Source organism: Caloenas nicobarica, chromosome 1 (genome assembly GCF_036013445.1).
Source record: "Caloenas nicobarica isolate bCalNic1 chromosome 1, bCalNic1.hap1, whole genome shotgun sequence".
NCBI lineage: Eukaryota > Metazoa > Chordata > Aves > Columbiformes > Columbidae > Caloenas > Caloenas nicobarica.
Genome location: NC_088245.1, coordinates 38,558,161 through 38,702,339, shown reverse-complemented (window position 1 = coordinate 38,702,339; position 144,179 = coordinate 38,558,161). Strand labels below are relative to the sequence as shown.

Here is a 144,179-nt window from a genome sequence, read left to right as displayed (position 1 = left end):
GACATTTCATGGCTGTTTTAGAGTCCTTACTTTTCCAGCCTCTTGGAAAGCAAACCAATTTTACATCAGTGAGAATTTGCTTTTGCCCATGGAGTGCTTTGATTGCTGGGCTCCTTGGGCAGACATCTAGGGCTTGAGTCATGCAGGAGGTCAGGTGAGCTGTGTCAAAAGGGGCCTTCTGGCCTCAACAACTCAAGTTTCTGTTCAACTCAAGAAGCTTCACCCTTTTTCCACCTGATGTGTCTATTACTGTAAGTTGCACCTGCATGTTAATAGGATACAGTAAAGTGACGTTGGTGCAGCGTGCCAGTAGTGATGTTACTGTGGAAACCATGACATTTTAATTGCCTGGCTTAGGAGAAGCCAGGTAAATCAGACATTGTACTTTCCCCATTGCAGCAACTGTGACGCTGAAAGATCTGGACTGAGCGTCAGGTACACAAGTATCTGCCACTGACCGGTTTGTGAGTACCATGTGGTACTGGGAAAGCTGTTCCCCTCTTTATGCCCTTTGGTTCTCCCCGACCCAGGCCCTCACCCTTCACTTGCTGGACCCACATGGACAACAAACTTCCCAGAATGGTGACAGTCTCTGCACTCCTGGTCAGACCACCAAACATCTCCTTGTTACAATACACAAACTGAAGATAACTGATAATATTGAATGTGCACCATATATTGGTGTGAGGGTCTAGGAAAGTGATATTACCTGTATGACAAATGACCTGTCAACTGTCTCTCTAAAAACCTTATAAATATCCCGAGCACCGTGCATTTAACTCCGTAGTCCTAGTGATATACCAACATTCATCTTTATGATCACTTGTGACAGAGTCTACAAAGTACCAGGTGCAGTCTGAGACCTGACAGATCCCATCAGGTGAAGGCTTTCCAGAAAGGAAAGATGCCTACGTATCTATTTATAGATGCCTGTTTATACCACCAAGGTGCTGGATGCTGACGAGCACACAGCATGTGGCCAGCTGTGGATAGACCTGCTTTCCACTCAGCAAGCATTTCATGGGTCCTTTGATCAAGGCAGGCAGGATAATGTTCCTGCTTTCTTTCTAAGCATCCAAAAGTATATGATGTGAAGAGCATATAAATCAGTGTTGCCTGTTTTTTCTGGCCAGATGTATGTGTGCTTTCTGGCCAAATTGCCCACACCGGAGTCCAAGAAAAGGGAAAAAAAGTATTAGAATCAAAAGAGGCAGTGAGATGAGGTAAAGATCAACAACAGGGAGAAGAGGTGGGCCATCTTGGCTGGATGAAAGCTGAAGGGCAGGGAGAAGAGGAAGCAGTAGATGGTCCAGGGGATGCTCTCTGATGCATGTCGCTTGGTGTCCTATTCCTAATGGGCAGCCCTGAGAGCAGATCCAGCATGTTATACCCCTATGTCCTTCCTGCCCATGAAGACAGCAGGCTTGAAAACAGAAGTGGGAGGCTTGTGCTGGGCACTCTGCAAGGTGGCCAGGGACTGACTGCGGTGGCCAGGAAGGTGACTAGGAGGGGATGACCATGAAGAGGGGAAGAGAGAGTAGGCATGGGTCATGCAGTGGAGTGGAGGAGGAGAAAATGGACTGACTGGCATTGCTGGAAGAGACCCGGAACAGGAGTGTGCAGGAAGGAGGAAAGGATGTTGCAAAAAGATGGGCAAAATGAGACAAAGAGCAGTAGCAGGCATTTGTACATCTCAGTTGTGGGAGAATGAGTGGTTCGGGATTTTGAAGGAACTTATCCCAGAATTAGGGAATACAGGCAATTAGTCAAACTTCCTGAAGGAATTGAAACTCAGCATGAGACATCCCCCCAGCAGACCACATCACAGGCACCCAGACCCATGACACGTGTGACATTCTGCAGGGTAATGTCATGGCAGCATGGCATTGCTGCACCACAGCCGCCCTCCCAGAGACTTCTCCTTTTATCTCCTAGTATTTGCTGGCACCATCCAAAGCAAAGTACAGGAATTTCAGTTCTCAGCCTGGGGAGGGCTGGATAGGCACTAGAATGTGTTAATGTTACTTATGTCAGCAGGTAGACTCTGTCACTGAAATTGGGCTGAAGTCATGGTAAGAGGTGGTCTGTGCTCCAAAAAGGTTAATATTGAGGACAAGCAAGGAGATGAAGTCACTTGCTCAACTGGCCCAGTAAGTCAGTAGCAGAAAGGTGAAAGGAGCCCTGGCTTCCTTCATCTGAGGTCGGTGCTTGGTGGACCAGCTCAGATTGTTTCTCACATTGCCCGTATCGACATATTCCACTTGCCAGTGTTTGTCTCACATCCTTGAGCAATAGCCCTCAGGACTCTGTAGTTCAGTTTTGTTTTATTTTATGGAGGAAGTGACACACACAACACGCTCAGAGGTTATGTTGCTGGATTGCAACAGCTCTCATCCTACATGGAGATGGAAGAGATCCGAGCGGTGCAGATGTGATGACTCAGCTTTGCTGGATTTTACAGTCGTGAAGCTCCCCTGACATTTCCACAGAGATATTCTGATCAGCTTGGTGTAAGAGGAAAGAGAATCAAACCTAGTGAAGCTGCCCCAAAGTTAGCTACCCAAAGCAATCCTTCACAAAAGCCCTTCTCCTCCGATACAGCAGTGCAGCATATAGAGAGGAAGGACGTGCACATCCCCCCACTTTGAGATGCCTATGATTCAAACATACCTACTTGATCTAGTTGCCCTGACCTCCTTTTGTAGTCAACAGAGAGAAAACAAATGCAATTAGGGCACAGCTTCTCTGGTTTCTTTTAAACATTTACTTTGGATAAAAGAATGTGCTGTCTAGAAGTGCTCACTCCCTTGCACTGACACAGAGAGGCCCTGCTCAGACACAGCTCTTGATGCCTGGTCAGATGAATCCCAACCCAGCCCTCCCATGGAGTACCAAAAAGGCTGGCAAGAGCCCAGTGTGGTGGATCTGTTTGGAGTAAGAAACTCTCCTCTGCTCACGCAGATTGACACATCTCATGCAGAATGACATGTAATCTGCAAGCTCTTCATGGCTCTGACACCAGCCCAAGCTCTAAATCAAAGGCACCTGAGCATCCCTGGTGGCTGCTTGGTTTAGGGTGGTTACATGCATCCAACTGTACTTCCCAAGGAGACAAGCCAAGGGTGGGGAAGAGGCCACCTGTGCCAGTGACATAGCACCAAGGTAAGGAAGGGACAAGGTCAGGTCTTTAGGCCAGGTAGGAGAACTCTGTGCTGCTCAGCTGTGAAGTGGCTAAGTCCGGCTGTTTTCATTCTCTCTGCTAGCATCAGACTCAACAGTATTTTTGGTCATCTAAGAACACCTAGACAGGGACTCAGTCCCAAGTCTCAACATGCCAGAAACTCAGGGATATCCAAAAAGACACCTTCACCAGGAAGTTGATCAAGTAGGTATCATTTGAGGGAAAATGTGGTCATCTTCACCAGGAGGACCACTAATCCCTTACCAAGTAGGTATCGCCAAGCATCTACCCAGCTGAGAACTGCCATTCCTTACAAAATTTCCATCTGCAGTGTGATGTTCAAAATAAGCCATTACTAATCAATGATCTCGAGTTCCAAGATAATACCAGAGTTATGCAGATCCCAGCTTTGCTTCTTGTGATAGAGCTGCATACATTAGTTGCTAAACAATGCTGTTTCAAGCCGTACGTACATTTACATAACCTCATACCATATAATCAACACATTTCACAGCACGAAGAGATCAATCATTCTGATCCTCATCACAGAAATATGCCTCTGCTCCCTATCATGTCATGGAAATAACAACAAAAAAATTAACAAAAAGAATTTCCAACCTCCATACCTGCTAACGCCCAGACTAGCTTGATGTACCTTGAGATGCTGACTCTTTTAAAACCTGTAAGCACCACATCACCACCACTGGCAGTCAGCAGCTGAAATCCACTCATGTGCTACTGCACCAGCACAGAACAAAGATCATGGGCAAAGGCTGGGGGGGAGGTCTGCAGATGGAAGAAAAGAAGGAAAGGAGAAAACCAGGATGTGTGATGGAAACAAAGCCCTTTGCAGTGTGTTCCCCTCCCCAGTCCCCTTCCCAGGACACTCTCTCCCTACCCTGGCCCTCTCCATCGCTGGGTGCTCTTTCCAAGCCTGGGAATGGAGGCTTGCAACCTCCTCCAGAGGCAGCATTAACAGCAAACTGTGGGTACCAGTCCCATACTCACCTCTCTGTTTGCCTTGCTCTTGCTGCACCTCTGGAAGAAGGACCATAAACAGGTACTGTCAGCATCTCCAAAGCAAAGACAGAGGTACAGTGGAAAGGTGTCAGGGGCTGAGAGACCTATAGAACCCCTTACTACAGCACTACATGGGCCACAGCACGTGGAAGGAAAACAGCCATGACACCGTGCTGCAGCTTTGGGGCCGTGTTGACCCTGTGTGCTGGTTTGACTGAAAGTGAATTAATTTTCTTCATGCAGTCAGAAACTTGCCTTCTTCATAGCTAGCACAGTCATTGCTTGGATTCAGTTTGAGAACAAGAAGATAACACCCAGGACAGAATTAACGTTTTTCTCCAAGTAACTTTCCAGTGGTTTTGAGTTGGAACAAAGAGAATGCAAGAACTTACTGTTATCTTAGTTGCTCTCTGGGAGCCAAGGTCTTTCTGAGCTCTCTATCTGCAGGTGTGAGGCAGCTGGGAAGGGCAGCATGGACAGGGCAGACCTCGACTAGCCCCTGGGCTGATCAGTGAGAGTATTCCATGCCAGTAGCATCATGCTTCGTCTTTAAGGAGAGTCGGGTTTTTCTGGCTAGGGACCAGAGCCCGTTCTGGTTCTGCTCCTTCTCAGTTGAGTTCCATTTGGGAGTTCCTTTAGTTCAGTCTTTTGCCATCCTGCCATCTGCAGCAGCCTCTGGGCCTTTCTGCCTTCTTCCCTCTTCCTCTGGGATCGGCTGTTCGGGACCAGGCTGCTCTCCTCCTGGGGCTGGCTGATAAGCACAGAGTTCGTGAGGAATTGCATTGAGTATTTTATTTTATATTCTATTTTCCATTTAATATATAGTACTACTACTAGTAGTATATTAATATTATTGTTATTTTATTAAACTGTTTTAATCTCAGTCCATGGGTTTCTCCCTTCCCTTTCAATTCTCTCCCCTGTTTGGGAGTGGGGAGTGGGGTGTGAGCAAGTGGCTTTTGTGGCTTTGAATTGCTAGCTCAGGTTAAACCACGACAGCAAAAAGGTGCCCAATGTGGGGTGAAAGGGGCTAAAATTCAGCACTAGAGAAGGGCTAAAATTTGGAGATTTTGGTGGGTTTACTGCCATGACTCGAATTCAGTTTTCTTGGAAAGGTGCCGGATCATTGAGATAACCACAGATCTGTGCGCTTTGGTCGTCATCTAGCGGTGTTAAAGCAGATTGCACCTATTACATGGGTTGAGAAATGCTGTGGCAAAAGTTGGATCATCTGCTCTCTAAATTGTGTTCAGCGGTACCTTATTAGATCTGGGCATATTTTACCAATACTTTTGTGAGATCCGTCACCTCTGGAAGTTGGTCTACAGTGATGGTTTTGCTGTGTGGCTTAGTACTGATTTACTTTATCATACTTCAGTTGACAGTGAATTTATATTCCTTATTGTTGTACCTTGAGAGAGGGAATTGCACCTATGTTTTTTCCAACTGGACGAGCCAATCTATAGAAAAACTATCTAACAACACCTTTCCTTTTCCATTAGGACAGATTAAATATGTTTTTTAGAATTTTGAATATCCCTGGGGAGTCGATCGTACCCTGTTGGTATTATCAGGTCTTCTGCATGGGTGTCATTTCTTGCTAATGACAGAATTATTTAGGGAGATAAGGTTAATTAGGACGGCAGCTACTCCAGCTCCTGCAACAGACATTGCCTCTGCTCGAGCCTCAGTAACACGCCACAGCCACTCCAGACCCGGCAACGGGCACGGCAGCTGCGCCAATTCCAGCGACAGTCACTTCGGCCACTCAAAACCCTGTGACGCACTGTGACCATCCAGACTTTGGCCATAAGTCAAGCAGATGACAATGCCATGTCAGAATCGGTTGCCCCTGTAAAGAGAGCCACAAGAACAACTTGTGCAACGGACGAGGACGAGGGGGCATTATCATCATCACAAGGTGGAGACCAAGAGCTAATCACTCGATCCTTCTCCCAAGGTGAGCTGCAAGATGTGCTAAAAGATTTCAGTCGTCAGGAAGGTTGAGAACATGGCTGTAACATGGCTGCTCTGCTGCTGGAATAACGGAGACAGTGGTCTGGAGCTAGATGGTAAGGAAGCCAGGCAGCTGGGATCTCTGTCAAGGGATGTGGCTGTTGACGGGGCAATTTCAAAAAGAATCCTGCAACCTTGGGAGGTGACTTCTGACAGCCATGAACGCAAGGTATCCCTTCAACGACAACGTTGTATGTCATCCAGGGAAGTGGAACAGTGTGGAGAGAGGTAACCAGTACCTGAGAGAATGAGCTGTGCAGGAGATAATTTATTTTGGCCCAAACAATCAGGAGGGGACAGGCCCAGAAGGAATCGATCATAAACAACTCGTGTGGTGGAAGTTTGTACGAAGTGCACCACCAGCATATGCTGGGTCATTGGCAGGAATGAGCCGGACAAGTACAGGTGTACAAAAGATGAATGATGTGGCTGACCGATTTTGTGACTTCAAGGACAATCTTGCTACCCCTCTGTGTCTCAGCTGTGGAGAGACTGCCTGAAAAATCCAAAGACCAGTTTGGAAAGCTGTTACTGGAAATCAAAGCACTCAGAGAAGACAGGTTTCAGTCACCAGATGTACGAAACAATATTTCAGATATTAGATGTAGGTGTTCTTGATCTCGTGAGAGAGGACATAAAAAGCATACAAAGTGAAGCACACTGTGTTTTTTTCCTGCGTTTTGTTGGCACTTGTGCCATCTGCTGGAGAAAAGGGTTTTTCTACAGCATGCAAGACAGGCTCTTGGAAATAAATAGAGAAAACTTGCATAAACCCATCGATGCCACTGGAAAAGCAGGACACAAACTAAATTCTGACTGAAGATGAAGAAGCCATGAAAAATATTGTTCTGTGCTTTGGCTGGTCCCATTGAAGTATTAATATCTCAGTTTTCTGTTGCCGTCAGAGAAAGGAAGCACATGGACTTTCTGGCATCCCTTCATTCAGCTGATTTCATAGGACCCATCTTAGCACTCAATTTAGATCACTCCTGTCATTTAAAAATAATAATTTTAGCTGTACTAGTTTGATTCTATGCATTTTTCTTGACAGATTCTTCTGCCTTTCTTTCTCCATGGAGCAACATGCAGGCACTGGGCTTTGACTTCTGATCTACACCACTTATCTCAACATCATGTTGCTCAGATATGAGCCAAGGCCAGAGGGGACACAGCATGGCAGGACACCTTGAGAGAAATACAACATGATGGTGTTTCTCACAAGGGAAGAATCCCAAATCCATGGCTGTGGGTCTTTAAGATATTGCTGCATCTTGGCTTGGCTGTCAGGAGACAGGCTGCAGTTTCTTCACATAAGTAAAACAAGCCTCACACAAACATATGCTGAAATGCACTGCAGTGAGATATTTGAGAGCACAGGTATTCTGGCTTTCCTCACCAAAACACAGATTTTCAAGAAGATTCATGAGAACACTTGTTTTCCCCAATATCTACTGAAGAAGGTCTGGTAGAATCCAAATCCATCCCCTTTGGCAGATAATTGCCAATCCTGATCTTTAACTCGTTTGATGCAGGAGATGCCACAATATCTAATTTATTCTTTCTCACCAGGTGGGATGTAGGTAAAGCCACAGAGAACCATTAACTTGGGCCTGTCTTACCCTCTTCCTGATCCATAATCAGCCACATTACTTACTATACCTGCTCTGTTCACAGAAACCTACCAATTGTGGGGCTTCCCTAGCTGCACAGGGACAATAAAATGGTTGTGTTTAATGGTAAGATAGTGAAGATTCAGCATGCATTTCTCTGTTTGACATGCTGCTTCATAGAGATCTGTTCCCATCCACCTCTTCCATCCTCTTGCTGCCTCTTCTGTTATACTGGCACATATATTTGTGTGTCTGCAGCAGAATATGTATAAAGCGATGTGGCACGCATGAGAAATAAAGCATTTTTTTCTGAAGGTTTCTTTTCAGTCAGATCAGTTCCCTGAGGTAATCCTGAGTAGCTGCACAGGAACGGTGGAACCATGGCAGTGGGTAGGCAGGGGGAAAGGTGGGATCTGCCTCAGCTAGCTGCAAAAGGTGTCCCATTCCCCTCCTCATCTCCTTACTGCTGGCTGTGAGCTCTGAAGGTGAGACCTTTTTTGGAAGCAGTGTGGTGTTGAATTGACCCAGCCGCCTTGCACAGCTAGGTAATGCAGCTGAGCCCATCAAATATCTCACTGGAAAAATGTCCTGAGGCCATCTAATGTCCTATTGAAACAACAGCCTTCCCAGGAGCTGTGCATTCCCAGCCAAGTATTTCTTTGAGCTGGCTTTGGCTCATTTGACAACAGATTTAGCTGATTGAACAGCAGATACTTTTATTTGCTGCTAGTATGACAGCTTGCTTTATCATGCAGTCACAGGAGCACACGAGACATCACAAGGAAAGCAGGAGGAACACACAGCTGGAAGCAGAGAACTGGAGATGGAAATGGGGAAATAACCCCTTGTGAAGGCAGGGGACCATTCAGTGGTCTTTTATCATCTAACCGCACCTTGAATGTCCTACTGTTACCTGAGGCATCAGTCACTTGGGTGGCTAAACCCCTGCAGTATCTCCTGTGATAGAACTGGGATCCAAATTCCCAGAACTCTCCCTCAGGTGTTACTTAGGGAGAAGTAAACAGGACATGTTACCACTGATAATTACTTTAGCTAGTCCTAGCCAGCTTTTCCTGTTTGCAGATGAGTTGGGTTGATTGTACTATTGAAGACACTTCTGATGGTAATTTGCAGGCTGTTCTGTTTTATAGCTCATTTGCTGTGTTCTTCAAGCTGAACCTGTTCTCTTCTGTGAAAGCTTCTTTGGAAATGTACATCTTGACGTCTGCAGAGAGCATGTCTCAGCTGTGTATTTTGCATTCCACTTGTGCAGATAATCAAGGGAATTTCCTTTGTGATAGCAAATACACACTTTTTTTACTGTGGCAACTTTTTCTTTTTGATAAAAGACTGAGAAGTGAAACACTCTTTCATCTTCTGGCTAATCTTTCCATCACTTTCAAAGCTTTTTCCCCACACAGTTCCAAAATTACAATCTTGATATTTCTTTGCCTACTAGCAGGCATGATTTGCTGCTGTTATGACAGCTTTGATCAATCAGCTCTAGCAAGTAAAGTTGCTCCAGCTCAAGACATTCCTTCCCTCTGCTGTTGATGGTACTTTCTTAGCAAAAGTTACTGCCCTTACAACACAGTAAGTTGGAGGGATCACAACCCACATCTTAGCGGGTTCAGTTCACAGTCTGGAATGTTAAACTGTTATTCATATGATTGTATCTAGGGGAGACCACAGCATGGGCACACATTCCTCTTTGCTGACAAAGATGGGAAAGGTCAATCATGTCTGGAGGACCAGAAGCCGCAAGAAGCTGGGGAGCAGTACTGTCTCACATCACTGTCAGTGTGTGCACATAGAATACGAGTTAAGAGTCAAGGAATCATAGAATCATTTTGGTAGGAAGAGACCTTCAACATCACTGAGTCCAACTGCTAACCTGGCACTGGCACTAAACCATGTCCCGAAGAACCTCATCTACGCGTCTTGTAAACCCCTCCAGGGATGGTGACTCCACCACTTCCCTGGGCAGCCTGTTCCAATGCCCGACAACCCCTTCCGTGAAGAATTTTTTCCTAATATCCAATCTAAACCTCCCCTGGCACAACTTGAGGCCATTTCCTCTTGTCCTACCACTTGCTACTTGGGAGAAGAGACCAACACCCTCCATGCTACAACCTGCTTTCAGGTAGTTGTAGACAGCAATAAGGTCTCCCCTCAGCCTCCTTTTCTCCAGGCTAAACAGCCCCAGTTCCCTCAGCCACTCCTCATCAGACTTGTGCTCCAGATCCCGCACCAGCTTCATTGCCCTCCTCTGAACTCTCTCCAGCACCTCATTGTCTTTCCTGTAGTGAGGGGCACAAAACCGAACACAGGGTTCGAGGTGCAGCCTCACCAACACCAAGCACAGGGGGACGATCACTTCCCTAGTCCTGCTGGCCACACTATTCCTGATACAAGAGTGTCTTTTTGGTCCATTCAGGGATAGAAGTATTTTATGCAAGACAAAAAAGATGACTGGAGTAAAACTAAGGAAACTTTATGGTTTTATCTACGCTTTATATATGCATATCAGCTCTCCATTTTCAGTAAGTTTTGGTTCCAGTCTTCAATGCAAGCAACGCCCCTTTAGGGCCCAATGTCTCTGGCTTCTTTTACTACAACACAATCCTGTCAAGCCAACTTTGCAGAAAATTCTTTCCAGAAGTTTGTTTCATTTCAGTCATTCCTAGTCCCAAAATGTTAAATCCCATTAGTCAAAAAGGATGACATAACCTAAAATAATTTATTTAGATATCTCTGTATGCATTAATTTACATCAATTTTTAAAAGGAACCTCAGGAGATCAGGGGACTCTTTATTCTTTACACTCAATGAAAACACTAAGAATACTTAACTACAAGATATTTAAATCCTGGCTTGCTTAGGGACAAGTAACTGATTAGATAATTAACCAGCCTTTAAACATAATATCCTAATGATTTCTGATTTGTATGGCACCCTGTGAATTATTATAGGCACTCAAATGAGAAACGCTGCCTTCGTGGTAGCAGAAACAGCTGAGGCAGCAGAGACTGGTTCAGCTAAATAGAGCACACTGAAAAACAGGACCAACATAAAAACCTTCCAAAGATCTTCCCTTTATAGAGGGGACAAGGACAACAGAGAACTACCAGTCCACAGGAGGCTGCAGAGGTGGGCAACGAGCCACTGAGGCTCAGAGCCAGCCAGTCTCCCAGAGGCTCCAAGACCACTTGCAGGCACATAAATACCTTGTGGAGTGCTTGAGAAACTCCGTGAGGGCTTCTGCATGAGGGATTGGTAGCTGTGCATGAAAACAGGACTTTCTTGCTGGTTTGTTTAGGTGTGAAAGCTTCTCTCTCAAAACCTGCCTCCTGAGGCCGGGCACGTGGACATTGCGACTGAAGGAGGTGCCTCCTCTCCACCCCGCTCCCCTCAGCCCCATTCTTGGCCGTGTAGGGTCCCTCATCCCCCTCGTCCCAGCACTGGAACTTGCCTGTCTGCACAGAAGCAAGTGCCCAAGCTGTGTCCATGGGGAGGAGCAGATGTGCCTTTAAGCAGTAACATGCTGTTCCACTGACTCTGCCATTTCATATAATGTGTGCTAAGATTATGTCTTTCACTAAGTCTGCTAGTTTTGCAAAGTCTCTGATTTTCAAACTACCTGTATTTTAATTTCTCTCTTTGGCATCCAAGATGAGGTTTGAATGACTCCCAAGTACAGCTGGTTCCGTAATCTTGCATCCAGTTGTATAAAAACAACTTACTGTAGGTGCTGCGCAACCCCAGCTCAGTGCCATCCTCCCATGTGCCCATCCACTCTGCTGTTGGCTGGACCCCATTGAAACTGTAGGTTTAGGGTTACGGAATTAAGGTTTATGTGTCCACCCCTGATAAAGACAAAGATAACCATAAATCAAAATAGCCTTTATGGGAAAGTTTCCCTTGGGCATTCTTTGGGAAACAAATCTATCACATCTCTCTCCCTCTTTTTTTTTTACCTGTAGACCAAAGTCTCATGCAAACCGCGCCTGAACAAAAGCTGAAGAAGTGGTTTTCTGGGGAATGATGCTAGCTAAAAAGCATTGACACATTGTTAATCCTGATCAGAAGAATCATTTTACCACTGAGAAGGGTGAGATTGAGGGTTTTCAGAAATGTCTCATAACTGCTTGAAGGATGTACGACCACCACTGTTGGTTTCTCCTCTCAACTGGATTAACAAATAGGAAACCAGGTTTTGACTAACCACCGCAAGAAATGCATTTAGCAAGTAAACCACTTCGGATCCCCAAAGACCTTAATATTGCCTTTCCACTCCTTGGAGCGAAGCGCTTTAATTCACAACAGTTGATGCTGTACAAAAGCAGCAGCTTTTTCCATTCAGCTCGGAGACAGAAACCTGAGTGGAATCGACATGCACACATGTAGATAGATATGCAACACCAGTGTATTGTAAAAAAAACCCTATTCAGTCACTGCAGTCAGTTACACAAGAGAAAAATAAAAGTGCGCAAATGGTTTCTTTTTCCCCAAAGAGTAAGGAGGGTTAAAAACATTATAGACAGAGTAAGGAAGCAGAACGAGGACTCAGTTTCTTTGCTAAATAGCATACCTAATTTAGTTGGAGACCAAAAAAATGTCAAACTTGTCAAATATGCAGCTTCATTTCTGGAAATGTTGAGCACACACCATTCTCCATTAAGTACAATCGAAAGGGAAGAAGTTCACACTGCCAAATACGGCCCTGCTATTCAGACGCCTAATCATGGGGTTAAGCATTTAAACTTAGACCTTATATTTTAAAACCTGCCTAGATGTATACAGGCTGTATACTCCTCTCAGTTGTCTCTTAATCCTCTGTATCACTTTTTTTCCCTTTTTCTTTTTTTTTTTTTTTTAATCACGGCCACCCCTGCTCTGTGGTCCCTGTAGCCGTGATTACTCCATGTGCTTTGCCCAATCAGAACACATCTCCTTTAAACAAGTTTGCTTCTCAGTCTCTGCTTTGCTAAGGAAGTAAAAAATACAACTGTTTTCTGTGCCACAGTCATTAGAAATCACATTCTGGTACTGTGCTTCAACCAGAGATCTCCTCCCTGTACTTCCTGGACGTGACACAGCCATCTACAGTTCTAAAAATAATCCTGCTGTTCTGTGACACACTGCTAGCCTGCATGTGCGTCCTGCGTGTGCCAGCTACCCAAACGGCTGTGCTGGACTTCTTGGAGCTCATTAAAAATATAACCATGTGCCTTCAAATGAAAGGCTTGTATTCATATTCCTGTGAAGCCACTAACAAATCATCATATATCTTTGCAATATTAATCCTCAAGCAACCTTTGGACCATACCCACTACTTGCTTCTAAATACATAATTTACTTTCATAACATTGTGTTTAATCTGTCCACGTCTGTCCCTGCCTTTCCATTATAAAGGCACCATATTGCGCCTATTATGTACTGAGCTGCAGCAGCTGGGAAGGCACGTGGAACTCCTGAGCTGGCAAATTACCTCTTAATTCAGGTTAACCTGACTCCTTTATTTTAAACTTTTTTTTGTCTGGATTAGAAGGCAGTTAAGGGGCCTTACGTAAAAGTGGTAATGCTGGGTGTGGTCAATATATTTATGTGAGCGGTGAGTACAGTTTCTGCCTCAATTCCAGAAAATATAGTATAATTATACTTTATACAGAAAGAGCAGACTTAAACAGGAAAGGGAGCTTTCTTGCGCACCTACTAAAGGGAAATGACAAAGACCAAAATTTGAAAGGATTAGTAACTGCTTTGCAACTAAACCAATGAAAATGGATTGCATTTCCCCTTTCTTCAGCTCTTGTTGTACCACAGATTGCAAACACGAGTCTTTGGGCTGGGTTGTTTTCACTACAGCAGGGCGGACTGCAGTTACACGAGGCGATGCAGCGTGTTCTGCTCGCCAAGGTCCATTGGAGCTACAGAAGACAGGAGCACCACCCAAGTCAGTTAGATGAAAGCAGGAACAGCGACGTCAGCGAGACGAGCTCTGCAGGGAGAGGTGGTATGTTTCCATGGGACAAACTGGTACAGCTGAAAAAAAGCAGCCCAGCTTTCAGGAGCACAAAGCCTCCTTCACCAGCATCGCTGGGCGAAGGGGAGGCAGAACAATAGCTCCCTTCTCTCAGGAAGGTTAACTGTCGCTGTGGGACGAGTCAGGCAAAGATTTTATACTGCCTGAATGTTTACATTAAAAGCTAGTTGAAACTAAATTTGTCAACTACTGCAGCACAGCAAGAATTCGTGCAATTCGGCTCTTGCATCCTTTGGAATACCTGCCTGGAGATAAACCCACACCTCTCCCTGCTGCTTAGCACAGATCTTTTTGGTAAGATGTCTCTATGTCTTAGCCTCTGTGTCTTAGGATAGGAGTTTTCATTACCCAAGTTTCTATCAGCTCCTGCTGATAGTTTTTTCACTTCACATTCTTTACCAGTTCTCAGCTGGCATCCCAATCACCTGTGCAGCAACTGAGCTGTCAAATGAAAAGCTGAGACTGAGATCAGAGAGCACCAGCAAGTTGTGTGGAGCAGAAAGCTGGGGCTTTTGTGCATCTACCTGATTATAACACTAGAGAAACAAACAGAAAGAGCTGCATCTTTACAATTAGAAGAGTGAAATGATTGTGCAAATCAAAGCTTCGCTATATATCCAGTCTACCTTTCATCTATTCAACATTCCTTTCTTTTTGTTTTCTCACCGAACAGGGAAGTTGGGTTGTGAATGGCTAACACAGAAATTGGCCTGCAAGTCTGCTTCTTTTAAAATCCAGGTAAGACACCAACTATGTAACTGGGAGCAAAACAGACATCTTGGGAGAAAAATCTTATTCTAAAAGGTGATTTGAGGGACACTAAGGCCTGCTCTCTCAATTCCCTTAAACTGCAAGCTTCATGCTTGTTACTAAAAGCAAGAAGATGAAAAGCACTCTCACCTATGAGTGAGCCTTCTTTTTCCTTTCCTAAGCATGCTGGTGAATTTCAGGCTAGATGTTTCTAAATCACCACTAAATCCACATGAACAGGATGCCAGTGTTCAGGAGCACAGTATTGCTCAAGAGCAAGGCCCTTCTCAGCAGCCCAGCCCTGTAAATATGTACAGCCAGTTACAAAATCCATCATTACCCTTTGTTAGATTTTGCAGAAGATGTGACAAACTAGGCATGGGTTAGACATCAGCTGTACTCCAAAATGTTATGAAACACTCTTCCGAAGCTCCTATTATGTAAGACATTATAAAAATGAGATTTTTACCTTAATAATCAGGCAGCATTGACTACAACTGGTGTTTTTTAAGAAGTTTAATAAAAACCATGGGTAGCCCAAACAAGGCTTTAATGTTGCTTTAGCCCCAGGCCATCACTGAGCATTCATTTCATGAAACGAGACGGAAGATATGCTCCTGCTGAATTGCAGCTCTGTCTTGAAGGTAGAATTCCTGCAAGACAAACCTCCTTTTCATACACCCAACAGCAGCAGCAAAACACTCTCCTTCAACCTGAAGCCTGAGAGAGCAGCTGTTCACCCAGCACCAGGAAAACTCCTCTGGCGCAGCTCCCCCCCAGCCTGCAAGAACTCAGCAAGTCGCACAAAACCAGCTGCAAAGTCTGTCAAATGAGCGCGGAGTTACCCAAGTTAAAGGTAACACAAAGCTTTGAACTGAGTATCTGTAAAGCATACTACTTATTCCTTTGGGGAAGATGAGAAAACCTCACGTATGTTGTTCTAAAGAGTTTGCACAGCCAGCACTAGCAGAGATAACTTAGCACCAGTCTCTCATTTTAATGAGAATCATCTGGATCTGCTCTAACTTTTAAATGCCACCCTGGTATCTACGATAGCTTTTCCACTGGAACTACACTAATGGTAGCATTTTAAAGTAAAGAATGCCAATATAAGCACTTGATGGCAGAAAAGGACTAAGGTCCATCTTGTTGCCACAGTTCAGTCATATGTAGAAGATTAATTAAAAAAAAATTAAAAGTAAACACTGGGGTTTGTACAGTTATGGCTCCAATTGCAATGGCACATACAGGGTGATGACTACATATTGTTAAAGATGCCAAGTCTCTGATTTCTCTGTCAGGAAAGCCAAAACTGAATTAAATGCATATAATTAGCAGGAAAACACATTAAAGTGATAGTAAAAACTAGAATAAGCAAGTTTCCCACCAGGTAAGCATCAGTAATTTTTATAAGACTCCACTTTTACCTTAGGATTTAAAAGCTTGGCCAAGTACATTATCACAGTGCTTGCATAAATCCATCCAAACCGAAAGTCTCTTATACCCTGTCCTTCTCTTTGTTGTTTTACAACCTGCTGAAGATTAAGTCCCCCTAACATATAACTCAACAGATACTTGTACATGAAGGAAGGAGTTGGCTGGTGCCAGTTACTCCACTGGCATCACAACAGTTAACTTGGTTTTGTTCCTATGCTGTACCACTGGGAGATTGTCGGGACCTCCCTGCCAAGGGTGGGGGTGAGCTCTGCCTTGGCACAGGGACACAGCCGGACCAAGGAGCCTCGCACTGGGGACCTTCGTGCGGGACAGAGAAGGAAATAGAGACCATGAAGAGGCTGGAGCATTCAGGAAGGGCTCAGGTGGGCGAAAGATAATGGTGAAAAGCGCCCAGGTGGCTTCTCAGTGGGCAAGCATGTGTGTGCACACGTGGGTGCCTGTGTTTGCCCAGGGAGGAGAGGCATGCAGCCTCCCTGCTTTGTGTCATGAGTACAGCCCCAAAACATGCAAACACCTTGAAATATTTATATAGACATAAATCCAAGTGGCATCATTTTGTTTTATACACACCTAGATCCACATAGTGTATGCAATTCAAACAGAAGATGGAAAAAAAAAAAACCAAGAACTGTTCTCCCTAGCAATAAGCAGATATCTGTCAAGTAATTAAAAATTTATTCCCACTCTACACATGGTATCCAAAGAAACAATACATACAAAGATCTATTTATCCCACAATTTCATAAGCCTTCTGGATTTAATATTTTGAACTATATGGCAAAGTTCAAGATACTTTATTTGTTAGATACAACAGCTAAATCTCAAAGGAGAGTTCTTGAACACATGAAAAAAATCATGTCACTTAAGTGACCTCCACGACTTATACATTCCAGCAAGACTGTATTCATAATGTATTGTTTTACATGATACTGTTAACGTTCTCTTGCAGATCCACTCCTCTTCTTAAGGAGTCCTTCATATTTTCAGACATGGTTGTTTTGTTAATTCTACCACTTTATATTTACATCAGTTTCATCGCTAATATTGTTGTCATACAGGCTTCAAATTCATTTGTTGTTTTCTAACCGTAAGAGTCTTTGCAGTCTATCTACATTTTAGAAGAACTTGTGCACAGCACAAATTAACACAAATGGCTTTCTCAGTGTATGTACTGAAGGGTATGCAACCAGAGATTGTCCTGTCTGAACGCATCTTTCATTACTCCAGGCTGTATTTTTAAACTAATTAGACTTATAAAAATGTATACAAAAAATTATCCTTGGACCAGTACAATATCTAAGACACAGTTGGTAAAGATGCAAAATTATTCAGGTATTTCTAACTCTGAAATGATATAGAGTATTATGGTGTAAACTTAGGTTACACAGAGAAATTACTTTTTCTTAAATCAAGAACTCTGTAACACATAAATAATTTACAAACTTGAGAAGATCTGCATTGTTTCTTACACAAAGACTTGTTGCCTCTATTGTAAAAAAGCTTAGAGGAATTAAATATTATTTCTGTCGGTGGCTGTAAAACTTAGCTAGTTTTGTTCATGTAATTCCCCTCTTTAAATCTGCTAGAGGTAGATGAAGATAAATCAAACCCCAAAATGTAAAGATTAAGACCTGCAAATAAATTCTAACCCCGAAAATCTAGTGAACATATGTTCTCACCAGATTTACTGAAAGCAGTTATTTTTTTCTTCCTTTTTAAAAATAGAACGGTACTCAACTTCTCCTTCCTTCCATGTTGTCGAAATCAGAGCTCGATACCGGCATAAAATAATTTTCAAAGCCTTCCCAAATTAAAGCAGAAGCAGGTCCCACCTCACGCTCTTCTCTCACTTCGGTATTTTCCAGTGACCGACTGTTGAGGAAATGCTGCCGTCCCAGCAGTGCCCGGACAGCCCTCGGGCCTCCCCTCCGAAACACCAACAGACAAATCTGCGGATCCCACTGAACGCAGCTCTCGGGGGAAGGTGCGGGAACGAGGACGGTGGGGCTGAAGGCAGGAGAGACAACCAGGAAACCTTCACAACCATTACAGATGGTGACCTTTCCAAAGATTTCTCCGAGGAGATATCTAGCACGGGTATCTGCGTGCATGGGCTGCAAAATATTTGGCTATTACCACAAAATCAGAGATTTTGTTAGGCTCACAAGTATTTACAAGATGTCACATAAAGCCTTGGTTTTGGCATGGAGAAAATTATAAACCAGTAACAGAATTTTCTGAAACACAAATTACTTCATTCATGTCCTGATGGATCAAAAGAAAAATTTAAGATTAACTGTTTAGATCTGATTTCCTACTTTTCTTTAGCTTGGCCTGTGGCTTCAAGTTTTCCAGTGTCTCCCTTCTAGTCTCTCTCCACCTGTAATTTTCTCTACTTTGTTCAGCCAAAATCTATCAATGCATTGAAGCCAAACATACATAAGAAACTGTACAAGAAATAGGATTAAGTTTGGCAGCGCTTTTTAAAACTGCTGAACAAAGTATGTTTCCTCTTCATCGTTCACCAGACAAAAAGGAGGAAGCATCATTACATGCCAGAATATCTGCATAAAAGTTCCTCCAAGTTTCTTCACAACAGTAATACTGGCATGATCGCAAAGACAAGATTCCTTTTCTTTCTCTCTCTGTATTATAACACTAGCCATCATGATCTCATTTGGTATGCAAAAAAATATAATTACTCCAGTACAATTTCCACAGCAATTTGAAGTGTGCCTTTTTCTCTTTTAAGTTACCATTTAAATTTAATGAAAACAAGAGGATGGACTGAGATGGCAAAAATCCAGCATTTTACATAATTCAGTTCCTTCAGTTTAGTTACAGAATAACGATCCTGGCAGTTAAACTAAAACCATAGATCTAAATGAACGAGGCAATTTTGTGCATTCTAGAATCAATGCATATTTAAATACTGGTTTTCCTTCACAATATTATTAATCTCCAGAACTCCTCGCTTCATGGACGCTGAACCAATTTACTCTTATTGCTTTCCTGCTCGCTAAGCTTGAAGTGGGTGTAAGCTAAAATGCCAAACAATGTGCACAGAATCCCTAGGCCTTGATTAACAGACAGTGGATCCTTAAATAAGAGGCACCCTCCCAGGAGCGTGATGCAGAACTTGAAATGTCCAAACATGTTATACCTAGACACCTGTTAAGGATAATGGCAAACATCAGTATTGTTTGTTGTAAAAACACACATTTGGGAGCTTCGTTAATTACACCCAAAGCATGCAGTGGTGCGTCACATCCACTTCAACTCATGTGACTTTCCCGCACCTCTGTAGCTATGAGAATTAAGCTCCATGCAGAGCCCTTCACCCGCCACACATGACAAACTAACTGACATGACAACGCTTCCTGAAGGTAGCCAAAGTCTGGGTGAATACTCCTTGTAGGTTTGAAGGTCACATCAGTAAGTTAAACGCCATTATCTAGACAAACCCCAAACAAAGAAACAAACTACACTAAAACATGAACATGCTTTTCCCGCTTCATCGTTTAAGATAAAGCAGGAAGGTTACCAAACAATTTTCCCCAGTAAAACAGCCCAAATTAATGCTAATATAATTCACCTGGAAAAGGGGAAACAACTGATGTTACAAAGGATACGTGACAGGTGATGTATTTCCAATGATCCAGTAAATGGACAAGTTTACCATAAAGGCTATTATTCCAGACAGCAGTACCATTATCTGTGGATTAACAGATACAGTCAGTAACTTGACATGCTTTTGGCCATCTGTAGATATATTTCAGGTTACTTAGCTTCCTTTACTTTAAAATGCAAAATATCAGGCAAGAAAAACATATGGAGAACAAAAATAGAAACAGCTTCAAATCAGTACAGACACTGGTGATGTGTATAAGTAGCTCAGGGTATGATGTCCATAAATATATACCGATATAACCACAAGCCTTTTCTCCTTTACTCTCAGTGAACATTTAAGAGTGATTTGGAAAATATGGCCACTCATACACAAAGAGGTGATATTCTTTATCTTTGAGACAAAGTCTTACTTATGGTCACACAAAAACTATTTTGGAAAAATATCCGATTTCATTGTTGGGAATACTTGCTACCGCATTCATCAACTGACAAGCTACGAGAAACGACCCATCACTGAGCAGCACGATCAGCAGTGATAAGAATATGCCACTGGCTCTTTTTTGGACAGAAGGTTAAAGAGAGAAATTATAGCCTTCTTGGTGAAAATAAACTAGCAATTCTAGAGAACAACCAGTGGTGGCATCCTTCCACAGAAAAGGAGAGTGTCAAAAGTGAGCATGCTTTTCTCTTTTCTGAGTGGACAGTAAGAGCTGGAACTAGGGCACTTACACATTTTTAATTTAATACACTAGGGGAAGCTTCTGGATTTTGTCAGATTTTCCTGTTGTTCAGATGCCCTCTAAACAGAAAGAAGAATAAGGAGGTAAATCGATTGACAGACTCCTCTGGGAAGAAGTGGGGCAGACACAAGGGCTTTTTTTCTCTTGCACATGCCCCTCTCATCTCATCATAGTCAAGGACTGTACAAAAATCTGTTTCACAAAGAAACAGATCTTACTCTCAAATTTAACAACGTCGATGATTATTTATTTAAATAAAGTCAATAAAAGCCTTACCACAGCAGAAAGTGTCCAGGGCCCAAATATTCCCCCTTCTCCAAAGACCGGCTCGAAGAAGGGTATGATGAACAACAACATAGCCGAGGACATCGGTGCCTGATAGTACAGCAACTGCATAGAGTTTACCTGCAACTCATGCTGCTTGGCTCCTACCCACTAAAAGTAAAAGAGAAAGCTGTTAAACACGAGAAAAAAAAATAAAATTGAAAACTTGAGCAAAAGCAAGCTGGCTACTAACAGAGTCTCATGGACAATAGCGCATAAACAGACTGCTGAGCATCACCTTCTACTTTTGCCTAACTGGAGGCCCATGTATTTGCCTCTTGTGAGCACACAAGCCATGTGAGGAGAAAATCATATGCAGGCGCAGCAAAAAACCCTTGAGTGCCTAAAGCTGCCTTTTCCCAGAGCCTGGAGAAAAAAAGTAGCAGAGCTGGGAAGAAAATGCCAGCTCCCTTTTATTCTAAGGACAAATTCCAGATCCTGTCTATGATGGGGCTGAGCATATTTGCCTAAGCAGAGAGCTGGGTTTTCTCTTTCTCATTTTCCTCCATGCACAAGCTAATAAAACCAGTAAGTGTTTGGCTTTCTTCTGTCGGTTTATTCCTAATTTACTGGATTTCATTTCGATATTGACTATAATTGACTCTAACTTGGATTTTCAGTGTAGTGTGCTTTAAGAGACAACATTAGTTATCTACGGTTATGAAGACAGACGTTACAGGCAAAAAGATGCATCTTGATATCATATTGAAGAATGACATTTACTGTAATACTTCATAAATCACATTAATTGGTTACATAGATTCCAGCACATAAACTTGCTGGTTTTTTTAAAAAAATTACAGAATAATTTCACTCACTTTCACTATCATTTCTCCAGTACACACACCATCACTTAAAGTTATGATGCAACATCTCTGTCCTCCTCCTGCCCCAAAACAGGTCAAGAGACCATTATTTATCATCTTGCACGCTACAGGTAGGAAAACTTCTTTTGAACACACAGTACACCTGTTACAAGGAAGTTCATATTTAAACTGATGATGACTATCACATCAACATGACAGGCGACCCTAATCGGGGAGGCTTTTACAGTCAAGGCCAATAATAAACTGGTCATCAGCTGTTAGTACAACGTTACAGCAGAAAAGGTTAATGCAGTCCTTGGACGTATCTATTTTTTCAACCATAATCATCCAGAAAGGTTATATTGCACATATATATATTAATGCATCCTCAACAAAAACATCTTTAGACTGTGTATAGTCAAAATTGAAGAAGAATGATGGTAAAACGTAAATAGCTCAAGGATAGACCATGGGATTAACTGAAGGACTGGAAAATAGGAAAAGGGTCAAACGTGAGGCACTTGCTTCAGCAAGGAGAAAATCTGTGCTCTCTACGAAAATAGAGTTTTACCGATAAAGCAATCTTCACCCCTTGAAAATATGCTCATGATTACGTTAAAGATGACATCCCAACTTTTAGCAGCAAGGACAACCAACTCCTTAAACAATTTACCAGGGGTTATAGTATTTCATCACATTTTAAAAATAAATAATGGGGTACAGAAGGCTTCCTGGAAGACAGGGGTGCTGTTCCAAGCCCATCTAACCGAGGAACAGCAGCTTGAAGACCAACCACCACAACACTCCCGCCCGCCTCCACCTCCCTCCCACCCCCGCAAAACCCACCACTTGGTAGAGGGAGGTCACCAGGACACCCAAGGTGGCAAACGCCATCCCGAGGACGCTGAACTTCACGTCGTAGTAGGAGTTGAGGAAAACCCCGAGCGTGATGGGGACCTGTGGAGCAGAGAGGGGGGGTCAGGCCGGGCCGCTGCCCGCGGGCGCCGCCTCCGGGAACCCCCGCGCCCCCCCCGCCTCCTCACCAGGGTGAGCTTGATACGGAGCGGGAAGGTCTTCCCGTACGCCAGGCTCTGGATGACCACGATGACCGGCGTGGTCATGGCTTTGGCCAGCTGGTAGGTACCGATGGTGTTGCTCTGCAGGGAGAGGTTGGTGAAGACGACGAAGCCGCAGAAGCTGAGGGCCAAGGGCAGCACCTGGGCGGGCTGCAGGCTCTTGGGGGAGAAGGCGCCGAGCGCCTGGCACAGGTAGAGGCCGAGCCAGGTGATGGCGAAGTGCACCAGGGTGAGGCTGAGGTTGGGGAAGCCCAGCCGCACGTACAGCCACTTGTTCAGGAAGACGATGCAGATGGAGGCGGCCAAGTTCACCAGCAGCCCCGCCGCCAGCCGGCCCTGCGCCGGCAGCCAGCCCATGGCGTCCCGCGGGGCCGGGCAGCAGCGGCTCAGGCAGCCACGCCGGCCGCCAGCGAACCGGCCGGGCCGCCCCCGCCCGCCGCTGCCGCCGCCCCCGCCGGGACACGTGGGCTGGCGCCTTCCGGTGGCCCCGCCCGCCCCGGCCCCGCGGGCGGAGCTGCGGCTCCGGGCGGCGCTGCCGGGGGAAGCGGCAGCTGCGGCCGCCCCGGCGGGGTCCGGGCGCGCACCGGAAAATGGTCCCGGCGGCCCCACGGCCGCGCACGCGAAGGTACAGGACCCCGCCGCCCCCGAGTGCCATAGAGTCATAGAATCGCTTCGGTTGGAAGAGACCCCCAGGGTCATCGAGTCCAACCATAAGCTGACTCTAGCGCTAAACCGCGTGCCTAAGAACCTCGTCTAAACGTCTTTTAAACACCTCCAGGTACCGCCCCCCCGCAGGCAAACCCCCACCTGCTGTGCAACAGCCCAGCGACGGGCAGGAACGCACCCTCACCCCAGGCTACAAGTACCTTTCAGAATAGTAATGTGTATTTCTACACACACACAGGAAAATACATATACATATTATACAAACAGCACATATTACAGAAAGCCCTTTGTCAAGTGTCAGAAGACTGACTGGGTGAAGGCATCAAAGCCCTCAGGTACTCAGCAATACGGCTTTGGCCTCTGCACTCTTCAGTTTAAGGAAAAGCAGCTGAATGTGTGTTTACACACGTAAACAGCACCAGAACAAGGTTTCTAAATAAATTACAAAATCTCAAACTTGGGAGTTTCAGGTTATGATCACCTTTCCTCAAGCTCAGGATTACATCGGCATCCTTTCAGTGGTGCCCAACGACAGGATGAGGGGCAACTGGCACAGACTGAAGCACAGGAGGTTCCATCTGAATATGAGAAGAAACTTCTTTACCTTGAGGGTGCCAGAGCACTGGAACAGGCTGCCCAGAGAGGTTGGGGAGTCTCCTGCTCTGGAGACATTCAAGACCAACCTGGACGCATTCCTGTGCGATCTGCTCTAGGTGAACCTGCTTTGGCAGGTGGGTTGGACCAGATGATCTCCAGAGGTCCCTTCCAACCCCAACCATTCTGTGACTCTGTGATTTAGCAACTACACAATGTAGGTGAGACCAGTACAAGCCCTTCTCTTCCGGCAGGCTGGTGGTAGCCCTTCACTGGCTCTGTTCTTTGATGTCCCTTTCCTCCAGCCCTCTGTATCTGCCGCCTTCTGCTCTGCTTTCCACTTATATCCTCCTGTGGTCTCACTCTCCTCTCCACTGTACACCTGCACATTCTTCTCCTGAGTAATGTTGCTGGTCTGCAGGCAGCAATTTGGCCCATAGCAAAGAGATCAAAGGGCATTCACACAATCACCATATAGGCATAGTAACATTTCAGATTAAAATGAACATTTTCTGTTTGTGAAGCACTTTTATTAGAAAAAAAATGATGAAAAAGGTTGTATAACAAATATTGTCTCTGAAGTTGGTCAGAATTTTTCAAGTTCAAATTGAAATCTGAGGGCTGGGTTTTTTCCCCAGCAATCAGAACAGCTTATCCAAGTCATGGTTTTGTTCTTTTTTATAAACCAGAATGTCCATGTTCAGAAGTTTTTGCAAGTATCTACATCAAATCCTATGACTGAATTTCATATCCCAAAGGGTCAAGATCCTGGTCCAGAAGCATCAGAGAAGATTCCCGCAGCTTCTGTAGAAGCTTTTGAAGTTCTTCTTTTGAAAATACCTAAAAATAATAATTTTTAAAAAGCATAATGAAGTTATATTTATTTGCAATAAATAGCATGATATAAAAGTAAATGATGGTTAATTTACTTTTTTTTTTTTTAATTTAAGACGGTGTGAACATCAGACGTTTCAGAATGGCCTTTAGTAAAGGACTGGAAGCCAGTAGTAGCAGTATCCAAAACCTGAAGGTAGTCTCAAGATAGCTCTGTCTCATAACTACTACAGAGATTACTGCGAAACAGCCAAATTGAATTTTCCTGTTATTGCTGGCAGACATCTTAAGCCAATCCAGGTGAATGCATCACAGTGTTTTTCTTAGCCTTGATGTTTCTTTTCAGATTTCTAATCCTTGGGTTTTTTTGGTTGTTTGGGGTTTTTTTTGGGTTTTTTTTTGGTTTTTTGGGGGGTGGAGAAGAGAGGGAGCGTTGTGGTTCAGTTGGTTTTTTTGTTAAGTGATAAGGTTTTTTGGGGTTGTTTTTCAGGCTTTTGCAGGGAGAGTTGGTTAGGTAAATCAAGCACCCCAAAACAAAACCTGCTTGTTCAGTGTTCTGAAATGTAAGTGGGGGAAAAAAAAAAATCTATTACAATTCTGCAGTTCAGCTTCTTTCAATAGCCCCCATCCAAAAATTAGTAACTGCACTACCGTGAAGAACTGCTTGTCAAAACATTGTCATCATCTTCAGTGTTTCAAAGTTGAATCTTTGATTCCTTAAGTCAGCATACGAGGAAACCCTTTACTACTGCAGCAAATGGGAAGAGATGAAGGAACTTCTGCTGTTAAGAACATATGGCATCTTCCTCTCTCTATAGAAGCTTTTTCCACAGTCAACCCACAGAACTTTTACATGGAAGCTAAGCTGTCTGCAGCTCTCAGTAACTCACCGTATAAAGCTTGTGTCGCTCAGAAGCGACCATGTCAGCCAGTCGCAGGCACTCCTGATATTGTCCAGTACTATGTAACACTGTGTGCAGCAAAAAACACATCATGGGCAGGCACAGCTTTCGCAGCAAAATCATCTGGTGTGTTCGTTCAGGGTCATCCTCAGCATCCTTACCACAGCGAAATAATGTATTAGTATTATGAAAATTTACCTTTAAAAGGCAACTCAGCATATCCACATAACTAGTAGTGTCAAAGGCAAAAAAACTGGACTAATCGGCCTAGACTGGACTGCCAGATCCGATTTATGTGGTAACTAAAGGAGAAGCAATTTGTAACTGGTCACAGCAAGACCAGAGTGAATTGTACAGGAGTAAACAGAAGCACATCAAACTAAAGATGACAAGGGTACAACTGGGTAAAATCTACACTTTGCAGTCTACACCATGATATAAAAATTAATTTTACCTCTCTAACATCAACCATCCATCCTCCATCAACAAACAGCAACACATTGTACATTTTCTCTTTCACATCAGCTGTAAGAGCGTCCAAGAGGCCTTTCCAAATACCATAGTCCATCTGGCAAAGAAATGAAAAATAAACTACTGCAGAAGAGGATAATTTCCAAGGCTATTTTAACACAGATTCTGTACCTAGCATGCAGCAGCCAGTGCAGCTCTAATTCAAATTAGAGTCTTCAGCAAAATGCCAAAACCTAAAAGCCTACTGCTAACAGCTACTTCCATCCTTGCTTAATTCCCTGTCCAGAAAGTCTGACAGGTTGTTCAGAAGCACTAGAAGCCACCAGAGAAATATAATTGTAAAGAACTTATTCTGCCATGCTTATATAACAAATACATGTATAAACTGAATACAGTGTGTTCGTACTGGGCAGACAGACAAAAAAAGAACTTTTAGCAGAACAAAGAGGACTGCAGCACCTTTCAGAGAAGAAAACGTGACACATGCAAGAACACAAGATAGCCTTCATCCTCCATTTCCAGGGAAAAGTTAATAGCAAAATCAAGTGCTCAGATTTATTAATAACACTGACAATCAACACATTCTAATGAATATTTACGATTACAGTATAAAATACTATCTGTAAAGCTGAGTCATATAAGAAAAAAAGTTTATTGTGCAGTGGCATTACTATTCTCGTACTCCCTTTTCAACATAAAAATAGAATAGTTTATAATAGAGTTCTCAAGCAATATGAATTAGCGGTCTTCTAGTCTGTTTCTTTAAACTAAGATTGCCTCCTAAGCAAGAATGTAAATGTTTATAGTAAAAAACAACTTGAACTTTTACCTACCTCATACTTCTTTTGCTTATGCTCATGGGCCACCTTTTCAGTGAAACTTGCTTGTGGTAACAAAGAAGGCTTCTGTGGAGCTGAGTTCATGTGTTTAAACCATTCATTAAAGGTTTCGTGGGCTTCCTGGATTGCATTGGAAACAGTGTTTGGACATTTTTGACTCATATAATTACAAGAATGTCGTTAATTGCACAGCTATAGTGCATCCAGGAATCAAAAGTTAAATCAAATGAATAAAGCTTAAAGTTTCACCACCAAGGCAAAGCCAGCATTATTTATCAGTAATACCTTGGAATACAGCATGTCTGAAACTCACCAAATATGCCCGAATACATAAATGTTCCCGTATGGCATTGTCATCTTCAGCTGGAAGCGGAGTATCCATTCCCTGTTCTTCCCATTGGTTATATATTTCTGCTATAGAGTCTTGGGGAATCTTCACAAACACATCTTTTGCAGCTTCATGTTTCTTGGATGCTGTGAGAATGCAAGCTGAGTATCAACAGCTTTGCAATTTCCATACTTCATTTTTATAAACTGACAAACTCATGCTTTTTAATAGACTAGATTCGAAGTTACATGAAAAGTAGTGCCAAAAGCCAATGAGAATAAAACCAACATTTAAAAAGCCTACAATAGTTGTGAAGTTTAGTACCCAAGAATTTCCTCATGATTGCATTGCTTTGCTTAAGTGCTTCTGCCCTCTGTGCAGGATCAAATACAAGCCAGTCAATTACATCTATTTTCAGCTGATCCACCTGTAAAAAACAACATATAGATTCACTAACATTTCAAGCATGCAGCTGATGTTAGACACATCAAATCTGGTCAATGAAATACACAAGTTTCTAGAGATCTTTGGATAGCATTATGACATACTAACAAGGATTACTTTATTCACAACTTTAGTATCAAAAGCTTAGAAAACAATCTCTGCAATCTAGAATAATTCAAAAAATCATTTCTAAATATTCCCAAGATAGACCAATGGATAAGCATCAGCTCTCAAAAAAGTTTTATGGATTACCATGCATCTTCCTCAAACTTTAATACGAATACACTGTACAAACATGGTTTACGGAGCCCTTGCTACAACCTTCAGGAGGTGCCATCAGCCTGCAACCACTGTCTCCCAACTCTTGCGTTAGATAAACTACCTATTTGGCTTAGAGAGTCTAAACTTTGTACCGAACAGCAAAAAAATTGCCACAAATTTGCAAATTATGAGTTGCTTTCTAACCACAACTTTGAATGCAAGCTATCAGCAGTATCTCACTGTCACTGAAGTACTGAGTTGGATTGAACCAACACTCAATAGTGACGGCAAGGGAACTGTCAGTGAAGGCAATGTCTGTTGTAGCTGGAATATGACACTTCAGCAATTCACATCTTACATCTGAGATCTAAAGTGTTAATCCTCATAATTCTTAGAAGCTACAATAATATCCCACTCTCAGCTACAATGTATTTTGTTACATTCTTTTCAAGGGCTTTATCTCCACTTACTGTTTGCATACAGACCTGCTGCTGAGCAACACACATGACAGCCCAGAAAAATCAAGGAGATGTAGAAACAGAAGTTATGAATTCGTGCAATTACCCCTCACTTGGGCACATGGAAAAGTGCACTTCCCTCACAGGCTTTTTCAAGGCAATTTCCACCATCATTGAAAGAGAAATATGGATCATATAGAGTAAAAGACTCTGTATCTGATTGCGAACTAGACTGTCTGCGCTACAAAGTACACTCACCTCAGTTGTGCCTGTATCTAACATTTGGTCATGGTGACTGAATTCACCAGCATCCTTCTTGCGGATGTTTTCAACAACAGTTTTTGTTATGCTTGCAACATCCAGACCTCGGGTAAGAGAGAACTGTGTAAGAGCGACCATGAATTCAAACACCACAAAATGCTCCAGCTGTTGATCTTGTTCCATACTACTAGTAATTCCTATCAGTCTGTTCACACTCACATTGACAAACTAAACTATAAGCTTTTGAGATATGTGATTTGTTGGAGGTATTTTAGAAGAATGATATTTGAGGTAACAGAGAATATCAAACATGGGAAAAAGAGTAACACACGTACCAAGTTTTTTGGTCTGTGCTGGGGACCAGCATGCAGATATATTTGCTAAGACCACTGATTCCAACAATTCTGATGGCAAGACTATGATTTGACAGGAACGTACCAGGAAAAGCTCAGAATAGTTCTTTTAGAGATGCTGAAGCACGATGTTTTATTTTCGAAACCTTAGCCAAGTTTTTAAAATAAAGTGACTAAAAATGATTGCAGAAAAGTTAGACACTGAAGTCTGCAGTAAATCTATTTCTTTGTGACTTTTGAGTGGCACAGAAGCATTGTCAAACAATGGACAGTGTGCTGCTTCACTGTAATCCCTTTACTTTGATGTATAGGCTTGGAAAGAATCTTACAATTATTGCAAGCAACCCACCACAGCAAGGAAAGAGTACTATTAATAGGACAAAACCATTAAGATACTCATAACCTTCCTAAATCCACAAACAGGTACATATTTTAATTAGTTTTCTGAAATAATATGATCATGTCAAGCTCCAGAGCATATATTTGATATATACCTACTTGAAGAAATGATCAGCAAATTAATTTTATTTAACTGAAAAATGAAGAGAGACAGGAAGGAAATAATATCATCTTCATAGCTAGGTCTTGCATTAAAAACTACTGAAAGACAAAATAACCCAGGGTATAAAATGATAATTCAAATATCAGCATATCTCACCTGCATCTTTTGCTAATTCAAGGCAGTGGTGGCGCTGATCACTTTCAGTAACATCTTCGAGAAATAACGCATACTGAGCAACAGCCAGCTCTGGAGGCAAGTGGCTAACATAGAATGCTATTAAATCCGTGTGCTTCTCAGATATCATGCGCTGCAGAATAAGAAGCAAATATTTAGAAAAACATACTATATTCCTCTGTGTAAACGCATAAGTATGTTACTTATGTTTACTTACTTAAAAAACATGTTTCATGTAAAAACATAAATGTGTAACAGATATTTATTTTGGTCTGATATAGTAAGATTCCACTCCTCAGCTTCTAAACAAGGATCAATAAAACCATCTCTTATTTAAGCACTGCAGACAGAAAATCTGCTTATTAGGCAAGCTTCCATGCATCTCTTGATAAAAGTGCATTAACTGCGTCATAGCTCTTTTCCTCCTGTAACCTTAAGTCTCCTTTTCTTCCTCCTTTATGTCTAAATTACACCTGAGAAAGCAAACTATTTTTTTAACCTTACCTGAATGTACGTCTTCAGGATTTCAACTGAAACTTCCTCCTTATTGCAAACAAATACAAATTCAATTTTAAATCAGATAATGCAGAAAAAACCAACCAACCAACAACAACAAAACCCCACAAACTTTACAGGCTACTGTTTTTACACAGACACAAGGTTATTTGCTTATCCCCTCTTCTTCAGTAATCTACACATTCAAACAGGCTCAACTGGAAGAACTGTTTCTCTTGAAGAGCGATTAAAAAAAAAGTATGTCTTGTGATTCAAAGATTTAGTGTTCCAAGGATTTTCTTTTTCAGCAACTGCATCATAAAGCTTTTGGTCTAACTGGAAAGCTATTTTCTAAATTGTTTTTGTATGAGGAACAGCTGAGGGAACTGGGACTGTTTAACCTGGAAGAAAGGAGGCTGAGGGGAGACCTTATCGCTGTCTACAACCACCTGAAAGGAGGTTGTAGCATAGACGGTGTTGGTCTCTTCTCCCAACTAAGAAGAGACAGGACAAGAGGAAATGGCCTCAAGTTGCACGAGGGGAAGTTCAGATTAGATATTAGGAAAAATTTATTCACGGGCAGGCTTGTCCGGCATTGGAACAGGCTGCCCAGGGAAGTGGTGGTGTCACCATCCCTGGAGGTGTTTAAAAGATGTATAGATGTGGCACTTAGGGACATGGTTTAGTGATGGATTTGGCAATGCTAGGTTAGTAGTTGGACTCGATGATCTGAAAGGTCTTTTCCAACCAAAATGATTCTGCAATCAAATAATCAATATCATAAAAGCTTGCACAACTGCCTCTTCCCTCTGAGGTCTGCTAAGGGTTGATCAAGCAATCGTTCATTAATTCACCTACTCCAAAATTGTAGAGACAGTAATCAACTCAATGGAATTTATGTAGGAAACTGCACCTTTTTTGTCCCCTCTGTTAAACATATGCTAATGACCAAGCAAAACAATTCTATGGTTCTATTTTGTGTTCTACCATACTTTAAAGACCTATTCTATCAAATTTTGAGTCTTGCTAAAAAAAAGTATGTGTATACACACGCACACAATTTCCCCTTAATTAGCTAAATGTTAACCGACTTCAAAATAAATTTCAGCAAGGGAATGAAGCAGTGATGAGAGGCATGGAAAAACATAATAACTCAGAGCTGTATTTAAATCATCTAATGAAAACACAGATTTGTCTTTTGCCAAAACAGGTTACATTCAGGAACTCATTCGATATATAAGTGCTTCTAATTTTTAAAATAGTAGAAAAGGAGAGCTTCTAAGTACTTGTGATTGCCTCAGAAAAGAGTAATTGCAGTCTATGCAATCGATCTGTCTATTTAGCATGAACAGGCTAGGTAGCTAGTAGGCTACACTTAGTGTATATTTGGGGAAAATACTAAAGTTTCAGCTAGTACCAGTTACCTCAAGCAAAAACATTTATGAGTTTAGAACAATAGGTACAACTTCAAGGACTGTGTATAAGATCAGGTTATATTCAAAGCATCTTTGCTGCTATGAATAAGCCTGACATTGAAGTTTGAGTCAGGTCCTTCTCGATAATGAGCTTCTGAGTAGATCCTCAAAAAATAATTTTCAAGCTGAACTGGAGGTGAGGAGGATGCTCTTTTCTAATTTTCACTGTTGTACTTAGGCTCCAAGATCAACAAATACACTATTTAAGTGTACCAGGCTCACCAGCCTGGTAATAATTTACCGTCATTGCACATAGTTGATATATTTACACGTAATCCTTTCTACTTCACAGACTAGCTATTGCTATGACACCAAATCAAATAAAAGCGAACTCACCTTAGTCTGCAGACCCAAAGTGCGGAAAAACAGAATAAGATGCGTCATGAAACGAAGGAGGTGTCCTGGGAGCACACTTCTGTCTTTGGAAAGCCATCTGCTGAATTCTTCCATCAAGCCTATAGCCACAAAGGAAATGTCAACATTAGCCATATCACAGGGAAAAAAACACCTAAGAAATACTTCAAAATTATGCATTTATTCAACAAATACAATTTAGCCTCAAAAGCCCAACAAAACAGAACAGCAATGGTTTGGAAAGATTTAGCTGTTTGGCTTAAGTATCTGCTGTATGTATTTCATCATTTCTCAGAAAACATTATAGTCTCACAAATATTCTGACATATTTACATGATTTCAAAACTTCTTTGAAAACTACCTTGAACGTCAAACTGCAGAGAGTCCCTACAGTTCTTGATTAACGAAGCAGCTTAGCTTTTAGGTGGAGTTTACCTACTGTGTACTTCTAAAATCCATTCACATATAAGTCTCTGGAAAGGTCACTAGAAATAATGTAGTCAGTTGACATTTATAAATCACTTAGAGAGAAGCTCACCATCCACATCTCCCAGTATAATGAATTTCTGAATCACATGATAATGTTCTTGATTCTCCTCTATAACCCTCTGAGGACAGAAAAATAAAGTTCAAACTTTGAGTAAAATCTTATAGCATAATGTATAAAGAAATCAAACTTATAAATAAAGCAAAAGTTCCTTTGGGAAAAAAAAAAATCTATCCTATTTCAAAGGATATTCTGCACAAAAAGCAGGAGAAAAGGCATTTGGTATCTCAGTGTCCAATTACAAGAATATTGACAAACTGAAAGAAATAACCAGAATATAGATCTGTGGAGTTAATACTTTCATGGGAGACATCCAAGACCAAGGACTTTTTGCTCTGAAGAGGAGAATAAATAACAATGTTACAGAGAAGAGATTCTATAGTCACAGAAGCAGCAACGATATCTATAAATCCTTAAACAAAAGGCCTAAAGAAACTTACTTGAGGAGGAAGAGATTTTTTTTTTTGTTAGAGGAACTAAGGCATGAAATACAATTCAAATGCACCTGTAAAGTTGCTCTATGGTGAGGATTGCACTAGAGAGGCAAAGGCAGCTGGGTGTATCTGTGGCTGACTGCACCAATCTGCAAGCTGTCTTTCAACATGTCTTTGTCTTAGCAATACGAGAAATACTATATGTCTATTCCATCAAATAAAAATAAGTGTAGTTTCAATTTAATCTTTACAAAATTAAAATAGAAGTTATGTATTCCATCTTAATTTAAGTAAGTATCCTGGGTGTTAAAAGTAACAAAGAAATACAGTCTAAGCACATATGCTTTTAAATTTTGAAAGGCCCGTTTTGGAATATGCACACAAACTTCCCATAAAGAAAATGGCATGTAATCAATCTTTGCACATTTTATCCAAGTATTAAACCGTTGATTTAGTCTGTCTGCTTTGTATGTCTGACAAGACTTGACAGTCAGCTGTTTCTGTAGCACACCCAGCTAGTTTGGCAGATATGGGGCAAGACAAAACCTGTAACTTTTTCATCATTAAAAGGTGGCAGCATATAGAAAAATCTATTTGAATTGAGAAATTACACATCATAAAGGTAGAAAACCTGAAATCAGTTACTGTGCATATTTGAGCATTTTGTTTAATAGTGGAGTAAAAGTACATCCTAGTGAATAGTTTAAAATGGTAAACAGTGAGGAGAAACACTGTAATTAATACCTACCTTTTTGTCTGTTGCCTGGAGTTCTTCAAAAACTTTTTCTGAAGTCCAGCTTCAAAGTAGGAGAGAAAAGGCAAAAAATGTTACCTTGAATATTCCAAACAGATCATACAAGATCCTTTGTTGAGTGCAGAAGCATAATTTTACCTAAAACTTACTTTGTTTCTAAATAATCCTTAGGGAGCTCTTCCATCTCCTCTGCAGTTATTACTGAGGTTCGTATTTCCTGCTCAACAAGAGTGTCCACCATGACCCTGAAATATGCCCAAACAGTATCTTCCCAGGTATCGCAAACTGGAAGAAGCTACATATTTAAAAAAAAAAAAAAAAAACAAAAAACCAAACAAAACAAAAACAAAAACAAACAAACAAACAAAACCAAAACCACAGAACAAAAATTATCTGAGATAGAGAACTATCAAAATCCAAAGCAAGCACCTGTAATTTAGGATCAGACTTCCAGGCACCAAAGCAGACTAATAACCATCTTGAACAGCAGCCTTTCCCTCAAAGTAGGATACAAAAAATCCTTTCACTGAATAATGCTCTAGCTCCCTGATTATCTTGTATCAAAGGTAGTCAAAATAAATTGTCCTGTTCTCCTCCCAGAGGCAGCACCACTCTGACACCATTCCCTGTCTTGTGTATCACCACCTTGGAAAAAGAATCCAGATGAAGACCATCCATGTTTCTGCCCCATCATTTTTCAGCAGGATCACTTTGTCTGACCGGTTTATGTCAGGGCTGCACAAGTCTCAGTACAGCAGTGAGCCCTGGAAGATAGGAGGAAGGGAGTGCCACCACTATGGTGATTTTAAGAACTTTATATCCAGTTCTCTGAATCGTGCTAGGCTCTTTCAGCCAAGTGAAACCCTGGGACAAGTTCCAGAGAAAATACTGCATTTCATTAAACACTTCTCTCTTACAGCAATTTAAAAATTACTGAAATTTAATTTCATTAAATGTCTTCTTGCTCTGTCACAAGAAGGTAAATATCTTCTGTTCTATAATTCTGTATAATATTGCAATGCTTTTTTTCATGTAAAAGAATTAATTTTAAATTTCAATTAATAAAAACTGAAAACAATCTCCATTCCCCCTCTTTTTATTTTCTGAATTATCTTCACTACATCATACCAAGATTGGGGGTGCGGGGCTCAAATCAAGCTCCTCAAATAGGAGCTTACCACCAATTACTAAAACAGCAAGTAATCTTCTACAATAGCCTGCAATGTTCCTCATTGCTCTTAAAAATAATTTTAAAAAATCACTAGTTAGGAGTGGGAAATCACAAAAAACATCTGGAGGATTAAAACTAATAAAAAGAGAGAAGTACTTAGAGATAAAAGTGAGCCTCGTACATAGTATAAAACATATTGATAATGAAATTCAGGTACAGAATAATCTTTGGATACTCCAACTCATCTACAAGAATGATGACATCATATAAGCTCTTAAATAATACTAAACTAGAACTAAAACAACATTAGAACTGTTTGTACTGTAAGTTAGCAGGAATAATACTAAGAAAAGTCTATCAAGTATATTTAATTAAGGCATGTCAATCCTACAAAGAACGTGTCTACTGAAGCAGCAATGTTTGCTACTGTCCTGTTTACTAGATCTTTAAAACTACAATAACTAGTAATTGCAGTATTTCTGATATCACTGTCACATATGAGAAAGGAAACGCACAACTACCAAACACCACTTAACTAGGAAGCTTGACATACCTGTTTGAGGTTTCCACTGAGTGCTGCATAGATTGCTCTCTCATATCTATTAAACTGCTCCTAAAATAAACAGAAAAAACATAACTTTTAATTACAAAGCATATATGTTTTCTAGTCATCTTACATTTTGAGATTAATCTATTACAAAATGTTCCATCTAACAGTTTACCAGAAAAGCTGGAAAACCACAGGACATATCAGGAGGCAACATAAGAACAGGAAGTGACTTCCCCTTTGCTGGCACCCCCATGTAACTTATTTGAAAAACTGATATTGACCTGGAAAGAAAGCAATGTTTTTCCTTTTCCATTCAAATAAGTCAAGATGAAAGTATAAATTAATGTAAGCAGTTTCACTTTCAACCAAATTAAAAAATGTCAGGCATTTCCTAAGCTGGAAAAATTGGTTCTGATTATGTAGATTTCTCACTACAAGACACAAATATGTTATTTCATAAGTTCTCTTAGAAACATTAATTGCAAATCCTATAAGCAGCAAACATAGAGTGGATAGGTTTACTTAAAATCATGTTACAGATTTCAGAAAAGTTCAAATTTCTATGTTATTATCAAGTACATCAGCGTTACCTTACCTCTTCAGCCATACGCCAACAACTTATTTTCCAAATGCACCTGTATGGATTCCCTTGAACAGGCTCCAGCTCTTTTCCTGCATGCAAAACATAAAAAAATAAAAAGAAAAAGGTGCTATTAAAAGAAGAGAAACCAGTGACAAGATAAAGCCTATTTTCCGTTATTAACCCAATTTAAATCCCTTTGGAACTCTTCTCAAAGCATTTTGATGTGTTCAACTGGACCAGAAGGTGGCTTTTCTGGAAGCTTGGTACATGCTCATCTGGTTTACAGTATTTGGAAAGCTTAGCTGCTATCTAACTTTCAAGAAAATAGTGGTTTTGACCATAGCATACCTACAACGTTTACATTTGGAAAATGCAAGGAAAAAAGGAATTTTTGTACCTTAAGGAATACAAACTCCTAAAAATGTCACTGCTTCAGTGCTGTTATTCTGCATCCACCTGCACGAGGGCATGCATCATAGAATTAAAACCCATGGGACAGTGGGGTAGGTAGGTACACTCAAAAAAATAGGCCAGGACATTGGTGAAGCATTCAGATAAAAGTAACAGGGTTTGAAAAGTAGGAAAGCGTTGCGCCTTCCAGACCCAGCTACACACACCACTTAGAAACATTCTTAAATTCTTTGCTAAATCCTGCAATGTCCTGAGCATGAAGAGAAGCAAGGTACTGTGTTATAAATAGGATTGTGTGCAAGGAACCCCAGAAACAAGGAAAAGGGTAATTTAACAATTTTCAAATATTTTAAAAGCATCTCTTTTTCCTACATTTATATTTGCTGAACTGTAGTCCTACTATACCTTTCTGAAGCTGGACATAGAGTTCAACTGAGTCTGTAAGAAACAACCCGTTTGCTAGGTGGCACAAGTCAGATGTTGACAAAATACAGAATGAAATATTATACAGAGGTGGAGGAAATCTGTCCAGAACTCTGAGACATAGGTTTCCTAGTGATTATGCTCAATTTTCAAAAAGAAAGTGACTTTAGCATGTTAAATAGATTCAGCGAACCTTTCAACTAAAATAATTTCATATTAGTTTTCACACGTTGAACAGACATGGTAAAATATTTTAGATACAAAAAAGGCTCTTAAGGTGAAAAGAAAGAGCTATTTCTCTTTGCCACAGACGAATAAAGAAAAAGCTCTCTGCCCTATTTTTACATCTGTCTCAAATGCCCTTTGAAGTAGATACCTCCATTTATGTTAGGATCATGATACAACTTCCATCCTTCCAAAGTTGCAGCTCTCCAGGCCTGACCACACCGTTTGCATAACCGCTGTGCCTGAAAAATAATGGATTTTCTCAGCAACAGACTTCAAGGTAGGAAAACAACCAGCTTTTCCTCTAAGAATCTTAACATTAACAAAATAGTTAATTTGTGTAGAGATTCCACTATACAAAAAATAAGCACAAAGGATTTTAAATTCAAAATAACTGAAAGATTTCACAGCAAATAAAATATCAGGTTTTTTCCACTAAACTTTTTCGGGTTTCAGTCAGTGTTTACGGCAATGCGAGAAATATGCTACGGTCTCATCTTTGCTTGCTTAAACAGCTGTTACGCATCCTTCTGAGAAGTTTAGTTTAAGGTGTCGCTTTGTTGCTTAGATGTATAATCCGCCTCTTCATTCAGTTATGTACTTTTCCAGCTGACTCAGCCTTCCAAACCCCTCATGCACTTCTAAAAATAGCACTCTCACCTTTCCCATTATTATATTCAATAATCTATGCACTAGCACAAACAGGTTTAATTCAAAGCTATTGAGAATCGCATGGAAGGTAGAACAGAAACTGTGAAACTGTGCAAAAAGAAGCTTGCCTACAATTCTTCTAATCCTACATCCTGTGGGGCGGGGGGGGGGGGGGGGGCGGCGGGGGGGAAAAGTCAGCTAAAGATTATCTAATTAGTCTGACTGGTACTGTTCCAGGACAAAACAGTATGAACAGCGAGGGAAACTGCAATATGCAGTCTTAGTTTGTTTAGCCAAATTCTGTTCTTTTCACACTGGAAGGCTGCTGACATTCAGCCATTTTGGGAATGGAGACAAACAGTAAATTTAAAGAACAGACAACCAAGTTGTTCTAGCGTACCTTCTATGTATTACTTATTGTACGGTAAATGAACAGGGGTTCATTCTTAATTCAGAGTAAACTTGAAGTATTTTAACTCTTTCAGTAGTGAATAACCCACTTCGGGCTTAGACAGTAGGAACACGACAGCAGCAACTGCAGAACAACTGGTGGTGCAAATTTATATTCATATTGCCCTGCAGCAACATGCTCATGTGCCCATACTATCAGAAAATGAACAGATGTGCACCATATTGGAACAGAATACTAGCAAGTAACCATATTCCTATGTCTAAGGTCTTGGGCACAAGAATCTCAAGTCCCTTTTTTTTTGGTCTCATTACTCAAATGCTATTGTATATACACAGAGCCTAGTGTAAGGGAATCAGTTTCCAGCTGAGGCCTTTAAACAACATCACGATACAAGTATTTACATGATTAAACCATGAAAGCCACTTCGCAAGTGGGAATCATTATTCAGAACAGCTTTAAGAGCAAAATTGCCTGGAGTTTACTCGACTAAGGATTAATACAAGGTACACACATCATATATTCTCTAAGGTGGGGGAACAAGCAGACTTACAGTGAAAGAGTAAATGGAGGATAATAACATGCTTTCTAGATAAAGTCTATCAGAGTTTTCACTGCTGAAGACCCCTGCCAAACAACAAAGGTAAGAAAACTAAAGGTACACAGCAAGAAAAAGAAGTTATTTTAACTAATAACAGTAACCACCATAAATTACTAGGTTTCTTCTATGGCAGGATTAGCCTATGGAGTTTGTGCACTGGTCCCCAGTTCTCAGTCCTAGGACACTGCTCCAAACGTGCAGTTGCAACTTTTCATACAACAAAATGATAAAGACAGGCCTGACTCTCTCCCTGAACTCCACTGAGATCACATACCCAAGGGAACGTTAGAGGAGCAGAGCAAGTAAAGTGTGCTTAACTTAATGCTATTTCCAAGAAAAGCATATATGAAACCTCTCTGTCTGGTTAAAATTGCAAGTGTGTTCCACACTACTCTATGTAGAAGGACACCTGATAATCCACTGATTATTAGAGATGCAGTTAGAAATTCTTTGAAACGTTCTGTGTGTTTGTCTGGCTGTATTTAGTATCAAGTCACTACATGAAAAAAATATCATCAAACAACCAAAAAAACCCAAAGATACAACATTTTTTCCTTAATATCTATTCTACACCCAAAATTACTTAACTAAAGGCAAGATTTTATTAAAATACTAATTTAGCAGTCCATCACTGTCAGTATTGATAACATATTGAAAATTAAATCACTATAAGCCAAATTCAAACAAACATTTTAGTATGCAGCTTTCCATTAGCTTTAATAGTAAGATTTAAAATAAGATACACTAGTTAGCCAAGAAGATACTGTAACTTTCTGCAGCTTACCTCATCTGTCATTCCTGCTCTGATGAGAGTGAAGAGATACTTCAGTAACCGCACATCATCTTCTCGATCCAAATCATCAAGTGGCAGTTTCTGTCTTATAGGGGCATCCGGATCCTGGAAGGCAAAAAGTCACCATCCATCCACACAATACCTATATGCCTCTTCTGATGATTTCCTGTCCTGTTTTATAATTTGGAGTCACTTTTTCATGTTGGCACAACAATCTATACAACCCATGTAGTATCTAGCGTGATACTTCCCTGTTTTCCTCTCTCATTTCTTTTATACCTCTTGTGTCACCGTTCCTATCAGGAGCCATTGAAATTTCCTATTTACTCCAGCACCTTGTTTTTTTGCCCCAAACTTCTCATCTTCCAGCTCTTCTCTCCTTCAAACATACTTTCCCCTTCTGCCTCTCTACCTACCAGACTTTCTCTTCCTCCACCTTCTAACTGAGAAGGCTTTTCATAACAGCTTCTATTTAATCCAAACAGTTTTTTCTCAAGCCAATCAATACCTCATATCAGTCCCCAATTGAATTAATCTGCTATGACTGCTTCACTGTCACTGAGACAGTTCATTACCTCCTTCTGCTGGACAGTCCTTTCCTTGACTTCCCTCCTATTAGCTTTTACTATAGTAGCTCTCAAGCAATCTCATCAGGACTTGGTTTCATTTTGCTAGCTACCGTACAAAATCAGCACAGCCTCATCTGCAAGGGCTTCCAGTTTTATAAGCTCTTCTGGTTAGAAACATGAATTTGTTTCAGATGTAAAAAGTATTAATAAAGCCATTTACTTCACCAAATAGACCACAGGTACTTGTGATGAGGGGTGGGGTTATGGAAGTGACTGCTGAAAGAGAAGTCCACGTATCCCAAAGGAACTCCAGAGATGCCCTGCCTCACAATTTCTGTACCAAATTTTTAGATAGTACAACTACTTTTGGATAGCACAACTATCTAAAAATTGGTGGAAGCCTGTGAAAATAGCATATATGCTCTCTCCAACCCATTTTGAAACCAAAACTTATTTTAAAATAATAATACTTACTAACTCTGTTACCAGAGCTCGAGAACTTCCGATGTATGTACTTAACTGTCGCTGCTTCAGGATATGTAATGTGTTCTCCCTGAAAGTAATGAAATGGTCTTCAGAAAAATGAAAAATGTTTTTTTAGCAAGCATCTTTTAATAAGACACAAATATTGAAAAATTTTTTTTGTTACATGGAATATGGTTACAGAAGAGATACACTTGGTTTTGTCGGTTTATCAATGGACTGCGTTACTGTTGTGAAAATACAACATTTCACAAGAGGTAAAATATTAGAATCAATTCACATATATTTATTTCAAAAGCATTCATTATTTCAGTCATTCATCTATTAACTATGAATTGATTTCTGCTTGAGCAAAATTTCCCATTAGCATTCACTCTAAAGTTAGTCTAGGACAGAAATTCAACTTAGGATGAACACATGATTCCAAAAGCCTGTATTCACTGGCAGGTTTATTCTAGGCATCTAGCATGAAAGGCAGTCTTTGGTCTTTTCTGCCATAAAACCATCACCGGTAATACAGACAACAATTACGGCTTCTGGTGAAGGGTCAATGACACAAAGTGATGACAAGAACTTAAAACAGGCAAAAACTAGAGCCAAAGAAGTGACCAGAGAAACACATAATAAAAATTGTTTCATCCAGTGTAAATAACAGGCTGATCAGTAGATGACCATCTCCTATTGTGCATTATTATGAAAAAAATCAAATCTGCATCCAAGTTAAGATTAAATTAAATTGCTTTGATAGTTTTCCTTTCATCTTTGCCTCCCAAAAGCAGTAGCTGACTTTTGAGAAGATATACTTCAGCAGATGGGTAGGAAGTCTCAATTTGCACATCTAAGAATTTAAAGAAAAGAAGTAAATGAACTGAACAACTTTTAAAAATTCACTTATTTATAAGAGGAATTCTGTGTCTGTGCATCTTATACTTCATAGGAGCATGTATACAATCAAAGAAAGTCTGAACTCACCAATACACGGATTTTGCATAAAACTCAATATTATCGGAGAAGTCCCCAATTTCATCCTTGGCAATGCTCTCTAGCCAATCTACCACCAGCTGGAATAAAATTAAACCATATTTTTAAAACAAAAATGTAACAAGTAATATTTTAACTGCCTTCCTCTCATCTCTGGATCTACTAGTTGTCTACATGGTAACCAAAGGTGTATACACATCCTGAAGACTATTCCACTCTCATTTTAGGTATCCAATATGAAGGTTCCTTAGGCACTTGATCTATATTTCTCACTAGATACCGCAGTTACTACGGTGCTACTTAATAGTTTATTAATCACCACTGACATGTAACAGACGCTCCAAATGTGAATAGCTCTCAGGCTTCCATCTTCTGCAAGCCAGCCTGAGAAACATTTCTGATCTTTAGAGGCTAAGAAGCACTATTTTTACGCATACAGAGAATAACACACGCCAATGAATATTAAAAAAAAAAGTATTAGAAACAGCTTATAAAGCATAGAGCATTAGTGCTATAAACATTTGTCTGCTGAGCTATTTCCATTCTCATCTTAAAAACTTTCCATCATACCTGGCTTTGGCGAACAAGTGAATCTTTCTGAAACAAGTTGTCCACAGTCGTCTTTTCACTAGCAGTTAAAACCTATTTAAGAAAAAGCTGATTATTACATCATAGAAAAATTGCCAGAAAACCAGAAATACTAAACACATACTAACTCATAAACTTTCTACAAGTTCAGTATGCTATCTCTCCTCTACCACTTTTTTAAGAACAGGTGACACTATACATGTGTTTTATTCGGATGATCTTTTACATCCACTCACATTAAAAAGTGTAAAAATTAGGTTCAGAATATAATTCCCAAATGTATGAACACAGAAAGATTCTACATAGTAGAACCATTGATTCCACTGGCTTCACTCATATTATCCTAAGTCTGATTTATTACTGTATACATAAAAATATTACATTTTCGAAGACCATATGCACACTTAACATGAACAAACAAAAAAGAACTCAAAACCCAAAAAACCCAACCCCAGAACCCTGATCTTTCTGTCTGCTCTCCTGCATTAATTTAGCTTTCATTAGACTTGCAACAAAAAGAGAACAGAAGATGCATTTTCCTAAAAAACACAGGTAAAAAGAGATTGGTTTTTGGCACAACAGTGTTTAATTTAATAATGACAACTTCGCAGTAGGAATGCTAGAGGAAGCTATTTTATGACTGAGAAAAGAGCAACGGCGATAATTAATTTTACAAAGGCAGAGTCACTTATTGTTTTGTCTTCATAAGCATATTCTGGCAGCAAAGGCCAGAATTACTGTATTGACATAGACGACTACAGCTGAAACAAGAATGCTAAAAAATTTGGACTTCTCTTGAGATAAATTGGAATGAGGATTGCGAAGGCTAGACAGCTTAAGACCACATGTTCTCCTGTTAGGCAAAGCAAAATTGTCTCTGACCTATGGGAACATTACCACTACTGATGCAACATTTTAAAAGAACTTAGTTATGTCTAGTCAATCTTCCAAGTGTATGTGGAATACTTCAGGAAATAAAACAAAGTGTAGTTGATAATATCTTTACACTAACATTTTCTCTTCATAACTGAATATTTAAATTCAGTTTTCACAATACATGAAATAATATAATATTTGTCATGATAAAAATACAATCAATCTCATTTGTTTACATTTTTTCATCTTTGAATTTTGAGTGGCTGCAATATTGACACTGTAAAAATAAAATACAAGCATTTAGCTTATCATATTGCTTAAAAAACCCAAAACCCAAAAGTCTAAGCTTACTGTGATATCAAATGCAGTTTCATCTTCCAGGGCAGACTGTATTCTGTCTCTAGAAAAAAAAGTGCAAAAGGTTAATGATTAAAATAAAGCTGAGAAAATTCAGCAGAATGCATAATAAGTGAAAGCATTTAAAAATACCTTTAGAAAAATGTTCTTTTAAAAAATACTAGAAGTTGCAAAGGTAAAAAGAATATGCATGTTTACAACTTTCATTTCTGTAAATAGATAAGACATACGTATCAGCACCTAGTTCCATAAGCAGATTGTTAATAGGTACTTAATTGCTTTGCTACATATTTAGATACTCATAAAAAATATATCCAAGAAAGTCAGCTCAGTGCAAAAACATAACGTGCTTTTCAAAGGAATTACCTATAAAGCGAGGACAACAGTCTCCAAGTTACCATCTCCTGCTTGAGAAGCCACAAGACACTGGCAGTTTTTGAAAACTTTTGCTGTCCAGGAGTTGCCCGATAAACTATTTTCCCTAGTATATTCACCTGAGGTAAATAAATGGATACATAGTTAATATTCCCCATCATTATAGTTTTTTCCTAAGCCCTTATAGCAATCTTTTCATTATCCTGAATGCTTTCAACAAGTTTGATTACCATTTCTTCAAAATAGGTAGATGATACTCCACACCATAAATTCCCTTAACTTATTAATAAAAATAATATTAACACAGCCTAGACGCCATAAACCAAGAGAACAGCTTTGTTTTGCAAGGTGCTGTACAAATCCAGGATAAAAATAGCTTATGTTGATCAATTAAAAGGCACCAAAAGACTGTGAGGAAGCGAAGGCAACCACTGGATAACAAACAAAACAAACAAAAACCATAACACTAAAATCCCCAACTTTCTTCCATATACATTAATATCTCCTCCTCTGGAGACATTCAAAACCCGCCCCTGGATGCCTTCCTGTGTAACCTTATCTAGGTGTTCGTGCTCCAGCATGGGGATTGGACCAGATGATCTTTCGAGGTCCCTTCCAATCCCTAACATTTTGTGATTCTGAGAAGGAAAATAAATGTGAACTTGATCATTCTGTGAGATGGTGGACCTTCCGAGCTGAAATGGAAAAGAAAGTCTCCCACCAAATGAAGATAGACCTCTCATCTGCTTCCCACTTGGGCACATAATTGTGGGATACACCTCATTAAAGATTTCAGCATTGTTCAACTCAGCCCCAACAACAAATTTGCACAAAACAGGGCTAGCAACCCTCTACCAAAAATGTATTTTGTTAACATAGACACAGGTGTGAAGTCACTTAAAAAAATAATCCGCCCACCTCCCTCTGTTGTGATCCATATTAACAGAAGAATCACAATTTCTTCCTTTCAAATTGTCAATCCCTGCTGATCCCAAACTATCAGTCAACAGCCAATCAAATAAAAACTGTGTCTAAAAGCAGACACACCTTAGATCTAACATTTAGTCCTCTACTACCAGCTTGTTAGTAATGTAGCAGAAAACTCCTAAAACATCATAATATAATGATTTTATTTACTTATACCTAAGAGAAATAAGTACTTTTTAATCCAGTTTATTATCATTAACAAAAAATCTATACATCTGCTCATGTTTATTGTCTCTTGACACTTGCAGTGGAATGGCATCCAGATGACATTTTTAGCATTCAGCAAGCTACACAACGGGTATTCCTGTGCCAAAGTAGTGTATGAGGAGAGAGATGCTATTCAATGCCAGTGTTCAGTGACTCATAAGACTGCAACCAGCTGGAAGACTTAAATTATCTATGTTAAGCACTGTGACTTCTCAGCTTAAAGAAAAATAGCTATACTATTTAGGGAAGAGACTGTAAAACAGTTTAGGCCAACAACATCCTGGCTTGCATCAAGAACAGTGCGGTCAGCAGGGCTACAGAAGTGATTGTTCCACTGTACTCGATGCTGGTGAGGCCGCACCTTGAATACTGTGTTCAGTTTTGGGCCCCTCATCATAGAAGGACATTGAAATACTAGAGAGAGTGCAGAGGAGGGCGAGGAAGCTGGTGAGGGGTCTGAGTCTGATGAGGAGTGGCTGAGGGAACTGGGGCTGTTCAGCCTGGAGAAAACGAGGCTGAGGGGAGACCTGATCACTCTCTACAACTACCTGAAAGGAGGCTGTAGCACGGAGGGTGTTGGTCTCTTTTCTCAAGTAGCAACTGATAGGACAAGAGGAAATGGCCTCAAGTTGTGCCAGGGAAGGTTCAGATTGGATATTAGGAAAAAATTCTTCACAGAAAGGGTTGTCAGGCATTGGAACATGCTGCCCAGGGAAGTGGTGGAGTCACCATTCCTGGAGATGTTTAAAAGGCATTTAGACAATGTTCTTCGGGACATGGTTTAGTGCTAGAGTTAGGTTATGGTTGGACTCAACCCTGAGGGTCTCTTCCAACTAAAATGATTCTATGATTCTATTCTAAAATAAATTAAAAAAACCAAGCAAACTACTTACCTGACTGCTACAAATACTTTCATACTCATCCACGAGATCGAAAATGGTAGTTGATGTATGCTTCAAGAAGGAATGCAGAAAATCTGAGTACATGCTCATAGTAGCTAGAACAGATTAAAGAAGAAACAGACACATTAATCAGACACAACTTTGTAAAAAAAGCCTCGACATGCTACAAAAAAAGTCCTTCTGATGAGAAGGCATCTTGTCTTTCATAAATCTAAATGAGGACAATGATGACACGAACTATTTATATCCCATGAAGTCAGAAGAACTTATCAGCTAAAACAGTGAGATACACAAAAGCTATGAGGTAAGTCAAATAATCCTAAAACTTTTGCTGTAAACACGTCATCTGGGAAAGTTTTAACAAACTCTTGTGTATCTCCACAAAATTAATCCAGTTTGTGTCTTACATCACCAGAGCATCCTACTTGTCCCATCAGGTTCCACAGAAGACAGAAACTCTCAAAACCCCAATAACTGGAAGAGATTAACTTTTTGAACTTTTCAACACAGAAAAAAACCCCAAAGCAACCATATATTGATATTCCACAAATAAAAAATGCAGTCAATTATTATGAAAACTTCAGATTGTCTCACCAGCTTCCCCAGGATCATCCTCACGCAACAGCACAGCGCTCATTGTGACATCTTCTGTCATATTGGACACGTCTAGATTTGCAAACATTCCTGTCTGCTGAGGCGAAAGTGCCATTGTCCAGCTACTTTCATCCAACTAAAATCATAACAACAACATAAGGAAAATAAATAGCAATCTCAGACTATTATAAGCCTAGCTCAAAGATTTTCATTCCCTATGAATGGTATAAACAGAGCAATTCTAAAAATTTATGGTGAAATAACTGTCATTAGGTAAGGTGCAACTATGTTTTTAAGAAATGCCTCTGAAAAGATATAACCTGGAAAAAGGAAATTCTCAATGTTTTTTTCAGGAAACAACTAAAGTAGAAGCTAATCTAATAAGATGACCTGCTTCAGAACACTGTATCATTTTTAATCTTAAAACAAATAATCACTCTAAACTTTCATTTCTATTACGCTTTATGCTAAATGTTCACTAGGTATTCTGTCATTCAAAGTAAAAAGAGACAGAATAACATTGACTAGGTTGTAAAGCAGCTGTCAAAGTTAAACAAAATAGTTAACATTTGGATCAGAAACATTTACCAGCCTTTCAGCCTTCTTTGTGCATTGCCCAAAACCACTTGTTTGAATGAAGCAATATATGTTTAAAATAATAGCAAGTATCAGAATATTAAAGGGGGAAATAAAGACATACCTATATCTTTCTGGGGCTATTTCAGGGGAGGTATTTGATATTAGACATTAGAGCAGCAAAATGGCCAAAACAGAAGATAGACTGTACATATACTGCACTGACAGGACAGCCTCCTATAGCTGTTTCCATGACAGCAATTGCTTTCTCAGCAGTAATTAATACTACACAGAGACCTAGAGATGTGCTATTGGTTGATTCTTTTTCCAGACTCTTAAAATGGTCCCATCCAAACAAGTATGAACAGGGAACCAGATGACATTGCTGCAGAGGCTTCTTAAGCACATCCAAAAACTGTGAACATATACCTGTTAGTCTTCCTTTCACACCCCTGTTTCTACCCACAGTGTTCCTCTCTGCCATTATTACCCTCTATCCAACTGTAACAGAATGCTACAGCATTCCGATGGTAGAGTGAAAATAATGAGAAACTCAGTTCCAGTAAAATCATGTCAGGTCTCTGAGGAAAATACAAGGGCTCATGAGTGTTCTTATCTACCAGCAAGTAAATTTCCACAAGACACAATTTTAAGTCCTTTTTCCATCACCCTCCTGTGAAAGTCTTTGTCTAGTCCCAAGTTTCCCCCTCCTAATCTAAACTGGATTCAAGTCAGAGCACTAAATGCTAACCTAAAATGTACTCCACTCACAAAACACCAGTTACAGAATGACAAGAGGCTCTGAATGAACAGAAAAGTGCCACTGTCAAGAGCTGTATACATGTTGATCAGCTGGGCCCCAGAACCTGATTAATTTAAAGAAACAACCAGAAGGGAGAATGAATTAAAATGCACGCAGAGAAAGACACCTTAACTTGTTTTGAGTTAATTTAAAAATAAATCGAGATAAAATACTTCAGACATCCCTACTGATGACTTTGCTAATCAGTGTTTTTCCAAAGACATCTTAGTAGAAGATAATCAATGTCATCTGAAAAGTCATCAGAAGACGTCGTTCTTTGAAGTCCAAGCTTTAACAACAAAGTGAAGCCTAACACTGGAGAGTGCTAAAATCAGAAAAATTCTGAAGATTTAACTTGCTGACATCAAACAATTGTCTTTGAAGAATTTGTAAACAAGGGAAGTCAAGATTTTTGTAGTCACAAGCTGATGTTATAAGGACTAGCTTAACACACATGTTGTATTTAACAAGTTCTTAAATGCCTCTATTATTCCTCACTGCATCATCTCAAAGAACACCGCAGTGATAAGTAATACTAGTAGCAAGCACCAACAGTAGTACTAGCGAGCTTGTACCACCCACAGTTTGTCCTTAGTGCAAACAACACTGAAACACTGTAATCTTGTAGTTTCTTACCAGTTTCACAGGAATAAAAGGGGAAAAAGGTGCTCTAACCACCTTACCATTGACAGATTGCCGTAAAGTCCAGGAGATGGTAGAATCAGAGGCGATTTCCCTCCTGTTCCCAGGATGGCGGACATATCTGATGACTTCATGGAGCTTCGAGTTAGTGCAGTACCTGAAAGAGAGAGAGCCTTTTCTGAGAAGAAAAAGTATTTAAAGCCACTATGCTTTATCAAGGAGCTCCAAAGGAACCCTTACAACGGATATTGAAGTGTTCATGAAATCCTTCTCAGTCACAGAAGAAACAGACAAACCAACCCAAGGAGAAGTAACTTGCTGCTGTCCATCTTCATTCTCCTTTCATTAGAAGGCTTGTACCAAACCCACAAATGCCAATTATAAAAGAAAAACAAGTCTTAGGCCAAACAACACTTAGAAATAAGGAGGTTAATTACCAATAATGGAAATTCATAATCTTCACATCTGATTACACTCGAGTTAAATAAACACTCTATTGACCAAGTCTGGAGCATACTCAAGCCCTAGTTTTTCAGGCAGAGCATGTATAAACATAAAGACAAAGCCTATCTATTGTCATTTCAATTCCTCCTCAAGACCAGCAGCATTCCAGATAGAAGCATGAAACCAGGTTGAAGCTGAGTGTATATGTGCACCAAATATGTGACACACCTTCACTAGTGTTCACTGGTAAACACACACCCTGACCACAAATAGCAATACATCTTCAGTTGCTCTTTTTTGGAAATTGGTCTCCAAACCCTTGAAGCAAAAGGCAACCACAAGTCTGCTCTACCAAGCACTACATCTGCTCCAGATACTCCTGCACACCAGGAATATGTGACCCATCTTAAACACAGTGACATCGCTTTGCAAGACAATAAATGCCACATCCTATGACAACAGGCAGCTCCACCACAACAGACCTTCATACAGCCCAAACACCACAGAATTTGCATCAAGACAGTGGCTGCTTTGGTCCCCTTATCAATAATAAACAGCGTGGGAAGCCATCTAAAAACATTGGTTACATCGAGGCTGTGACGGCCAAACCAGGAGCTGTGTCAACAGTGGTAAAGAGGGAACGACACAGTCCCAAGGTTTTGTTTACGAATTTGGAGAGTGAAGTGGTTGTATAACCCTCAACAGCAGTTCTTGATAACAAGACAGCTTCAGTCAGCATTGAGATCATTTATGTTTCCTATTGGACTTGAGGACTGTTTGAATGAGAGGCAAAGATGCCTACAACAGCATATACAACCACAAAATAAAGAGCATGTCCAGGGTGTCAGACTCCATCCAGTTTGGAAGAAGATCAAAAGCCTATAGCACTTTCTTTTTTTTTTTTCCCCCCCAGTGACTGAGGTAAATAGAATTTTCTTGGAATGCCCTCAGTCCTGAAAATCACCAGGAGTGTATCTCATCAGATCCCTGACACCTTCAAATTAGAAGGGGGCAAGGTTATTGCGAACAGGCACAGAAAACCTGGAAGGCTTCATATCAATAGGTAGATTTGGTTTTCCATGCATCACTTTCACACAGATGGAGAAAGATGAAGAATTAAAGGTTTCTGTCCTTGTATTAGCACGTATCTTGAATCACCACAAATTTTCCCTAAACTCTTGAGACCTGAAAGTCAGGCACATGGAAGATCAAAGAGATAAATCAATTTCCAATCTGTAGAGACAGAATTATGGCTGCTAACATTAACGGTCTGACTCTGAAGTTGTAGATCAAAGCATTTAAATGTTAATAGGTCATCCTTCTCCCCTCCATACCCCCTTCTACCCATATGATACAACACACTCAAGGGTTAGGAATTTATGGGATGGCAGAAAATAACTATGTTCTATAATCCTCAAATACAGTTTCTAATATCCCCAAATCCACACTTAAGAGCAAAAAACCTTGTCCTTAGGAAGGGAGATAATGGATGCAGTTCATCTGAACACTTTAAATGTTCCATTGTAGGAATAGGACTGTACAAGAGGAACAGAAACAGAAGTGAAAATGCCAATGCGTTGTTTGTTGCATAATATTCAGACAGTTTGAAAGAGAAGCAGCTCTAGCCTATGTAGTAGATGACACTTGTGACTCAGAAAATCTGTACAAAGCAGTGGCAGAGGTAAAACAGAAGCAAGCCAGGAAGCCAAGGAGAAATGCAGGGTTGTAAGGAAGAAGCGCGGCAGTCTTTGGACGTGCAGGCATGTCAAACAGTAAACCTTTTGAAAGGAGTGCCTGCCCACTCATAATGCTGTTTGAATAAAGTTTATCACAAATCATAGCCACACATGTGGATAATTGTCAGCTGTGTTTAGGGAAGCTTGCAGAGAGAATCATTATTAAGAAATGAGAAATCATCCTTCTGAAGTCTGTTAAAAAACAGATGGTAGGTTTACAGAATATGTGCTGTCTAGAAACATCTGATGTAACATCTCTATGATGACCAGCCATACAAATGAACAGAACCGCTCAATATTAAAGCTTCTTGATCAGAGTATTTTGCATCTGTGACCTCTACTTTCAACTGACTCTGTATTTTCGAGGGCAGCTGCTGCACAAGCAAACTGTATGCTACCTCTTACTGGAATTCTGTACTGTTGAACTTTCTGAAAACAGATAGAAACTTCAGAGTGACAAAATCATGGCAAGCTGTTAGATCAACATGCTAATGGAAATAAAGATCTTCACTGATGACAGATAACGGTCAAGATGGTATGCACATGTTCTAATTTGAAAATAAAAGTGAGAAAAGAGCTACTTGATTTTGAAGTGCTCTCTGACCATCACAGTATGACACACAACGCTTCTCTCTCAAAAAAACTAACACATCACCCATCTACAAGCAGTCCTGAAAGGAGGATGTGGAGCAGCAGAAGGTACAACTATCCTCTTGGAGCTTGCTGGAAAGCACACTGACTAGATGATGATGAATAACAGGAATCCCTTATATAAATGTCTGAACGATGACAAAATAAAGACTACAAGAGACTGTGACAAAGAAAAGGGAGGTAAACCCTGGTGATGACATGGAAATGTGAGGAATGGGCATGTTTCCTCACTTTAGCCACAACTAGTGAGGGTGGCTCTAAAAGGATTACAGACCTTTTCACAGTATTTTTAGTGTCAAGTCAACACTAAGAACAACTTGCAGGTTCATTGTGAGAGCTGTCAGTGCTGACACACAAGTAGCTCATGCTTGAGAAGGCGGCTGATGCTATCAGCATTTGTCTTTGCTGCTGGCTGCCAAAAGAGAAGCCACTAGATATTACACTAAATGAGATGAAGCAGAGGCTACACAGAACTTGCCAGGAACCCTCTCTGGAACTTGGTATCTTAGCACTAGTGCCAGTTTGGGAATAACCCCCACCACACACCTAATACAGGTCAGATGATGGAGAACACAGGGGCTGAGATTGTGAGGTTTCAGGGCACCCTGCTCCTAGCCACCATGTGTGGTTCCACAGCCTTTCTGTGAGATGTACTGTCTAATTTCTCCTGCTAGCAGAGAGGGAAATCATTTACTGAGGCAAATAATAAATACACCTGGTAGAAACGTCATCATCAGAATTAACCTGTCACAAAGAAAAAGGATGGAAAAACACCTGAAGAGACTTTACATGACAGACACTACACAACAGACAATCTTGAAGAAATAAAACCTCCTGCGAAGGAAACAACAACCTAGATTGCTGACTAGTAAGGCAAGAATCAGTTTCAACATGGTACATCAGAGAAACTGAAACAATATTGGACATACTCTTGTGCCAAACAAAGAAAACGAAGCTCAAACACCCTCTAAAAACTGAAAGGCAAAAATCCATTGGCATTCAGCAACAGCATAAATATATAACATATGAATATATATGTTGACTGCTACTAGATTGTTTTTTTCGTATTTATAAATGTATTTAACTTCAGAATCACAGAATCACCAAGTAATTGAGGTTGGAAGGAACCTCTGGAGATCATCTGCTCCAAACCACCCTCCTCAAAGTAGTGTCAACTAGAAAAGGTTGCTCAGGACCTCATCCAGTCAGCTTTGGTTACCTCCAAGGACAGAGACTCCACAGACCATCTGGGCAATCAGTTCTAGCATTCTACCACCCTTACAGTAAAAAAAGTTTTTTATTATGTTTAAACAGAATTCCCTGTATATCCTGTTCTGCCTTTGTCTTTTCACTGGGCACCACCAGGGAGAGCCTGGCTGTATTTTCACTTTCTCCCATCAGGTATTTATATACATTGACAAGATCCCCTCAAGCCTTCTCTTTCCCAGGCTAAACACAATCCCAGCTCTTCTCAGCCTTTCCTCATATGTCAAATGCTCCAATCCCCTTATCAACTTTCTGGCCCTTCATTGGACCCACTACAGTGCATCCATGTCTTTCTCCTTATGAATTGTTATAAATTATGAAGTCCAAGCATAATATTCCTTTAACTAAATACTAAAGAAAATAGTCTTACCTGGCTGGCGAAGTAATGAATTAGGAGTTCGGGAAATCAACTGTCCTCTGGGCATCATGTTTCCAATAGTGTCATCCAGGGATGTAAGAACTGATTAATAAACAAGTTAAGAAACAGTCTCCTAAACATGCTTTCGGGTCTATGCAAAATGATTGTGAATACTTGGAAAGGGAAAACAATTTGCTGTAGCTCAAATATTATGAAGATTACACATCTTGTCTTTCAGACTAAAGCAGAAAGTCCCACTCATAAATCTGAATTTCATCACAAAACGTTTCACCAAAAGCTTAAAAGCTAGAGGGCTAAAAGGGATGCTGCAAAGTAAAGTTCAGAAACATGAGCACAACAGGTCTGGGACTCCTCATTGCTCATAACTGCTCAGATCAAAGGGATTACTTTTGCCCATGAGGAGTTTCTTTATACTACATAAACCATAACAAGAAAATCTGAGACTGAATTCTCTCTCAGTTCCAGGATGCTGATGGCTTTAACAAAAAAGTTTCTGTTTCTCTACTTTGCTTCTTCCTGGCAGCAACCAGGGCCAGTGCTCTAAGTATGGTTTACTAAGAAGCAGTGGTGTAAAAGTTTCAGTATCCTACGTTATATCAGTGTCCAAGATGATCATGATTCTTAGGGACAATATAATCAGGGCAAATATCTCCCTAGTTTTATTCTGCTTGCAAAAAGCAGCAAGACAAGCAAATGTACTGAATTCCTTTGCTATCATAACCAGAAAAATACCATTATATTAGCTGTCAAATGACACACTATTTTTTTTTATTGTAAATAAGTGGTGAGAAAAAATTCTGTGGAAATACAAATCTATGTCTGTGCACTCCTCTTGCTATTACTGTGGATGGAAAGTTAAGATACACTAAATAATCACAATACTCTGGATAACATAATACATGCAAAAGAGCATAAAACCATAAAATGGAGTGAAGAAAACTTCTATGTTTCAAAAAATCAGAGATGGAGTTAGCTATGGCTGAAACAGTTCTCTAAGCTGATGTCAACCTGAGTTCATAAGCCCATAAAAACCATTAAAAAACCCACACTACACAAATGTGATGGCACAAGTTTAGGAGGTAGGCAATGCAACATCCCTGCAAATATATTTAGCCCACAACCAAAATAATCAATCTAAATGTAGTCAAGAACTGACCATACAAGCATTTCAACAATCTCTTACTTTCCCTAAAGTCCATTGAATAACCTGTTCTGAACCATCACTACAACAGCTTTGACATGGTTTGAGACAACAATGGGGGGAAAAGGAGCAGAGGAGAAAACTCCATTCAGAGGAAATACTACTCTGTGAAAAGGCAAAGAATTGCATCTTTTGGCTCACTCCTAAGTTCTGCTATAAAGGCCAAGTAATGTATGATATTGCTGAAAACAGAGTATTTTTCTAAATGAAACTCATCCAGATTTCCTAGTCATATTTCAGTCATTCATTAATAGCCCTCTCTACTAGTTTTTAGACATTGCAATCATAACTTTGTTTTTGAGCTTTTCTCCTTCTTAGTGCATGAAAATAGCACATAGAATACAGGCTACAGAAGGGGAAAATACGAGACAGTTCAATAGCAGAATTTTGACTGCAGAATACCTCACAAACCAGATAACAATTTCACATTGTATTCACATATTCCTCACTTTAAACAGGTATAAAACAAAGAGTAACTTACTGTATATTTGAAAACGATTCTCAACATGCTCAAAAATCAAAGCAGTGGTAAAATTACACACACCTTATGAGCATAGCAAGCAATGATTAAAGAGAAAATAAAAAAATCTTTACAGAAGAAGGATACTAGAAACTCTTTTCTGAGAGCCTTGCTTCCATCCAGGTCTGGCCATCTCTGCATCACGGGGGGTTGACACGTCTCCAAAACCATTTCTAGAGAACAGCAACATAGACACAAAGTAAGCAAGTGAATCCAAAGAGAACATACAAGATTTTTTTTTGTTACTTCAAGTAACTCCACAACTGGGAACAAAGTCTAAGTCACCTCTAACTATAGCATTGGCGTCCAGTTTCCTCTACAGAACATCTAGTTCTGCTCATCAGCTTGGGAAAATTAGTATTTCTGAGAACCCACACTTTGTTTCTCCTACACCACAATAGACTTTTTCTTATTTAAAAATAAAGCTAGTAAAAGACGCAACAGTATGAAATTCAACTGTGAACTGAAAAATTCCGTTGAAAGAATGACATGGTTTCACTCTTTTATTTTTTTTTTCTTCAGATACACAAAATAACCACAGACTGAGAAGCTTCACCTGTCTCGCATAAAAGGAAAATATGGTTACCAGTTACTAAAAGGCAAAGGAAGAGCCACAGGTGGCCCGTGAAGGCCGCAGCTGTGCCTGCCCCAGCAGGACTGTCTGCAGAGCACCCCGCAGAGGCACGGCTCAACGAGTCCTGCGTAATTAACAACGTCAGTTTAATCTATAGGTATATTCCAGAAGAGAGCAAGCAGATTTAAAGCTCCCGGTGACACAAAAACCCGCGATACCCCTCAGGAACTCCTCCGGCGTCGCTGCGGTTTCCAGCCCGCATTGCGAGGGCCGCGGCCGCCGCCGGGGGATGCGCCGGGTCGGGTCAGCTCACACCACACCCGCGGGGGCCCGCGCTCCCCCGGGGCGCTCCCCCGCGGCGCCCCGCCGGCCGCCCCTCCGCCTCTCACCGCTCCATGGCGGCCTCCGGCCCGCCGCTGCCCGGGCTCCAGGCTCCGGCCTTCCCGCCTCCGCTTGCGCCGGCCCGGAAGGAGACGGGCGAGCTTCCGCCCGCGCCGGGCGGGGCCCCACACTGCGCCTGCGCCGCTCCGGGCTGCGCGGGGACGGGCATCTGGGAGCGGACAGCCCGGGCCGGGGCGGGGCGGGCGGGGAGCCCTGTCAGAGCAGCCGCGCAGGCGGGGCCGGCCCGCGGTGGAGGTGAGGCGGCGGCGGCCAAAGCTGCCTTCGCTGCCCGGGAAAATGTCGCTCTGCTCTGTCGGTCCCCGGGCAGTGGGATCCCGGATTAAGCGACAAAACCTAAAAAAAAAAAAAAAAAATGCTGAAACGTTTCAGATGCCTTTCAGGTTATGTCATTCCGCAGAGAAGGACGAATCTCATGCCGAAAATGTTTTTTTAGACGTTCAGCTGCAGCAACCTCCGCTTCGCTTTGTCAAGACGAGGCTGTTCCCACCAGTTCACAAGCTCATTCCCGTTTCTCCTCCCGTTTCTCTTCCCGTTTCTCTTCCCATTTCTCCTCCCGTTTCTCTTCCCATTTCTCCTCCCGTTTCTCTTCCCGTTTCTCCTCCCGTTTCTCCTCCCAGTGTAACCCAGATCGCTAGTGCCAAGGGGTGAAGTTGTAACCGCCATGTGGGGCCACTCGGCCCTTCCCCGGCTGGACAAACTCAAGAAGTTCCCAAACTGCCAATCGCGTTCCTCCCCAAAATGGATCCTGCGCTTTTTCAACCGCAGGAACATACCGTTACTGCTGCAGCAGCAGGAGTGGGTGGCTGCTACTGACAGTTCATTCACTTGCGCTCTGGTACAAAGAAAATGGCCCAAACTGCGTTTTCAGTGGACAGGCAAGTTTCGAAAAGCTTGCAAGTACTCAGGTGTATTTGGGGCTACAGGGGGTATTTTGAGCAAATTAGGCACTTAAATTCGTCGTACGGAAGGATGGATCTGAAAAAAAAAAGCAGAAAAGCTAAGATAATAATGCAAAGTCCCATAGCTTGCTTAAGATGCCGATGAAATGCCGTGGCACCCAAGCTGGGTGTCCCAGTGAAGCTCCTGGAGAGCCTGACTTCAGGCGGCTTCACCAGAGGAGGAAAGCTGAGGAGCCTGATGCAAGACCCTTAGAGAGTAGATTAGTCACCCAGAAAATCTAGTTTTGGATTAAAAAAAAAAAAAAAAAGTTAGTCTACATGATAGAAGGACATAATGAACGCACAAGGGAAGGCAACAACCTTCATTATGGCAGAAAACTAAAAGAAGGTTGAAAGGACTCTTCTAATTCAGTACTACATACTTAATAGACTCTATCTGTCACCACATCCTCACAAAACTGTAGCATTATTGTCTCTGTAGTGCAGTGAGAAATTCAAATAGAGTAATGCACAAATTAATATCTGGTTCAATTCTTTGCCAACAGCTCAGGTTCTCAGGCTGGCCCTTTCTCATGGCAGAAAAGTGTTAACAAATGAGAGATGCAATGACAGAGAAAACGCTTCCTTCGCGTGCCGCTTCAAGTTTATTCAAAGCAATGACATGAGAAGAAAGCAAAAGAAATAAAGCTGAGAAGAAGTTAAGAGCATAACATACTGGTTTGGGTTTTTTGGTTGGTTGGTTGGTTGGGGGTTTTGTGATTTTGTTTGTGGTTTGATGTTTTGTGTGTGTGGTTTTCTTTTTTTGTTGTTTTTTTTTTTAATTAACAACTCCAAACAAACAAACAAACTGTAAAAGAAAAAATATTTGAGCCCTGTGAGAGAACTTGTATTCACAACTGAAACGCAGGCTGGGAGAGCACCTTAAAGGCTTCAAGTTGGCTCCAGTAATGGTGCAAGAGAGGGAAACAGTGTTTTCTGGCAGTATTTTTTGATGGGCATCCTACTTCATTTTTATCCAACAGGAGGGAAAGAGGAGGAAAAAAGGAGAAAAACAGAACTGGAAGTCTTCTTGCAAGCATCTTGCATTTCCAAGAAACAGGAGGGAATGCAAATTTTCAGTCAATTCTTACATATAATTTTTCTTTACCATGACATAAAGGACTCTGAATTTAAATTAAAAATTATAAACCCATCTTAAGTTTCATATATTTGCATCAACACCGATCTTAACTACAGCCATGTTGTCAGAATCTCACAAGAGGTAGTAACGCTCCATACTTTGAGGCAGGACAAGCAAAGACAACCCAGCAGGTAGCGCGACTAACACAGAAATACACAAGTTTATTGCTGATGCCCAGGATTCCTCTGCTGCTTACTACCTTTTTGTGAAATTATCAGGGTTTTCAAGATGTACTAGGATAACGTTCAGGCTACACTAGATTAAAATTGAACAGATAAACTATCTCAAATTACCCTTTACAAAATATGTTTGAATATAGACAGCTCACAAATGAAATAAGTTCCCCATATGCATTGTGAAGCTGTAAACACGACACCTGCGTATACAAAATTGTAGTCTTAATTCAGAACTATCGAAAGCAAGAGGATGACCAAGTTACTGGGCAATGTGTGACAGCAGCACAACTGCGTTCAGTACAAAAAATCCCCGTGGAAACTGAACTACGCATTGCCTTTTTGTAAGAGAAGGAATAAAGCTCATATTTTAGCCCATCTCCTCTTTGTTGAAACACGTTCCTGGAAGAGTGTGATTTTCCACTTTATAAAGTTTAAATGTAAGGAAACTTTTTTTTAACCAATCTCAGTAATTTAACTAAAGTGTTTATCTGCTTGCTTAGTATTACAACACCTGTGTTGACTCGCAAATTAATGTTTTCTGGTGGTCTTACCCTAAACAAATTGATCCCCATGCATACTGCTATTGAGGAAGCTCAGCTAAACCCCCTTTCTTATTAAAAAGGAAAAAGGAAGAGATGAATTTGTAACTGTCATTTTATTTCTGTCTGAAAATCATGACCGTAGTGCCAAGGGGTCTTTGCTGCATTGAGCACTTTACAAGCAGTAAACCCAGTTTACGAGAGCTGGGATTTCACAAGTAGATTTTTGTACTTAGCGCAGGAGTGAAATTACTGGCTCCTCCCTGCTAGATTTAGAAGGTAAAAATGCCACAGAATATGAAAAAACAAAGTATACTGGCCAAAGAAGGGACTATAGCTACTACTATAATTTAACTCTGTAACGAGTATTGCAGACATGCCCCCTCTCTGCAAATTTATGTTAGCCAAAAGAAATTACATGAATTAATTAGAAATTACAGTGTCTTTTAAATGAAGTACCTCACCCCAGCCACAACCTCAAAGAAAAAAAAATCCTGGTGGCAGTGGACTTTTTTGAAACAATGAACCTGTGGAGCTTGTTGATCAGCAGGACTAATATTTCTCGAGGCTGAAGTGAGTACAGTGGAATTATGAAGACATTCCTTTCTCCATTCACAAATCTCTCCTTAAAGAATATCTCATTGAAAACAGGAAGCAGCCACCCTCTTCTTGATGATTCAAAACTCCGAAAATAAATGGTTTTGGAGGGTATTCAAAAAGTAAAAGCAAAAAAAGAAGCAAAATCCACATTTTTCTGTTGTTTGAACCTCTGATATTGCAACATAGGGAACAAAATCAAGACTACAAAACAGCTTTGCTTATAGTTCCAGACTACGAATGTAGTTTGTAACAAATTTAAGTATCGTTCCAAAGTTTTACTTTCTACAACAGATAAGTTAAATTAGAGGTTTTAAGAATCTTCAAATTGTTCATAAACCTTTCAAAGAAAAATATAACGTGTTCGAGACTTAGAAATAAACCTAATTTGATTAAGTGTTCTGCTTCTCTAATGCAAAACCTAGATACAACTGCATTTTGTTACATATTTGAGCAACTTTTTCTTTGCTTCTATTTTCCTCCCCATACATGGGCAAAATAAAAGCTATAAATTGAAGTACAGCCTAATGCTGTTGGGACAGCAGTTTAACACTGGGCAAAAAGCTTTCTGTGTATGCCAACACTTGGCTGCATCTTCATATTACAATTCAAAAGGTAAGTGTTGCAGACAACTGGATATAGACTGCTATTTTTGACCATTCACATCTAGAAATAACTTTTGATTGTTGATATGTCTAAACTGAAGTCTATGTAGAATTAGTACAGTATTGTGGCAAAATTTCTCCCCATCTAAGTTATTCCCTAAACTGGCAAAGATTAGAAAACTTTGAAAGAAAACCCATCAAGTTTGATTCATCCATAGTTTGTTTAGCATTTTACAAGAAGAAAATCCTCATCTTTTGCATTCACCCACAAGGAAACAGCAACTCTAGTTACACCAGAAAAGGAGAAAAAATGCACAGTTTAATCCAAATTCCAGCAGGATTCTTCTCCCACCTCCGCTTTCTAGCATCACAGCATCAGTACATATTATGAAACAAATTCTACAATACTTTTCCAGAAGTTATGTTCTCTTATGCAAAAGAGCAATACTACTTTGAGTTTACAGTGCATTTGTTTGGGCATCTGAAAACATCTTGCAAAAAACTCAAAATATTTTTGTAAGTTATGCAAGTAGACATTCATTTCACAGAATAACTTGAAAATGAAATAGGGCATTAGTAACAAAGTAAGGTCTAAGAAAAATTTATACTGCAAGGAAAGAAGAGTCCTAATAGGAAGAGTGCAATTCCATTAAATACTACGTCTATATTTCAGGACATTAACATTACTTTTTCCATAGAAAGCTCAGACATTTAAATACTGACATATACCAATTTCAGATTAGGGTGGAAATAGAGCAGTCACAGCCCTTGTGTGCACTGTAAGCATAAGCTAACTTTACAAGCAGTAATACATGGGTATTAACACTGAATTTGGAAAGTTACTGCATTAGTTCTCAACATACTAATTATGCATGTTTTCATCTGAAGCTTTATGAGAAGTGTTCTGTTCCTGTACAAGTAGTTCAAGCATGAACTTCTTAAGCGCCGGTACACAAAGCATTTATCATGAAGATATGTAAAAGTTTAAAAATTTCAGCAGACAGGATTCTTTTCTAGAAGTGGTGACTGCTTACATAGTTCCAGTTCCTGTGGGGAACTAGATGTTTACTTCCTCAGTGGGAACAGCTCCTTATGCCGCAATTACTTGGATATGAAGAAAATTCTCTTGTGTTTTTCCTTATGCTTCATGTCCATCACTTCCTCAGCATAATTTTGTCATGCATCTTCCCTCTAACAACTGGGACGAGACACTGCTCCCTTGAAGCCTACCTAAGTTTTCAAGGAGAAAAATACTGGTTTTTTAGGTATTACCTGGGTGATGTACTGATTTTACAAATCTGGCCTAAGTTCTCACTATAAGGGTGCAAAAGCATATTTCACTTTTTTAGCACCATCTTTAGATGGTAAAGCCTGGAGTTTCTAAAAATTTTACTTTCCTGGGGCTTGACCAAACTGACTACCTCCAGTGCTGAGAAACTGTGCATTTGCTATTCCACAGAGCAACCAAGAATGCTTCAGTACAGAGCTGTCGGGGCACAGCCTGATGTTCCCTGTCAGCGCTACTCCATGGCTGGACATGGAGACCAGACCAGGGCCCCCGCTCTGATGTTATCAAAGAATTTTCTCTCCCTCCTATCCAATGCCATCTGTACAGCTTCCTGGAAAAGAAACACATTAAGAAGAACACAGAGAAAAGGACAATTGGGACATGTTATAAGACCCAAATAAGCAAATGCTGAAAGGAGGAAAAATACTGATTAGCTCATCAAGGAGGAAGGTACCTAGTGAAAAAGGAACTAGAGCATCCAGTGCTCCAGTCTCATCTTCTCTGTGGACCAATTGGGATGCAGAGAGTGCCAAAAGAGATGCTTACAGGGATCATCAACCACATGCTCTGGTTTCTAATGATAAATGAAAAGGAAGTTCAGCCTTAACTCTGACTCTGCACAGTGAAAGAGTGTATTACCCTCTATTAAACCATGGTGATGACTGATGAAATTACCAGTAGGAAGGATCAGCTGAGCTCCTTAATTCACTTTGGGCAACATAAACCATCTCAAAGTTTACTGGTATTAGCTAACCTTCTCTGATTGAATTTGCAGGAATGGAATAGAACAAGCTCTGATAATTCTGTGCCAGAGAAACAGGAGGTACCAAGTTATTTGGGTGCGACGTTAATTTTCGGGAGCACAGCCAAGATCAGGAAATCATCCACAGTCCGTGCATTCCACTTTACAGTCCAACAGTGTTACCAGATATTTAGTCTGCAAAACTCTACACTCAATACTGCAAGAGTGCTCTTCTGCAGATTTCCTTGAAACCAAAAAAAATATGGTTTAATCATGCAAAAAACCCCTGTATTTTCTCCCAAGGTGTTTTATGGTTTTGGTTTTTTTTTGTTGTTTTTTTTTTTAGCTACACTATGTCTATTTTAACAATTAATTCTTCCTGGAAAGAAGGAAAATAGCAGGCAACATTGTTTTAAGTTCTCAAAACAGCTACTGATATCCTGACCTTTGAAGACATATTTTTCTGTTAGACTCTTCCTTACATTAGAACTTGGAATATTGCAAGTCTAAAACTCTAAGTGGAATTTCATTCAGTAAGAAATTTACCCACCCTAGCACATGGGATGCTATTAGAAGAGATATTCATGGTATGTATTTGTCAGAAGACAAAGTCATAATGGTTCCTTTTTGTCATAAGATGTATGAATCTGCACTGTGTAAGAGATGTAAAATCAATATTTACCAGCACTACTAAAACACAAAACATTCAAGTAGTATATAACTGTAATGCAAGCCCTTGCATGGCAATCCAAATTTATTGAACTACTGATGCTAAGTCATACAAAATTGCACCACTTTAATTAAGGCTTTTAGTTTACATTTGGCCACCTCAAAGCAGTTGTAACATTAGGTTGGTCAATTTAAATACTGTGGCTCCCTGTTGGATATACACACAATCTTTACACCCAAACGTTAATGCATACAAAGCAACAAGGCATTGTTAAATAAATCAGCAAAAGTTAATTACTGCAACTTAGGCCCTGTGACCAATTACACATGATTAAAATTACTTCCCACATTCACATCCACAGTACTCTTCCACCATTTAACATCTCAACCAAAACGTTACACATGTAAAACAATCACTAACAGGCAAAAGTACTAAACCTGTATATTTGGTATTGCAAATACACTTATGCATGAGCAAGCAAGGGAATTCACAGTGAGAATCTACAGCTGCAGAAGCCTGAAAATGATTTACAAAAAATTGTTAAATCATTAAAAAATCGTTTTAAAATATACACTTCTTGTTGTAGACCCCCACTGTACACACAACTATAAACATTGTTCCCTATGTAAACAAGGAAAAGGAAACATACAATAAAAGGTTGAAAAGTCTGGACATTTCCTTCCCAACAGATATTAAAGGCCATGTCTTTAGTCAGACGTTATACTGAAAGGACTCAAAGACTAGATCACTGTCTCCACAGGTTTTTCCTAAAATTAAAAAACTATATAGCTGTTGTGTTAATCAAAGCGCTTTTGTACAATACGATGATGATGATCCTGTATTTCTTTAAAAAAGTTACAATAAGCTACAAATACCGATGAAGCAAAGTTATCTGGAGTAGTCTATATAGGAGCTCTTTGGACTTTCTTTTATTATGCTAAAATAGTGGTGCTTTTAGGATTTACATTATTGTACTCTCCAATAGAAAGTGGGGATTGTTGAAGTATACAGTACACAGTTTTCATACATGTACAACATTGGAGGATGAACAATGTCTCTTATCAGTAATACTGGATGTAGGCTCTGGTTTTACCAGTTGCATACACTTAGAATATTTATAAGTAAAAATCTCTCGTGACACTGGAAAGTGATTAGAATGTGCAAACTGATGTAGTAGCTTTCATCCATTTCTTAAAGGGTACCACCACAGGAAAGTCCATTTAAGATGTTGGTAGGTTTAATAAAGTTGGAATGCTGGCACTGTTGAATTGGGCAACAGTTCTTCAGACCTGTAACAACAAAACAAGAGGTTAGTATTAGTAACAACTATTTGTCATTGCTCTTCAGTTAAAAGAACTAAAGCAGGAACTAGCACAGTTCTTTGCAAACAGAAAATAACCTTAGCACTTCTCCTTTTTAGCAGATACAATTTCTACTGTACACACAAATAACAGACTATCTCAGTTAGTAAAACTGAGTTAGGATACATATGGTAATCCCAGCTGAACTGTGAAAGTAAGTATTTGATGGGTGGGACTAGTTTTGCTTACACTATGACAGTTCCAGCAACTTCAAAAACAAAAACACATTTGGAGGATCAAAGCTTCCGAATCAAAAGCCCTGATGAGGAATTGCAGCAGCCACTTCTGCCATCCTCGGTTAGTGCTTTTAGAACCCTCTAAGTTTAACTTTTAACTGATTCAAATAACGTTTTAAAAAGAGTTGAACATAGCACTATCTAAATATTAATAAAAGCCTGCAATTTATGACAGTGAAAGGTTCTACCAGGATCCTCCAGTATATCGAACAGGTCCATCAGATGACAAAATAATGGATCATCGTACTGAAGCACCTGAACCACATGTCCAGTAAAATTGAAGGGAATTGAGAAGAACAGACAACTTGCCTGATGTCAGGTCAATCAAGATAGACCTCTGTCCATCCTAAGGCTCAGGTGTAGAAAGGGGGAAACAACCTGCCCAGGAACAAGTTGCAGAAAAATTCATGCCTGCTGACTACCTTCTGAAAAGGCTTGCTAAAGAGCAGGCTGGAGCTTGCTTGAGCCTTCAGCATCATTCTTAAAGCATGGATTTAGTCACGCAGAACATTAGCCAACTGCCAATGAGTAAAAAATTGATCTAATAACCAATAGCTCCAGGTCAAATATTTGGAGTGTTACAATGATCACTTCACCGTTCTCTTCCAAATGTACTAATTACAATGCAGCCTATAAAATATCCATGTAGTCCAAAGAAAGCAAGCTACATTCCTATGACATCATCCTCCTATGCAGGAGTTCAAAGCAAGAAGTGACATTTTAACATGCAAACTGCAATACTTTACAGTGTGCATTCCTCATAATTGAGCTCTTGCTCAATCTATCAGATTTTAAAAAAGAAAACTCTTGTTTCCAAAAGCTCGAGTTTTGAAGTATCAGAACAAACATCCTTAATTTGAGCACTACCAACACCTTGAAGCTTGAAAAAAATTGATACTAGTGTGAACAGTGTATCTTGCATATATTTGTAGTTCTGACTTTGGAATAGCAAAATAAAGACCATAAAAATTTCTGTGATAATGTAAATCAAGAATTTTCAATGCTGTTCTGCATCAACAGCTACTACAGTTGTTTAGGTTTTTTGGTTGTTGTTTGTTTTCTAGAGAAAAGGTTTACCTGGCTCAGAGCTACAGTACAGCTGTGTATTAAAGTAGCTGACATGATGACTTTTTGCGTGCTTTTCCAGGCACTGGAGTTTTTCTGTTAATTTGTCGCACAAGGTCATAAAAGATCTGCAAATATAAAAGTCAGTTGGTTATTGGAATTAAGAGGCTTTTCTCATAACCCTAAGCCTTGAATCTTCACACATAATGTACTCACATACTCTAGAACCCCTGTAAATATTTAGTTATCTCAAAGCCAGAAAGTTAAATTGTACACTTAATACCCATTTATTTTCTGTTTAAGATAATTGCCTGTCAAGGCTTTTCTACTTTCAATGAAGCAAACTGGAAAGGCATCTATAATCTGCAGCTGTTTAGTGTCTGGGTCAAGTTTATCTGAACATGCATGATGTATGTCACAATGATCAACTACTATATGCTATTACTTTGCAATTTAGCACCAAGTTCAAGAAACAGGCCACAGCTTTCTCCTAACTCCAACCACTCCAAAGGTATTCTTTTACAGAAAGCTTTAGTAAGTTTTTACTCCACATTTTCATGTTAACTCAAGTACACTGCATGGTCTGTTATAGTCATTTGTATTCAAATGAGATCGTGCTTTTCCAGATACTTTAAAAATACTAAAGTCTAGAAAATTAATTTAGCACCTTCTCTAGTACTACAGTATGACATAAGCATAACATTTCCTAGAAAAGTAATTCACGTATGAGACTCACTCACACTTTGAATCTCCTAGAATTCTAATTGGAACATGATTTGGTTGAAAGGCTAATTTAAGACAAGTCTACACATCACAATTAAACAGCATCTGTTTCATGCATAACTGACATTGTTCCAATTATTTCTGCATCTCCTAAATCCAGGAAGTCCTCGTACTAAAGCCATTCTAGCAGCTTCCTAAGTACTGGCTGCAAAGCAGCAAACATTCTAACAAAGGCTTTTAGTATTTGATGAAAGTTCTAGTTTATTAAACATATGACTTTCATATAGTTAGGCTGATTAATCTGTATTTAAGAAAAACTGAATAGTTTCCAGAAATTCCCAACTAATTAAACACACATTACTCATTTTTAAAATCAGCTGTGCTTAAACCCACCATACTCATTTGATTACATGCAAGTCTTGCACAGAGGCCCTTTCAACTTGACTGATGTTGCCAGCAATGTTTTCCAGAAGACACAATGAATTGCAGGGTTTATCATAATATTCAAGCTGTTCCAGAAATGTAAACACTAATACAGCTTCTTTTTCTAAAAATTTTCACATCCATTTCTTTATGCTGGCACCCCCACTGGATAAGGCTGCACATGCTATGGCAAGTCCCAAAAACACATGTGTTTTTGATCAGTCACCTAGCTCCTGCTAAATAAGTAGCTAGATAGCAGAGAGGCTTTTGCCTCCCTTTTTCTTCAGAGAGTACCTATTTAGGTCTCTTCTCTAATCAAGTAATTTGGCCAAAACCCTTAAGAGTTTTTGTCCTTACCACTTCAAATAAATTAATACCAAATAACTTAAATCAATCAGTTTTAAGGAGTTAACTCTCTTAAAGGTATTTTTTAAAAAATGAAAGTAGTAGTCTAGCAGTGCATTTTCAGTGGATAGAGATTATATCAACTAGGGAATGTAACAAGAAAAAAGTATTTATACCAAATTCATATCAATACAATTTGAAAACTAATTATACTAAAATTAACATAATTTTAAAAGTCCTATGTCAAAGCTAATTACCTCCATTAGTAGAAGCATTTCACAAGTTCTCACAATAGTTTTGTCCATTATAGTGAATGTTGTTAATAATTTTGTTATTTGTTCTTGATGGACTGTAATGTTTGGTTAACGGAATACAGTGCCCCATCCTTCTCTCCCTGCACCCTCCCCGCCATGAGTAGTGTGCCTTACCTCATTAACATTTATCTTTGATTTTGCAGAAGACTCTAAGAATGCACAGTTATTCCATTGCCTTGCTAGGTTCTGACCTTGTTCCTTTCCCACAACTCTTTCATCTTCCAAATCACACTTATTGCCAACCAGAATCATAGGCACCTAAAAACAATTTAATACCAGCAAAGAATTCATTAACATTTTTGGAAGGCACAATGTAAACGCACACCTAAAACCCTACCCGAATCCTTAGAGGATCCTGACCCTCCGGAATAATCAAGCTCTGGTGTAACAGAAACTTAAGGTTACAGTTGTGTGAGACTTTAATCTTCAAAGCAAAGCGACTGCATTTTTTGCCTGCTGTTTGGCAGGACCATGGGAGGAATGGTTTGAGGATTCAGTACACTGCCAACTGAGAAAATTTCACATCTTCTAGAAGACCTAATGAGATTTCATTTTGACATGCTTAAGGTATCAAGAAGTCTACTGAAGAATCTGTTAAAGATCCTTACATGTTCAGCGATCCTAGAAAAAGTGGGCTGTACTGGGTAGCATGATGAAGGACACTAAAGCTGCTTTCACCATTTCTCTGCTTCCAGCGTATCTGCACTCCTTTCAGCAACAGTTTGCTCAAAGTTCTTATTAGCAAGCTGATGCACACAGAGGAAAGAAACACGATAACTTATCAAAATAACTACAGAAAACACTGAATTGACCCTTGTGGCAAAAAAGGTAATCATACAAAGCGTAGCTTTTTTTTTTCTTTCCTCCTCCTCTCCTTTTTACTACTTAAAGGACACACCTAAGTTTCTCCCAAACTGAAGTGCTCATAAAAAGGTTTACAACATTTTGATCGTTTAATTTCCCCTCACTGAGAAAGCAAGTCATGCCTAAGCTTTGGCACAGGAAAAACTTTATTACTTAAATACTACTCTTTTCAGATACATTTGTGAAATCTGCTGAACATAGGCAAGACTTAACAGCCGCTTACACTTAGGAAAGTGCAAGGCATTTCCTATCACAAGAGTCACAACAAACTTCCCTGAAACTGAAACATTTAATACATTCTGTCTCTGTTGGCAGCAGCTGCATATGTGGATACATGCAGCAAGGAAGGGATCAAAGTTTCCGTATGAGATGAGCACACTTAAAAAAACCTGTTCATCCCTTACATTATTTTTTCAAGGAAGATTTTTCTGTCTGATAGCTAGAACCTACAAGGTATTCCTGGTTTTAAAAAAAAAAAAAAAAAAAAAAAATCACACTTTTACCGCTGTTTCACATATGAAATACCTTTCTTCCTTTTATTAACAGCCTAAATACTCACTTCCTACAAATGCAGTAAGGTTTTTCTTTTTTTAATCAATTATAAACTGGAATGGTTTAGCCTCTCTTTATAGCTTTAATAACGCTAAAAGGTACATAGTGAAATTGTGTGGAAATAGTATGGCTAAACTTACTTTCAAGCACACACACAATATAAAAGCTACATAACATGCAAGTTTAAAGCTTACAGTAATGTCCTCTATAAGAACTTAGAACTTTGTGCTTTTAAAATACCATAGGCAGTAGGTATACCAAAGAGAAAATTGGAACTTTTTTTTAAACCTTCATTGATAGCAACTGAGGTAAGAATAGAGTTGCTTCAGAAATGTCTTCTGCAGTACTAGTGAATAAGGCTATACACAGCTTCAAATAGAGTATCTTAAAGGATGAGATGAAAAAGAGAATTATCTTTATATACCACATGACAACTTACAATTTTTTCAGTTTGCCTTAAGAGTTGCATTTCTATACTATGCATCTACTGGTTGATTTGTCTCTTAATTTAAAGCTTGGAAGCTATCCGATCACAGCGTATACATTACAATATCTGTAATGAAAACTGTAAATATATGCACTAAGCATTTTTAGAGATGCTTACATCATCAGTGTCTTTGACTCGAAGAATCTGTTCTCTTAGATCCTGTAAATCATTAAACGTGGACTGTGCTGTGATGGAATATACTAACGCAAAACCTTGTCCATTTTTCATGTATAGGTCTCTCATTGCTGTAAACTGTTCCTGTAATTAAAAAAAAAAAAGACATACGTTGCATTCAGTTTGCACGTTCCTTAAAAAAAAAAAAAAGACGACATATACTTCAGAATACAAATGGATCAAAAGTACAATGCATTTGTGCCCTCCCTGCCCCCTCCTTACATACCAACTTTCTCCCATCTCCTGACCTTTAAAACACATCATAAAGTAAATGCATCCCTTTTCAGCCTCGATTTTGTAGTCTGGGCACTTTTCCATGTTAAATTCTACTTTCATTTTCGTGGAGATTGACTAGAGGATGGAGACACTCAATAGACTTGTGACATTTCCTAGACTTCCATGACAACTATGGTATTGCATACGAAGACTCTCTGGTGCACTGCACTGCAGCATTAGGACTTCTCCTCTCCCTGTTTGAAAACTCTCACCAGTGTGACTGTGGAAGAGCATTTGCCGTTCTCACATTGGTGACTCTGCTGTCTTGGGACTGATCGATCACTCACCAAATCCCTTGCTGTATGTCAGATGAAAAACGCAATTTATTTCGAGACAACGGCCACTCTATCCTTCTGTTGTTTTACATGGCCTTACTTGGATATGGAATTTAAATAAATTATTATTGGACCAGATTACTATTATAGTTCAGAGAACACATGCTACACTCCAAGGGTCTTGAGCTTGCACTCACTGGAATCAATGAAGGAAATGACCGCTTTCAGTAGGTTTTGGAACAAGTCAGAGTAAAACCTGACCAGTATGAAAAAGGTCAGCATAAACCCTGCACTTTAGAGTTCACATAAGCTGACTAAAGCAATACTATTTTTATCCCAATGTCAGAGTACATCTCACACACAAAAGAGAAAGGAGAGGAGAAGAAATCACATTCTCTACAGAAACAGAAATCAAACATAAGTAATCCTTGGGCCTAAATTTTCCTCTGGGCAATACAAACTTAAAACAGCACATCAACCTCTTTTAAAATTCTCAGTCTCATGTTTCCACTATTACAGAATATGACCTCACAGGAAACTTGCAATTCATTTTCTGCTGCAAAATTCAAGTTTTGTTTAAATACTAGTATGTTAAAGAACATCCTTTAATCCAATGCACTGACCACAGTTACTCTTTAGAGAATGAGGAAGGAAACGTCATCATTTACATCCCTACAGCTTTTAATGGTTTTAACACTGTACATCAGTATTTAGGAAAGTTTGTTTTACATACCGTTCCTGCAGTATCTAAGATTTCAAGCATACACTGTTGTGCATCTACTTCAACTTGCTGTGAAGAGAGAAAGATGTGGTTAGAATTTTTCCTCTTGCAAGTCTCCCCTCCAAAGACAACAGTAATTGTGTGATTTTATAAGCAAATTCATAATGCATAAAGCAACATAATGGCTTAAAAAGTTTATGTGGATATGCACTTCAAAAACAGCAGGAAGAAGCCTTTCAAAGAGGCCTACTGACATTTTCAAAAGAAGCATCAGCAGCCAAGTACCACTTTGCAAAGTGATGAGGGATTTTTGATTATTAAAAAGGAGGCTGCTAAATTTGTAATGATGGTTATCAGCAACTAGCACAATTAATTTCTACTTGTTTCAGGGATCATTCGCAGATTGAAAGAACAGTACAGGTGAAAGCTAGAAAGTTGGATTGGCATACTAATGTTCATTTAATAGCAGTTTAGATCAACAAGAGAATAAGTAGTACACAACAAGCAATAAACCAAGCAAACCACTAAGAGTGGTGTGCTCAAAACCAGCCTTTAGTGACACTAATTAGGAAACTGATCTAGCTTAGAAAAATTTGCAAAAAATAGGTTTAAGAAGCTGGATCAGTTTCTGTGTCTATTTCAGAGTTCCTCTGTCTAGTTTCTACCTCAAAAAAAAACCCAGGAATGGTCTTGAGGGCATCAAAGGACATGGAAGTGCCCTCAAGCGCTTTCAAGCAGGCTACCCATGTGGAGTTTTTTTGTTTGCAGTTTTTTGTTGTTGTTTTTTTGTTTTGTTTTTCCCCTTCAAGCTATTAGTATACTTCCCTTTTTCCCTTTGCATGTTAAATTCCCAGCTGGCAAATCAGCACTCAGAAAAAACTTTGTGTCCCCTACTCCGATTTGAGCTTTTCTTTTGTAACTGGATTGGAGCTTGGGGGGGGGTGGGGAAGAGGAGTATTTCCATGCCTCTCAAAGCTCCCCCCATGTCCTCTAGGGATGGAGATTCCGTCAATAGCCACTATTTTAGCATGCATTGCTGACGAAGTTACTCAGCTAATTAAGCAGCATCTATTCTCTTTATGAAGAAATATTTGGCAAGTAAACTAAGGCATTAAGTTTCAAGACTTCATGCCCAAATTGTTTAGCTCCAGACAAACTTAAAATATTTCAAGCCACATCCTTTCAACTTCAAATATTATAAAATTAAGATTTAAGATTAATAGTACAGAATTCTAACTGCCAAACCAATACAGTTTAAAGTCACCCAAGTCAAGCAGCAAGTTAGAATTGTAACTAGCAGCGAGGGGAAGAAAATTACTGCATAAAGTATTGTCCAGACTTAAGCAAGACTTCAGCAATCTGGCAAGAGTTGAGAAGATGGATGCACAGAGATATTTCTAGTCATTCCAGGACAAAACCTGAAAGGAACATTATAAGGTCTTTGTTAAAAAAATTAATTAGGAAAAGGCAAAATTTCTTGAGCTCCATGGAAACAGTCTTTGGAATAATTCACCCAGCAAACATAATTCATCTAGTATGACCTGAAGAATATAAATATATAACAAAGGAAATGTTTCACTTTAGTACAGCTTCTGAATATTTTTGGAGTCATTTATTGGGCCTGACCCAGCAAAGGCCTGCAACAAACATTGGGATGGGATCTGAAATTCCTGCTCCTCTAATACAGAAAAAGTAAGTGGCTTTATAAATTTGTTGTTGTTGTTGCCTCTTTAATAAGAGTTCTAGCTTTGGCTGGAAGCCCACATACTTAAGAAAGACTATGATTTTTCCAGCATATAGATTTCTATGAAGTCAAAGAAAACAAGTGTGAAATTATCATTTTGCTCTCACTAATTCCTCTTCTGTTCAGAAGAGATTCTGGTAATACAGCCTCTTTATTTCAATAAAAGTGTAGCCAAGTGCTGAAAGAGGAGGTCCTGCACTTTCTGCCCACTCCCTAGGGTTTGTACATCTTGCCTTCCTTCTATAGACACTGGCATTTTTGTGGCCACACAGTGAGCTATGTGAGAGTGTCAATGCATATGAAAAGTAATTCAGCTACAAAAAGAAAGATTAAGAAACTGACATAGCTGAAAACGAATCTGCTTCACCAAATGGTTAACTCTTCTGGTAGCAGTTCAGATGTAAACTATCTTAGCCTGGAATATTAATCATGGTCTCATCTGAAACTGAAGAGTGAGCAATATGGAGATTCAAGGTGATGCAAGCAGAGTCAGACCTTTCAGCCTGTCATGCTGAAGAGGGGAAGAGAAACTAACAGGCTACTGTTAAGTGTTTGTTCATTTATTATAGGTTTGTGTTAACCTATTAATAAAACAACAACCCATCTAATGGAAGCATATCAAGCTGTCAGTTAAATTGTCAGGAATACAGTATGATGCCTCCAGTGTTCTGAAGGTGAGTGCAAAGTTGTTCTTACCATATTTTCCTAGTAGCAAAAAAGCTTAGAACCTCCAACATACAAGTCCAAATCTACCTGCAGATACTAACACACACAAACTAATAATAAATATTATGAAAAATAAAAAGTGATAGTGTATTTGATTTTTTTAAAATCAATGTTTCCAATTCTGACAATGAAATTATCACTTTTTCCTGACTAGCTAGTAAGGTATTATGCTTAAACATTAAAAAGCTAGTCTGAATTATTCCTTTAAACAGATTTTAAGAGCACCTTTAGATTTCAAACTTGTTAGGTTAACTGGTATTACGTGACATGACCAGTCATACCCTTTTTCAAGCAATGACTCAAATATATGACAGTATGTACTTCAGTTTTAAGTTTCTGTAACACTAGAGAGGTCTTTTGCATATACCTTTCTGTAGGAGTCTTCTATCGTAGGATCGTATTTTTCAACAAATATTCCTTGAACAAACTGTACAGTCTGCAACACAAAAGTTCCTGTAAGATTCTTCTTGCATAGTGACATTTTGTCAACATTGTACACAAATTACTGTTCTAGGTATATACTCAGTTATTCATTACATTTCGAAGGCAAATTAAGTGACTGACATAACTATAAGAAACAACAGGAAGTTAGACATATGCCTATTTAACTAGGTACTGTTAGATAAAGCAATGCTACACTCTCGTTTATCCACTCTCACTTGGAGTGTAAGAATTAAAGCATGCATTGATTTAAGGTTTGTCTAAATGTTGGAATCATTATTAGTTTCTAGTTGAATAGGATACTGTACAGCTGCACGGCTTTTACATTTGCATTTAGAACTACTGCATCTTCTGCTACTTACTGCCAGCACAGGAATTAGTCAAAAAAAGGCTGCCAGCATTTACTAGTCTTAACTAGACTCAGTAGGATATTCCAGTGTACCTAGCACATACGATGTTTTTAGCACAAGTGGAACTTTAAGACTCAATGGCCGAGTCAGAGCAGACAGGTTCAAATCCAGAAATGCTGCAGTAAGATAAAGAATTCAGAGGTAAAGGAAGTTCTTTCACAATCTAAGATGATTTGTCAAGTTTTCCTTTAGGAACTACTTTGTAAGATAATCCTTCTTACCTGATAGAATAGATCTCTAGGCCTTACTTTACAGTAAGGTACACAATTAAACTGAAAAATGTAAAGTTCTTAGAGGTGGGCTGGGAACATCCTATTCTGTGAACTATTTTAGTGCTAGTCTAGGTCAGATTAAACTTTCTGTAACCATTTAAGTAAAATGCATGAGCTCTTTCGTTTAGAAACATCTACCTGTCGCAGCTATACACCTGTTCACAGGGAAGGATGTAGAAAACATGCTAAACTTCCTACAAACATGCAAATATATGTTTGCATTTGCATTTTAAAAAATGCTTTAGAGGCTGCTATCAAACATTAAGCAAACAGCACTCTGAAGACCTTTCCAGAGACAGGAGTTACCAAGACCAGACACAGGCAAACCAGTTCATTGTGTGAGTTTCATGACGCAGCTTGATGTTCCACAGACCTACAGCTGGGTTACCCAGTGAAGCCAGAGACCTTCATAACGCTGTGCCTATGCTCTTCACTGTGGAGACAGGCAAAGATCTGACCATCACCCCACTCTGTACAAAAATATTAGTATATGAGAGTGCACCAACGGATGTGGATACACCCAGTGAAGGATGTACCTATTCTAGCCAGGAACCCTCAGCAGTCATTACTTATATTTATGTTTATTTGTGCACGCTTATATAAACAAAATATGGGTTAGCAGAGAGCATATTAGAGGAGAAAAAAAAAAAAAAAGGACATGAGAAACCTAAGAAAATGTACTTGAACTACCTCACAGAGTACTTACCAGAGCAGACTTTCCAACACCTCCAGAACCAAGAACCACTAGCTTGTATTCACGCATGATGCAGGAGATAAATCACCCTCAATACCTAAAACACAATAAATTATTGACCATTTTGATCAACAGGACAACTATTTCAGCATTACTACAGCCACTGTAAGATTGCATATATAACAAGACATGAACAATTGATATCAACTGATAAATGCAAGAGATACATTAGTATAACCAGGCAGAACCTAGGCAGGATGTCACTTCAATGGAAACTATGGACATTTATTCAAGACACAGTAACTGCTGAACAATGCTACTTTTTCTTCTAGCACAAATAAAGTACCTTCAAGGTTTTCTTGTTACCAGGATTTTAACACTTAAAGAACCACCATTATTCAGGTGTTATCTAGCCTAATTTCATAGTCAAGATAGTACAGACTTGGAAAGTTTTTAAAATGGAGATTTTTATATCCCATGAAACAGTAATTTAGAGAAAAGGCAAGAACAGATTAAGACTCCCTGTAATAAAGACCTCAGTATCACAATCTTGCCAAAATATCACGTGTTTCAAAGAAAGCACACAAGCGTATTGAAGAACTGTTCAAACCCATGTGCACACGTCACTTCCTCAGAGGCCTCTGGATGGATTTCTCTCCTTTATTTACAGCAAGGAGGTATCAGGCATAGAAATTAATTTACTTCATTGATAGGCAAACTACTTGGATTATGGCATACCATCCAGTGAGGCGCATTCGCCTCATAACATGCCAAATCTCTTCTAGCCATGCAAACAAGTCCATAGCATCTCTCAGCTATAGTCACAGCAAGCATTAAGGTATTTCACAGGTTTCTCAAGATCTTTCGTTCACTCCTGAGAATTTTCTGGGACTACATAATTTGCAACAACAGACCAAAACCAATGTTCCCAAGAGCCACACAGATGCCTAGAGAGCTTGCAGTTTTACAACCATGACATTCACAGTACTGAATAGGTTTATTGGGTAAGCAGCTGCTAATGTTTGTTACCTATGGTACTGATACAGTAATTCCAAAAACATGTCTCAGATTTCACAGCTACTACATCTTTTCCTCATCCATGCCCTGAAGTTATTTCATACCACACAAGTTTTTGTAATTTCATATATATACACATAGAGGTGTAAAATATTTTGTTCATATAAGCTGACATGCATGAAATGTCTCCAGTCTCTTCCGAAGAACTGAAAGCATCAGTATGCTGACAAAAAACAGAATGGGAAACTTCTCCAGGCAACAGCATCTTTTTATTTCTATTGTAATTTACTTGAAATAACATTCAAAGTTTGTATCTACTGACTCAAACTTTGATCTATATGCAGCAAGTACAACCATGACACCACAATCCAGTGCACTAAGCAGGGTTTGATAAAAGGGCTTAGTTAAGTTGGTTTTTTGTTCGGTTGGTTTTTTGTTTTGTTTTGTTTTTTAAAATACAGTGGCTGGTTTTGAACTATCAGCTCCTAATGCAGCTACAATAAAATGCTGCAAACCATCAGATATGGTATTTCTTCTACTACATTACTATCGTCCCATAAAGAAATATTGAACAAATCCTGCTATAGTAAAGTTAACAGTTACTACTGATAAGAAACAATTATCCAAGAGGAGAGAGCATCCATTTTCTCAGTGAAACACTTAAATGCTAAACAGTCACAGAGAAAGACTTGCAGAAGAAAATTACACTAACTTCTTCCCAGCAAACATTTCTCAAAAAGAACAGCAGGATCTCAGAAGCCAATTTTCAAAAAAATCCCTGTTTATGTGTGAAAGTTGACTAGTGTTTTGCTAGACATATAACCACAGTTATAATGACTGTAGTTTCATGAGCAACCGAGGCAACTAAAATATTCTTTTGAGACCATTTCTCTCCCAGAAACTAGATCTGTTCCCCAGTCACTGCCTGCAGCAGCCAAGCAGATCTGCTGGCTCATATTTGTCAAAAACTAACCGAGCAAAAATGAAACAAGGTCACAAATTTTGGGACAAGTCTTTGGGTCATACTGCTCAAGAAAACACACCTCTTGCAGTCCTACTAGCAACTGAGCTAAAAGGACTGCTACTGCTGCCCTGGGAGGTCTCAGCTCCTTTTCTGCACTGTCTCCAGCACTTATCAGATTGAGTTACCTGCTTTTTCCACTCTCTGCCCTCTCAGAAAGATTAAACCCACTCCAGCTGACAAATAATTTGGGGTTTGGGGGAGAGAGAAAGTGCAGGGAATCCAACACAGGTGCTTGTACAAGCAGCAGAAGCAAGGTAAGAAAGACCCCTCTCATCAGCAGTAATCTCACAGCATCTCTGGGAGTCACGCCATCTGTTAGGTGTTTAGCACAAAATGGTAAAGTGATTTACATAGAAATTAGAACACCTCCATGTTAGTGTCCATCTTTGCTATCACTGATTAACTCCACATTGTCAGAAGACTTGAGAAACAAACAGGCCAGGTCCTATTTAATTTTCCTCTTGCAAACACATAATAAGCAGCTTTTCAACTTACCTAAACTATTTCTTGCACCTTAAGAAGCAACAGGAGTGCAAGGAGAATGCCATAAGGAAATATCATCCTGATGGCCAGTAAAGCAGGTCTCTACACAGGCTTTCGTTACTGATAAATTTTGAGACTCTTCAGTGATTTTCATACCTAAGAGAACATCTTTTCACTCCTGACTTTATAAAAATATGTTTCCTTCTCTACACGGATTTTTTGCAAACATGGACCACCAGAACAGTGCACAACACAAGTTGAATCTATTTAGTACCACTATAAATGTTAAATTAGATCCGTAAACTCATAAGTTGTCCAGCTTTTCTACAAACAATAGGAAAAAGGATTGTCTCTAACTGTACTGAAAGGCACCTTTCAAACTCATGACAAGTTAAGCCGATAACATTACCTGTCATTTCTTTAAAACAAACATTCAGTTATGCCTTTATTTTTGGAAAGGTGTCACTAGAATGACATAAATGTAGTGGGTGTAGGGGAAATCCCAGTACTGTAATCTGAGCGAACTGCAGCAATTTCACTGTCTTGAAAAGAACAGTTTAAGCTGAATTTTTCAGTCTTCAGTCTGAAGTTAGCAACTAAATATGGATATGTTAATAATGAAGCCTGACAGTAATTTAGAAGTAAAAGAACTTAAGCAGCAGCTACCAAATACCTGCTTTACCTAGTGGTTTGAGTAATTTGTGACTTTTTCTTACTGAATGATCTAAAATTTCTTATTTCAGGATTTGGAATTTTCTTAAATAAGCTAACAGCTTGGTTTTAGTGAGAGACTAGCAATTTCATTTTGGCTCTTAAACAGGGATTCAGGAATTTAACACAAGGCAAAGCTTCTTTCAGCATCCAGATTTGGAAGTTCAGCCCTAAATATCCAACTGCTGTACCACATGCTGGAGCCAATTTCACTACTTTAAGTGGCGGTACATAACTAAAGCATATATATACACTATTACATCTTGGTTGGCCAATCTTAATCCTTGAAGGACCTATGCAAAAAGTTTTATTAATACCTTTGAGGACGTGACAAAGCCAGACTGCAGTACGCTCAAGCATTTCTCTGACCTTCGGGTGATGAGCAATGTAAGTACTCACTTCCTCTTTTGCCGTCACAGTTGTTTTGTCATTTGTACAGTTACTCCTTAAGTCACAGATAGCACACAGTAACCCTCTATACATACACTCATCTATACAGCATAGAGGTAGCCTGGCATCTCCGCGCTTGTCTATCATCAGGTAGTCTGGCCATAACATCTTGGAATGAAACACAAACAAATGTATTCTCTGAAACACTTTAAGAAAGCTAACTGAGACATCTGTAACACAGCATGTGGCAGAAGCACCATCTATCATCTACTCGCACTTAGACCTACCACCTCACTGGCTTTGAATGGCAGTCCTGATGCCACTTTGCCTTCCTCTGTTTTCTAACAGAAAAGAAAAACGCAATTCCTACCTAACAGAACTTTCCTAAGAAAACTTCCCTGGTTACAGGTCTTAGCCTCCTTCTCAACTAAGAAACCACCAGGCCATGAAGCTGGTAGACACTGCAGTCTGCCATGCTATTTGAATTAAAGCCTAACAAGCACTTTTTCACTGACCAGTATGTCCATCGGCTGGCTGCAAGTGTGCCGCAGACTGAGTTAGGGCCCTGATCATGCCTGAACTTGACTTTGCAGTGATTCCCAACTAGCCCAACCTGACTCTGCTCTAGCTCAAACCTATTTTTCCATATCACATGTTGTACAGACCGCTTTCCTCCTAAACCTCGACCTTTCTCTTACTTTAGTGTTCAGATAGACACAATGCTTGACTCTGGAACTAATACTGTGTTCAGCTCCATCCACTGACAACACAATTTCCGTTTGACTCACTGATGACAAACCAGTGGGGGGAAGAGGAGGAAGAGGACAAAGTATAAAAGAGGAGGTTTAAGCCATAAAGAACTCTATCTTTCAGTTACCATGTAGCACTTGAAACAACACCAGCCATTAAGTTCCAAGCAATACAAAGTTAAAAGTTCAACTGTTGAAAGAGATGCAAACTATAAAACCAGAGATGGAAGCTCAAACTTCTGGTGGATTTCCTTTTGTTTTTATATATATATATATATATATATATATATATATAAAAAAATAAAAAAAAAAAAGGAACAAGCCCCCCCCCAAACACTTCTCTAGCCATTCTAAAACAGATACTGGACTTAGTGCATGGAATATCTCTTTATAAGGTCTCTGCCTTGCATTTCACATATTGTAATCCCCTCTCACGTCTGAAAAAAAAAAAAAGTTACTGGAAGAACTTTGAAAGAATACGTAATTATGAAACCATTTGTACAGTCAAGACAGAGCTCAATGTAGCACCTTAAGAATAATTTTCAGCACTCTGCACTAACCAGTCATTTCAGTGATACCCTTCAGTTCTAAAGCTATCAGAAAGCAATTGTATTAACTGGAAAGGAGGAAGAAGGCTCATTAGATCACACGACTGCTGTCATTCAAATAAAGAGACAGATTTAGATGTTTCCTTATCTAAAACTTAACACCATAAAGCTACAGCTATATCACAGCATGGCCAGCAGTTCTAGACTAGGATAGGCTCAAGTCCAACAACAGTATTTGTCTGTACTCCCCAGAACACCCAATCTCATGGCTGGAAAATAGAAATACTCAAAGGTGCAAAACAGAAATGAAGAGATTACGATAACTGAGTAACATACAAGCAAAACCTCCTGAGATTTATTGGACAGCTGATGAGAAGCACCCACTGAATCACCCCAAAATTAGATTAAATAAGTTTAAACTTACTCCTACCAAATAAACTGTTTGTATCCCTCTTCATTTAGTGGAACCTATTTTAAGAGAGAAATTTTGCTTTGAAGGCTGGCTACCTTTAAGGTGACAGACCTGCAAGGAGTAAGAGCAGTACCAGCTTCCTTTCCTTTTTCATTTTTCTGCTCCTCCATCTTTAGGCAGGAAAGTACTGTCAACTGTAGTCTCTATGAAGGCACTAAAGAACAAGAAGATAGGAAGCATCCAAAAAGTAAGGCTTTTTTTCATCTTAACTGCAGCAGGTACTGGCTTTAAACAGCTGAGTTAAAAATTTTTAGGCACAGATATTTGACATCACTGTGAACTCTGGAGATGTCTAATGCAAGATTAGGCTAGAAAAACAAGGGAAGCTACTCTTCTTCAAGAAATAGCGTTTTCACATAAACCAGATTCCACTGCTGCCTCAAGTACACAATCTCTCAGAAGTACAGAGCTCAGTTTCAGGTCACCCCCGTTAACTGTGAGTGGCGGTTCAGTAACTGCCTTGCAGACTTCCTGAAATGGAACAGTCCATAAAACCACTACAGCTGTGCAGTCTCTCCTCCATTTGTTCATATTACTTTTTCTAATTAATGCATGTATTAATGCATTAGTGCAGTGTATTGAAGTAACTGCTTAATTCTACTTCTGAATGGCACACTTGAAGTACTTGATAAGCTAGAGGAGCAAGAGCTTTCCATGCACATGGACAGTTTTTCCAATATTCTCTTCGAAGGATGAGCAGATCTTTGAATAAACACCATTGAACAGAAGGAAGACAGGTTAATCAAGACAACACATTAGAAGTGTATTTTAAAAGCTTCATATCTGTCAAAGATCATGAATGTGGAACTTGCTTTCAGTTTTTGCCCTTATCAGACAAACCAGGGGAGAGTGCCTCCTGGACATTTCACTGAATAATTTCTTGAAGTTTGTCTCCAGAAAAAGGCAAACCAAAGTGATGATGCTAAGAAAGTTGAAGAATAAGAAACCCAGCTTCAACACTGAATGATGAAACTGCACACTTAGTGCTTGTAAACATTTCTTAAAAAGCAATCACATAATGAAGAATTCATCAAGGTTCAAATACCATTGGCAATTGGGCTTGATATTATATTTATAAAGGGGTTTTTTGTTTGTTTGTGGATCTTCCCCCCTCCTTTTTTTTTATTTACTCTGCTACTTTTCTTTCAATTCCTTCAGCTTCAAATTTTGGTTTCTGATTCAACTTTGTTACCTGTGTGAGGAATAGGAAAGCTAATAATCCAGTCTTTCCAATTGACACTAAATCAAATGAAGCTGTAAGTGGAGCTCAGCCTCAGGCTAAAGACATGAACTAAATACAGTCACTACAGATATCCCCAAGACTTCCTTATGTGAACTAGTTGTTCAGGTCTGGAATTAAACTAATAGTCTCTCCCAGAAGCATTATAATTTGCAGAAGGGATCATGATTATTCAGCACTTTACAGACACCACGATTCTTGTTCAGACCCTGACATTCTGGTTGTATTGTGAAGTTGCAGCGTGTTCACTAAAATTTTCATAATGCTTCTGCCCCAGCACATTTGCCTCTCTGTAAGAGACACTTTGTTAGAACCACCTTGAGAATAGACTCCTAAATGAGTCTCAACTGTTTGCATGAGGGAAAAAAAAATTCAAACATTAGAATGACAGATGAAGCAAATTAAGGAACTGGTTTACCTGCTTACAGTAGCAGTGGAGGTAAAAAAAAAGCCAAGGAAGAAAAACCTGCTTCTCAAAGAAGGGATACTGCCCCAAGATGGAACAAAACAATGGTCACACATTTGGAAAAATAGTTCTAGTTCAGTCACAGGACCAACCAAGGTCAGAGGATTAAGTCTCCCTAGACGAGATGTTTCCTACTTCTGGTGCTAGAGCAGTCTCAGACAGCCACATCTAAATCTTTCTAATTGTCTGTACCATCCAGATTCCACCAAGTTGAGTCTCTTGATTTAGCACCCTTCATCCAGGGAAGCAACTAATTACAGAGGATGTGTGCTGTTCTTAATATTCCCCAAATACTTATATGCAAAGGGAAGTCCTAACTTCTTATCCCTCAACTCAAAGGAGTTTTTTGGTGTTTTGTTCCCCCTCTCCACCCCAGTATAATTTCAGTGCCTAAGCAGCACCTTGACAATATAACCAGAAGTGGAAGCCTGTTCATTTTCACCAACTTTTAGATGCTTCAGGAATTAAAGCAGCTCAGATAATCCTTAACACAGTAAGCAGTATCTCTTATAAAAGAGAAATTAAAATACTGCAGAACTGATTTTCACACTTATTTATAGAAAACATTATTCAGAAATCAATTCTGAAGACAAGATACACTGAAAAGCTGATCGGGTCTAATTAAAGGCTTTTATACTCAAGACTCCTGGAAGTAGAGCTATTTCATTACTAATGCATGCTCTTGGAAGCAAGTCAACTGTTCAGTAAACAAAGCGAGAAGCTATTTTTGTTTCTAGTTTTTACCTGATTTTGATACCTTCTTGTCTTGACAAACAAGTATTTTGTCAGTTGGACAGCTAGCTCTTCTGGGCACTAATAGAGTAATTTTTCTTGGACAAAAATATTTCTTCACTTATGTTCAAATATTTTAACTGGTTCCAGAGAATCTTGAGAGGATTTTCAACGTGAAAGTTGGGTGATTAAGCTTATTCAAGAACATGAAATCATACTAACCACCCGAGAAAAAGGCAGAGACTTGAGAACAATGTACTGCAACACAAACTGGGCACTGAGGTTTAAGTTGCTCCTTGAACTGCCCACAGGGACACCTACCAGAGAAAGCTCAACTAAATCTTCCTTCTTTCACTGAAGGGAGCTACCTTGATTAAGACCACACGCAGAGAGAATTTCTGTAAAGCACCTAACACGAGCTTACCTTGTGAAACTAGTTCCACTGTCTATAATTAGGATAGCTCAATGGAATCTTCCTCCCCAAGTCAATGTCAACTCCCAGCTAGATCTTAAATCTGAACACAAAATTAATGCATGTTCTGAAGATGAAAACTGGTCTGCTTGAAGCCACTGCTATCTCAAGATTAAAGCTTCCTAGTGTGAGAGACTAACAAGCATGTGCAACTTGCAGTAGTTTCATATAAGGTGTAAAAAGTAATTTCAAAGCAAGTGATGTAATGAACATGAAGCTATTAAAAATATAGTATGTTCCAACACTTGCAGAGTTCAACTTTCAATGTTGTGCAAAAATTCAAACATGTCAATTCAAATTTGGAGTCCCTTATGAAACCTAAGCTATGGAGTCTATTTAAGGCTCGGCTGGAGTTTGTAACATTCTTATTTTTGGTGACGGTTTGCCATGATTTTGCATTTTCTCTCTGTTTCTGTAAAATAGTCACTGTCCCCCATTATAGTTGTTTGTGCATGTTCTACCAGCCAGACTTGCAGCTAAAATGATGACCTCAGAATTCATGAAGAAACTGAACTGTAAATGGTTTTTATGCTTGCAAAGAAAATCCAGACAGATAATAAACAGAAAGAACACTCAGATTTTTAAAAAGTATAGTAAATTCAGAGAATTTATAATTACCACACAATTATATCTTGCTAAGCATAAGCTAAGTATTCAACCATACAGCAAGTTTTGAGAACTAAGCAATTTACTGCTGTGAATTTGGCTGTACTGTCATTGCATAGAAGGATCAGTATCTAACTCTAAAGCTTTTATCAGTTAATGGATTGCCACATTATGGTATACCCAACATGTTTTACCTGATATACATCCTTCTGATTAAAAGCAGATATAATAATTTGTTTCTCTGCACAATTGTCATGGTAAATTTCATCTTTCAAGCTACAAAAACAGTTAAAACTAGCAGGACTACAAGCAAGGCATGGAAATTTTTGGAGTCAAGATACTTACCTTGTATAAAATGCACTTCTGCAGTTTTAAAGATACTTCAAGAATAAACTTGCCAGTTGGCTTAAGTCACTTGTCTTTGCAAACAGAAAACTTCTGTTGCAGAAACAAGACTTAGCCTCCAATACCACGTGTTATCTGCTTAACATCTGGCAATCCTAGCTCTACTCTGATTGTGCCACTGGCTGCTGAACCACTAAAGCCCTGTATCAGGTGTCCTTCTACGGACACAAGGCAATGCTCAGTTAAACTGCAGTTCCAATAACACCTGAATTTTTGTCCATACTGCCTGTTTTTCTGTATAACCCACACATCATTTACATCCCTGGCAATGCCAGAACTTATATACCAAGGTATCATTACTTGCACTGTCTTCATTATTAAAAGTTTGGTTTGTATTCAGGTTTGTTTAGATTGCTAACACACAGTCAAGGCACAGGTATATAGGCTTCCTTCATTATATGATCTTTTGTTACTGGCCATTTAAGACTGGCTGATGCAGGCCCTTTACATACAAAGTGTCCTTCCATAGTATGATTTACAATAATTCTATTACAAATCAGGTTGGTAGCCTGAGAGCTGTCTTACAAATTCCCATACGTCATTTTAATTAAGATTAGAAGTTTTATCTGTTGAAAGGACACTGATTCTATGCAAATTGAGAATACTAACTACTAGCATTCATTAACAGGGATAAAATTAGTTCTTCCAGGATAAATGAACCATACCAGCCAAGTTCCAAGTAATTTTAACTCATGTCTGTTTTGACCTCTCAATCAGTGCTTCCCGAATAGAAACATCGTATCTAAACGTGAGCAGCAAACCTCACTCAAACTCACCAAAATTATACGTAATTTTACAAACAGTTATTTTGTTAAAGCTTACGACATCTGTTCTGAGGTTAAGTTGAAAAAAATCACACACTAGCACCCAGCAATAACTACCATCTTCTGCCACATGCTTTTGCTGCCTCTGCAATAACGGAGGTGCAACCTTGACTGCCTCTTTTCACAGTTTATTAGCTGAATCCACAGATGAAGGTGGGTTTGTAAAAGGTCTGAAATGCTGAACTGAAGTGGCTGAAACCTGGGCAGAATATCCTGTTGTGCTTCTGGCAGTGAAGCAGTTGCATCTTGAACCTAGGAATGGTGGCTCCTCAACGAACGTCTAACTCACAAACATACCTTGACTAGAAGATGACAACTGTAGAAGTTGACTTCCACACCTCTGCCCATATGCAGATGCACATACAGCTTGGTCATTTCTGAAAGAACTGCTCAGTTGTCACAAGCTTCAGATGCGGGTATTAAAAAAACTAACAATAAAAAACACTCTCCCCCAAAATAACTGGAATAAATGCTGGCTTATGATAACATGCCAAGCTGAGAACTGCTGTAGTTCTGCATATGCTTTGTGAGCAGCTGATGCATCTTAGCCCCCAAAATGTCTCATTTAATGGGTCAGGAATTTCTAAGAAAGGGAAAAATCTGAGAGTTATGAGCAGGAACCCAAAGGCAGGCAATTCATCCTTGCAAGTCTGAGCTCATAGACACAACACCACCTACACAAAAAGCTGAATAACTTTACCCAAATGAATTTGAATCACAATCATTCCCACATCGCTTTCTATTACATGGACAAGATATTTAGTAGAGAGTGAGGGTTAAACTTGTTTAATCAAGTCTCCACAAAAGTTTATTTGAATCTTCTTAAGATGACTCTAGTTCTTGTTTAGACCATGCTTTTTGGTTCCTCTGCATCTTCAAAGCTTGCCATTTTCTGGAGAAACTTGTCATACCTCAACACTCACTTTGCTGTTAAGTCAAATCAAACACATACTTTGATAGGGCAGCAGCAGATGTCCAAAGGATACTGAAATTTAAAATTGGCTCCAGAGGTTTGGATGGGAAGACCTTTCTAAATACATCAGCACATCTGGTGTTCTAAGAATCATCTGTTATTTAGACTACGACAATCACCACAGCATTTGAACAAGTGTTAATACTACATCCTAAATCTTTTACTGAAGAAGAGTTTTAGTCCCAGCAAGTTAAATACATGCATCTCAAACCAAGCTAAATTTTGGGCAAAGCCTCAGTGAAAAAATGACTTTTCAGTCCATCTTGACTGTTCCAGTGAAGCAAGTTTATAATTCATGAAACTGCAGCCTTCTACTTCCACATTGCTTAGGGTGCTCCTAGTTTACCCAATGCATCCTCTGTGTAGGTTCTTGGGATCTATGACTTCAGCCTTCAGTAGATAAGGCTCTGAATGGTTCCTTATTTTCACTTCTACCATCACAGCAGATTCAGCATTCAGCTTGGAGAAGAGGCTTCGGCTTTCCTCTGTGACACTTACAGCACCAAATTTAATTTAAGAAGTAGTCCATAATAAGATTAAGTAATGGAAGAACTACATCACCTGAAGATACAAATATTTTCAAGGTGATCTATCTGTCTTTGAAAAAAAGTATTTGCAAACTATGTTTTAAGATCTTGCCTCTGGCTAGAAGCGAGATGGTCCTTCAATTAGCATGGTTGCACATTGTTCAAAATACTGGTTACTATAAGTAAGTCTAAACTAATGGTGCTGCTTCATCAGTTTCCTGGCTAGATAGGACACAAATTTCCAGTAGAAAAGGCAGAGATAGCATCAGGATTTCTTTGTTCATCAAGAATAAAACTGTACAACCTACTTGATATTTTGATTCTGGGCTTTACATAAAATATTCTTACTTTCTCACTCTAACTCCTATTCACATAGATACAGCACCTTTCTTCCGAGATTACTCTTAAGAGTTTGATGAAAAGCAACATACAGATTAAAAAGATGTCAAAGAGCAGCACATGCAGTGGTGTAAAGCACTTAATTGTAAAACCTTGTTTTTAGCTACTCAGTTTTTGCAGAACGTCAGCTATCATATTTAAGTTTTCCATGCGAGACCTCTGGCTGAACCTCAATTTAGCTTGTGGTGTTTCCTGAAAGAAAAGGTTTAGGGAGATCAAGGAAAAAAAAAAAAGTCTCATTTAAAAAAATAGACTTGCTCGAACATAAGGGTGAAAAGGTAACAAACTGTAAGAACATACAATGAGCAGAAATAGGTATCATTCAGAAATGCTTGTTTCTCTCTAGTATTCAAATATAAAAAGCAAGCAGAAAATTGTAAACCAAAAGTAAGAACATTTAAAGACAAAGCACCCAGTTAAAAATGAGAGTTATGAATGCCTGTTTATTATAGTATCACAGACATCTCTCTGTTTGCCTCCAAACTTACTCAATGCCCAGGATGATCTATATCAAGTAACAGGGTGTCTCTACTTCGGTGAGACTCCACCAAATCTGCTACTTAAGTTTAAAAAAAATTTAAAAAAAAAAAAATCAGAAAAATAGAAAAGCTATCCTCCAGCATGACAGTCAGCTACTCTTGCATCTTCCAGTGCTCCCTGATGCAACAGGACTACTACACAGTCTCTTATGTTCCACCAAGTGCTAAAATGACAATGTGACATCAATTTCTAGAAGCACGGCATATTCTCAAATAACTAATGTCAGCAGAAGTTGGATTTGGAGCACAGCATTTTGCAGCACGCTAAGAACACGAGTCCAAGACATCTCAAATTGTATACTCATATTCAGTGAATACTGTGGATATAAAACTATCTTGGAAATTCATCTATGGACTGGCGTAATATGTGCAAGAACTCTGAAGGTGAAGTCACACTTGCCAAGAACTCATTTCTGATGCAGCTCATCATGAAATCCATGAAAGCACACAGCATCTTCTGTATGCTTGCACCAGTATAAACAATAGGCAGTAAATAACAAGAGGACCATTCCTTGAATGGCAATAAAACCACCACACTCACAGCATGCCTATTGCCCATCAATTCTCCTTTTTATACAAGTTAGAAAGGTCACAGAAAGACAGCAAGATATATACTTATACATACTAACTATATAACTCCAGAAGCTTGAGAGTCAAGATTCTGCATGCAGTATCAATTTATACACTTTCCAAACCCCAAGAAAATCTTTCAACAATATTGTGAGCAAAAAGCAATCACATGAAGCCAAGTAGGCTATGCTTATGGGTCATCTTGTACATCAAGCTTTCAGAATGTTATCTTGCAAGTAGCTTCACAATGAAAGATCAGAGGAGAGTTACTGACTGCATCTTACAACATCTGACAATTCACCTCAACCACTTCACATTTCCAAGATTAATAAAAGAGGCTCCTGCACTGTATGTCGCTAGGCTGCCCCCACACTTAACTAACAACATAAGCCTGGACACACAGCCATGTACAGCTCAGTCTCAACTGTAAATGTCACATTATAAACCAATAATCTAGTCCTAAATAGTGTATTGCAGAGAATAAGATTCTCAGATAACTTCAATTTAATCAATTACTTCTTCTGTTCCACATTTCAGTTTACTCTTCTCCACATCCAGAAAAAAGAAAACACATTGCAACTTTCTAATGAATTACTTTCATGGGAAGTATCAGACGAGACGTTATAGAAGTTTGATTAACTGCAAGCAAGGATTGTACAACTGCACAGCTTAACTATCAGTATTGTCTGGGTTCTGATGCAGCTCAAGCACTGTTTAGCGTATTAGCTTCATCTTAAATGGACCATACATTAAACCTTTAGAAAAAACACAAGTAGCTGGTCTTGCCCTACAACTACCAAAAGCACTTTGACTTCAGTAGTGCTGAAGCGCCACACCTAGCAACGTACAGATCCTCCTCCCGTCTCCTCTATCTCCCCTCTTGAACTCCACACAGGTAACTCACATATATCTGCAGTTGACCTTTAACACAGGTGTGGTGGTACTATTTTTGCTTCTTCTTGATATATGAAGAATGCTTTTAAGAAATTTCCCTGCATTGGAAACATGAAAAAAAAATGAAAGCACAACTGGTTAGGTTGCAGACATGGAGACTATGAGCAGAAAAAATAGGACAAGACTTCAAAAGCGAAGACAACTAATACAGAGAAACAAAAAGAAACAGTTGCAGGGACTATCTGTTTTCACAAGATATTTTAGACTAACTGAAGAGGAGGCTGCCTAACATAAAGTATTTGAGATATAGATAGCTAATTCATTTAAGAAAAAACTTTCACCATCTAATTTCACATAAAGCTATCAATTAAGCCACACTAAAGGAAACATTGTTAAACTACATCTTTTCCTTTAATCCATTTTACCTACTGAAATCAAGACTTTGAAACTGTTCTAATTAAAGCAAGTATGAGTAACGTGCACCTCAATGTCAACAAATTTTGATGCAAAGAGCACATTCTCAGAGTTTCTACAAAAAAGGCAAGAATTATAACCACAGATCCTTGCTTTAAGTTTTTCTTCAGTTATGAAAATAAACTGTTCTCCTGTTCCAGTTCTTCAATATTGTCAAAAAATTTAATGATATAAAGTTTCTCACAGCTCTACAATTAGAGTCATATTGAAAATTATTTCACAAATGAGTAACAGTGGCACACAATATCATTTTTGCAGAAGACCTGGTCAAGTCATTCAGAGTTAGGACACCTTCCTGTGTTGCAACAGCTGCAGGAATGATATGAAGTGATCTAAGAAACTAGGGGTTCCCTGAAGAGAATCTCAGGCTCGAGAGAAACCTGAGATGCTGCTTCTCCGCAAACACCAGTCCATTAGGGCTGGGCTGTCCCACTCCTGCACTATGGTCTGGCCTTCCTCCCTTGGCCAGGAATGAACAAACCATGTGTACTGTAATCATCAGTCTCTTTTCATAGTTGCATAGCAGGGATTTACTCCAACTAACATCAAGTCCTTAGATTAACGACTAGAAAACTGAGTGGGACAGTGTACAAGATATTATTGAATACCTCCTCTTCTTCCTGGTTCAACTCTAAAAATGTTCCTTTAACTCATCTACACATATTCCTGTGTGTTCTTGTGCTAACTTTCACTTACTGCTTCAGTAGTAAAAAATACTATTAAAACACTGCTCTTGAAAACAAGAGCATCCTGAATAGCTAGAGGGCCCCCAAATCACTTTATATTTCAAAAGTTGCCTAATAGGCAGATTTCCAACCTAGTGTTTACAGTCTTCCTCCCTTTCCTTGCTGCTAGAGGACAGGAACGCGTAGTATATCAGGAGCTCACAACAGCATATATAAACAGGCACACACAATAATAAAACCTTTTCATTTTCAGTTGTCCAATGTTTCTTTAGGCTTTCTAAAGCTTGAGAGATGAGAGCTTCAAGCCAGAACCTACTGTTGCTTTTGAAGGTAGCCTCATTCAGCTGTTCCACGAAGAAACAGTCTGTGCCAGCAGCCAAGGTCTTTGACTTTCTCCAAATAGTGCTTGCCTACTACAAGCAAATTGTCATAGCTTCATCAGAATATTGCTTCTACCATGCCTGTCCCACCATTTTCTCATGGTTGACAGGCCTTAAGGAGAGAGCAATACATTAGATGCCTTAAGTAAGATGCTAAAGCTCTACTGCAGGCAACTGCTGAACAACTTCAAAAATTCAATCAACTTGAAAACAGGTCCCCTATTATGGCATTCCAGTAACAAAACCCCTTTCTTTTTCCCTGCTTTATACAAGAAGCACAAAACCAGACCATCTTAACCACATCTGAGCGGGAAAACAAAGTTTGCCTTCGAATATGAAGGTGTAGTTACTGTAGACACTCCTTCAATTTCTCCGAAGAAGGAGGCTGTCCAAAATATCCCTCTACCTGACCTAGATGCAACAGAGCACAGCAAAAGCCTGCCCCAACTCAGCAGGGATTCTACGCAATGACATACACAGTGCACTTCAGTCTGCGCTTGTATTTGTTCTGAGGCAAAAGAGTGGCAGCCACAAGCTAAACATGAACTTCTCTTGCACAAGGCAAGCTTAGCGATCTGTTTACTAAGAGAGCAATTTTGATTCGAACTCGAAACAACTGAAGCTTACTCCGAAGGACATTCTCAAACATCAGTTAGGTATCTGAAACTCATCTAAGTGTTACTTAGACCGATCAATTCATAAAGGCCCCGCCTACCCTCTTACCATACACTCAAGGACAACAGAGTGCTTGTTTTTATCTACAAGATATTCTTACACTTAAGAGCACCTCTCCGTACCTAAGTCTGAGCACGTAGCAGAGCTCTGCAGATGACAGGATTGGCACTATAGCACTAAGCATCAAGTACTCAAGTACTTCTGTGACTTTTGCACTTCCCATATCCCAGATGATAGGTGGACAACTGTTTATTTTAGTTCCCAGTCACATTTACTGTTCGATCACAAGCTAGAGTGTAGTCTTTAGCACATTTCCTTCGTCAGCCATACAAGTAATTTCTTTCTCCTTTTGTAGGCCCTCACCTAGATTCCCATCTGTTTGCCTCTGCTCCAGAAAGGCTCTCAATTAAAAAGACAGTCAGTTTTACTCTGCAAAACTGGCACAGCACAAAGATAACTGTCATGGTTCACTTCAGATTTATTTTTTATGAACTGTCCTACAGCGGAGCTTCAGAACAAAACAGCACAATTTTAATTCCACTCAGGAAACTTAGCTGGTTCGTGTATGTAGTAATAGAAGCAAGACACATAGTTACAGACAGTAAAAAGACTAATGGGTTTTTTTGCCCCACATACAATTTCTGTTTTTACACTTATAGTCTTTCAACTCTGTTTTGCAGATTATTTCACCCCCAGGCAGACAGGTGCTCCAAGTATGATCAGCTTTGCTGCAAAAAAGATACATGACATACTGTACAGCACAACTCAAAACTCAGTTATTTAGCTACAGATAGTCATAAAGCTTTACACTACAGTTGCAAGTTGAAGTAGTTCATACCATAGAAGCAGCATCCCTGAAAATACACAGATACCAAGGAATAAAACTCTACATCTAATTAGTTAGAAAGTTTATTTGCAAAGCTTTTGATGTGCACAGCTAAGGTAACCTCCACTATTCACTTTGCCCATTTTTAGCTAGAATGAAGTCTACAGGTTATACTTTGAGCAAAAGCAAAAAAAGATGCAATGAATTTAAAAAAAAAGTGAAAACACTTGACTGGAGCAAGTTGTTTTCTTTGTGTGGAATTCCCCCCCACACTTCCCCCAAAAAAGCTTGTGATTTCAACACAGAGGCAAGACATCCAAAAGATAATAATTGGATTCATTCTGCAAGTTTTCCATACAGAATAAAATAATCTCTTTTCAAAAGGAAATACATTTGGTATTGAATGGTTACTATATAAGACAACATGATTGCTTCTTTGCCTTTTAATTGTAATTTATGACAAAGAAGAGTGTTTCCTGTCTTTTTTTTTTTTTAAAGAGTAATTTCAATGTATATTCTATCATGAAAGAGTACTGAAAAGTCTTTGTCATACACTGTCTACACATTTCACTTTGGTGTAAGATGTATCTGTTATACGCTGGAAATAACAAATTAAACTAATCAAAACATCTAAATGCAGGAACACATACAGGAGCTGTGCAATTTTCAAACTGGGCATCTCTGAACTACCCTCTGTCTCGGAGCTGTACCACCTTACTATCATACCCCAAAGGAGTACAGAAAATACTATTTTTTTAAATAAACCCTGAAAAAGGTAACCCATCTCTTTAAGATGGAAAAGGGGGTAAAAGCAGACTTCTCTTTTTTGCAGGAAACCTTGGTTTATTATCCTTTTTTTTTGTAATCCGAGGCTAATGTGAAAACACTCGGATTTGGTTTTATTCGACCCTTTGCAAACTTTCCTTTCCTTCCACCGCTTCTTCACCAACACACGCAGAAGGGCATGAGGTATCTCGGGGTTATTAGACCGGTTTGGCGCAGGAAGCGTCAGTCAAATTCTTCCATTTGCTTTGACACGGCTGTGGGGGTTGTTTAGGTGAGATGAACATCCCTGTCGTCCCCTTTTCCTTTTTATTTTGTGACAAGCAGGAAGGGAACTCGCTGGCCACGGCGCTGCCTGCTTGTCCCACTCGGTGGCCACCCCAGGCACAAGCCCCGGCGGTGGGCGGGCTGCCCGGCCGCTCTCGGGGTGTTGCCGCTGCAGACCGGCCGGGCGATCCGCCGGCCGCACCCGGCCTGCCCCCCCCCCGCCTCGCCCCCACACACGGGCCGGAAAGAGCGAGCGGCTTCTCTCCGACGACCGGACTAGGTGGGGCTCCGGCTTGGACTTCCCGCTGACAACGACGACGGCAGCCGGGGACCGTCCCCTTCCCCGCCCGCGGCGGGGCCGAGCCGGGCGTCACCCGCCCCTCCCCGCACCCGGCCGGGCCCCACGTCGCGGCCCCGAGCCGCGGGGTTACAACTTTCCGCTTCCGCTCCAACTTCTGCTCCGGGGACCGGCGGGAGGGAGGTGGCGGGCGAAGGGCAGGGCCGAGCCCTCGGCCCGGCCGGCAGCGGCTGCCCCTCAGCGCCCCGCTCTCCCCCCTCGCCCCCCCGCCGTGCCCCCCGCGCCTGAGGCCGGACGAGGCGGCGGCTCCCAGTTCCTCCTCCGCCATGTTTCAGGCTCGTGCCCCTTCCCTCACAGAGCGCCGCTCCCCGCCGCCGCTCCCTCCCCCGCCGCCGCCGCCGCCGCCCCCACCGGCCCGTCCCCGCCCCGCCGCGCCACCTGTACCAGACACGCCGCTCCCCACCCCACCGCCGCGGCAGCCCGGCCCGCGCTCCCCGCCCCAACCTACCGGACAGCGCCTCCGCTCCCCGCCGACCGCCGCCTCGCCGGCCGAGCCCGCTGCGCGCTGCGCTCCGCCCGCCGCCCGCTCCGCTCCCTCTCGCTGCCTGTGCCGGGGCGCGGCTTGGGGCCGTCGCCGTGACGCCGCACGCCCAGCCTCGCTCTGGCGCGGCGGGGGCGGTGCGGAGGGGAGGGGTGACCTCGCCGCTCCGCTCCCTCTGCGCAGGCGCCCGGCGCCGCGAGGCCACCCCTCCCCCTGCCTCTCCCCGCCTGCCCGCAGGGCCCCTTGGCGGGGCGGCCGCCGGGCGGCGGGGGGCGGCCAGGCCTCCGCGGGGCACTGACACCGTCCCCCGCGCACACTCCCCCGGTGCGGAGGGGAGGGCGGATGGGAGGCAATGGCCGACGCTCTGGCGGCGCTGCCGTGACTGGAAACCCCGCTGGGGCGGGCCGGGCCGCCCGCTGTGCGGCTCTGCGGCCTCCCCGGGCTCCCGCCGCCGCCCGTGGTGGCAGCGAGGGAGGGAGGGAGGGAGGCCTGCCCGGGGCCCGCGGGTGTGGGTGCTGGGTACCGGCGGGCGGGACGCGTTGTTGTCCTCACGCTGCTACTCTTGGACTTGGGATGGGGATGGAGATGGAGTATGAGCAAAACGTGCTGTTCCGGCAGCCAGGGGCTGGAGAAGTGTGTTCAAGCTGGGGACCTGAGCCCAGAGTTGCCCTGCAGGGCCAGGCCTGTGATCTGTACCCCAGCTCCACCCCTGCCAGACGGTCCCCAAAATGCCCTGTGCTCCACAGCTGTGTCCATTGGGATAACACCATCCTCCTCTCCCCAGGTTCTCTGTGGGATAACAGAGTCCATCTCTCTCCAAGATCTTGTAAACCCCAAGTAGGAGCCATAGGTTAGTTAGACCTCAAAAGCAGGTCAAAAGCCCATCATGGTTGCTTTAAGTTAATTTAGAACATCAAGAGCTGGAGACATAAATGCTAGGGCAGTATTTCTTAAAATTCAAAAGGGGTTTTGAGATCCATCGGTGAACGATGTTTTAGAAATGCAACGCACTAGTGTTTTTATGTGGATTATTACAGCTCTGGATGCGAACAGCCTATTAGCCCTGCTGATATAGAGCAGGATGCCCATTGCCTGCAAATAATGATGATATTTCTTTCTGTTATTTTAGTCTGAAATAATGTAAGTCACTTTTTTTCCTGAGTGTCACTAATATTTTCCAGTTACAAAGGGTTTAACTGATAAAGGTTAAAATTAAATGAGCATTTATGTTTCTAGGAAACACTTAGTAAGCAAATAGTTAACATGGTACGTTCAGATAAAAGTTTTGCTGGGAGGAAGTGCACAGCAGTGTGTAAAACTGACAGGAAGTTGCAGTGAGGCTTCTGGCAAGGAGAGTGGGTGTGGAGGAAGCACAGGCTTTCTGTTTGTAGCACAGAGATAGAAAAGGAATTAAAAAAAAAAAGAGATTACATTTCCCCAAGTCGCATGATGGAGAGTTCCTTGCTATAAATGTTGGGAGACCATACAGCTTCAAATGAATATGTGGGAGACACTGGAGCTCAAAGAATGACCAGCGAAATGAACTGCCCTTGGTAAAAGAAGCTTCATCTAGATTCGAGGCATCCAGAAAATGCTGTATTTAAAACATATTTTTCTTCTAGAGTGTTGCTCCCAAATGTCATATAAAATCTCTTCTAAAGTCCAGACACATCTCTTGGTGTTTTACAGCTTAAACCCTTGTGCAGTACTTGATAATGAATCCCTGTAAATGATGGATAATGTGAGAGAGCTCAGGTTGTGAGAAATCAAGTGCATAGAAACCAGTCCTTTCTAGGTAGGGTGTTCTATGCGGGGCAAAAATAATGAGAGATGTCAAAATCGATAAAGTACAGTCTCTCAAGTAAGAGTATCTCATGCAATTATTAGCTTAGTTTACTCACCATATTAAAAACAAGTTTGTTTCTTTACTCTTTTTTGTCAGTAGATATTGTCATCAGCTCCCAGAAATATTCATTGTACAGAGGAAAAGAACAAACAGAAAGATAAATCCTCTGCCCTCCCGACTTTCTTCAGTGAACTAGATTAATCACAAATAACAAACAGTGTTCTGGGAACAGATGTGTGTCATTACTGTAGTAGTATTTTACAGTGTGCCTTTAACTGCCCTGTGTTCTATAGGCAGTGGGATAAATACTGCTCTTTGGTAAATGACAAGAAACAGGAAGGGGCCTTTGGGAGTCTGAGTGAATCTCCTATGAGCAGACCTTGGCGCTTTGAGCTTCATACAGGGGAATCTGAAACTCGGTACTTTTAAAAGAAGTGTGTACACACATACACATACATATGGTTTACTTAATATAGACATGCTTGGAGATTGATCACTGTAACTAGAAGAAACAGGCAATTAGGATCCATTCTGAGCAAGAGACGGACTGTTGCCTTTTCAACTGTCTTAACCACATACTTTGAATGTAAATCGGGCCCTTAAGTTTGGATTTTCCTATGAATCATCTAGCTAATCCTCAACACAATTCTTAAACCGGCTTTACTCATATCAGTGTGACTGGCGAATAGAAATCGGCGTGCTTGTTAAGTGTACTTACCCGGTACTCCACATGGCTTGTTCTGCTCAGCTTGTTACGCGTTCCACATGCGCCTGAGCCACTCACTGATGGTCACTCAAGCAACTGTGCCAGTGCGGAGGTGCCCCTTTGACAGAGCAACTCCTCAGAGAACTGAGAATATGGAAGAAATGGGGGACATAGGGCTGAAGAGCTGTTGTATTTAATAGGAGCAACACAGATGCATCAGTGTTTCTTAGCAGGCCTAGCTGTGCCCAGCGTCACTCTGGAGTTCTTAAAGAAGGAGGTCAAACACCCAGCCACCTGCTCACCAAACGAAAAAACAGAAGAGACCTGCTTATGCCCATAAACTTTAATGACAAATATACCTTTCCAAGGCACGGTACCACTTGTCCTTTGAGCTGTAACTTCTGTGTCCTAATTTACCAGTTGCCTGCCTGTACTTCAAAAACCTCTTATTTCAATGACTAGTGCTTAGCTGGAGCTAATTCAGCCTCCTCATTGCTATCACAGGGAGCTGCCTGATAATGTCATGGCTGTTGTGAGGAACAGCTACAAAGGGACATAGAAGATCCTGTCTAGTGGAAGGAGGAAAATAGTGACAGATCTAGTTAAAAAGTTCTGTGGAATTATTGGGTGGGAAGTGGAGGGATGAGGAGTTGATAGATTATTTGGAGAAAACAAAGGAATATTTTTTTAAATGGTGTTTTAATAAAAGCTTGACAGGGTGGCCTTTGGTCACCTCCATGTAATTTTTCTAACTTTGCCTGCATTGTTTTCACTGGGGCTGCATGGGTGTTGGAGCGAAGAATGTGGCTCTATGTGTATTGCAGTTTCATTACTGCTGAAATACAGCCATCTCCGGGACAGAATGCAGAGCCGGCTTGTGCCAGCAAACTCTGAAGTTTAATGGACATGTGGTGCCAAGGAATGTTGTGCTGGCTGCATGCCAACTGGCTGTGAACTTTTCTAGAAATTTGTCCTGAAGGGAAAAGAAATGTCATTTGGTTCATCTAGGAGGATGCTTTACTTTGAGAGAGGAAGCAAAGTTCTCATATTTTCTGGTGAATGGACTGAACGGGGTTGCTTCTTAGCTCAGAGACTTGGTTGTTCCAGCAACAGAGTGTTTACTAGATCAGAATGTGCTTTGGATCATGAGAGCAATAAGGAGGAAACATCTCCAACACTAAAGAAAAATGTCTGTTATTTTTGATACAAAGATGCATGAGATATCTGTATCATTCTTTATCCTTCAACATGATATTCATTCAATATTTCTCAATACTCAGAAGATTTAGTCACGTACAGAGGGAATACCTGCCTGCCTGAGTAGCTCCTTGAGATGTTTCAGAGATATGTCTTCTTCTGCAGTTCAATGCAGTTTCTCTGTGTCTTCATATCTGCTGATATGGCTTCAGCCTGAGATTTTTACACTGATAATTATCAGTACTACCAGTTCATCATCTTCACTTCTGACATAGCTTCCATTATGCAGTTCTACATCTTAACCTCTCTTCATTGCATCTTCTTGATGTGTTGCCATTTACTAATCAAAGTTGTTTAAACAGGGGTTTAATCACAAGCTTGACTGAAAGATTTTTTTCCCCAAGTCTTTTTCACTTTCCATGTTTACCTCACTGTTGAGCAAAATCCTCAGTCACTTCTCTGCTTCTCTTCCTCCTACAAACTATCTTGAATTAATGCTTTTTCCTATCTCTTAGGGATGTTCCATGACTCTTCCAATTTATCTGCCAATATCTTTTCCTGGGCTAACTCTTTTCCCTACCATTGACTCAAATCCTACTATTTGTTCATAAAGTATAGCCCTCCCTTTATCTTGTGATTTTTCTACTTCCCCACCCCATGATAACTTCTTTGAGGAACAAAATTTGCCTTTGTTTTTCTAAGCTGGGGAAGAACAGGCAATGGACACTACTGCAATTGGAATTGTAAATGTCAACATTTACTTGCAGGGGTCTTATTTTTTTAATCTATTTTCTCCTGTCTTTGACAGACTACTTTTTATATTACTGCAGTTATTTCAGATAAATCGAAGAATAGCTGTTTCACAACATGGTTGTTGTGAAAGCACTGTAATCTGAATTGCAGAGAGATTCAAGAAAATGCCCTGACCTCTGGAATGTAAAGTCTTAAAAATAAGGATTAATTTGGTAAAAGGAAAAGGCTACTTTATTTTATCCTGTGTTGAAAATACCTTTCAAATTGCATTGGACAACTAGCTGATCAGATAAGGAACAAGACTGTCACAATAACGTGTTTTAAGATTAAATGAAGAATAATGTATCCAATCAGAACTAGAGAAGGAATGTAATTACCTGGAGCAGAATCTGTCCAGGATATGGGCAAATGCTTCTCTTGAAAAAAAAGTCACACATTTTAACAATTTCAAAGCTTCAGAAGTCTTATTTCCCTCCTTTTCCACTTTTAACAGCATGTGGTGTAAAAAGAAGGTTGCTACCTTCTGAATCACCAGCCCTGGTGATAACTGAATAGTTCTTCAAAGTCTTCCATGAAAGGACTGGGTGCAGGGCAGTTAACTGGTGATGACCGACACATTCACAAGGTAGATACCATGGCAGTAGAAAGTTCTAAACTAACACTTAATTTCCCTCATTTCTAATTCTGCACTGTTCCTGAGAATGTCCTTCTTCACCCTGTTACCAGATATTTTAGAATAACGCATTGAGCGGAACAGAATAGCCTGAGCACAGACAGCACTGGGACCTTGGTGGCAGTTCCAATCAAGCACATGGGAAGCGGGTACTTGTGACTCCGCTTTACCAGAACATGAAAGTACAGAATTTTAACTTGGGAAAAGAGTGTTTATAACTGAATGTCAGTACCAACATTTTAACTATCACCTTTCTTTGGTTCTTTGATTTTTTTTCTTTTTCATTGTTACTCTTTTTTTTTTTAGGATACTCGTTTATATCCAGATGAAGACACTGCTGGAGACAGAGGAAAAGTTACTGTTAATTTTAATGAGCTTTATGCCAGGACGTAAATTCAACCCTTGAGGGATGTGCAACATTTAGCAGTACTTGCATTTAACATATATATTCACTTCTGGTTTATGTCAATATTAAGACAGGACCAAGTATATTTAATGATGACAGGTCTAAAAATACTCAGTGTTTTTTATCCTGCTTCCCCCAGCAGCAGAATTATATCCCAATTAACATAGCAATTTACACTGAAATATAGACATGATTTTTCTTTGCTTCCTTTCATTTTTGTCCACTTCAGAATCAAGCCTTAATTAACACAATGGGCCAAAAGCATTTATAGGGAAATCATTAGTTACATTAGGGGTTCATTAGTTTCAGTACTCAGTTTGGTTAGAAGAACAAAATGTACAGCACAGAAAGTAGAATTTACTTCATAACGTTATTAGATAGATAGTTTTCTCCTTAGCTTTCTTAGTAGATAGGGCCTTGTTCTGCCATATCTTTCCTCTGGCCGTGGAAGCTGCTGCTGACAATACAATCAGAAGAGAGGTCTTAATGAGGATTATTGAAGTCTACACCAAGGAATACACATATTCCTTGCCTTTTAAAACTAGCCAAAAAGCAGGGTAGGTTTTTTCCATTTTTTTTTTTCCCCAAAAAAGAGTGTATCCCGGGTTTTTTAGCTGATAAAAATGTCTTTGTTTTGCTTCTTTCTTAACAAGTCCATAAATGGCAAACTGCTAAAACAGCCGTTTCATTAAGGTGTTTATCACTAATTCAACCCTATGTTTTAGCTGGCGGGTAATATCTTAGTGAAACTTTGTATCCCCCAAATAACTGATGTGAAAAACAGGAAAATGTTGACAAGCATGCAGATTTTGGTTGAGTGCGTATATTCAAACCATCTCCAAATAAGTTGCTACATCTGCCACAGGCTGTGGTTCACAGTCTGGTCTGGAAAAGTTTTGACTTTTTTTTTATGTTGTATGGGTGCTCTGATAATGGCATTGGAGCTGTGCAGAGATGTGTTGATGCACGGTTCTGCCTCCTCTTGCCCCTTCTTGCCACACTGTTTGCACTTGCTTTGCACTCGCTTTGCACTAGCCCATCTTTCAGGTGGGTTATCAGCCGGTAGGGCCTGCAACCTATTTGTCGCTTTCTGCTGTCACATTCAGAAGGACTCAGGAGTCAAATCCTTTCTTGTTCCTTAACTGGCCTAGGGTTCTGAGTAGATTATTTGTGTAACATATTTATCTTATGAATCCTTTCATTTTACTGCTGCTATACTATGCAGTTCTGCTGAACTTCAAATTGAAGATTTCATAATATCCTATTCCCGTGAGATGTCTGTGTTGTTATATTCAATTATTATAAATAAAAATATGCACGTAAAATGAAAATGCTGTCCTCTTCAAACCTTTCTTATGAATTCAGAACTGCTGTAAGGTCCCAAACCTTTTAACTACCTCTGCACTACACAGAATCTTCTATTACAACTTTATGCAGCATAAAATGTATTCTAATTTGAGCTCTAGACAGTATTTTAATGTTCAGAGGAAGTCTGAGTGAGGAGCAGCTAGGGACGGCATGGAAGCTGTTGCCCTGGTGTTGCATTTCCTTGCATGAAGGTGATACTCTGGTTGCCCTGGTGCTGTGTTTCACATGCTAAGGTGATACTCCACTGGCTGTGCTGGTTGTGCAGCCTGTTTGTGTGTGCCGTGAGGCATTTCCCGGTTTGGTTCAAGTGAAGGAAGACACAGGGCCATGATTTTAATGATATAACATAAAATAAAAATTCTAGGTGCTTGAGTTTTTTTGGTGTTTTGTTTGTTTGTTTATTTTTTAAATGTCATTGCTGCTTGTGTTGTCAGTTTTGTTCCCTGCTTTTTCCTAACTCTTGTTTTCTACATTTTTCCTTTTCCTTAAAAAATGAAAAAATTATGGGAGTTTCAGACTCCAGTGAGGACGCAGTGAATTGCAGTAATGGATTCCATTCTGTCTTTCTCTAACTCACACAATTTCAACTAAGCTTTTATATATATATCATTTGATTATTTTATAAACCAGCAACTTTCCCCCTCCCCGCTTCTCCTTCTCTTTATCTTTTATCTTGTCTCCCTTTTTGCTTTAACACAGCAGTTTAAAGATTGCAAGTTAGTTATGGGGAGGGGTTGTGTGATATAATCAACTTCAAGATAGTCTTTACATTTCCTTTCATCCACTACAATACTGAAGTTTATGCTCAGAGATCAAGATTTACTTTATTTCTCTATGCTGCTTCAATGACATAAAAAGAGAAGACTGTAGCTTTTTTTTCCATGAAAACACTCTTAGTTTAGCACCATGTTATTTAACAATTTTGGTACATAACAATGGATTCAGTGAAAGAGCAGCACCTTGGAGATAAGTCATTTTATAGCCAATTTGGGCGAATAGCATTTTATCATCTAAGTGAATTGTTTTGTCTGTCTTTGAGCATTCAGTAACGGAGGAAAAGCCCTCAGGATGGAATCTTTCCTTTTATAGAAGAATTTCTGAGGTGCTTCAGACTTTCCTAGGTTGCCCCATGTCCTGCTTTCCCTGCATCTGCCCGGTTCAAGGCATAACATTGTATTTTAGTTCCCAGGAACATTCCGTGCATGGTTTAGGCTGTTCATGAAAGCTGCATGTGTGGGGATTGCAATATATGGGCACATGGACTCCAGAAAGTGAACAGAGCTGCCCATATTATTTAATGTACAGAAAACACCAAGTATCACCAGTTCACTGGGTCAGTAATTCTCAGCATTTTCCACACTCAGGATTCCTGCTCATCTGCCCAGAGTGCGATTAGATGTCTCTCTCAGATTGTGGGGAGAACAGTCAGTCATGACTCCTTGCCATGCTGATACATTCATGACACCCGTGTTGGAAAGCTGCGCCTCTACTTGTCCAGGTTACACTCTGGAGATGTATTTTTTAAGTGCTCTGTAATAAGCTACCTGTTCACAACAGAGTCACGAACCACTCTGTCATATAGATGCCCATCAGCTCATTTCAGGTTTGTTAGTATATTTCCAGCGTGGCTTGGCCCATAATTAGGAATCCTAAACACCACTAATAAATCTCTACCCCATTTTCTTTCAGAGTATATCAGTGGTGAAAAGCTTGCTAGCTGAACCTATATGGAAATGGTCATTTCTCTAAAGGACAGTTAAAAACATGTCATATATCCAGTGTCCTGTGGTTTGGTATCAGTATCACATACAATAGATTCCATGTAGTTACATGGGATTTGTAAGATGGACAGATCAAGCTTAATTCCACCCTCCTATATATGCAATCTTATATAAACAGATTACAAAATTAATCAAAGAATATTGTTAAATACGTGTCCAAAGTGAAATTGATTTAGTTGGTGATTTGGTTACCCATGTACTTCATAAACATACATGGAGGCATATAAACACATAAGCAATTTTTGAGACATCAGCTTCCTAATAATTTGTCCACATTTCTAATAGGTATTGAGTAACAGAAGTAATAATATTTGGGAAAATGTACTGTACCTATATACATGTAAACATGCAGTTAGGGTTGCTCTGTGAATCAGAGCAATTTTTGAATTTCCACACTTCTTTGCAAAGAAATGTTTGACCTTCATGATGTGTTAACATACAGATTTTTTTTTTTAAATTTAATATACCGATGAAATTGGGGCAGAGAACACAGATGACTGCCTCTGAGCCCTCAGGCTCCTGATTATCTCAGGATAACTGTGCTTTCCTGGAGTTGCTCAACTGCTGCATTAACAGTCTTTACTGTGAAGAAAGCAGTGTTAGATAAACATCATTCAGAAGGGTATCTCTAATTGTTTGAGCCTACAGAAATAATTTGCCGCAAGCATCAGCAGTAGATAGGTGCGGTTTCTAGATCATCAAGAATATCTTTGGCTAGTATGAACTCAGTGCTGTGTCATCCTCTTGTTTTAATTGACACTGAGTGTATCACTTACTCATTCTAACGTATTTACAAATCTTGATTAAGTCACAATTGTTAAATGTCAATATATTCATAGCAGTTTTGTAGGCTAGGGGGTTACCTGCCTTCCTTTGTGTTTGAATACCGCATGCAGGGACAGTAAAGGTCGTTTATTTATGCCTGGGTGTTGGGTTCTGCCAGCAACAGCTGCCAGCGTCTGAGTGTGGTGCTGGGAAGATGCAGCGCTCAACAGTGGCATCCTGGTAGGTATCTTCACTCCCCAATTAAGCACCTTTTTGAAACAAGCTGCTTGTGCTTGCAGTCGTTACAGATCTACGGAGTGGGGAGCTTCCAAGCCTCACAGGGCCACCACACAGATTCAAAACTAGCCAATAACTCCACTGGAGCAGGAGACCTTGCAATTGTCCTCTCTGTATGTTGTTGACAAGGGGCATTTTGAAGATGACCCTCTTTGCCTCTCAGCTTCATGTCTTCGGTGCGTGTTTGCTTTTTTTTTGAACATGCACGATTTTGTCCTCCTGCATATGCCACCCAAATCTGTGCGTTCGTGTCCGTCAGTTTCCCCTCTGCTCAAGTGCAGAGGCTGTGCACCCCACATCATGATGCCTGGAATTCACAGCTCATTTAACTGCCAGCACAGCAAGTGTACATATATAACCTACAGGAAGCCTGGCAAAGGAGAAGTGTTGGTTTTCTTGGAAACTCCAACTGGAAGGTCTGTTCCACACACATGAGACCACTGTTCCAGTAAATGACATCTATTTCTGCTGCATAAAACTAGGGAAAGATTGGTTTCCTGGGACCTTACCATATTTCCAGATAAATTGCATCCAAATGAAATAGAAAGTGCTGATATTATACTGGCAATATCAGATGTTCCTGTTTCATTTACTAAACGACGAGTTCTGTTCTGTGTCCCCATGAATAACAAGTGGTCTGGTAGCAGTTCCTGGATGTTGGCATCTATTTTAATACAGTAAAAATCAAAGTCATTCTATAAGGGAAAGAAAAGAAAATAGAGTTTTATTGTTTACTCTTTCTTTTTTTAACTTCTTTGGTAGTTTTATGTTAATCTGTCCTCGAAAATAGTTTATCATTAGTAATTTAGATACTGATAGAATATCTATAGCACTGACTTGCCATGAGAATGTATGTCTAGCCTGTGTTTTATACAGTACTTTTATTTAGACCTTTTCTCTTGTTTTCTCTCCAGGGAATTTAGTTTCAACTAACATAGCTCCTTTTTTTTAATTTCTCAACTTTTTATTCGTATGTGACTCAAAATATGATACCCTGTGTCAAAGTATCCATGACTCACTTGTGCATTATGTATCAAAGCACATACATATACACTAATATATTTATACATCTATTTATGCAACACACATTATCTTAATGACATAACACATATACTTACCCATACTTATAGCACATATAGTGATTATATAGGACTATGTAATGATAATAATTATAATTGTGTATGAAAGTATGTGATGAGAAATATTGTAAGAGGATTGTAACAACATGCTAGCTATTACTAGTGGTACATGTTTGCAGAGAAAAATTTAACCAAAATAACTGTAGCAGATTACAGGTGCCTGAAAAAGTAGCTGTCCTGGAACTGTTGTTACAATTAAAATTCATACCTTACTTTAATCCAGAGAAATGTTACAAGGTACCGAAACCCCATTGTTATTAGTAATAGATTCCCCACAAGTTGAGATATGCATTTTGTGAGCATTCATCTGCAGGCAGAAGTTACTGTACTTTACAAAGACAATGCATTGCCACAGAAAGGCGTTAACGCTTCTCTAACATTGTGGTTTGTGAACACTGGCGGCTTCTGAAGCCTCTCATCTTTCCAGAGCGAACACTCACAAATCTGTGGTAGGAAGAGATAAATAGCTAGATTTCAAGACCAGCCTGCTCCTACTCCTCTGGACGGCTCATTCAGAAGCACTCGGCTTTACAGACATTTTATCCTGAGGCTTTTATCACTGAAAGGAAGTGGGGACGCGGCTTCCTTGTTCCCACTGCCGGCTCCCCAGGTCGTGCAGAGATCCGCTGCCACAATAGCCTGTGGTCCTGTTTCAGCAGCAAACACAAAACGGGTCACAGCTACAACCAACAGAGAAAGAGGAATAATAGTAATATCCTCAGCTGTTCTCAAACTGAGATAGATCCATGTATGGTATTTTGGTTGCAAGATGATGATATGTGAACTTGCTTAAATGATACAAAGGAACCATTATATTTATACTGATTAAGATGAGAAGAATGGCAGACCAAGCACTTTTGCATCACAGATATCGGCTGTGAGGTTTTAAGGGCTGAAAATAATTTGTTCAGCTTTTTAAAAATGTTTCTATCAGTGCAAAGTTTAGCAGTTTAACAATACCTGCATTCTATGCAACACATATTCCTCCACTGAAACAAGTCAATGGTCTGTTCTCATATTTACAACCAAGCTAAAACTTTCAGAACTCCGAGTGCACAAGGAATGCATAATCAGATTTTAAGAGACTCAAATCTTCAGCTCACAGCTGCCTTGAATATCCCTTAACAACATTATTCCTAAGGCTTCCTCCAAGCTCAGAGGGAGAGGAAAAGATATTAATTAAGGGTGCTATGCCAGTTCATACTAGTCAGAGATCCAACCTAATAGTTATAGTCCACAATAGAAAGAAGAGTCTTGATGGAGATCTCCAGGATACATATGCTAATTATCCTGAAGATAATTACTGGGTGTAATGGTAAGAGATGATGAGTACTCGTTACTCACACTGGAACCTGTGGGCCGAGCATAAAATGGTCGCTCCTTTCCTACTGGCTGATAAAGTATTACCATGAGAATCAAAGATACTCAGCAATTCTAAGGAAAAAGCCCTATATGAAAACCGCGTATGTATTAACCAGCAGTTCTGAGCAGAGCAGGAATTTTCAGATTTATATTGATAGCCAAAAGGGATGCAAGGGACTGGCTGTTGAATTTCAAGTAATAAAAACTTTATCCCTTTTTCTTGTCCTGTCACAATAATCTAATATTTCTTCTGGGTTTCTCTAGTCCATATGTCGTGTATTGTGCCCACGAGATTTTCCTTGTGATCAGTCCAAGACGTCGATCTGCTGAAAGGAATCCTCCGAACCAGAAGACTACTTGGCAATGTCTCCCATTGTGGCCATTCTGCTAATCTTTCATCCAAGCATGACAGAAGCTTTCCTGAATGCCCTCAGTACTCTTATAGCATAGGGCACTACAGCAGAGAGAGTGGGGTTGTGAGCATAAATTTAAGTTTACTCTGTCATCTAATACAACATTTTCTGAAAGGATTTAAGATCACAAGCAGATAAGAAAGGCCCTATGGGGTCAGACCATCCATCTGTCTGGTCCTGTGTTCTGCCTTTGGCAGAGATGGGAGACATCATACAAGTAGAAGAGCAAGTGAGTCCTGACACCCTCTGTGGTCCATTCCTTGCGTATACCTCCAGCATCCAGAACGGTTGTACTGGGGGTGTTGAAGGGTACCTGGTGCTTTTGATACTCATTTATGGACCTGTTTGTCTGTGCATGTGTTGGAAGTTGTTCAACTGTTGTTCAGCTGAAATCTGACTACATGTCTGAAAACACTTGAAAGCTCAGAATAAGGTTTACCACTAAGGCTGTACTCTAAGTAGTTGCAGTTTTATAAGCATGAAAACAAGTCATAGGAAAAGACAAAGAAATCAGTTTCTCTCTCTTGCTTCTTGGACTATGTATTTTCCCTTTAAATTACTTAGTTCCAGCTCTTATTTGTAGCACTTCATTATATTACTGTTGCTGTTTGAGGCCTGCAAGATTCCCAATCTACCTCTGTACTTACTTCTTTCTTTCCAATTCCTGAGTGTTTTTTGCATATTAGATTTTCACTCTTTCTATTCTGTTCTTTTCCAGTTCTTGAACTCATGTTTCCTTTCATACCGCACATCCATCTTGTAAAGCAAACAGCTTAGTGTCATCTACCTCATTAAGTTATACTGCATTTATTTCACAAAGATTTTTCAAAGTAGGTGCCAGGAAAAAAATCTGTGACCCTTTGTGTTTAAACTGTATATCATATGTAGCTTCCCATGTGGTTTCTCCACTGAAAGGCATGGGAAAGCTTTTGTGAACAAATTGTGGTGGCATGGAGAGTTGAGATAGGTGCCTGCATTTCTGTCACAGCTGTCAGTAGAAACACCATGTAAGATACAGAGTTATGGGGAGAAGCAAAGCCAAAATTTTGAGGCAATCTACTGATCCCCATCTGGACTGTAGTCTCTTTTGAACCTTTCAATGTTAGTAAGTCTCAGTGGCCAAGTGAGGAGGCACCAGATCAGGTTCCTGAAATGGTCCCAGAATTTAGTGCCATCCATCCATCCCTCAGTTGTAGACAAATTGTGCTTATGATGAGATCAGGCTGGTGAGAGCCTCATCCCTCCTGCCCTGCTAGAGATCACACCAGGACCTGTCCAGAGAGGACCAGGGCAATGTGTGGGGTGTGCGTCCAGAGACATTGCAGCGAGGGCCACGAAGCCATGGAGGTCCATCTGGTTGACTTCCTCAGTGCCCAGGGAAGTGCAAGGCACAGCAGGTGGGTTTCCTGGGCTGGGCCCCCAAAGCCAGGTTCAAGGGCATGAGCCAGCTTGGGTAGCCCAATCAGATCAGAGCCAGCAGCTACACAGTGTGCTGTGCAACAGCATGTCCTTCTGCCTGGCCTTATGGTTGTGCTGCTTGGCTCCTGAGATGCAGAAAGTAGTTTTAAAGCTGCTTTAAAGCTGGCTTAGTGATTGTGAGGAGTGGGGGCCACAGCGCTCTAACTTCAGTCCCCATCAGGTTTGCCACTAAGTAGAGTCTGGCCATCTCTACAGGTTAACAGTCCATCGTAATGAATATCCATGTAAATCAGAACCTTTATTTATTAATGGAACCACAGAAAATCTATCTTCTTCTTTACCATGCACATTTAAAGAGCTCTGCCAATAAATTAAAAATGCCTCCAAAATTCTTTTCATTCCGCAGGGACCATACAGCACCTTTAAAGTCTGTCTTATTGTCATTCTCCCAATCTGCTGTTGAACAGAGCTCATACCTAGCAGCAGCTCTTCCAGAGTAGTATATGTCAACTATAGGTCCTCCTAGGCCTGGTGCCTGCTGTTCTGTTTGTCTTGAACTTAGTTCTCCAGGGACCAAAGTGGATTTGTCATTAAGAAGTAGACGGAGTATAAGGTGGTATCAGTGTAACTGCAGGAATTTTTAAAAATAAATACATCTGCATTGTATGAGAAATTAAGCTCTTAGTTATTCAGAATTCATTATTGCTTTAGACAGTATAGCTTTGTGATTCATTTAAAGCTTCATTTTATTTTGATTTTTTTTTCCAACTTTGTACAGTTGTATTAACCTTCCCTACACACCTTTCAACCTCACAGCCTGCAAGCAGACTCTACCCTGCAGACACAGTTTTAGGGAAAGCCACAATCCTTTTTTGAGCTAGATATTATTGAAAGGTAAGGCTACACCTTGGGCACAATTCTTCCCTAGCTTTGCTACATGAGGGAAATATGCAGATGGTCTAAACTTTTCAGTATCATCTCCTCCAGAAGAGAGGGAAGTTAGACCTGAGCCCTCGTTTTCTTCCCAGTGAAGGAGCAGACCCATTGCTTCATGCAGTAAACAGAAATACTCCCTATACAGACCTTCCTTTAATTTTTTACTAGGGTGTCATGGGAAGGTCAGATGAAATCTGTCCCTAGAGCATTTAATCTGACTCATTTTTTTGTACAGCTTCTTTCATGTAAACAGTACAGTAAAGCACTTTGCAGAACAAACGAGTATTTGAGAAGCCTGCTAAAGATGTTGGGTTCATTAGACTCACATAAGGCCAAATTCTGTCCTTCAGGACACACCTTTCATTAGGAGTTAGATCATGCATCTGGGGAATGGAAATTATTCTTTAATGCAGTTGTATCAAAGAGATTCCACTTGACAGTTTTCTCATTTCTTTCCACAATTAGAACTACTAGCAAAAGCCCTAGAACAATGGTTAGTTTTTCCTTTGATTTATTCCATGTCTCAGGCTTGTTGTTTAATTCTTTTTTTTTTTAATTCTGTATGACCAAGGAGAACTCTGTTTCTGTTGGCAGCTTGCAAATGGCTTACTTTCCTCTCCTGCCTTTGCTCTCCCACAGAAAACAGCTCTTCAGTTTCAAACTATTTCTTGGCCCCTGCAGAATGAGTAGGAAGATGTTATTCCAGGAAGGGACCCACATGTTGCAATTTGTGGCCCAAGGTCTGTCTCTCTGAGTCAGCTGGGCCTTCCTTGTGGAGACATGGATGGAGACTAGAAAGGCTTTGTTGTGTTACACAAGTGATAGGGGAGGTTGGAGAGGCAGATGGTATCAGCAGGACAAATGAGATGAGGCAAATTTGCAGATAAAAAGTCGTGCTAACAGCACGAGGCAGCAACGCACCACCTAACAGTCCTCAAACAAGCAATTCTGCTTGTTGGGAGATGGAGAAGAATGGACTGTAGGACGTGTCCAGACTCACGTGCTCTCCATGGACATCTTCCACAGCCCGCATTGAAGATAGAATACTGGATGAGATGGATCATTAGTTGGACTTAGTGGGACATTGCTGCTGCTCTTAATTAGGGCCTGATATTTGAAATTACTATTGCTTTTCAGTGAAATTTTCACTTGCATTGTAATAGCAATCATGAATCAAATTAAATAAGCAGAAGTCATGTTTGTCCTAGTTTTCATTGCCATAGGATGTGTTTCTATCTTGTAGGTGTTCTTCTTTACTGTCCGCTTGCAGCACGTCATAACTATTGGTGTTTCAGTCTGTATTTCTGAGGGGGTGCATCTAAAACCCACTGCCTGAAGGCAGAGAGGAAGGAGAGTGAGTGAGCTAGAAACAGATGCTGTACCAGATGTGGGCTTGTTCTTTTAAAATCTGAAATTTTTGTTCCATTTTTTAAAAAATGTAGGTTTTATTCCAGGTAGAAGGGTGATGTAATCTGACATGGTGAGTTTTTTCAGACTCGTATTCTGTTATCAATCTGATTTACCTCACTTAATCCCCTTGGAAATTGTATCTGACCTAATTTTTTTCAGCAGTGACTCTTACGGCAAGAACAAATAATAGGGGTGACCCTGTGCATTCCTGCCATACCTCTTTCTCTGTAATATGTATTATTCTAGTTTCAGTCCATATTCGTCTATGAAGAGACAAAGTCAAAGATCAGTTCAAAACAGCCGATACATTCCTGCAAATTCACATTTGGCAGCACTGTAAGTGGGTAAATATTGCCAACATGTATTGATTGCTTTTTCTCCTTCCGCCAACAGACCCAAAGTTATCTGCCAAATATTCGTTTGTGTTTTTTTTTAAATGGCAACTCATATTGCCTGATGTTTCATGAGCTGCATCAATTCACCATGAGCCTCAACCTGCTCTGAGAGTACTAGTGGCTCTACACGGGATTCTGCTCTTTCCAACAACAGATTTTGTGATTCCCCCTCTAATCCAAATTTAGCAGAGGAACAGACTGCAAATAGTGAGACCTCCAGTTATGGCCATTTGCCACATTTTAGGGAGTTGTCTATCTCCTAGCTTGCTGTGGCACTGCAAGGTGGAAACCTTATAAATTGCCTTTATCTCTCTTGGGCCATTATTATTTCTCTGTGTGCGCATGTGTGTACTCGTGTATGAGTGTGCTGGTACTGGTGTGTGTTTGTGTAACCTGATAAGATGCCTTATGGCCCATTCTGTTAATATGCCTTCTGTGTTGCTGCTGCTGCAGCCAGCAGCCGAGCTGCCCTCACCGCTTGTGGTGGGTGATGGAGAATGCTCAGAATTCAACAAGTGTCCGTTGGCTCAGCTGCTTTTTTATCCTGTACAAAGGCAGGCCTGCAGCGCAGAGGAAAACACGCTCTACTGAAAGCAGCAACGTTCTGGGTTGCTGGTGGTCTTGACTGAGAGACTCTTTCAGATTCGACAACAGATAGAAAAAAAAAATGTTTCCCTGAAGAAGTTATTTCCCTTTACCACAAACAGACCTCTTTTACGAAAGAGCTACAGAGCTGGACGCTGTTGCATTGTCTAGATATGGAAGCTGAGAGAAGGAAATATTTTATTGAGTTATATTGCTCCTACGAAGATTATAAAATAATTACTTCTTCTACTATGAGATCTAATAGGTCCAATATCGATGTCCTAGGCATTACAGAAACGTGGCAGAGACACACCCTGCTTTATGAAAGACATAGGCTATTTCAAGATGTGGAAATCCATTATTGCTGCTTTTGCCATGACATCGGTGGTTATTGTGAAGACCTGTATGAATAAACAAAATCAATAATGTAAGATGAATACATCCCTTTAACAGCAACCGCTGCATGAAGTAGTTTGTTTAAGAATCCATTGCCGGACTGGAAGGTATGCGGTGACTTGTAACTAGGTCTTTTTCTGTTGTTGCCTTTAATCAACTCAAAGATTCATTTAGCTTACTTTTATGAAGAAAATCACACCTCTTGTATTGCACGGCTGCAGTGTGACAGGGAAACATCAGGCCCTTCCTCATCTCACCTGACTCTTCCTCAGTACATCTGTGTAGCGGCAGCAAAGGAAATGAGCTTGATAACTCCCGGTCCAGCGGGTGTTACCTCCATTAGCTGTTGGTACTGAGAACAGCCCATCTGGCAGAGCAGCTGAAAAAGGCTTGAACACCATCCTTTCACCTCACCACACTTCACGTTTTTCTGTTCCTCATTCTCAAAAATGGGCTTAAACTAGGAGTGTTTTAACTCCATAGCGAGATTCCTATTGATTGGATCCATCCCTCAAATAGAAGGAATATAATCTTTAGTTTCAAAGTACTTGTGCTGCTAAAAGGCTCTGGTTATTTATATATTTATCTAGCTATTTATTTATTTTTTGATTTTTAAATGAAGGAAAACTGAGGTAGAAAGGAACAGTAGTGCGAGAGACAGAATCTCAAGGTTTCAGCAGAGTAGTCTCTTCCTCCCTTTTTATGTGACGGGATATGGAGGTCCCTGTGTGGGATCCTTGTGATAGGATGGATGGTGCAAGCTGCTGATTAACTGTTTTGAACAAGCTTGCAGCTCTGCAGTTGGAGAGCTAATGGGTAAGGACTCATTACCTGCTCTTAGATCTCAATTATGCAGTCTTTGTCTCTGGTCTTCTGTGAAGCAAGAAAATTGAAGCAGAAATGAAATTTATTAGCAGGACAAGCTGCATTATGAATGCGGTAAATGCTGATGTCTTATTGCAAATGAGGTATTTGCTAAATAGAAGTGCTTTTAAAACAGTATAATCCTTCACCGTCCCTCCAGGACAAACAACTGGAGAGCAGTGATTGCAGAAATCATTTAGGTCATGCAAATCAAGCTCCAGCAGCAGTGTTTTATGCAGTGAAAAGGGAAGGCTAGAACGTCCTATTCAGAAGTCTTGTAATGATAAAACATGATTAAAATGACTTAGAAGAAATTACCAAGCAGGGGTCAAGAAGGGCTAAGAAGGGCAAGCTGATCATGGAAACGTGTTTTTAAGTGGACTAATTCCAAGGGAGTATCTTTATCATAGTCACATATAAATGGCTGAACAATAATCACACCAAAATTATGTGAAAATTATAGCCCTTACAGGGTCTGAGGGTAGTTAAGTAGCTTTTTATATACACAGCTGATTTATATGAAGTGATATAGGGGTCTAAAATTCTCACGTAATGTTTTCACAAAAGATGATGATCAGCTTTCTTCTGGACTTAAATTTAAATGTCACTTGGAGAAATATCAACTTACCCAATATTGTACAGTGTAAGCAGAATGTAACAAAAGGTACTGCAGCTAATGCTGCTGCAGTAAGCTGTATTGTACAAGGGAGCCAGCTCTGTCATTTGCAGATCCTGGAGATGAATTTCCTTTACAGTGGCGCTGGCCTGCCAGTCCAGCTGAATGACGACGGTGTAATTGCTTTCTTTAATGGAGCTAAACAATCTGGGATATTTTTTATGTGTAGCAATACCCGGAGGAAACGTTTCAAATGCACTGTTTGGTTACAGCAGGCTGTGCATAGGCCCTTCACAACTTGGAGAGCATTGACTCTTTGGTGTTATTGCACAGCAGAGCTGAGAAGTACCTCTTCGTAAGCTAATGGTTATAAACCAGATTGAACAGCAAGCTGTCTCTTGGCAAACACTGAGGAGCGTGTCTGTTCCTCCTCCCCCTTCCTTCCCAGCCACTCCTTGCTTCAGTTCTCAGAATTATTTCTATTTCCATCTTTCAGAGGTTTTGGTGCTGAGGGCTTAAGGGTGGTTCTGGTGGACGCAGCTCCCCAAAGTCAGTGACACCAGCCTGAAATCACATGCTCACAAGACTGCTGAAGCTTGGCTTTGGATTTCCCAGCTCCAAATTAGGTTTTGAGGAATGCAGACTTTTTATGAGCTACCAAAGCAGGAAGCTGGCTGGCTCTGGGGCTACGTCAGCTGCTTCCCAGCCTTCCTCGCCAAAGGCGTGTGGATGGTGAGGGTGAAGAAAGGTTCAGGAGGACAATGGTGATGGGTAGTACAAAAGGGAAGGGACAACCGAGGCTGAGAGGCTGATTAGATCTCTACCTGGCAGTATGACAAAGAGCACAGGAGCTAATTATGTTTGAGGTGTTACTGTGACAGCCCGCAAGGCAGCAGCGCACTGAAAACCAAGTATGGAAATGTAAAGCTGAAACTAGAGGAGAAAGAAGAGAGATAAAAAAACCCATGAAAGAAAGGGGAAAAGAAGTAAAGCAGAAGCTAGAGTAAATGAAAAGGTAAAAATACAAGTTGAAAGGATGAGGAGAAAAAAGAGTAGATAGTGAGAGGGCACCAAGATAGACGCATAATTGGAAATTAAGTATTTGATAGCCTGGTTAGCAAACAAGATACCAGGATGTGGTGCTTTCACAGCAAAGACCCGAAGATGTTTCGGTTGGGGTTTTTTATTCTGACTTTAACCATCTCAAAGTTAGGTGTTCAGCCTGAGGAGGTCTTCTAGGTTCTGTCAGTAGTTAGCAGAGAGAGACAAGTACCAGGGGAGGCTCAGTTGTTCTGCAGTCAGTGTAGATATGGTGGCTCCACAGATGTTTCCTGTGCTGTCAGTGATGGCTTTAATTAAATTACAGCTCTTTTTGTCTCCTTGCCTTCTTGCTCCTCTGCAGTGTCATGTGACTGGTGCTGGTGAAGCTGTTGTTGGGGAGCACAGTGAATTCTGTTGGGAAGTCCAGAACTCTTGTTGGTCCATGTTGGTCATTTGATCTGGTGGTCACAGAGCGGCCACACAGAGTTTTGCTGACCTGCTGAGGGAGTCTTGTGGAAGCACAAATGGGTGGCTAAAAGAAATGGTGAGACCTGGTGAAGCCGTCACAGCCAATGGAAAAGCTGCCTGTTTGCTATGCTGGTGGGTGGTAACTTGTCCATTGGAGGTGTCTCAGTGGAGAGATGGCAAGCCTAGCCCGGGAAACTCACTTCTTCATGGCCTTACTCCTTGCAACTAGCATTTCATGTCAACTAGTCATTTCAACCTATGCTGCATCTGGGCTACTACATGCACAGCAGCAGAATTGCCTTCATGACAGGGGGGTCCAGGAGAGCACAAGGGAGCTGCTCCCAAGGAGTGTTGGTTGGTTGTGATGGGCCACAGCTTCACATGGCTGGGGGGTGCTGTGTGCCACATGATCGATGCACAGCTCTGAGGCCTTTCATTGCATCAAATGACATTTCATATGGCAGGAGGTCACTTCTGTAAGATCTCCCATATTCTCTGCTACACTCATTTTCCCACTGAGCTAATCGCTTTGGCAGTGCAAACAGCACCAGTGTCAGCTACCTTTCGTATTTAAAAACTGTTCATATAAACAAATTTGCAATAACTAATTACAGGAAAGGAACTCTGAGGCAGCGGCTGTCAGAGGGCAGTAAAAATTAATAGAAACCATTTCAATGAAAACAGTCTTCATCTGAAAAAGCTAAAATGCATGATTCATTTAAGTATCTGGCCAGCTTGGATTAAGTAATCTGCGCTGGGTGCAGACCTCCAGCAGTCACTGCACTTCTAATGAGTGAAACAATTCTATTATAAAACCACTATCAGTCAATAAAATTAGCTCAAACTACAAAATAGGAACAAAGTTCAGATATCTGAGAATTTATAGTTTGGCACCATCACTGAAAATGTCAGGAAATTAGAAGGAACTCTATGTAAATCGCGACACAGTGGAACCCAATGCACAAAACCAATCCACAAATGCCATGGCAACACTCATGGGCTCTTCTGAAACAGAATGCTGTTCCTAAGGTGAAGGAATGGGGCCTTAATCTTTGCTCCCAGCTCTCCATGCCCACCTTCATCCCATGAGTATGGTTCACACAGCTGCTAATTATCTAGCAAGATGCAGGCAGGGAAGACAGAGGTGAACACTTGGCTTGAAGAAAAAAAATGAGCAATGCGAAACATATCTAAATTAGGCTAGAAAGACATACAATAAGAAAAAACAGTGAGCTAACATTATGGCTACCAGGCAGGCACAGGTCCCTGCGAAGGGTCCATACTGTTGCTAGACACCACCTGGGCTTGTGCAGAGCTGTCTTAGGAGTTAGCAAGTGCAGGATGGATAATCAGTGATGGCCAATTGACAGCTGACTGTTGCTGAAGTTGACAGTGAAACTAACTGGTGAGTTTTCTCAACAAAGCTTATGTCAGAGGAAGTTTGTTACATTACACCTGTCGTTTGGCTAGTGACTGCTCCTCAGGTCTTGGCTCATCTGATGTTTACTCAGCACATTCTTTCCCTTTCATTTGTTCGAAGAGGTCGCTTTTAGGTGGCTTCAGCAGCTCCACGCTGGGACTCAGCTGGTCCCAGTTTCCCAGCTGGTCCTTGGGCAGCCCCGTTCTGCCTCCTGCATGCGTGGCTTTCTGCCCGAAGAGCTGCAGACGGGTTGGAGGAAGAGTCACTTAATGCAATTAATTTGCTCCTAGAGGGCTGGAAAAAGGGCAGATTCAGAGAGGTCATGGTAGGGCAGAAGAAGTGTTGGAGAGAAGAGGCTGGAGAAGGTGAAATATTTTATGTAAAAAGGCACCACCTGTTTTTTCTTAGACAAATTGTATACCCTAATCACAGAATCACTGCATAGGCATGCTCACCTGGAATACGAACAGGCAGTTTACTGTGCTAAATTCAGACTGTTTGCAACCTCAGGAAGAAGTTACTGCCCTGGTCGATGATGCCATCACAGTTTCAAGGTTACCTTTGTGATCATACAGGAGAGGAACAGATCCCATGGCAATTCAAGTTCTAGACCAGAGTCCTCAGGAAAGTGAAACTTTGCAAATTCTAGAGCATGACATCAGAAAATATTGAAAATAATTAAAAAACCCACAAAAATTTTATAAACTACTACTAAAAAGAGAGCAAATCTATGAATCATAGAATATAGATAAATCGATTTAAGACACAGCAGTAGAGTTACTTAGGATGACAGTACTTAGCTGTGTTACACAACTCTTTTATTTGTAAATCTTAAAATTCTTTATAGAAATGAAGGAAATACACTTTTGTTTTGCATATTACAAATATAAAGAGTATTGAATCACAAAGAAGCCTAAAGACTAAGCCATGGACAAACACTGGGTCATTGTCCATCTGCGTCTAGCCTGGACCTTTTTGTATGCCAAAAATTATCTTAATCTGTAGGTTTTGTTGGGAACTGATTCATATCAGAGCCTCCTGTAAGAAACCTTTGGGTCTCTGGTACAATGCCAAAGCCGTAGTTTCAGGCCTAACATATATAGGATATCTCGCAAATGGGTTAACCTTGTAATGTATGCTTACAAACTCCGTAACTAGGCAACTAAAAAAAGAAAAAAAAAACTTTATGGTGGTTATCAAATTTGTCTTAGGAAACACTCGTCCTCCTGTGGAACTTAAACCAAGATATGGTGTTGCAACAGAATTACATTTTCTCTTAAATTATATTGTCTCATAACTTGTGCAAATGTATTGTCCTAGTTTTACCCTGAACTACCAGTCTGTATCATACCTTCCTCATTAGAGGGGAAAAATGCTAATTTTTATAGGATTTTACCTCTTGTCATTAAATAATTCTGTTATCTAAATAGTGAAGCATACTGGTCTAACTACACATATTTTATTTCACTGCATCTGGCTTCTTTGTTATTAATGAATAATAACTAAAGGAGGAAGCATAGCTCTGGGCTTTTTCTGTTCCTCCTGATCTGTTCCAGTTTGTAGATCCCAAGAGCCATCTGGACTTACTGATTTGAATATCCACGGAAATACACAGATCGCTTGTGGTGACCGCAGTGCTTGCCAGAAAGGTTCAGCATTTGCTTCCACCAGCCAATCCAACCCCTAGTTACTACTCATTCTGCTGAGTCCCAGTGAACTTCAAGGAGCTTGCACGAAGCAGATGTTGTGATGCATTGCAGTGGATGAGCTTCTGCAGAACAGTAAAGAAATTCAAAACCAGATTTCTTACAGATCTTTGGCAAGACACCCTAGTAAGGTACCCTAATGAACACTATGTATCCCAATATTAAGAAATAATAACTTATTTGTAGATGTGGCTATATGTTGCTGTCAGAACAATGCCTTTGAAGATTGTACAGAAAAGTTTTGTCTGAAGTATAACTAAATACTCTGAACTGAGACAAAGGTGATAAAGGCCATAAATGTCATGATTATCTGACATAGTAGATTATCAATTTTGATGACACCTATAAATCTTCTCCAAAAAAAAAAAGTGACAAATATAGGGAAAAAACACCCTTTCTGAATATTGTCAGGAAGTGCAGCATCTTTTACACAGACTCATCTGTTTCTGCAGAGGGTTCAAATGCCTCCTCGCGGAACAGCGATTCCTAGGCAGAAGTGCCAGTGTGAAACGCTCTGTGCGACTGGAGCCAGGAAGAAAAATCAGGCCTTTCATTCTGGATGTATCTGAAGTCATCCGTGAACAGTTCAGAAATCTGTACGTCTTTCCAGAAGGAGATTAATGGTTGCCTGTTTTCCAATCATCTGTTCATAGCAGCCAGGCCGTGTGGAGCAACTCCTGTGTACTGCATCCTGAAAAGTTTGATATTTGCAAAACATTTTACCATTTCCCACTTCAGAAGCATCTAAATTTAGTAATGGTACATAGCTCTGCCTCCCTGAGGACCTCCAGTTCAAAAGTCCAGCTCTATTTTGAACGTAAGCTTACAGCAAACAGCACAGCATGACTTAGTAGTGACTGAAGAACAACCTACATCTGTTCCTCAGGGCAAATCTTTATCTGCTCAATCTGAGGTTGCAGGAAGGATGCTTGGGCATATGGCAGTTGAAAGGATTTTCTCTCCTTCTTTCAGTGTGGACTTCACAGAGACAGGGGATGTTCTGGTTCTCCCTCCAGACGTCTGTGGCCTCATGGCTGCTTGCAGCTCCCACCTCGTGTTGCCTTGCTGAGAAGCAGTCAGTCAGCTGAACGACAGCTCTGTGGTCTGGTTGACCACTTCTCCTCTGCAAAATCCCACTTGCTGGACCATAGTAATCTATGGAGCCATCCCGTCCCTTCTGCTTACACCACTGCTGTTCACCGTCCCACTGCTTCTGGGCCCTTGATGTCCTCACTGGGAAGCAGAAAGCAGATCTCGCCCTCCCTGAACTGCAAATGCAGAATTTATTCACCACTGCAGCAAACAGCAATACACTGGAAAGAGAGACTTTTGTGTAGGGGAAGATACTTGCACATATTAGAATCAAAAGTATGAGTCTTTGACCCTTTCATTTATTATTGTATTTCTTGATCTACATCTTCAGAGATGGCATTTCGGAGTTTATAAAGCACAATGGTTTCCTTTCCAATCACTTTCTATTCCTAGTTAGTCCTGTGCTGGGTCATATCATACAATAATTTCTCTTTCTGTTCCTTCCAGCTCCTCTTCTAGCATTTTTGTTGCAGCTCTTCCTCTTCAAGTTTTCCGTACAGATCCTATGGGCAAATTCTCCCTGGTCTTCCCTTCTCCCTGTCCACCTTCAGCCCAACACAATCTCATCCACCTACACAAAACGAGGTGACCTGGCCTTGTGGGTATCTTGGACTTCCACCTCCCTGCCAGAGCTTTCTGTCCAAATCTCAGCACATTGCTGTGTGGCAGTTCCCAGCTCATGTCAGTACAAACCAGGTGTGCCAGCACAGTGCAGCGGCTATTGCTGGCCAAAGTCATCTCACTGCTTTAGTGTTTCCTCTCTTTCTGTCTGTATCAATATACTACAGAATCCTAGATGATTTAGTATTATACAACTTTTTTTTTTTCCTTCTTCTTAGTAGCACTAGTAACAACAATAAAACAATTTCACTAGGAACAAATTCTTAAGTTATGAACTCTAGATTTGAACAAGGACCATTTATATTGTGTGGAAAAGAGAAGGCCTTTGTTTGAATACAACAGTCAGGCATGAAGAAAATACAGAAGTATGCTTGGCCAAATTTTTCAGCTTCATTTTCCGTCAATAAGCTAATGGTAACAGAACACAATTTTTCTTGCTGAGCTTAATGTCTGTGCTGTATTATTTTAGATATGCTCCATTACCTTATGGCACAAAGGGTCTGTTTTTTCTCAGTATACAATAGATTTCATGCTTCTGTTGTTAATTCCTTTGAATGTTATGAAGAATTGCTCAGGGAACTGTCTTCTTTGGCAAGAAGGAATTGTGGAAAACAGAAGATGCTGCTTATGAAACTCCATGGGATGGAGTCTGTCTAGCCACACAGCAGCATAAATTCAGTTCAATGCTTCTCAAAAAGCAATACAACTGCACCGTTCCACTATGCGGCCAAGTTTAGGTTACTTCTTGAGAACTTTTCTAGTGGATTGAAGCTGAAGGCTTGCACCTGAAACCAGACTCAACTACTTTCACTATGTAAAAACACCTGCTACTGTTGTGCTGGGTGGTGAGGCTTTTTGTTTGCTTAAAGGTAGATGTATTCTTGTCTGATCTTCTGAAGGAGAATCACATCTCCTCTCTTCATCTCGAGGTCAGAGATCAACGCTGGTTTGTCTGTTCTTGAAATAATTTCTGAAATATCTTTTTCAAATATCAAACCCAAGAACTTTAAGCAATAACATGGAGGACAGAATGCTGAAGATCTGACTCCCCTCACCACAAAATGCTGTAGATGAGTAAAATTAGCATGGGTTCCAGAGTGACTAGACAGCTTAATGAAAGATGAATCCATTGGGGGCTACTAAATGCAAAATCACCACGTCTGATTCAGGAATCCTCTCAACCACAAATTGCAGTGTACTCAATAGATATTCTGGGAACAACATCATGCACTTGCCCTGTTCCTAAATTCTTTTCTAGGCATTTACTGCTGCCTTCTGTTAGAGATGGGATACTGGGCTGTGCTGATGTTCCCTGACTTGATGTCCCTGTTTCTATGTTTTGAAAGATTTATGTGGGTTATTTCACATTTCTTTATAGGAAAAGTTGGAGGAAGGGAGGAATCAAATGATAATTCGTAGAAGAATGTGAATAGGGGTCACCAAGAGGAAAATTGAGAGGGAAGTTCCAAATGTTGTAATTTCTTTATGTATTTTCTCACTCTCCTTCTATAACATATTTATGATGTGAGGAGAGGCTAAGCCACTTTTGGATGCACTTTGTGTAACCTGATGAATCTTAGAAGAGTGAAGAGCTTGTTGCAAGTTCTGACCCTCTTCCAGTCCAAACATTCTGCCTCAGAGTCAAAAGAAAACAATGTGGTCAAACTGTCTTGCTCTCTTCACATCCTTAGTGCTGCTAAATGGGTAATTTAAAAAGGCACATGTAATTCTAGTCAGTCATGCCTTAGCTAATCCATTTGGGTGTAGAGTACCTGTCCCCTACTTTTCAAATTCCAAATAGCTTTGTTTTCTTGATCATTTTTGTGGTATCCCTGTATGGTCATGAAAGTTGAATATTTCAGTCCCCGTTAACTCAGTCCTGTTATTTCCACTCTCCATCTGCTGAATGATCGGTTTTGCAGTTTCCATTTCACAAGTTAGGAGTTCCTCACCCTGCCATTCCCTGCGGTTGGGGAAGGTAAGGACAGAGACTCCAGCCTTGTTTTCACAAAGTAGCCTGGACTAAGACCTAAAGATTGGGAAATGGTTGAGATAGTTTGCAGATGTGGACTTCTTACTGACATGCAATAAAACTTTGAGTAAATCTTTTCTCTTTTGTGCATCTCAGATGATCTGTCTTTAAAGCTGTCCATTCTCAGTGACCTGTGGTTTCAGGCTAAATTATATTATGATTACGGAGGCAGTTTGGATCTGGCCAGGCTCAGTAGTTTAGACAGTGTTGCATAGACAGCCATACCATATCTAACATAAGTTCATCTCTGAGGAAACTCAGCCAATTTTGTACATTTTGTACACTGAACTGTTTAATCCTGCCAGACTGAAGCTTGCTCTGCACAGAGGCAACTTGGGTGTCCAAGCACTCCATGGCTCAAGGTGGCTTTGCACGAAGCCAGCGTCTGTTCAGCAAGTCTGGCACTAAACTTGAGGTATTGAGTCCAGCTGGACCTGAGCTAACTCCTGCAGAGCCCTGAATACAACTGCACTGTGCTCCTCTGCCAGCCCTGAGCATCCTTGCAATGTGGAGCATGGACAAAAAGCCACACTTGTGTGGTCCTGAAGGAATCAGCGTGCTCCAGAAGAGCATATTAGCACTAATGTGGCACCAACCATCCTGGCTGACTTCACAACAAACCATTCAAATGCCTTGGCACCAAGTTGCTCAATACCATATTGCCTGCAATTTTCCATTAGCCAGGTTATTTCAGGCCTTTATTCCTCTCCTCCTCTCCCATAGCTCTGGATAATGGCAAGTTGGCCACAGCACAAAAGCAATGATTTTGCCATAACTGTATATATTATCAGGTCCTGTGACTTTTATGGTTATTTAATGCAGTCTTTCAGTTTTTGTCCACCCTTTTTTGGCTGGGCAGCCTGCATTTCAGGATCTTAGCCACGGAGCACAATGAAATTACCAGTTAACTCGTCCCTGTAATAAGCTGCACTTAGCGTCTTGTCTGTGGGATATGTGGAAGGGATGGGCCAGAGAGCTGGAAATAGGACTTCGTTGCATACAAAGAACCACAATAGCAAGTACAATGTCACTGTTTAGACAGTTAAACTTGGTAGCATGCACACAGAAGAAAAACCAGAAGTCACCATTCTTGATAAAGCTGGTTCCTACCAAAAGATGCAATGAATTATCTGTGGCTTTTTTCAAAAAAGGAATACCAAGGATAAACATGAAAGTGTTTTCAGATAAAAGATGTAATTGTGAAGTATTACATTAAAAATAAAATCAGTGAAAAGAGTAAAGAGGACTTTGAAAATTTGTTTTACTTTGTCTATTCTCAATCACATTTGAAAAGTTTCCAGCACTCTGTTCTTCCTTTTAGATGGCGCAGTACCTTGGCAGCATTTCCTGAAGGCTTTTCACAACCTCCTACCGTAATTACTTTGAAACCTACAGCAATCTCTGTAGAGTCTTCTTAAAAGAATATTACAAAAGTTAGTAATGCAACTATTTTCCCCTAGACTTAAAAATGAAAGGATCCTGTTTTCTGATGTTTTTGAGTGTCAAAGATCTGCTTTTTAAGATTTACCCTAATTTTTCTCTTTTCTGCATTTAAAAAAACCCTTAATTCTTACTTAAAAATATAATAGGTGCACCAAATTGCACAACTATATCAATATTTCAAAAGCTACCAAATCTTACACATGCAAAAAAGGAAGCTTAACAATCTTTGCTAATCTCTAATGCAAGATGTATCCATTATTTATGAAGGCAGCAGACAAAGGGGAACTGCTCTTGAATGGAATCCTAAATACTGCACAAGAGAAGCCCTGGGCAGCTACACAGCACAAGGTTTCTTGTCTTATTAAAGCTACTGACCAGTCTCTTGGGAGATTAACTCTGAAAGTCTCCAACAAACTTTATACTAATTGAGTGTGAACTGCATTGAGTTTTGTAAAAGAAGGAAAGAATGAAGATATGATCCTGCTATCCAAGCATCATTTTGTACCAACATTGACCGAGTTGCAGCAGGTCAGCACTGTCTCCCTCTCATTGCAGAATTAATTTCTGCATCTTTTTTTTTTTTCATGTGTGAGGAAGGCAAATGACCTTTAGTAGAAAGATGCTGTGGTGGATGGCCTTGCATGGCAGTTAGGGGAACTCCACATCTGGATCCAACAGCACCTATAACTTTCCTTCTCTCTGGATGCATATTCATTTATACTAGTGTATGTCATACTAGCCATAATGCCTATTAATGCTTGCAAATGACACAATGAAGCCAAATTGCAATTTCCTGAAAGTGGAGCTTAATAGACCCTTAAATACTATTTGTTTCTACTGTGGCAGATGAAGCTTTTCCATATTGATATTCCATACTGAGTTGCAGAGGCGGGGTCTGACAAGGATGAGATCTTTTTCTCATCCATACAGAATCAATTTTTGGATATCCCATTTCAGAAGAGGAGGGGGACTAACGACAGAGTTTCATGAGCAAACCAACAAGAATGATCGGAGCTCAAGAAACAATCATGAGGGCATAGACTCTGAGGAAAGGCAGGAGGAACTTGAGGTTATTTTCTGTGGAGAAATGAAGAGAGAGGAGTGACATGTCAGCCTTCAAACATGTTTTTTCAGACACATCAAGGCCTGCCAGGGAGAGGACAGAAAATTGTCTGACCTCTGTGTTCATGTTGGATAAGACCAGCAAAAATGTACTAAGGGGGATAGTGCAAGTGCAACATGCAGTTTGGGTAGTACTGTAGATTTTTAATGGCGAGGATAGTGAAGGACTAGAGTATATGTCCTAGTAAGCAGATCTCTAAGTTCTAGAGATCCTTAAGAGGAAAGTGGAGAAGCATCTGTGAGAAGTGGCATAGGTAGGGTCCATCCTACTGTGGGTAAGGGGATGGACTAGAGGACCTCCCGAGGTCCCTTCCTGCCTGCTATTTGTGAGTCTATTGCTATATATAAAGCTTTCCAGGGTATTTCAGATGAAAATATGTTTTAAAAAATCTGGGACGTAACTGAAACTACTCTTCTTAGCTGTTTTTTTTGTGCTGAATTTTCTTCCATAATCAACACATGAGGCACAGAACACCTACAAAGCCCTGAAACAGATGAATGAGGGCCCAATGAAAATGGTGGGAAACCTTTGAAAACATTGTGAGAAGGAAGAGGCTGGTGTCAGCCAAAGCAAGAGCTGATTTATGGATCTGGATGATCTGTTTCTTTCTTTCTCATTGTGCTACATTCTGTAAAAAACAGACAACAACAAAAACCCCTCAAACCAAACAGAAACAAACAGAAACAAATGAACAAACAAACCCCCCCAAACACCACCAAAAAACCCCCTCATATCACCCCTCCCCTCCCAACAAATAAAAACCAAAACCAAACCAAACCAAAAAAAAAAAAAGCACAAATGTAATGGAAAATGCTTTAATGTCACCAAGGTTTCAATATGTTCAAACTTTTTAAGAATGGGGGAATAGTTTTCCTCGGGGAAACTGATTTCACCATTTCCCCCTTGTCTCATTTACTAAAAAACGCAGTGCTTTGAACTTTAAAGGAATCACACAGAAATGATGGTTTTATGAACATGGCAAGGAGAATGGTGTCCAACATTTTTTTCCTTTAGAACTACCTTCAGGTTTTCTTGTTGTGAATTCAGGCATGCTAAATTCTCAGTTCGTTGTTTTAATCACATACAGAAAATGCTGCCTTTATATTTTACATCAACATAAATGATAAGCATGTTCCTTGTGATCCCAGCAGAATGACTGTGTCAGTGCTTTAAAAGGTGTTTAACTTCAGGAGATCAAGGTCTTAAAGGTGAACTACAAAGCACAGAGAAATTACACTTTTGTGCCCTGTAGTGAGCTAAAAGGGGAATGATGGGATGTCAACTGTATTATGTGGAGCACCTAAGAAGCAGTAGAGTAATTCTTTAAGGCTTTGTTTCTTCCTTCTTCCATCCTCTACTTTTTTTCTCCTCCTCCCCTATGCTTCCTCCCCGTTCTGTAACCCCATGAAGAGTGTAACGCTGGGTCTGTGCAACTGCTGCATGGTTGGGCTGGGGTTTTTACCCCCATAGAGCAGTTCACCTTCAAACAAATCTTGAAAGCGAGTTTCAAATGGCCTTGGGCATTCTGGCTTGAAATTTAGAATACCTTTTGGAAAAAAAATGAGTATATTAGCTTCATTGCTAAACTCAATTATGTTTTAAAATACTCCGGACTTTCCTTCAGGGTTACTTTTGTTGCTGTTTGTAACTTGCATATCTCTGTCTTTACCTTTAGATTAGAAGACTAAAAATGCCACGAAGGCTTAGAATCAAAAAGCAACTGAAGATGTTGTTTGGTACATTTCCTTTTTTTCTTTTTTTTTTCACCTTAGGTTGATAGCACTACATTGACTAAGTGTCTTACTTATTGTTGTGTGAAAAATTAAAATTAAAGAAATCAGACAGTTGTAAATTGCTGGTATATGTAGTAGTAAATTAAAGAGCAAGCATCAACAGAAATAAAAGCCTGAAATGAATTGGAGTTCTGAGGATGCACTGGGAAACTGAAGAAAGACATCAAAGCCAGCAGAAAAAAAAATTAACAACTTAGCAAGGAAAACTGGCTTTTAAGAAGACAACATTGGATCCAGCAAAGTGATGCAGGGCCCACAGAGGATAAAAATAATGAAGAAGAACAGCAGGAACCACAATAAAATGGTTAGAAATGAATACACCATGGAAAGTAGTTGGTATAGTCTTTGCTAACAAAACTTGTAGCAATTGAGCAATAATACATGCTCAGGAATTGTCTGAAGATGAAACGATTTGCTGTTTAATGTTGTTATAATGTTGCTTACATGTCAGGGAACAACCAGCATTTTAAGCTAGTCAGATCACGAGATTCATGAACCAGCTTTTAGAGCTAAATCACAAGGAATCCCCCGGTAGTTTTTAATACTTAGTTATATGACAGCCTAGAGGGTTGGAAAAAAATGATTGTAAGGCATTAGTAAAATTATGTCAGGGATTATCTTGTAACCCTTACTTAAGCTTTTAGTGCCATTACCATTATGGGATGCAAGTATCAAGTGTGTGTTTGAGAGGCTCTCACGCATCATATGCTAAAAGCAAAACCTGTTTCCCAGGCTGTAGATAATTTTGCCACATATTCTTCCATGTGGATTTGGACTCATGTTCAATTCTGAGAACTGTTATTGTCACTGAGATGGTGATGAAGTAGGTGAGGGTTAATTCCAAAATATATGTATCACCAGCAGCACATATAACACACTTGCACAAGTTCGTGAGCCTGATTCTGATCTCAATCTAGTTTTATTCCAGTGAACTTCAGCAGAGTGACTCCTGGTTTGCTGCCATATAAGGGAGACCAAACCCAATATGACTCAGCCTGTCTCTTGCCAGTCTATTCTAAGGAAGACTAAAATAAGAACTTCCACAAAGGAAGCTTATTTTGCTAATATGCAAAAAAGAAAAAAGAGTAGGAAAATTATGTCTTTATAGACATTTGTTCCAGTTTTTTTGGCTTTTGAGCTGGATATGTCTACAAAGACTATAAATATTTGTTCAAGGCAGATTTGACATATCTATGAGCTACCTGTGTTAGTTTTAATATACTTCACACTGGTAACAGCAGCAGTAAAGATATAACAGCACAGGATAGCAACTAGAGTACAAGCAGCCTGGGCACACCTGGTGGTCACTTGGCCATGCCACCACTTCTTGTTACGTGTGCTAACTAGCTTAACACTAGTCTGGATGTGCTTAACCTTTGTAAAATAATTTTGCCTGAAGAGGAACACAGGAAAAGAGAAATACACCTGAGCAGTATGTTCTGGTATGAGAGATGCAATTGTCTGGTTGTTGGAGTCACTGAAAACTGGTTGTTTCTGAATGGGCCTCTAAGCAGGAGAAAGGATGACTTTGTGCTTGAGGAAAGCACTCCCAGCACACAATTATCCTCAGAGAAGCATTATTTTGTTACCCCAAATTTGATGGCAAACCCACAGTATTCGTAGTATTTTATTATTGGAAAAGTTTATTTATTCTGTTGGAAAAATAGGCTAGAAAACAACTTCCACAGTGGCTGCAGCTGTGAGGCTATACCCAGCAAATGCCTTAGGCATCCAGCTTTACCCATATGGGACAGGTTTGCTCATGTGACTGTTGATATTGCATGCATTTCACGGCAGTACGCCCGGTAACTGGATTGTGCTCTACAAGGTCATGCTATTTGCCTTGCACACTGCTTTTAGCACAAAACCACTTTGAATGTTAGAGGATGCTCAGCAATTCACGTAAGAAGTCGTTCTAAAAGCAACACATTATGCTGCAGAATATTAATCAAGTTACATGTATGTATATTTTCTCTTCTGAGAAGATTATTTCAGCTATTGCCTTAAGGAGTCACTAAGGCCACTGTTCCCTTTGCTCATATACCTCATTGAAACTCAGGCCTCTTAGAAGGCCAGTTAGAAACCAGTCTATGCATAATAGGCAGGTAAAAGAGATTTGGAGAATACATACAGGACCAGCCATCTACATAAATCATAAGCTTATACTTCTTTGCTTTTCCTCTATTGCTTCCCTTTTTTGAGCTAAGGGACTATGAGTAAAACCTTGGCTTCACTGAATAAAGAATTAAAAGCAATTTTACAAAGATGTGGGCAGTTTCAACTGGATCTTTTTGGTCAGCCATAGGAAAAATGGCAAACTGTGATGATGACTTCAGACTTGGACAAGAAAGCCATTCACTTCTAGCGCTGGGCTGCCCAAACTTTGAGCCATGGGTCAAATGAAAGCTACAGTTTTATATCATTGCCTTTAGAGGCCACATTTCTGCTGCACTTCTGTGGCTTTTTAATATGCTTTGTGGACAAGGAAAAATTTCAGCATTATTTTGTCCTCATTCAGCATCTGCAGTCTCTGGTCTGGTTTTGCTTGAGTTCTTCTTTTGGGTGTTTCACCATAGGGTCCCGGGGTCAGATTCCTGGGGTGAAAGTATAAAAGCTTACTCCATTCTTAATTCCTTCTCCAGGACTTCCAGGTTCTTCCCTAGACATAATGTAGGACTGAGAACTTGCCTGATTTCCCTCGCCTGGTGCCGAAGGGTCTTCCATGTGTGGCTCCATCATCTGGTATCTGCTCCTCAGAGCAGCAGTGGCAATAATTGTTGCGATGACTCTGGCAGGGAGATGATGGATGGGAAGAAGTGTGGAAAGCAGCAAAAGTGTGGGGAGTTTGTGAGGAAGGGGGAGTGACCCTGAAGGTTGGTGATGAGGCTTTACTTGAGTCACCTCCCTGGACTGATGGTGAAGTTACTGGAGACCCTGAATGCAATACACGGCATGATTAGCCAAGTTCATTGTATAACCATGTCTGGAAAATGGTAATCGATAGTTCACCAACAGAGTGTACAGAAGTATACAGTAGGTTTGAACAGAGGCCTCTCTAAGTCCAGTACTATTCAATGCATTTGTTAACATCTTGGATGATGAAACAGCTTACTAAATTTGCAGAAAACACCAATTGAGGACAGACTGTTAGTACACTGAGGGAGAAGATGAGAATTTAAAAATAACCTTGAGATATTGGAGATATGGGAGAAAGAAAAAAATATATATATTTTTAAAGAAGGTAAGTGTAAATTATGCCAGTTAGACAAGAAGAAATGGGCTTCAATTGCAGGAAGAAGGATGTTTTTCTTGGTCAGATATTTGAAAACACTTCTAATGATGACACCCTTTCACATATGGCATGTGCTGGCTGCCGGCCAAAGGCCTAAAGAAACAGAGAAGATGACTTGAGGAGCACTATTGAAGTAGCTGGCTTAGCTCTCTAATTTCTCAGACTCTTCCTCTTTCCTCTGTACCCCTTTTGAAGATGCAGCCAGGGAGTGTCACAGACCATGTTAGTCACCCATGCCCCAGAGAGCCCTGCCCTGAGCTTTGCTACATCCTAGAGAATGGCTCGAAGAGGGAGAAATACTCTTTTTCTGTAATTCCTGGTATGAATTTGCCAAATGTAGGGGTTTTAACATGTGAGCAAAGTTTAAGAACTATGCTTTAGGATTTTGTCCCTTCTTCTGCTGTCCTTGAGTCTAGTGGGTTTGGGAGTTGAGGCTTGACTATAGTTTACTATGTTCAGCACAGATATTCCTGCAAGAAGGATCTTTGCAAGCTCCATGACCTGTCTTCAAAGCCAGCTACCCAATAGACCCAGTCCTGTGATGGGTATGAGACTGCAGGAGGCTGGGCACAGACTTACAGGCCATGGGAAAGCGGAATAGTGGAATAGTTTCATTTCCCTTGATCTTTCCCATTGAAAGGTGGATTACCATGTATTACACTAAGCAAGTGTGCTGCCTGAGTAGCCTAAGCAAGTCACCCTGCATCTTGATTTGAGGGCTTTTCTGAAAAGAGGGAGTGGGGTTGTGTCTTCTGTGATGAGGCTCAATAGTTTAAGGGTCTAATGCTCTTGACACGGTGGCCAAAAAAAGTAATTATGTAGAGGTCCAGGCCTGAGTGAAGAGCAAAAAATAGGAACAATAATGTTATTGGACTGTTCATGACTATAACATGAGTCATTTGATATCATGGTCCCCTGGTAAAAGTCTTGCTCCTAGATTCCTCTTCCTGGACCTTACCACACGTGTATACACACACCCACACGCACACACACACACAGAGTGCACAGTACAAGAAATGTCTCTCTCATCCTGTCTGGCTTTTGCCCTGTCTTTGGGTGCCCTGACTCTGTTATTCCTGGTTTAGCCCTGAGCACACACAGGAGAGAAGATGGGGAGAGGTGCTTTGAGTCCTGGCAGGCCCTGGGGAGGGGAGGCATCACCTTCCAGGTGGTGGCATGGACGGCCCTATGCAGGAGGAGGCAAGGAGGCAGTGGAAAAGCAAGAGGGATGCAGACCAAAAGGCTTCAGTCATCAAGCTGAAGGGCTGCCAGGAGAGGTGAGGCTCCTGAAGCTCTAAGTGTGAGGGTCTACGGTGTGGTTGTGGGGCCGGAGCTGGTTGCAGCAGTCTGTCAGAGCACTGCCCCGTGTCCTGTTCACGTGTCTCCAGCTATTCCTGAGCAAAATAAAAATAGCATTTGTGTCATCTAACATCCTGGTATTTATATTTCAGGAGGTAGAGCTTAATTTCTTCATTAACCTGAGTAAATAATTAAAATTGTCCCCAACACTTCAAGGGAAAAAGCATTAAAAAATTAACTTAGTTTATGGGAACAAGATTAAGACAAAAAATATGAAACTACTTATGTGCATCACCGTTTGTTGCTGTTGCTGTCTTGTCTGTCCCTTGTTAACTGAAAGGAACATTTTCCCTTCTTTTAAGTCTACATTGTTTTATGTTTATTACATCTTATCACCTTGTGGTACATCCAGCTAGGTTTGCTAGAATTGGATGTTGATATTAATAATTACTTGTCTGAGCTGAACGAAAGTGCTAATGAAGTCAAAGCCCCTTCGGGAGTAGGATCTGGGCTTCCATTCCTATGCAGGCATAGCTGAATTTTTGGGAAGTAAGCTACCACTGTCTCCACAAAAACACTTCTCTCGAGTGATAATACACCATATCATCTCCCTTAGCAAATAGTAACAAGTGCTACAGAGCAGCAAGCAATTTGTGAAACATAACATTGAGGAAGAAAAACAAAATTGCTACGAACTACCCAAAGGCTATGGAGCTTAACTCAGCACGTGGCTGAACTGAAGGCAGAGCTATTTTAAATAATTGATAGTGCTGTAAATGTACATGATGTGGTACAGGAAGAGGTCAGTGCCTAGCATGCTGCCCTGAGGGGTTTATGGTCCAATAGTGCAAATGGAGGGAAGCCCTGGTACCTCATTGTAGAAAGGGGCCGCAGACGGTCGCATGGCCTTTGGAACATAGATGTCTCAAGGAGCGTGGGGGTGCAAATTCAGAGATGAGGCCCATAGCTAGAAACGAGCGAGCGGGATTGGCAGAAGGTCAGATGCAGTTTGGAGGAGGCAACCAGACAATTCAGAGCTGTGCCATTTTAAGCAGGCTGACTAAGACACATCGGTGATTCAGCGGCGATGCTGGCGTGCCAGCAGAGCTTTGGGAGCTTGTGTGAAACAAGATCGGGTACTCTGAACCCAAGGTCTGGCGTGATCGGTGCAGATGGAGGATCCTGTGGCTGAGACTTCCTCAGCTCAGATGTAGGGAGGTTAGGGAGTGGGTGGAAGGCTCTGAAGATGACACTAGTTATCTGAAGTATTAGGATGTAGGGAATATTATACCACATGAGCAAGCAGCTTTGTTGAGATTTCCTACCACATTACTCCTGAACGTGGCTCAGTGTGACTTGTGTGACCTACTCCAGAGGGGCACAGTGACATGCCAAAAGCTTCTGTAAAATCGCCTCATCCTTCTGGAGCTGTGTAGACGTGGTCCCTGTTATTGCTATTGTCCTACACATGGATTGCCCTTGGGCAGCACCACAGGTCTGGAGACCCAGCTTCTGTACCTTAAGGGCAAGCATTTGGCCCAAAGTGTGTTGAATCTGTACCAGAGAGACATTTTTCCTCCTGATGCTCTCTCCTGCTTCTGATCTCTCTTCCACCGGCTCTCACAGTGTGGGACACCTACTGACTGTATCGAAGCCTCAGGGGGCAGGGAGACTGGTGCCAGTGAGACAGCTGGTTGCCATTACATTATTTGCTCCTTACCCTGGAACATAAAAATAATAACGAAATGAATGTTACTTGAAAGATTGAGAAAACAGCAAGCAAACAAAATCTTTTTAGACCTGACAGGTTCAACTCTAACGTATTTGCATCTTAAACATCTGTCTACGTGTAAAGAATTTTCATGCATTTGGACGCATGAACTAAGTCCTCCGTGCAAATCTCAACGGCTGCCATAAATGTTTTCTGGTACAACTAGCTCATAGTATGTTAAGTAATTTATCAATATTTTAAAAAGAGATACTTTTGGTAAAAAAAATAAAATTTCCTTTTCCTCATTTAGCAGAAATTTTTTGAGGATAGCTCTTAACACTAATTTTTAAACAGAATTCCTCATTGCTCTTCATAGCATCCCAGTTCTGAAAAGTGGCATGATACTACCATATGTTTGCTTCTTAAAAATGTTGTATTTAACCAAGCAACAAGAAGTCAATTTTGTGGTACAGAAAGAATGTAAAGACATATGGTGAGTAGACCTGCTTGGGGAACACCAAACTTTCTGGCTTATGGAACAAAAATGTCTCAGTATTTTCACTGCCTACTCCAGACTCTGCGTCCAACAGAGTCTATAAAATCAAGGAGACATATGAGGCAGAATTCATCTCACCTAACTGGAGTAATCTACAATTCAAACATCTACATCCAAGCTAGCCATCTTGGGCTATCTTTACCATCAACAGACAGAAAGGTACTTTAAGTGGGCTCAATTTATTATGTCTATTTTATTATGTCTAGTTTAGATGTCTAGATAAGATTAACCACTTTTTTTTTTTTTAGAAGAGTCTGTTTCTACCATTGGGATTGGCTATGCAGAAAACTTAGAAGACTAACTCAGATGAAAACATCCACAATGTAGACATGTATGTTTGTTCAGAAGAACCCCAGACACAGGTAAGGATTGTGGACATAGAAGATACTGAGAATGTGTCAAAGTACAGGTTTTAAGGTTTCATTCTTGTGGGAAAAAAATGCCCTGATCATCAAAAATATTTTCTGAAAAACTAATTTTAATAAAATTATTTCATTGATTTTTGTTTGTTTATCACATATTTCTTTCTCTTTTTAAAAAATACACAAGAAAGGGGTGAAGTTGAAGCAGTTTTGCAGTGTTTGATAGAACTTGGTCCTCTGATGGAATATAGTCTCCTGCAGGTTTCTCAAACACTCTGTACTTCGCAATGTCAGGCCTTACTGTTTTCAGAAACATTAATATCGTAATAGTTCTTGAACTTTACAAGATATCCGAATGACAAGATGAAGTATGTGTAGCACGAGCTGATTTTGAGAAAGCTTGAGAAATGTATTTACTAAGCATGTATGTTACATCTTTGCCAGTATAGCATTTTATGACATAAATGCAGTTGCTAAATTAGAAACTCCTTATTCTGTTAAAATGTCACAACAATTTCTATCATTCATCTTGATTCTTTGGAGCACACGCAGACTTGCATGTTGTTTTGCTGCTGTTGTTCTTCTTGTGATGGTGACGGAAGTCTAGCTTTCTTGGTAAAGAGGAATGAAGGACTCGTCTGGAGCCAAAAATAACTAATGAGGAAGCAAGGAAGAGGTTGATAATACCTTCCCACTGCAGGGAACTATCACAGGCACAACAGTGGCTTAAGCTGATGTCCTTTGCTTTATAACACTGCTTAGCTCTACTCCTTGGCCTCTCTTCTTTAAGGTCCAGCAACTTAGATGCTACTTTTTCAGACAGTGCGGGAACGTTAGGTACTCTGCGCCTTCCTCCCCGCAAGCGGCGATGTGCTCTGTGTCTCTGAAATTCTATTTCAGCAGATCAGGGCGGAAGAAGCCACAATATTGATTTGGAAAACTGCATTACGTTAATGGCAGCTCCTCTCTTTTTGGTTTAATTACAAAAAGCAGTCATGAATGCAGATCTGTTCTTGTGTCTGTTGAAAACTGAGACTTCACTGCAAGCAGAATTAAAGCCCGGATTGCTTAGGCGGTCAATGGAATATCCATTTAAAACTATATTTCTTGTACCAAGAGTAAGGAATTTTATAAAATAAACGCAAATACAAAATGTTACACTTTTGAATAGGATATGTATCAACAAATATTATTAGTTCAACACAAAAATTTCAGGGAGGCAAAAGCATCTGCAACTGGGAAAACAGAGCTGATGTACAGAAAGCACGAAGATCTGCCCACACCTGCGAGATACCACTGCACAGGAGTTTCCCGCTGCCTTAGCAGGATTTTGGCATGAGGACTGTGGTGAGGTGTCTAGATTGTGTGTGTGTTCCCCGAACTGTACTTTCTTGCAGCTAACTTTATATAAATGTATTACGCAGTTTACTTTTCTGCTTTCATGGGATCATTGTGAGCACCCAGAAACTCACAACATTAAGAGTGGTTCGTCTAATGATTTTTGTGCTCACTTGGAGTCAGAAGCATGAAAGCATGTGCTGTTTAATATCAGTAGTATCTCTTTCCCATTTAAAGTAATTTTAATATTCCCTTTTAAATTCTAGGTGAAACTTCAGAGTTTTGAAGTCAGGAAAACTATCCACAGTCTGTCTACACACTGCATATACTAACACAAACTAAACTGACGTAAGGAAATGACAAAGCAGCAGCCCTTCAACACATGGGCAGATTGATTATCTATGAGGTTATTTTTACATATGAAAAACCATTATCTGTCCCGAAAGTGCCCAGTTGTTTAGAGGAATGTTTCCTGATGCTGCCAGCTTTCTTCTGATGCTGTCTGCCCTTTCCTCCAGACAACCCATCTGACATTCAGAAATGTATACTCATTGTCCACTGCCTTTTATTTTGATACTGGGAAGAAGGGTGGAGCATCTTACCCCAGTGCCGCCTTCTCACGAATGCGGCATTAGGGATTGGTTCCGTCTGAACACTTGGCAGTGTGGGGTCAATGGTTGGACTCGATGATCTTAAAGGTCTTTTCCAACCAAAATGATTCTATGATTCTATGACTAATTAAGTTGCCTGCTAACTACTTCTGACACACACGATTCTTCAACGTAACAAATTCAGCAATAAAAGCATAGCAAAGCAAGTAAAAATCACACAGTGAACTCTTTAGCCTCAAATATGAATCATTCAGATTTCCTTGGGAAAAGAACCCATTTAATTGTTTCCCATAGAATCAACCACAAATAAAAACCAAATATAAATATTTGTTTGAAAAGTGGTGGCTCTGCTACCAGCTAAATCAAGGCACTCCCAAATGCGGGGCAAATTTTGATCTCATTTTGCAGCAAGATTATTGCTGAAGTCAGTGGGAATACTGCAGGGGGAGAAAAGGGCCTTTCACTCTATTAAACAAATGTTGTGCTGCACCCCAATGAAGCTGGAGGGCGTAACAGAGAACTTAAAAAACAGGAGCTTCTACAAATGAAAAAAAAGTCAGATCTTTACCTACAAGAAAGGCCCATACAAAGACAGTCTGAGCCTACTGGATGAAACTTTTGGAAGCAAAATATGAAATATGTTTGACAGACGGAAGTAATGATAACCCTCTCCCAGCCTGGCAACAAATGGACAGACAAACAAACAAATAAACAAATAAACAAAACCCAAACACCAAAGGACGAAGCTTGAACAAACCCTGAGAAGAGCCTAGTACAAAAAGCTGGTTTTTGACCCACAGGCAGCAGAATGGTCATTTGTTTGTAAATCTCTAGGCATGGAAATGTGTCTTTTTAAGGTGTTTGAAAGTAAAGTGAGGTCTAGGAACTCTCTTGTCAGGCTTCTTGTCAAATCAGCAAAGAAGACATCTAACTGTGGGTAATGACTGAGTTCAAGAAGTCATAAGAGGAATCAATCAGATCACTGCTTAATATTTCAGTGAAGATAACCTCAGACCACATGGGCCAGTAATAATGCAATGCATGCTCAGAGATCCTGTCATCCAAGCATCTAAATGACTTTCTTAGAAATCATATAAGCTTCTCAGCAGATGAGTATTATTACTTAGAAGATGGACATAACAGTGAGCATGTATGTTAAGAGAATTATGCAATTAAACAGCCTTTGTAAAGACGGAGCCAGGACATAACCCAGCCTTCCTGACTCCCGGTACCCTGTTCATACCAGCTGGAACATTTTCTTTCTCATCCTTTCTAACAATTCAGCTGTTTGTCAATATTACATAGCAGCGTTTTCCCAAATTTGCAGGTAAAACTCTGTGCTGCATATCCAGGAGATGCGATATAAATGTCATCGGCCTGGGAGAACTCTCCTTATTGTACAGCATCGGTGGTGTGTACTGGACTTTTCAAAGGTATTGCAGCTCGAAGCCAATGACCACAACACAACAGAGAGCCACCCTTGCACCTGGTGCTTTCCAGCTCCTTGTTGGTCCCCTTCCAAGCATTCCCCTACGGCACTAATGGCACAAGCATCCAGGTTTTACTACTGTCTTCAGCAGTGCTTTAACCAAAGGAATATTTGCTGCTGCAAATTTTGTGGACCTCTTTTGTTGTGCTGTCAGTGCTGTATTTGGTATAAAGGGACTGAAATGTGGCGAAGGAACTTGCCATCACCTACTCCTGAATCCTGAGTTTTCTCGTTTGCATATTTGCAGGTTATACATAAAGTGTAATCAATAGGTCAAAAAAACACAGAGTGACTAAGCCGTTTTTCAATACTACCCTTTGAAACATTCTCTCTCCTGCAGTTAAAGCAATGTCATCTAAATATAAGTACCTAGACACAGAGGAGTGAGAGTGGCCGCCTTTTAGAGCCTTTGGGTGTACAGGTCCCAGTGAGTTCATACAACCCACTTATGGTGAACTAATGGGATAGAGCTTGTAGTGGCCAACCTCCTGACCTACCACACTGCCCCAGCCTTCTGATGGTCATGTCACCATAATTATAGAACAGGAAATAAAAAGGGAACTGTGGTACCTTAATCTACATCATATGATTTTTAGTAGAGGACAAATACATGGTTGATGTAGGTGACTTATTACAAATACTCGCATGTGGTTGACCCAAATGACACAATTTCAGATTCTGACTGAAATGTACTAAGCTGCATGTTTCTGGCCCATCACTATAGTTTACAATTGCTAAAAATATCCATGCACTGCACAGATGGTAGAGATCAGTTAGTTCAAAAGAGTCACAAAGGAACGAGTTTTAATGATAATTTGGGATTTTTTTCCTTACATGTTCCAATGTAAGGAGTCTTTTAAGGTGACTACAGCAAACAGAAGAATGAAGAGAAAAAAGGGCAAGCAATCTTTGTGTGGAAGGTAACAATGCTGTAGACAGGACAACTGTCATTTTTTTTAGATCCATCTGTGTCTGAACTTCAACACAACTTTTTTTCAGGATAGCATCCTTCCTGAGTCTCAGCTCTACACAGCACCTCCTCAGAGCGAGAACAGGCCTTGGCAATGTCAAGTAGAAGATTACTTCTGTTTCTGTGAGAGCGGTGGAAGTATGTACAGAACGCTATGTCCCTCGTGTGACAGGGTAAGGTTGTCTCTTCCCTTCAAACTCTAGTTCCCTCCTGCTTGCATAAGCTGGGCTGGGCTTTAACCTGGATATCTGGCAAAGACACTCATACCCAGACTAGCATGGTCAAATCCAGGCATCTGTTGAGTCTGACTGTGGGGTCGTTTCTGGAGCTGGAAGAATGCAGAATAGTGATGACTCTGGCCCAAGTTTTCCTTTATAAAGGACAATAGAGATAATAATCAGAACAGTTATGCAAAACTCACTAAAACTTTCAGGAATTTACAAGTAGGTACTGGTAAATATTCAAGTAGCAATTGGTGGGATTGCAAGTGCAAGTCCTTCTTTTTTAATCCAAACAAAGCAGTGAGCAAACACCAAGAGACCATGAGAAAAGTGGTTACACTGATACAAAAAAGTGCAGCTGAAGCAAGAAGTGGTTGCTGAATCTTAGCAAATACAAACAGTGTGGTAAGGAAGATCTATGAAAATAAGTACAAACAAGCCAAAAGATAAGTGGGGAAAAAAGGCTTTACTCTCATATTTTAGATAACTCTTTCCTAACATCAGAAGGTACCTCCAGTATCTTCTTATTGAATTGTAACCAGAGAAAAAGCTATTTGAAAAACTGTAAAAAACACTGTGTGCACATTTATGCTGATTTTATGAAGTCCTTTTCTTCAGAAGTTTTCGGTTTATCTGTTTCCATTTCAGCTGCATAGTTATATTTGACTCACGTAAGGTCAAAAAGAAGGGAGGCTTTCTGTTTGTTGACAGTGTTTGTAATGCTCTAAGGGGGTGCCTCTGTGGGTGCCTTCCCTTCGTGCCTGACTGAGGATGGGGAGAGCAGCATGGCTTATCCTCATCTTACCTACCATCTCCTTCAGGGCTGACCAACTGAGTCTTGTCTTTGACCAGCCCCCTGTATCAATGCCCATTGCCTCCTGATAGCTTTTTGAACACATGCCGCTATGCTCTGTCTCATGCTGTCCCCAATACTCGAGAGCAGCTCTCCATAAACATCTGCAGAACTGCCTCATAATTTTTTGTCAGTCCTCCCTTAAAACTCTCCTCATGACACATTGCCTCCATGAGTTTGCATGAGACCTACTAGAGTCACCAATATTTGTTTCATTGTTTCCTTAGGTTTATTCTCCCCTCTGCTTTTCTGTCTGTTTGCTGCACCTTTTCGTAACTTCAAACTGTAGGTTTTGGAGGCCAGGACTGTCTTTTCATGTGCTATTTTAAAAAGACCTCATACAAAGACTGCCATTCCTGGTATGGACACCTCTTGGCTCTTCAGTGCAATACAAATCAGCTGTGGCAGTTGTTAATATATTAAATTCAATTTTTGCTGGATTTAGATCTACCCCTAGAAACATCCTTTTGATCAGGACCAAAATCTTAACAAGGGCTACTGAGGTCCAGAGAGAACAGATGAACCACAGTTTGATGTAACAGCTGGATGATACAGGAGATATGCCTGTCTTGCACAGAATCCTGCTCATCAGCTTCACACCCAGCTTCAGGAGTAATGAATTTAGTGGCAAACCCATGCCGTGCATCCCTGTGGGTAGGCCATCATCTGAGAAGGAGCAGCTAAGGACTAGACCCTAAATGGCACTTAGGCTCCTATTTAAGTGACCAATATACTCCAACTTCAGTAGGAGGGGAGGCTTCCACATATGAGTTATTTTTAAAAAACTGTTACTCCCTGGTCACTCAGGCATAGTACAGTCAGACAGTAACCTGAGGATTTGTATCACTTTCATTAATGGATGATATACAGCTTTCCTAGAAGACCAAGAAAATTCATAGTTACTTTACAGCCCTTGTCCTAAAAGGCCACACCTCCTTTTCTTCTCAAGGGTGCATTAGAAGATGTCTCTGGAAGAAACCAAAACATTGGCTGTGCTTGCCTTGCCAGTTCTTCTGCATCTCAGCTTTGCATTTGGAAAAGCATTTGAGTCATAAAAGCCAATAGTTACAGAAACTGTGGTGCCTTGTGGGAAGAAGACAACAGTGAAACAGAACTGTGGGTGAGGGAGGGTGGGAGGTGGATCACTGGGGAGCAGAGTCCCTGAGACCTCACTAAGCACTGTGCAGGTTTTGGTGGATGGAACTGTGTTTCTGTCAACGCCATAGGCTCTAATCTTATCGTCTGCCCTGCTTATCAGATCCTGCACGTTAATTCAGTATAACTGTCCTTAGATGAAACACATGCAGATGAGCGGCTTTGCTAAAAAGAAAAAAGTCCAACTCGGGCAGTTTCCTCCTGAGTTGTGGCAGTGGTGGCAAACAGTTTCAGACATTTTTAATAAGAAAAGTTGTGAATCTCTACCCTGGCAATCCATCAACGAGCAAGGTCCATGAAACTACTCAATTAAAATGTATCAGCCATATTTATTGATCTGCCTGGTCAGGCCACTGGGAATCACTGGAGAGGCATCGTGCACGCTGCTGCGGCTGTCAGCAGCACCTGCAGCCCGGCCCTGCCAAGCATGAGGCTGGGGAGTCAGGTTTCCCAGGTTAAAACAAAGACATTCCAGATTACCAGACCCCTTGCAGAGCTGATATCTTTTCTTTGTACGTGCACAAACTCACCACTGAAACCTGCCCCTTGAAATGTTACTATTTATTAGCACCTGAGGGTTTTGGTGTTAAGCAAATAGAAATACAACCATACCTGAGACTCCCTGGTCCCTGCTATTCATAATATTTTTCTGGATTGGGTTAAACTTTGTGAGCGTATCAGCTGCTTTTGCTTCAGGATACACATAAAAAAGCCACCAGCTCATCTGGAACAGGAGAGAACTCTGCCCCTACCACTGTCGTAGTGGAGCTGGAGCAGGAACGCCTAAGGGGATGCCGATGCAAGATGACAGCAGAGGAGATAACCTGAGTTGTGGCTCTGTGTGCACACAGGGAATGCAGCAAGAAAAACCACAGATATCCTGGAAAGGCACGAAAGGTGTGAAGACCACAGGGAAAATCCCTGGATCTTTAGAAGCAGCTGAGTAAGCAAGGTTTCCTGAATGAGCATTTCAGGGTTTTGGGTACACTAATAGCCTCACCGGCCCTGTCTAGCCTCACCAGAGACCAAACCTCTACCTATGAGCCCCGTTTCAGCCCAGGCCTTTAGACCTCCATCTGAGCTGTGATGCTGGGGTGCCACAAAAGCTGTGCCCAGCTGTGGATGCCCTTGATCCCGGCCTTTGGACTGACTCCCTGGCTTTACCTTGTACACACCTCACCATGCCTGATGATCTGGACTCCTGGTTAAACCCGGCTTCCCTACTTCCTTCCTGGGGTGAGCCCCTGCACCTCCTGGCCCCCAAGGAGGTGCTGGCCCATGCAGCATGCTGGAGAAGTCCTGGACAGAAGCATGGGACCACAAATCCCCTGCTTGATTGCAGCTGTGCTCAGGAAAGCATTGATGGGTAGGATCTTTGCAAACAGAGAACTCTTGCATCTGTGAATCTCTGGTTTCACCACTGATTTCTCAGACAATGCACAGGACCCTGAATTTTGTGTAATTCAGAGTTGAAAAAGCAATGCACAGCACGTGGCTCTGTTTCACTGAGGTGCCATACATCCATGCCGATGAGAATGCAAAAGGTGCCTGTTTCAATGGAAGCCCTTATTCTTTGTTTCACAATGCTCTTGCTTTGTACAGGCTCTCTCCCCAAAGGGATTTCCTCTTTTGCAATCTGATTCTTAGCCAGTAGCTTGGCATTGAAACCTCTCCATCACGCAACACAGGACTACCAGGCACCAGCACAATGAAGCTTTGTTACCAGTCTGTCCTCACTGAGGAAACAGAGACCTCCAGCTCTTCTGCCTGATGTGGCTAATAGCTGGTTAACAGCTCCTGACATAATGAAGTGGCTCCTGTTGCTCAGTATGACCTTACAGAGTAAGTCCCTCACCACTCCCTTTCACAATTTGGTTAAATTAGCATGAAGTCCGACCTCCTTTTCTTTGCATGTTTTCCTCTGGAAGTTCGTGGCATTTTGCCAAACTCCAGTAATTTTAGGTATTGCTTTGCAGAAAAAGGTAAGTTTTTCTGACAGATCAGCTCCTCATTTTCTTTTTTTTCCAGTTGGAATTGACCTTTAGTTCATGTTTCTTACAAACTCTCCCAGTACTGAGGGTCTTCTCAGAGGGATTTCCTGGTGCTAATAATTACAGGTGCCAGTTGCATTAGTTCCTTTATGTCTTCCTCTACCACTTAATGTTTAGTGAACGAACTTCTTTAAGATCACGTTATAGGTGTTTTAAAAACTCGTCGCAGCTGGGAAAAAAGAGTGGGTCAGCAGTAAGGAGAAGTGGTAGAGATGACAATATGTGTCTGCTGTATTGCCAGGTAGTTCTGAGCTACAAACCAGATGTCCCTAGCTGTCCCCAGGATACTTGGAGCCAAAGAAGTTGAGAGGAAGAGGGACGGGCAGGTAGAGAGTGAAAGGGATAGTCAGAGCTGTTCTGTCAATCCATAATAGAAGAGCAAAAGGGGAATGTTACCACTTCACTGCTGGTGTCCAGAACATTTCATACCCCCTCACAGGGTGGGTGCGAGTGTGAGGGAGCCGGCTGGACTCTGAGCTGCTGCTGGGCAATTCTCAGTAATTATTTAGTGTGCAATGTGTTAGCTGGATTAAGGCATCTGGACAGAGATTTGTATAGTGCATTGTGTCAGAAGGCTTGGGTGAAATATTTTGATACTAACTCTAAAGGAACTGGTTTCTGCAGTTTTTGTCAGAGCAAATGGCCATAATTCTAAGTAGGAATTTTGCCTACTGCCTTAGGCTGCGTTTTGAAAGGTATTTAGGTGCTGAAAGATAGAGCTAGACTTCAACAAAGACTTTCAGAAATATTGTCTGCTTCATAAAATCTTACTTGGCACATGTCTGATTTGTCTGGCACTTGGAAATCTGGCACTGTTCAGGCAATAAATACAGGAAAATAATGGGAGTTCAGATTAAAAAAATAGCAACATTGTTTTTTACAGTATCGGAGTTGGCATGCTGTTAAACTGTTATTACAACAAAGTCAGAATCTCTTACAAGGTGCACGGAATTGAAAAATAGAAACAAAAACCAGGCACCTAAAAAAAGAAAGAGAATGAAGAAAATGCAGAAAGTCTACTTTATGAAGTCCCCGTCATGCAGATTCAGATGATTTACTTCTGGCTTCTCTCTCTTTTTTTTTTTTACCTTTTCTCTAGAGAATTTTTAGATGAATGTATGTAGAATAGTAAATTGAGTATATAGATCTTTCTACATATTTCCAGAATAAGAGATCTGAAATAACATAACCAATGTTTTTAAAACTAGTAAGGACAGTCACTTGTTCAGGAAGGTTAAATATATCCTGCAATGTTGAGCAAATCGAACTGCACGAAGAGGGGTATTGTAACGTGTCCTAATCATGAGTATGAACATCCTTTTTTTTTTTTTTTTCCAAGGGTGAGAAATAGAATGGTTCTTGAATATGTAGATCAGATAATTTAATTAGCTTTTATGACCAGGACTCCTCAGAGATAACCATAAAAGTCAATTAGACTGTATTAAAATGCAGCCATTTCCCTGAAGCTTCTGTGAAACAGCCCTTACTTCTTCAGGAAAATGGTAAAAATCTAGATATCTAATCTAATAAAAATAATAGCCACATATAAAGAATGCTGTTGTTTTTTAATATGACAGATTTCCTTCTGCACTTTCCCCGTGTCTGAAATGCGTTGTAACGTACAGGTCATACCTTGAGTTTATGTATTTACATGCTGTACTGCCCAGCCAGTGTTACAGTATGATCTCTAAGTCCATTTAAAATTGAATTTGAAGAAGATGGTTAGCAAAGTGTAGTGCCTCAGGGTAAAAGCTGATTATCTGCAGGAATCAGGAAAGGACTGTGTCCCAGCTGTACTCTCCCCTCCTAATTCCAGATGTTGTACACACACATCTGGCTGAGCACACAGGAAGATGTGCAAATACCTAACCACGCAGCCAGATGATCACGTCTTAATCGACAGCTTATTTCCTCACCCTTTCCTCTCTGTATTTGTAATTAGATCTTAATCTACGCTATGTTTAAGAGCAGCTCTGAGGTGACAGTGGTGACCATCCAGCATTTACCTGCTTGGTCTGTGTCCACCTCCCTACCACACGGCCAGGGCCAGTCCATGCGCGATGGCCCTCTGCCTGGAGATGAGGTTGTCTGTGGGCTTGGTCACCACCACACCCTGAACTTCAGGTTGCTGCTGAAGCGGAAGCTTTTTAAGGCAGGAATCACAATTACATTTTTGGTGTCTCTAACGGACATTACAGATATATACAACTGTATTACAGAATATTCAACATCTAATTTTTGAGTTTGCTCTTTTTCCTTTGAACAACATGTTCTGGCCGTTACAAAGAGCAGGTCTCTACTTTTAATAGGCCTGATCAAGTAGGCACTCTCTTGAATATTACTGTCTCATGCCTATTAATGCCAGCAATGGCTTATATAATTCCTGTGGGTTTGGATTACCTAGAGCAGAGCTGTGGAGGGGTCAACAGCCTAAAGCTACAGTAACTTGCCCACTAGCAGTTTGGTCTTGAGAGAAGGAGTGTCAGAGCAGCTGGGCAGCTTCCCCACCACCGCCACACACATCCGGCCCTGAATTCCAGCAGAGCCTTATTTATTTCAATTAGTTCATTAGACCTTTCAAGCCCCCATGCTTATCTCAAAAATAAATATTTGCTGTACAGCACGTCACGCTGCCTGGTATTATGTTCTTTGCGTAAAGAAAGTCCTTGCAAAACATACCACAAGGAGCTTGTTGTAAATTTA

General features: G+C 40.5%; 3 protein-coding genes across 5 annotated transcripts; all 3 read right to left on the bottom strand.

Annotated features, from left to right (window-relative positions):
- Positions 1–16,747: 16,747 nt before the first annotated feature.
- Positions 16,748–23,114, bottom strand: SLC35E3 (solute carrier family 35 member E3). The gene is made up of 5 exons (XM_065647962.1): positions 22,625–23,114; positions 22,428–22,538; positions 20,728–20,886; positions 19,714–19,796; positions 16,748–19,244 (listed from the first exon to the last, which is right to left on the bottom strand). The coding sequence occupies exons 1-5, from the start codon at positions 23,012–23,014 to the stop codon at positions 19,058–19,060; spliced, it is 930 nt and encodes a 309-aa protein (XP_065504034.1). The 5' UTR covers positions 23,015–23,114; the 3' UTR covers positions 16,748–19,057.
- Positions 23,115–24,446: 1,332 nt separating this feature from the next.
- On the bottom strand, positions 24,447–55,807 carry NUP107 (nucleoporin 107). The gene is made up of 28 exons (XM_065637829.1): positions 55,720–55,807; positions 54,844–54,929; positions 53,027–53,116; positions 48,601–48,716; positions 46,540–46,675; positions 45,937–46,040; positions 43,841–43,968; positions 43,469–43,517; positions 42,224–42,295; positions 41,645–41,733; positions 40,664–40,742; positions 39,612–39,725; positions 37,318–37,408; positions 36,120–36,196; positions 35,528–35,587; positions 33,953–34,098; positions 33,798–33,846; positions 32,607–32,676; positions 32,051–32,169; positions 30,249–30,287; positions 29,727–29,877; positions 28,713–28,819; positions 27,616–27,718; positions 27,277–27,437; positions 26,958–27,083; positions 26,108–26,221; positions 25,642–25,809; positions 24,447–24,757 (listed from the first exon to the last, which is right to left on the bottom strand). Exons 1-28 carry the CDS (start codon positions 55,725–55,727, stop codon positions 24,650–24,652), a joined length of 2,760 nt encoding a protein of 919 aa, XP_065493901.1. The 5' UTR covers positions 55,728–55,807; the 3' UTR covers positions 24,447–24,649.
- A 6,727-nt stretch (positions 55,808–62,534) lies between these two features.
- Positions 62,535–93,621, bottom strand: RAP1B (RAP1B, member of RAS oncogene family). Of its 3 annotated transcripts, XM_065630069.1 has the most exons (8): positions 93,470–93,621; positions 74,544–74,628; positions 73,082–73,150; positions 70,257–70,313; positions 68,916–69,056; positions 67,010–67,153; positions 65,103–65,218; positions 62,535–63,717 (listed from the first exon to the last, which is right to left on the bottom strand). In XM_065630069.1, exons 2-7 carry the CDS (start codon positions 74,598–74,600, stop codon positions 65,132–65,134), a joined length of 555 nt encoding a protein of 184 aa, XP_065486141.1. In that variant the 5' UTR covers positions 74,601–74,628; positions 93,470–93,621; the 3' UTR covers positions 62,535–63,717; positions 65,103–65,131. The 3 variants fall into 3 exon arrangements, with proteins under 3 accessions (XP_065486141.1, XP_065486150.1, XP_065486159.1); XM_065630078.1 differs by lacking the exons at positions 73,082–73,150; positions 74,544–74,628; positions 93,470–93,621 and adding an exon at positions 71,584–71,662; XM_065630087.1 differs by lacking the exons at positions 73,082–73,150; positions 74,544–74,628; positions 93,470–93,621 and adding an exon at positions 71,563–71,592.
- Positions 93,622–144,179: the final 50,558 nt, after the last annotated feature.

Excerpts from the sequence above, each read along its gene's own strand:
- SLC35E3 (XM_065647962.1), bottom strand. The coding sequence starts at position 23,014 with ATGGGCTGGCTGCCGGCGCAGGGCCGGCTGGCGGCGGGGCTGCTGGTG. Across the intron at positions 22,539-22,624 it reads TCCGTATCAAGCTCACCCTG|GTCCCCATCACGCTCGGGGT; the intron begins GTGAGGAGGCGG and ends TCTGCTCCACAG. Across the intron at positions 20,887-22,427 it reads TGACCTCCCTCTACCAAGTG|TGGGTAGGAGCCAAGCAGCA; the intron begins GTGGGTTTTGCG and ends TTTTACTTTTAG.
- RAP1B (XM_065630069.1), bottom strand. The coding sequence starts at position 74,600 with ATGCGTGAATACAAGCTAGTGGTTCTTGGTTCTGGAGGTGTTGGAAAG. Across the intron at positions 73,151-74,543 it reads GTGTTGGAAAGTCTGCTCTG|ACTGTACAGTTTGTTCAAGG; the intron begins GTAAGTACTCTG and ends TTTGTGTTGCAG. Across the intron at positions 67,154-68,915 it reads GAGTCAAAGACACTGATGAT|GTGCCTATGATTCTGGTTGG; the intron begins GTAAGCATCTCT and ends AATTGTTTTTAG.
- NUP107 (XM_065637829.1), bottom strand. Across the intron at positions 32,677-33,797 it reads TCCAGGCAACAGACAAAAAG|AGGGTTATAGAGGAGAATCA; the intron begins GTAGGTATTAAT and ends TTCTGTCCTCAG. Across the intron at positions 30,288-32,050 it reads CTTTGGGTCTGCAGACTAAG|GAGGAAGTTTCAGTTGAAAT; the intron begins GTGAGTTCGCTT and ends GTTTGCAATAAG.